We start from the raw sequence: 144,179 nt of genomic DNA, 5'->3' as shown, positions 1-144,179 counted from the left end.
TTCTGAGCACATTTAAGGTAGGCTAGGCTAAGCTATGATGTTCGGTAGGTTAGGTGTATTAAATGTATTTTCGATTTATGGTATTTTCAACTTATGATGAGTTTATTGGGATGTAACCCCATTGTAAGCTGAGGAAGATCTGTATATATGGAAAGGCATAACCCTCTCCAAGAGCAACAGTTATTAGTAGCTTAGTGACTTTATACTTTTTTAAAAATGCCAGTAGGCCAATTTGATAATGGGATATGGAAACATGAGATATGGATTTTAGAGACATGAGGTCCAGAGCACTGGCTTTGGGAAGTACTGGCTCGAATACTACCCTAATGCATTAAATGGGAGGTGATTGATCCCAGGGGCCATCAAAATTCACTGTCCTCAAAAATTTCAACAGTAAAATAGGTTAACACAGTCACAAGGAAGGGGAAAACTTGGTAGGCAATTCAAAAATAGTGACTAAGCCTTCAGGAATTAGCAAGTATGGCTGTTGGGAGAAGAGGACCTTACAGCAGTATATTAAATCCTGGCTCTTACGGGTGGTCCAAGGATATTCAACTGGCTCATGCTTAAGATGGGGCGATATTAAAGACAAAGCTCTAGTGCTTGGAATGGTGCCATGCCGTATTATTATTCAGCAGACATTGTGAAGAGTGGCTATTTTCTTTTATCAAAGAAGAGATCTACCAATATCAATGTCCCCTATCTTAATAGAATCCGCTCATCTTTCTTGTTAGCTGATCTGTGGTACATTCCTTAGCCTTTGCCAGCATTGAAAAGCACAGTCAATATGAATCAAAAGGACTTGGAAGATTTGGCATTTGGGGACGTGGTGTACAACCCCACCCTGTACTCCATCACCTTATTTTATTTCCCCCAGCTCAAGCTTCCAGGGCCATCTGTAAGCACTGATCACTATGTAAACAAATGCAAAGAGATGGGCAATGGACATTGTTTAGAGTTATGATATCCTTACTGTGTATTTGATGTATTTTAAAAATTCTTTCCTAAGAGTAACTGAATTTACCAACCAGCTTATCAAAACAGGCAATCCTTGGATGGTTGTTTTTTTTTTTTTTAAAGTTTCCATCTGCAGCATAATGTTGTATATCCAGACCTGCTTCTTTTATCACTTCTTTCACCCAAAGTTCCCTCAACACATCTTGAATCAACTTTTCAAATTTCTATTCTGGCTCACCACATGTCAAATCTTGCTAAGCAAATGAAGAAACAACACTCAACATATCTCTTCCTGTCAACGGCAACATCTGCGTTCGAGTCATTAAGGACTAGATACTGAATTTTATCCCACTGTTTACTCTCATATCAAACTTGGTAAGGAATGTATACAAGCACTTTCCCTTATAATTATGGACTGAGGTATGCAGGGCTCAGAATCAGCGCTCTTTGGTTTAGCATCTTGTGCCTTGATTACTAATTAAAGTAACTCATCTCCAACTAATTCCATCACATGATGCGTGTCCTGCCTGACAGGATGCAAATTTAACTACTCTGCTAGACACAGGATACCTTCTACTGCAGACAGGGAAACTGTAGTCACCAGCATGAAATGTCATCTGCTTAAGTCATTTTAACTCCAAAATAGTAGTTTCTGTATCTACTTAGATACAGAATACGTAGTATTACCTAAGTTTTTGTGCTTTAGTTCCTGCAAAGATTGTTTCTACTTGAGGGCATTGAATGCCAGTAGACCCTAAAAAAGTTACTAAAGCCAAAATAGTCATTGTGGCCAAGAAATGACACTTAGTCCAGGAAGACATGAAAATGTTTGGGTAGCTGGTAATTTGCCATAATTTAAGACCAATCTGAATAAACAGTGAATGAGGGAACCACCCTCTCCACCTAAAAAGCTTGATAGAACAGTTGTTTTATACACATTTGAAACTAAGCTATTGGGTTTTAAAAATTCAGTAAAGAAACAAATATGGACAGTAGTTGATTGTATGTGCAGGTTTCAGCTCCCCCTGCCCACTTACACCAAGTGTCCAGCACATCAAATTATTCATCTCATAGCAACAATCTCCTGTTGGAAATCCAACAGTCACTTCAAACTCAGCAAGTCAAAAACTGATCTGATCCCTTTCCCTCTTATATTATGCTCCTTCTTTTGACTTTGTTACCTCAGTGAACGGTAGCCTACTTGCCCAGATGCCCAAAGCTAAACCCCGGGAGACATCCCCACCAATCACCAAGCCCTCTTTTTTCTTATATGATATTTGATAGTATATGATATTTCTCAATTCCTTCCTTTTTTATTCTCAACATCCATATCTTTATTTTGTTCCTCAAAATTTCTTACCTGAATAAGCGACATATCCTTCTAATTAGTCTTTCTGACTCCAGACTATTGCCTTTCAATTAATTCTCCAATTGTAGGTCAAACTGGCTTTCTGAAAAATACAAATAGGATCCTTGGGCTTAACTATCTTTCAGTACCTCCTCATATCTTTAAATGCTTTTTTAAAATCCAAACCCCTTATCATGGCACACAACCTGCTTTATAATCTGACCCCACCCTTGTGCCTTCACCTGATTTCCTGCCACTCTTCAACTCTCACTTGATACTGAAACTGTAACAAACTACTTGTAGTTTCTCTCTAGCCTTTACACCCTAGCTTGGATCTCAAGTGGGGCATCTGTGACCACCGCCCCCCCCAGAACACATTGGGCAACATCTGGAGACATTGTTGATCGTCAGGCCTGAGAGGAGTGCTACTGACATGTACAGCACAGTCTCCCACCACAAAATATAACCCAGCCCCAAATGTCAATAGTTCCAGGATTAAGAAACCCTACCCTGTTCCTTTTCCTTCCCTTGTGTGGCAGAGATTACTCATTATTCACAGTATCATTCTTAATTTTTCTTTGAATCATCAAACCTCCCAAGTTTAGCTGGGCTACATTCCCCAGCTTCCATTGCAGCCGAGTGTAGGCATGTGTGCAGTAAAGGGTTATTATTGTGGGCCTGAGATTTCTATCCTTAGGAAGCCCTGCTTGCAAGGCTGACCTTTGGCTGTCATCTGGGAACTCGAATTTCAGGAGGGTTCCCACCAGTCCCTGATAGGAGTCGGTTACTATGCTTAAACTGTATATAAATATATAGTTTATGGTGACCTCTTGCTTTTCTTCTGGGGATCTGGAATTTTGGTACATTCTCAAGTAGAGAGTGACATGACCAGCTCCAATAAAACCCCCTGGTACCGAGTCTCTAAGGAGCTTTCCTGGCACAGAGCACTTCATACATGTTAACCACAGTTTGTTCGTGGAGGAATTAAGTACATCCTATGTGACTAGACTGGGAAAGTACTTTCGGAAGCTTGCAGCTGGTTTCCTCCGTACTTCACTCAATGGGCCTTTTCCTTTTGCTGATTTTTCTTTGTATCCTTTTCTTACAGTAAATCTTGGCCATGAATTTAATTGTATGCTGAGTCCTGTGAGTACTTGTGTATCACTGAAACTGGAAGAAGTCTGGGAATTCCTTACAAAACATGTAACTAAATTCTAGCCAGGGAGAAGTGAACAGAAGTTAACTTCTGGGTCACATCCTTAAAACAAATTGTTTCACCCTTCTTTCTCTTTTCCTTCTTTCTATATACTGGATTGTAGATTGGTACTAGCCAGCCAGCTTCAGTCAGGTGGACAAGGACCATAGCCTGGAGTAGAGGTTGGCAGAGTTTTTCTATAACCAGGCCATATGGTCTCTGTTGAAACTGTGCATGTCAGCCACTGTAGCCCTGAAACTGCCATACATAATATGTACATGAGTGTATATAGCTGTGTTCCAATAAACCTTTATTTACAAACACCAGAGGGGGGCCAGATTAGGCCTGGGGGTCATGGTTTGCCAATCCCTGCCCTAGAGGACAGAGACAAAAGGTGTAGAAAGACAATTATCCGTGGGTTTAACTCCTATGATGTGATCACCCCCACTTGCTATCCATACAAATATCCTAGGAGAGTACTCTCCTAAGTGTTTCTGTCTAGTCCCATATATATATCTATCAAAACAATTACTCGTCTGAATTGTCATCTCTCTACTCTGTTATTCTGTAAGCTCTTGAGAGCAAGGACCATTCATCTCCATATCTTTAGTGCGCATCACAGGGCTCGAGATGTATCGGGACTCAAAACAAATTTATTGATGTGGTTAATCAAGTACACTTTGCCTTTTTTTTTTTTTTTTTTTTTTGCGGTACGCAGGCCTCTCACTGTTGTGGCCTCTCCCGTTGCAGAGCACAGGCTCCCGATGTGCAGGCTCAGCGGCCATGGCTCACGGGCCTAGCCGCTCCGTGGCATGTGGGATCTTCCTGGACCGGGGCACGAACCCATGTCCCCTGCATCGGCAGGCGGACTCTCAACCACTGTGCCACCAGGGAAGCCCACACTTTGCTTCTTATACTCTCTTTTTCTTTTTTGAATTTTATTTCATTTTTTAATACAGTAGGTTCTTATTAGTTAACCATTTTATACGTATTCGTGTGTATATGTCAATCCCAATCTCCCAATTCATCACACTACCACCACCACCCCCGGCCACTGTCCCCCCTAGGTGTCCATATGTTTATTCTCTACATCTGTATCTCTATTTCTGCCCTGAAAACTGGTTCATCTGTACCATTTTTCTAGGTTCCACATATATGAGTTAATATACAGTATTTGTTTTTCTCTTTCTGACTTACTTCACTCTGTATGACAGTCTCTAGATCCATCCACCTCATTACAAATAGCTCAATTTCGTTTCTTTTTATGGCTGAGTAATATTCCATTGTATATATGTGCCACATCTTCTTTATCCATTCATCTGTTGATGGACACTTAGGTTGTTTCCATGTCCTGGCTATTGTAAATAGAGCTGCAATGAACATTGTGGTACATGACTCTTTTTGAATTATGGTTTTCTCAGGGTATATGCCCAGTAGTGGGATTGCTGGGCCATATGGTAGTTCTATTTTTAGTTTTTTTAAGGAACCTCCGTACTGTTCTCCATACTGACTGTATCAATTTACATTCCCACCAACAGTGCAAGAGGGTTCCCTTTTCTCCACACCCTCTACAGCAATTATTGTTTGTAGATTTTTTTGATGATGGGAATTCTGACCGGTGTAAGGTGATACCTCATTGTAGTTTTGATTTGCATTTCTTTAATGATTAGTGACGTTGAGCATCCTTTCATGTGTTTGTTGGCAATCTGTATATCTTCTCTGGAGAAATGTCTATTTAGGTCTTCTGTGCATTTTTGGTTTGGGTTGTTCTTTTTTTTTGATATTGAGCTGCATAAGCTGGCTTGTATATTCCGGAGATTAGTCCTTTGTCAGTTGCTTCATTTGCAAATATCTTCTCCCATTCAGAGGGTTGTCTTTTCATCTTGTTTATGGTTTCCTTTGCTGTGCAAAAGCTTTGAAGTTTCATTAGGTCCCATTTGTTTATTTTTGTTTTTATTTCCATTACTCTAGGAGGTGGATCAAAAAAGATCTTGCTGTGATTTATGTCAAAGAGTGTTCTTCCTATGTTTTTCTCTAAGAGTTTTATAGTGTCCGGTCTTACATTTAGGTCTCTAATCCATTTGGAGTTTATTTTTGTGTATGGTGTTAGGGAGTGTTCTAATTTCATTCTTTTACATGTAGCTGTCCAGTTTTCCCAGCACCACTTATTGAAGAGATTGTCTTTTCTCCATTGTATATTTTTGCGTCCTTTGTCATAGATTAGTTGACCATAGGTGTGTGGGTTTATCTCTGGGCTTTCTATCCTGTTCCATTGATCTATATTTCTGATTTTGTGCCAGTATCATATTGTCTTGATTACTGTGTCGTTGTACTATAGTCTGAAGTCAGGGAGTCTGATTCCTCCAGCTCCGTTTTTTTCCCTCAAGACTGCTTTTGCTATTTGGGGTTTTTTGTGTCGCCATACAAATTTTAAGATTTTTTGTTTTAGTTCTGTAAAAAATACCATTGGTAATTTGATGGGGATTGCATTGAATCTGTAGTTTGCTTTGGATAGTATAGCCATTTTCACAATATTGATTCTTCCAATCCAAGAACATGGTATATCTCTCCATCTGTTTGTATCATCTTTAACTTCTTTCACCAGTGTCTTATAGTTTTCTGCATACAGGTCTTTTGTCTCCCTAGGTAGGTTTATTTCTAGGTATTTTATTTTTTTTGTTGCAATGGTAAATGAGAGTGTTTCCTTAATTTCTCTTTCAGAGTTTTCATCATTACTGTATAGGAATGCAAGAGATTTCTGTACATTAATTTTGTATCCTGCAATTTTACCAAATTCATTGATTAGCTCTAGTGGTTTTCTGGTGGCATCTTTAGGATTCTCTATGTATAGTATCATGTCATCTGCAAACAGTGACAGTTTTACTTCTTCTTTTCCAATTTGTATTCCTTTTATTTCTTTTTCTTTTCTGATTGCTGTGGCTAGGATTTCCAAAACTTTGTTGAATGATAGTGGCGAGAGTGGACATCCTTGTCTTGTTCCTGATTTTAGAGGAAATGCTTTCAGGTTTTCACCATTGAGAATGATGTTTGCTGTGGGTTTGTTGTATATGGCCTTTATTATGTTGAGGTAGGTTCCCTCTATGCCCACTTTCTGGAGAGTTTTTATCATAAATGGGTGTTGAATTTTGTCCAAAGCTTTTTCTGCATCTATTGAGATGATCATATGTTTTTTTCTTCTTCAGTTTCTTAATATGGTGTATCACATTGATTGATTTGCATAAATTGAAGAATCCTTGCATCCCTGGGATAAATCCCAGTTGATCATGGTGTATGATCCTTTTAATGTGCTGTTGGATTCTGTTTGCTAGTATTTTGTTGAGGGTTTTTGCATCTATATTCATCAGTGATATTGGCCTGTAATTTTCTTTTTTTGTAGTATCTTTGTCTGCTTTTGTTATCAGGGTGATGGTGGCCTCATAGAATGAGTTTGGGAGTATTCCTTCCTGTGCAATTTTTTGAAGAGTTTGAGAAGGATGGGTGTTAGCTCTTCTCTAAATGTTTGATAGAATTCACCTGTGAAGGCTTTTGGTCCTGGAATTTTGCTTGTTGGAAGATTTTTAATCACAGTTTCAATCTCATTGCTTGTGATTGGTCTGTTTACATTTTCTACTTCTTCCTGGTTCAGTCTTGAAGGTGATACCTTTCTAAGAATTTGTCCGTTTCTTCCAGGTTGTCCATTTTATTGGAATTGAATTATTTGTCATAGTCTCTTAGGATGTTTTGTATTTCTGTGGTGTCTGTTGTAACTTCTTCTTTTTCATTTCTAATTTTATTGATTTGAGTCTTCTTCCTTTTTTTCTTGATGAGTCTGGCTAACGGTTTATCAACTTTGTTTATCTTCTCAAAGAACCAGCTTTTAGTTTTATTGATCTTTGCTATCATTTCCTTCATGTCTTTTCATTTATTTCTGATCTGATCTTTATGATTTCTTTCCTTCTGCTAACTTTGGGGTTTTTTTTGGTTCTTCTTTCTCTAATTGCTTTAGGTGTGAGGTTAGGTTGTTTACTTCAGATTTTTCTTGTTTCTTGAGGTAGGATTGTATTGCTATAAACTTCCCTCTTATAACTGCTTTTGCTGCATCCCATAGGTTTTGGATCGTCATGTTTTCATTGTCATTTGTCTCTAAGTATTTTTTGATTTCCTCTTTGATTTCTTCAGTGATCTCTTGGTTATTTAGTAATGTATTCTTTAACCTCCAATGTGTTTGTGTTTTTTATTTTTTTTTCCCTGTAACTGATTTCTAATCTCATAGCATTGTGGTCAGAAGAGATGCTTTATTTCAATTTTCTTAAATTTACTGAGGCTTGATTTGTGACCCAAGATGTGATCTATCCTGGAGAATATTCCATATGCCCTTGAGTAGAAAGTGTAATCTGCTGTTTTTGGTTGGAATGTCCTATAAATATCAATTAAATCTATCCGGTCTATTGTGTCATTTAAAGCTTGTGTTTTCTTATTAATTTTCTGTTTGGATGACCTGTCCATTGGTTTAAGTGAGGTGTTAATGTCCCCCACTATTATTGTGTTACTGTTGATTTCCTCTTTTATAGCTGTTACCTTATGTATTGAGGTGCTCCTATGTTGGGTGCATATATGTTTATAATTGTTATATATTTTTCTTGGATTGATCCCTTGATCATTATGTAGTGTCCTTCCTTGTCTCTTGTAACATTCTTTATTTTAAAGTCTATTTTATCTGATATGAGTATTGCTACTCCAGCTTTCTTTTGATTTCTATTGACATGGGATATCTTTTTCCATCCCCTCACTTTCACTCTGTATGTGTCCCTAGGTCTGAATTGGGTCTCTTGTAGACAGCATATATATGGGTCTTGTCTTTTATCCATTCAGTGAGCCTGTATCTTTTGGCTGGAGCACTTAATCCATTCACGTTTAAGGTAATCATCGATATGTATGCTCCTATTACCATTTTCTTCATTGTTATGAGTTTGTTTTTGTAGGTCCTTTTCTTCTCTTGTGTTTCCCACTTAGAGAAAGTTCCTTTAGCTTTTGTTGTAGAGCTGGTTTGGTGGTGCTGAATTCTCTTAGCTTTTGCTTGTCTGTAAAGCTTTTGATTTCTCTGTCGAATCTGAATGAGATCTTTGCTGGGTAGAGTAATCTTGGTTGTAGGCTCTTCCTTTTCATTACTTTAAATATATCGTGCCACTCCATTCTGGCTTGTAGAGTTTCTGCTGAGAAATCAGCTGTTAACCTTATGGAAGTTCCCTTGTATGTTATTTGTCATTTTTCCCTTGTTGCTTTCAATAATTTTTCTTTGTCTTTAATTTTTGTCAATTTGATTACTATGTGTCTCGGCATGTTTCTCCTTGGGTTTATCCTGTGTGGGACTCTCTGCACTTCCTGGACTTGGGTGGCTATTTCCTTTCCCATGTTAGGGAAGTTTTCGACTACAATCTCTTCAAATATTTTCTTGGGTCCTTTCTCTCTCTCTTCTCCTTCTGGGACCCCTATAATGCGAATGTTGTTGCGTTTAATGTTGTCCCAGAGGTCTCTTAGACTGTCTTCATTTCTTTTCATTCTTTTTTCTTCATTCTGTTCCGTGGCAGTGAATTCCACCATTCTGTCTTCCAGGTCACTTATCCGTTCTTCTGCCTCAGTTATTGTGCTATTGATTCCTTCTAGTGTATTTTTCATTTCAGTTATTGTATTGTTCATCTCTGTTTGTTTGTTCTTTAATTCTTCTAGGTCTTTGTTAAACATTTGCTGCATCTTCTCGAACTTTGCCTCCATTCTTTTTCCGAGGTCCTGGATCATCTTCACTATCTTTCTGAATTCTTTTTTTGGAAGGTTGCCTATCTTTATTTAGTTGTTTTTCTGGGGTTTAATCTTGTTCCTTCATCTGATACATAGCCCTCTGCCTTTTCATCTTGTCTATATTTCTGTTTATGTGGCTTTTGTTCCACAGACTGCAGGATTGTGGTTTTTGCTTCTGCTCTCTTCCCTCTGGTGGATGAGGCTATCTAAGAGGCGTGTGCAAGTTTCCTGATGGGAGGGACTGGTGGTGGGTAGACATGCATGTTACTCTGGTGTGCAGAGCTCAGTGAAACTTTAATCTGCTTGTCTGCTGATGGTGGGGCATGGTTCCCTCCCTCTTGGTTATTTGGCCTGAGGTAACCCAACACTGGATCCTATCTGGCTCTTTGATGGGGCTAATGGCAGAATACAGGAGGGCTCACACCAAGGAGTACTTCCCAGAACTTCTGGTGCCAGTGTCCTTGTCCTCACAGTGAGCCACAGCTACCCCCTGCCTCTGCAGAAGACCCTCCAACACTAGAGGTAGGTCTGGTTCAGTCTTTTATGGGGTCACTGCTCCTTCCCCTGGGTCCCAATGTGCACAGTACTTTGTGTGTGCTCTCCAAGAGTGCAGTCTCTGTTTCCCCCAGTCCTGTCAAAGTCCTGCAACCAAATTGTGCTAGCCTTCAAAGTCTGATTCTCTAGGAATTCCTCCTGCCATTGCCAGATCCCCAGGTTGGGAAGCCTGACATAGGGCTCAGAACCTTCCCTCCAGTGAGTGGGCCTCTGTAGTATAAGTGTTCTTCAGTTTGTGAGTCACCCACCCAGCAGTTATGGGATTTGATTTGTGATTTCACCCCTCCTACCATCTCATTGTGGCTTCTCCTTTGTTTTTGGATGTGGGGTATCTTTTTTGGTGAGTTTCAGTGTCTTCTTGTCGATGATTGTTCAGCAGTTATTTGTGACTCTGGTGCTCTCACAAGAGGGAGTGAGCGCATGTCCTTCTACTCCGCCATCTTGAACCAATCTCTGCTTCTTATACTCTTTACTACTTATTCCCCAGGGTCCTTGGCAGTCAAATCAAGAAGGCAGTATTACTCATCCAGTCAGAACTCTACCCTATAGCATTCTCCCAAAGCCTTCTAATCTCTAAGCTACATCTCAGAAGGACACTCAGGGGTACACATGTCTCACTTTAGGGGTGCACTTGTTCTAGACCTTATATAGCACTCAATGCAATAGAACAGGATATACACTGATAGAATGTTTATATCTCACTCCCAGAATCAGGTCCAGCATTTAAAAATTTTACCCAGTGAACTTCATGTTCATTGATCACAGGATAATGCTTCTTCTTCTGTGAAAATAAGGGTACCAGAAATGTCCCAATAATCCAGCTGTTGTCACTTTTAGGAGTATTTGCTAACACTGCCAAGGGACAAATTATACCCAATGGGACTTGTCTTGCTTATGAGAGACAAAACTGCTCACTTGTCGGCCACAATTTCTGGCTCTTGTACATCCTCCAAATCCTGCTCCACTGTGCACACTCTCTACAAGTGAGTTCCAAACACCTTGCTATAAACCCTCCTCTGTTTTTGGAAACAGCCCCACTGGGCATGTTGAAGCTATAGCATCCTTATTAACATAATTCCTCTTTCTTTTCCCTGTGGCCATGACTGGATGTTAGCCTTCTAACATCCAAAGTTGTGTGAGATAAAGATTTGATTGTAACTGGGAGCCATCTGGCACAGGTCAGAACATGTTTTATGGGTAGGCTGTCCAAGTGCAAAGGCTTGGGTGTATTCTCTGCAGGCCATCAACTTCCCTATGACTAACTGGGCCATCACTTGCAGTTCTGATTAAGCACATCACTACCCATGTGAAGCATTCTCTGGTTCCAAATGTTCACATTGTTTCCACCATGGCTATCTTTTCTGGTACCTGTCTTCAACAGTGAAGTGACATCAACCCCTTGACAGTTCCCTGAGGGAGTCAACAGAACCAGCCTGTTTCTGGCCTCAGTGTCTCCTGAGGCTGCTGGTATACCTCCTTTGGATGTCAGTTATTGGCTGTTAATTGTTTCTTAGTTTGAAATAGAATAAATAATAGAAGGACATTAAGACTTTCTGAAACCCAAGATGGATATGAATTACATATTCATAACTATTTGTAAATATTGACAAATAGGAACTTATCTGACTTGACCATTCATAAGGCAAGAGAAGCAAATGTTATATGAAAGTGGTATGTCAAGGACTGCGCGAAGCCTGGGGTGGAAATGGATCTGATCCCAAATAGACAATATTCAGCATAATAGCATAAAATTGTTGGCTGAAAGAAAATGATGATATTGAAGGAGCATATGGTGTTTTGGCCAAAGTTTATGAGAACTGGGAGTGTCATCCTTAAACCCAAAGGGCAGATGTAAGTAAATACCTAGGGATTATCTGAATCTGTATCAAATAGAAATCAAATTCCTTATCTTGCATCATATAAAAAAGGTAATACAAGATAATGAGACAAAATGATAAATCAACCCAATCTGGTCTGTTGTCCTATGCTTTACTTAGTTCACTATTTCTATCTATCTGAATAAATTCAGATAATTTTTCTTGCATTAAAGCCTTTAGTATCCATCCACCATTCAATTTCTACCCATCCTACAAAGCCTACTATAAATCTATTTCTACTCGGAAGCATCCACTGCTCTCCCTTTAGGCTCCATCTTTACAGAACTTGTCTGCCACTCACGTGAATACCTTCATGACACACAGCCTTGTGTTACTCAGTGTTCCCTTTTATGAATTATTTTTATTATCTCACCTCTTGAGATGGGAAGCCTTCACCAAAGCAGTTAGCTTAGCACAGCTATGTGGCAGCTACTCACACTTGTTGATGGGTGGGGTTTTAAACATTGTAGAAGTGAAGAAAAACTAAAATAACAAACGCTGTGACACAACGGACATGAACGATGTGAAAGCCAATTTGTATGCGAGCTGAGACCTCCCAAGGAGTTTCAGGGCTTCTTTCTCAAGAAGTTCCCAGATGCCAGGCCTGAGGCAGAGTTCCCAGGGCAGGAGCTCCCTGGCTGCTCCCTTCCCCGAATTCGGAAGTCCAGTATAAAGTCCTAGTCAAAGGCCCCAAACTCGCTGTCCAGAAAGAAAACTCAGGTTTGTACTGTTTGACAGGTCACCTTGCAGGACAGACCCCGGACTTCAGCAGTTGTCTGCAGTGACCCAAGCATGGGCAGGACATTCCGCAGGAGTTCTTGGATCCCAGCACGAGGCCATGTAGGGTGAGTCATGTGGGGCCTGAGAAAAACCAGATGCTTGGGAAAGAAGTAACAGGAGATACTGGAAATACTGTATGGTCTAGACTGAATGCTTCAGTGGTTTCAAGATAAATAAAGTAGGCCAAGGGTGAAATGTGTGAGCTCAGTCAGCTTTACCCAGGAGACTTCCAGCTCCTATCTTCAGGAAACAGCTAAGGCTCGCTTATGTGACCGCAGGCAAACTTGGCATGCACTTTCCTTGCTTTCTTTCAGCCTGATCTGTGTACTTGAATTTATAGGATGGCACATTCCCATTACAAGCATTTCTCCAGATTCTAGGGCCTGATCTTGGGGCATATGGAAAGGCAGTCTCTACAGGCGTTTCATTCCTGCAGGAGGTGCTAACTGAGGTACCTTCCCCTGCTGAGGAAGGATGGGTGTTCTGGGGCTCTGCTCCGGCTATTTGCTCTCCTCAGATGTTACCTTCAAGTGGATCAGTGCTGATGATTGGCATGTTCACCAGAGACAGATTTGCAAAGGCTGAGGGAGGACTGGCTGGTTGCAGGAGGGGCCTGAGCCTGACGGTGCTTTAGCCAGATGGCATCAGAGAACATTGTCATTCACACGGACATGAGAGATGGTCAGTGCAAATCTTTCGTTCAACAGGCTAGGGAAACAATGCTCCAAAACTAGTGCTTGCAAAATTGTCTCTCAACATTGTTTTCTTCCCATCAGGTTCGGAGGTTCCATCCAGGCTCTGGTACTGTCATAACACAGGTCCTGTCCAGCTGGGCTCACCCATCTGTGCCTACGGTATGCCAGAGCATTGTCTCAGCTTTCCCAGGGTGAGTTCCTGAATTGGCTTTGTTTCCAGTCATCCTGTTTCTGACCCTCACTTTGATCCTTTGGCTCATGTCCCACTCAGCTCCTCTAGCCTGATGACCTTTTTGATTTATTATTCTTTTGATTTGACTTAACTGGACTTTTAATCAGCTTTCTTCCTCCTGCTAGTCCTATGCAAGCCCCTGTTGGCACCCTTCCAGGCCCCCTCCCACCCTTGCAGACTTTTCTCCAGGATAGCCTGATTGGGGATGAACTAACTTCACCACCCCTCCTGCATCTGACTTTGCCTGAGAAGGCTGTAGGAAGCAGCTCTGCAGAAACAGATGTGTAATCAAGTTATATGAGAAAGCCAGAGTCGTTATACTTAACAGACCCAAATTCTCCATCAACAGATAGACTATCATAATATTTAGTCTATCGACTAATCAAATTAATGTTGAAACCACCAAGCCCTTAGAGGACCACAGGTGGCAAGTGTCAAAGAACTGACCTTGATGGGCAAGTAAACTTTTAAGTCTTTGAAGAAAATCCAGGCTTGAGATCCCAGGCTTCCAAATGGAATTCACAACCAGGCTTGTGATTACAGTGGCAGTATATAGTGGTAATAAAAAAATGAAGAGATACAAGTCTTCTGAAGAAAATTGAAATTGTATCCACATGAACATAATTTAAGTAAATACTCTGAGCACTAACGCAATGCCTTTCAGTTTGTCAGCTTTCCAGGCAGACACATTCAAATACCGGAGTCTGCATTCCCAAGATAAATTCAGTTTTTCACGCCTCTCAGACCTAATATGTGAAGTTAAGGACTGTAAGTGAACAGTAATGTTTTTCTTCATTTTGTTTTACTATTTATTTAGCCCAGGATTGCCTCTGTGATGTTTCAGTCTGCACAATGGAGAATAAAGCATCTTATCATTTCTTCCTTTGGACTTGTGGTTCCACTGCGCCTTCTACCCAAGAAATTTCCCCTCTCATCTCTGTTTTTCCAAATCCAACCATCCTTGAAGGACAGTGAAAGTCCTGCCTCTTCCTTGAAGCCTTCTATGATGTTACCAGCCAAGCATGATTTGTTTGGTCTTATCTTTTGAGCTTTTGTACTGATCATTGAACTTCCCATTCTTCTAGCATTGCTTGATTATACGAACCAAATATTAAAGCTTGTGAAAATTTACCCGGGGATACAGATCAACATACGACCTCATCTAGCGTGCTTTCTATCTAAATACAGTTACTTAGTTAGGAATTTGGATTTTTATTTTAATGATATCTTAGTTCTAGGATTAAGCGTGGCTTCCTTTTAGAATGGGTTGCAAACTGGCAGCTTGTGGACAATATTCAACACAAGAAATGGGTTTTTTTTGCCCTACACAGTGTTGGGTGGCCCAATGTTTTAATCAAGTCAAATTATTATATGCTCAGTATTTTAAAATTTGGAACTTTCCTCAAAAATATATATTTCTAACTTTGCTTCAGCTCTCTGAAGATCTGGCAGCACTGGGCCCTCCTGATTACCTGTAGGAGGGACGCTCACTCCGGATAGAGTCAGCACTCCGATCGCTCCAGTCCTTATGTCACTCGTGTTTCTACAGCACGGAAACTGAGGACCCTTTGCCTTCCATCATCTTCCAAGCATCTCACTTCATCCATTTGCCTTATCTGTCTTGTCTCCATAAGCATCCGAGTTTGCAAGGTCCCTTTTCTCTAAATTGTTTTTACCTACAGTTAAGCCTAACTCTTTTTGCTTTCTTCAGATTTTAGTAGCAGTTTTAAACTTCCTCTTGTCTTCACTTTAGGTGTCAACATTCTCTGACCTAGCTCACTGGCTTGCTGAGAGTCTTCAGAACTTCAAAGCAACTTAATTTCAAAAGCTCTTAAGGACATACCTTGAAATAATCTGCCTTCTTAACTCTTAATTATCGAAACACTTCTCATTCACTCTCTGCTCCCTAACTCTTTTTTGAAGAGAAACTGACTTCTGATCAGTATTGCCTGCTCCATTCTGTTCGGTGAAAGTTAGAAAGAGCAAGATGGTAGCATCATCCCCCCTGCCCGTGTCCCTAGACAGTGGAGAGCAGCCTATTTTGCAATACAGGTGAGAGAAGTCTTCCACCAGCTTGAGGGTCATGCTGGCATCCACATTATTGTAAGTCACCTCCAGGAAGCAAGAACTGATACCTGCAAGGACCACACAATTGTGATGATCTTCCCTGTGGACGAGACCCAGGGAACCAACCTGGCACTTATGGAAACTAAGCCTGGAGAAGGGCTGTGCAGTTCAGCCTGTTCTCTTCCTGATCCAGTCTGTAAATATGCAGTCAAATCTCGTGACACTCTGAGCTAATGGCGTTCAGCAACTGGAAGGTCTTTGGAGGGCAATCAGGTGCTAATAAAAATATGCTAATGGCAGCTTGTGATCTAGCAGCAGGACCCCAGGATTTGGGGTTGGCATGGCAACTGCCAGCAGATAGTTCACGCAGAACAGGAACAACGGAAAGAATTAGAATGAGCTGCTTAAATGCAAGTGTTAATGAAAAATGTGAAACACAAGTGAGGATCAGAGAGAAGGTTTGGTGCCCTCCGCGGCAAAAACAAAACACACAAACGCACAAACCAGAAAACCTGAAAGCAAAATGAAGCCCTTCCTTTCTGCTATGGCCATAGAAGGCAAGCCAGTCACTGGGAAGCATTTAGTATTTAGCCTGATGGTTTTATAGAAGACCTATGACCCTGTAGAAATCTGTGTCTCATATGTGGATGAGAGAAGTGTCATATGTGTATGTGTCTCCCTGCCAAGGCTGAAAGAAGAGGTCTGACAGGGAACAGCTTTTAGCAATCTACTGTATCAAAGGCAGTACAGATGGCCGTTTTTGCTTTTAGTTTAACTGAATGTCAAAGAAAGAAAAGGGGGGCTCCCTCACAAGAGCATATCCAATATGTAGAAAGAGCTTGAAACTGGGGCTTGTACCCATGTGCATATCGATCACTGTGAAAACCTAAGGCATGTTTCAATGTGTGTGCACATGTGGGCATTCCTGTAGTTTACACGTGCCCTGCACTCTTTCCCCTCTTTGCCTGAAGCTGGAAGTTTCATAGTAAGTCAGCCTCTGCCACTGTGGGCTTGAGACCACAAAGAACAAGATTCTTTCCTGCTTTTCCACTGCAAAGAGTCAATGCCGTTGGAAATGATTTCCCATGGCGGGGATGGACAAGAAGGCTAAGTTCACTGTCTCCGTTAGCTTTGCTAGCTTATGTGGCTGAGGGGAATGACACAGAATAAAATCCTTGGAAGGGAGCTGTCTGAGACAGGCAGGGATGGGAATGACTCCAGGAAAACAGAAGTAATTTATCTGCAGCCATCACAGACACTCTCACGTGCCAAAGATGGAAATGAAGCCAGCTATGCAGAAAATGAGGCATGCGTATCTCTGGGGGTGCAGAGGAAATAGGAAACAGAGAGGTAGATGGACCACAAATTAAGTGAGTTTGGGAATATAGGGGATCCTGGGAAAAATCTGTAAAAGCTCAAAGGACAATCCATAGGCAGAAGAGTAGGAATTCAACTCCTAAGATGCGTGTTTCAGTTCATGCTGTCCTTAGCCTCACCTGAAACTTCTACTTTGGGAAAAGGTTGTGTCATTTGACAAATACACTTTTCCAATGACTTAGGCATAGCTTCCTTTTCTTAGTCACTTCCTTCCTTCTCTTTGATACAATAGGCCCTTAAAGAAAGACCAGGGGAGAAAAGCTGGTGGAAATGCGTGAGACTTGAAACAATTGCTATTGTCCTAGACATGGTCAATCTAGCAGTGACTGACAGGTGTTCTGCTGCTGAAAGGATGGTCCTAGGTATGGCTTCATGCAAATAATATCTGGGGAAATCAAGATTTTGTGGGGACAGCCTGAAGTTTATATGATTGGGGAAGCCCCATTTAAGAAAAAAAAACAGAATTACAATACAAAATTGCTAAGACCCTCCTAGAGCCTTGGAAAGGGTCTGGGCAAGCAAGGAGCATGTCAGATGATATTCACTACCTGCCGTATATTATTGTCGACACCTGCAGGGGCAGGGGAGTGCCTTTCCATTGAGGGGTCCTTAGGCAAGAAAAACTAGGGTCCATTTATTCTTTTTAATTTAAGCAGTCAGCCAAGATGTAGCCTGGGCTTAAAACACCCACACTGTTGTCTGCTCATTAGACTAAATGCTGCATCCTGTAACTGTTAATAGCACTTCCTGAGGAAATGGGCTGAAATTCCAAGATAATATCACTAAGAAACCAAGAGACGTTAAGGTGACGGGCATATTTCTAGAGACACCTACATGACTAAAGTATGTCACCTCAAATAAGACACAATCTCTTGGTCTTGTAGCAGAGCTGATGGTGATGTGTATGGTATAAAACTGAAAGAAGCCAAAAGGTTCACTTTGAATCCTTCTAGACGCCAAAGGCAGGCAGCTCATTGCTTAGAGGATAAGTACAAATTTAACTGGAGCTATTGTAAATAGTATGAGACTCCTAAAGAGAGATGTGACTTAAGAAAATAGAGCCCTGAGGTGATAATAGGAGTCTTTTGTTTTGGACTCACAGGAACACCTTTGCTTCAGCTCCACAGGAATTTAAGGGAGCTACGGAATTTCTGTCTTCATCAGGGGATGTCTTCCTGCTGGGCTCCTCTGAGGGGCCGTTTCTTCTGAGGTTGCTGGCCTCAGGCACAGAGGGTGTGAATGGATGAATGAGGACTTTCTTCTGCAAGGGCGCCCTCTTGTGGGAAACTCATTAATTATCTTGCAAGGGAAGGGGCCGTCCACCTACCCTGTCATCTTACACAAGGCACAGTTGTGAAGATTCCCAAAGTTTCCTATAAAGCCTCAAAGACCAAGTCTCATCCAGCACTGATCTCTCCTCTCTCTTCTCACTGTGGCTGAACTGGTGTATTTCTCAATTCTATGAGATCCTTCTAAACCGGTAACCCAGTTCCCCGTCAAAGTGAGTGTCCTGAACACAAACTGCTTGCACCCTCCTCATTCATTCTCCTGAATTCTCCTAAATGCACAAAACCCTGAGTTAATCTGTCCCTTACTTGCCTCTTCCCTGGCCTTCACCCTTCATTCCTGCAGTCTTTCAACTCGCTTTTGCCTCCAGGCTCCCTCACAGGCTATTTACCTCATCTGAAACATGCTTCCTCTTAACCTTCTCCAAATCTTAGTGATCCTTCAGGTCTCAGCCTAAAAATCTGGGGAGACCTGTTCTCCTCCTCCAAGCCTGGAGTTGGGGCATGTCCTACAAGCACCCACAGTGCTCTTTGCTTCCCAGACATAGCTCTTATTGGGTTCTGTTTTCATTACCTTTTTATTTATCAGCATCTCCCACTAGACCAGGCTCCCCAAAGGCAAAAATTCTGTTTCTACCTAGTTTGTTCCTGGTGGTGACACCAGTGCCCAGCCTGTTGTCTGTCACTTAATAGGTGTTAAATAGGTGTTGGGTGATGAATAAATGAGTGGCACACAACAAGACATCATTCTCTAACACTGCACACACTCCTTAAACGCTAATGCACACACATTCAATACAAATTCCTGGGCAGTATTTGATCACCACCAGTTTAGTAAACAACTACCCAGCACCTACTATGTGTCAAACACAGAAACTGATGCAGTGTAAAAGGAATCAACAGAGAAATTAAAGAGAAGTAGAATGCAGCTGGGGCTACAGTGCCACAGGGGGAAAGGGGATCACGCAGGAGAGGTATGATCCGATGAAACTTCACCTGCTGAGAAGGCAAAATTCTCAAAGGCTTTACCACTTCGGTGGTCATTGTTAGAAACATTATCACGAGCAATTTCAGTTGAGTGGTGAAAATGACTGGCTTGTTACTTTTAATCACATTTGGTGGCTTCTAGGAAGAAGAAGGAAGGAGTAGGCGCTTTTGTGTCTATTGCAAGAAAGATCCCTGAGCAGGTTTTAGTTTTGATTAATTCTTGGCCTTCATGTGGCTCCAGTAGAATGATCTGATTTGGCCGGCCCTCTAGTCAGGACCACCACCGTGGAGCTTCACATCCCCCATATCTCCCTGCCTTCTTTGAATATTTAGCCTCCTTGTCTTCCCATAGGGCTCAAGGAACAATCTAAGATTGTGAGAGTAGGGTAATTGCTGTGACTCACTAAAGAAGGCCTCCCAGCACCAAAGTGTTACCATGAGCTCTAAAACCTGCAAATCATATGATAATTATTCCTGAAGTTCCTTGGCAGCCCTTAAGTATAATTATCATGTAATCTGCAAGGCATGTAATGTTTTCAAAACAAGCATGAATGGAAAAGAGAGCTAATGAGCCTCTCCCTTTTTTATTAGCACAGCCCTGCTCTGAGGTCAAAGGGACCAAGATGTAGGTAGCCACAGGTCATGTCCGAAAGCGCCTCCCCCTGGTGGGAGGTCTGTTACTTTGTAATCTATTGCGACAGCCTAGTTTGCCCATTGGCTCAGAACGGTGACTCTGTGCCATCGTGCTTTGTTACCTCTCTCTGACACTGCGGGAGGCTCTAGCAGTTCCTATCTGAAATATTCAAGTGGGTCCTAAGGATTTTAAGAGGAACTCAGAACAAATTACCTTTGTCAGGCCTGGTGGATGGAGGCTTTTCAGTTTGCTTAGATTGCCATGTGGAAAGGGGGGAATTGGGATAAATAGGCCCAGAAAGCCTGTCAGTTCTACTCCTGATCCACGAGGATTGGGGATTTCCTCCTGGAGAAGAGTATGGTGATCACCTATCTCCTCTGGAGCCATCAATGCCCTGGTGTGAAATGGGGCAACTATGTTTAAGAAAGCACAGCACAATTTTACAGCTCAGGGCAGGAGACCATGAAGGGCGAATTGTGTGGCTACTTGAAGAGATGTTAAGTGAAAGGTAATTTTGAAAACTGCAGCCCATGTCCAGCAGAGGAGAGCTTATTTAGCTGCAGCAGTGACAAGGAGCTTGCCTGTGTAGCATGGCAGTTGGAATCACTGGATGCTGAGGTCCTACAGGGTGGAGGCTGTGCCTCCGTCCTCTTGGTGTTCCAGGACACAGGTTCTGACACACAGAGGGACCTCGATAGTGGCTGAATCGCTATGATCCACACAAAAATGGAGACTCTTTCCAGAGCCCTTGGAATGTAGTAAATTGAGACAGTAGACTGAAGAGAGAAAAGAGAATGGAGTTTGCTAGTGTGGAGGCTACAACCTCTGTCTCCATGTGTTATCAGGTGTACTCCTGCTCTTGCCCAACCCCCCACGTTCCCTGCCCCAACTCTGGGGAAACTCTCCTCTAGCCAGGGCAGGAAGATCTTTCTTTTCAAACATCTATCCCTACGCCAGCTGGTCAACCCTCAAGGACAGAGCAGTCAGATTCAATATAGGACAGTGCTTGGTCTCACAGCAGAGACAAAATGTCAAAAATGGATTTTTAAACATAAAATATAATTTGATTTATTTCATAAACATATTTTTAAAAAAATAAGTAAATATAGAAAAGACCTGGAATCACTGTAGCCTTTGATAATATTTTGAGCAGTATTATCTCTTATCTCTTTTTCTTATCTCTTTTTCTAAGCAGTATTTTGTTTTTTCTGTAATTGTGGCATATGGCACAAAGCGTTTGCATCTTACTTTAACTTAAGCCATAATTCTTTCCCTGTGATGTTATTATATACTCTCCGTAAATATTTTTCATGGCCCTATGATGACAGGGGAATAGTTTATGTACCCATTGCTCTATGGTGGCAACATGATATTATTTCCACTTTTTCACTGTTCACTAATAGTGCCATAAAGAATGTCCTTAGGCATATAACATTTTCTTTCTTTAAAATTATTTTCTTAGGGAAATCTTTTATGACCTAGGGTTAAGCAAAGAGTTCTTAAGAATGACACCAAAATAGGATCTGTAAAGAAAACAATTAATAATTTGAACCTCAGCAATTTAAAAACTTTTGCTCTGCTTAGGATATCACCAAGAGAATAAAGAGACAAGTTATAGATGGGGAGAAAATATTTGCAAATCACCTTTCTGACAAAGGCCATATATTCAGAATGTATTTTTAAAAGGTCAAAACTCAACGATAAGATAGCAAACAACCCAATTAAAAAATGGGCAAAGGACTTGAACAGAATCTTTACCAAAGAGGATATAAGGATAGTGAACATAAACACACGAAAAATGCTCAACACCATTAGCCATTAGATAAATGCAAATACAAAACCACAATTAGATATCACTACACCCCTATCAGAATGGCTAAAAGAAAAAATGCTGACAATACCAAGTGCTGACAAGGAACTGGAACTCTCATACATTGCTGGTAGGAATGCAAAATAGTACAGCCACTCTGGAAAACAGTTTTGTGGTTTTGTATGAAGTTAAACAGACTCTAACCACTGACCCTGCAACCCCACCCCTGGGTATTTACCATAGAGAAATGAAAACTTATGTTCTCACAAAAGCCTGCACACAGATATTCATAATATTGATAGATTTGTTTGTAATAGCTAATAGCTGGAAATACCCCATGTCCTTCAATGAGTGAAGACATAAACAAACTGGTATATCCATACAATGGAACACGACTAAGTAGTTAAAAGGAACAAACTATTGATGTACTAAACAACTTGGAAAAATTTTGAAAGCATTATGCTGATTAAGAGAAGCTGGTCTCTAAAAGTTACATATTGTATGATTTTACTTATTTGACATTCTCAAAAAGACAAAGATAGAAACCAGATTAGTGGTTGTCAGGGGCTAGGGGATGAGGGTGTGACTATAAAGGGAGTTTTCTGGGTGATGGGACAGTACAGTTTCCTGATTGTGGTGGTACAAGAATCTATCCATGTGTTAAATCTCATAGAATTCTACTCCAAAGCAAAAAAAGTCAAATTTACTGCATGATCATTTGGGGAAATTAAATTAAATTTTAAAATAGAGTTAGTTTTTAGGGAAAATCACCAGAAGTTGAATAAATGGGATAAACAGTCAGTCACAGGATGAAAGAGCTATGAGGAGCTTCATTAACTATTCAGCTCCGACTGTGGAAACTAAGATGAGATGAGACTTTCCCAAGGTCAGTGGCAAGCCTGGGACAGGAAGGAAAATCTACACCTACCTGCTTTGGTGCTGTTTCCTTAACTGCTCAAGTCTCTTCAAATGAAAGATGTGCTGTACCGTTATGGAATAATTTTCTTCTCACAAATCCAGTCCAGAGAGGGTATGGTGCAGATAGGGAGCAGAGGGGAATTGCATCACTGCACTTTGGAAAATCAGCCCCATTCTGTAGAAAATCTCGTTTTAATCGGTTTGTGACCATATGTTCTCCTGACCAGTAAGCAAATGGGTGTAACTACAGGATTTCAGGTCCCAGCGCTGTGTCAGAAGGAAAAGAAGTTCAGAAAGCTGGTTCTTGGTCGGCTGGTGAAAGCTCCCAGTTACAGAGGGAAAATCTGTTACAACTAACAAACTGTAACACAAGAGTAAGACCTGAAAACTGCAGAGAACTATATAATCATTCATCAAAATGATGATAACAGGAACAATTCAGGGGCTTCCCTGGTGGCGCAGTTGTTAAGAATCTGGAGGACACAGATTCGAGCCCTGGTCTGGGAAGATCCCACATGCCGTGGAGTAACTAAGCCCGTGAGCCACAACTAGTGAGCCCGTGTGCCACAACTACTGAAGCCCGTGCGCCTAGAGCCCATGCTCTGCAACAAGAGGAGCCACTGCAATGAGAAGCCTGTGCACCACAACGAAGAGTAGCCCCACTCACTGCAACTAGAGAAAGCCCGTGTGCAGCAACTAAGATACAACACAACCAAAAATAAATAAATAAAATAAATTTTAAAAAACCAGGAACAATTCAGTCTTTCCTATCAGTGAGTTATTTATTGGTTACATGAAAATCTATGCATTTAAATATGGATATTCTTAAGGGAAATATTTTTTTACTCATTGATATTCTATTTCATGATTGTTAAATGTTCCATTCAAAACTGAAGGGAGGGATTCCCTGGTGGCGCAGTGGTTGAGAGTCCGCCTGCCGATGCAGGGGACGCAGGTTCGTGCCCCGGTCCGGGAAGATCCCACATGCCGCGGAGCGGCGGGGCCCGGGAACCATGGCCGCTGAGCCTGCGCGTCTGGAGCCTGTACTCCGCAACGGGAGAGGTTACAACAGTGAGAGGCCACAACAGTGAGAGGCCCGCGTACCGCAAAAACAAACAAACAAGGGAATGATTGAAGGGAATGATTCATGTATTTTCCTATCTGTTTTTTTAGGATGCTATATAATATGATGGAAAGTTTTAATTCAACTATCATGTATATTCACAAATGTTTGTCTCATCTTCCCTTATTTTCTCTAGCTTTTCTTACAAGCTAAAAGTCACTGAAAACCTCAGGGTAATAAGACGGCATAGATCTGCTAATAAATAAAACAATCACAATTCCAACTAAATCAGTTGAGAAATAAATTTGTAAATGTGTTCTTGTATGTTGTAATAATGGATCATATGCATGATAAAAATCACATGCATGAAATCTTATTAAGAACAATGTTATATATCTGTTGGTTTGTAAACTGGCCCCCGTGCATGGAGGACAAGGAGAAACTGAAGAAAGAGGAAGACCACTCCAGATTGGCAGGCGGCAGTTTTCATAAGCAAGAAAACTTACGTAGGAGGCTTGTCTTGGGTGGCTGCAAGACCAGTAGATCTCTGAACCTGATAGCCAGAATATGAGCTTATATGGGGTCTTAACTGGGTTCAGTCACGTATACCATCCACATGGTCTCAACAACACACTACTGTCTCAAGGCTGCATCCCTGAAAATGGCTGCAGCTGTGGGAACGGTGGGTGGAATGTATATTCCAAGGAAGGGAAGAGCGTGGGGAGCCTCCGATTGCCTGGGTTCAGCTTACAGGTCACCAGGCAGTCACATCCACTCGACGACCTCCTCCAATAATATCTAGTTTGAATGTGTGTCAAGAAATCTGTTCTAAGATATTAACAAGCTGAAAAGTCCTTAATAAGCTTGCCATACGTCGGAATGTTGAAAACGCATTTTTTCCAAATTTATTTGATTTTATTCAAATAAAAATTGAAATTGTAGATTTTTTAAACTGTAAGGCGCTTTAAAGATTCCTTATTACCACCCTTACAGATGAGGAGATTGAGGCAGGAAGAATCCCACAGCTAGTTTGTGCAGAACTGACGTCTGCTGTGAGTCCTGCCTCCTTCCTCTTCCCTCTGCTCTTGAGAAGTTCTCCTCCCTTGGCCCCTAAAAGTGTAGAATTTTTCCTGACTGGTTGTGTGAACTTCCGATTGGCCAGATAGCCTTCTGATAACATGGCCTGAGAACAAACAGAAGATATGCTTGCTGAAGTTTCAGAGCACTGTGTCCTGAGGGGCAGGTAAAATGATCACAGGTTTATCCATTTTACTCTTTATTTTACAAAGCGCTAGAGAAAATCTAGAAGGGAAAAGGATAGAAATTGTTTTGTTTGCCTGCTACACTCTGGATATCCCTATTTTACCTCAATATTTGGTTTGGGGAAGTAACAGGAAAATGTGATAATGACTAAATTGCAAAATCAACTGAGGGAAGTATTTTAGGAGAGGCAATTAGATTTGTTGTAGGGAAAGAGATTTTCCGATGAGGCTGGGGTTTGGTGTTGGACAAAATCAATTACAATTGAGTTACATCTATCTCCAACTTGACTGCACCTTGGCTTGTGAGTGGGTCTACTTGTATGAATGCCAGCTGGTAACGGGCAGTTAATGTTCAATGAATGAACGAATGAATGATTTTCTTGCCCCATAAAATGTCGTCAGAAAGCTTTAAAAGTATTAAGATGATATCTCAGTTCAATATAAAGAAGAATTTTCTTAATTTTGTTTAAAAATGGAAGAGAAAAACTGTTAAAAAAAAAAAAAAGAATGAGATACCTTGTAGAATATTTACTTTTTTATTCTCTGTGCAAAGCAGAGGCCAGAAAACCACTGATAAGGAATTTAGTGGATGGTGTGTATATACAAAATCTAGGATTCCTTCCAACTCTAAGATTCAAAGATTCTGTGGTAAAAACGTTGCCTCATATTCAAAATTATTCAAAATGCTATTCTCTTGTTCACATCTTTATTTTTTCCTTCAATCTCTTAAAAGATTTGGTAAAAATGTTGATGAAAATCGAGGGAGTTATGTTATATGAATATAATATCTATCTTATATCTATCATCTATTTCCAAGCTAGGATAAACATTCATATATAGATCACATATATTCATGTAATTCTACATATGGGATGATTTTAAAAATCCTAAGATCTCAGTTACGTAATTGATTTATTTAGGTATCAATTAATTTCTTATATCTGTCATGAATGTCAAGTGCCAAAGAGTGATATCTGGTCATCAAGATCAGCAAAATGCCCCAAGTGGCTATTTCTATTCCACTTACTACCAAAAGGGATTGGTTATTTGGTGATTCTCTCTACAACTTGGCAATGATTCTATACACCATTTAAACTTATGTAGTATGCATCTATAAGCCTCAAATGGGGGTTCATATTTGAACATTTTTTTTCACATTAACCTTTCTCTCAAGGAAATGGTAATGATAATATGATAAATGTTTGTATAGGAATTTATAGTTTGCAGAGCAGTTCTACACATTTATTTAATATAATGAATTTTACACCTTGTTATAGGCTCAATGCAATTCTGTGACTACCATTTTATAGATTAAAAACTCTCGGATTCAGTGCAGTTGGGTGTCTTGCCCAAAGTTACCCAAATAGTAAGTGATTGAGTTGAGACTGAAAACCCAGTTTCCCAATTCCTGATTCCACATTCCTTCCCCTTTACATAATATTGATAAATGTTCTCAGCAGTTTCTTCAGAGGTAATTGAGTCAATAATGGGGCTCTTTGATTTCTGTTTGAATGCTCTTCAGTGTAAAATGTAGGAATGTGATAAATCTAAGTACTGGAGAAATAGGCCCTACAGAAACAGACTGTTTGATTTATAAAATTTTTTCAAAGTCCCTTAACAAAATTGTAATAACGACATATGACTTTTTAAAAAAAAATTTATTTATTTATTTACTTTTGGCTGTGTTGGGTCTTCGTTTCTGTGCGAGGGCTTTTCTCTAGTTGCGGCAAGCGGGCGCCACTCTTCATCGCGGTGCGCGGGCCTCTCACTGTCGCGGCCTCTTTTGTTCCGGAGCACAAGCTCCAGACGCGCAGGCTCAGTAGTTGTGGCTCACGGGCCTAGTTGCTCCGTGGCATGTGGGATCTTCCCAGACCAGGGCTCAAACCCGTGTCCCCTGCATTGGCAGGCAGATTCTCAACCACTGCGCCACCAGGGAAGCCCTGACATATGACTTTTTAATAAACGTAATTTGGAAGCATTTAAATGTTGGCAAGATCTGCTACTATATAATGAAATGACCAATCAAACTGTGGTATAATCCCAAATAGGAATATATCATGACTGTATCTATATGGCTCCAAACTAACTGCTTTTTTAAGGAAAATTGATATTGCAGAGTCTAATTTTTAAATTAATCTTTCCATTCATTGGTCATATTTTTGACATAACAGAGGCAAAGCCTTTATCTAAAAAATAAATACTCAAATGAAAATTGAAGAATTCAGTCCAATAGATCTGGTTTTTCTTACACGCAGTCATTTTTATATTTGACTTCAGGGTCTGCTCTTAGACCTTAAGCTTCTCGAGCACAAACTTTATCTAGATCATACTTTTCTCCAAGACACCGTTAGGCATAGGGGAGTGGTCTAATACATGTGTACTGAGTTGAATAAAACATCAAACAGATGGGCTTCCACAGTATTCTACTCTATGATCTGTGGTAATTTTCCACAGCTGTTTAAATTTCTCACCAAAATGAGAACCATTCCTTTCAACATGGACAGCCACACCTTCTTTCTTAAAATCATTTCATCCCACAGCTTGAGAACATTTCTCTCCTGGTTTCCAGCTCTCCTTCTTGCTTTGCCTTTCTCTTTAATGTTGGCACTTCCCAGGATCCTCTTTTCTACTTTTTCTGATGCGTTTACCCATTATCCCTGGGTATCTTCATATATTAATAATCCCCAAATATATATCAGCAGCTCATAACTTTCAGTTGAGTTCTAGATCTATATATCTAGGTTCCCACTGGGTAGGTTCACATCTTTACTTGAATATTGCACACATCAAACTAAACTTATTTGCTTTCTCCACAGCTGCTTCCTCTTATTATGTCCATCATCCACTCAGTCTTCCAAGCCAGAAACCCCAGAGTCCTTGCCTCCCTCTGCCCCTCACTTCCCACCTTCTATGAGCCCCCTTGCCATGCACATAACATATTCATAGGTTCTAGGGATTAGGATGTAGATATCTTGAGGGGCATCATTCTGCTTACCACATGGTCCATCAGATTGTCCTATACTAAAATGAAATGGCTGCACCTTTCTACCTCTGCCTCAATTAGTTATTGGATGGAGAGCCACATCCCACTGGATCTAAACCCCAGGAAGGTTGTGACCTTGGTGAGGTCTCTGCGGCAGAGTTGGTTCCTGATGGGCTGACAGCTGAATGTTGTCTACTGACAGAGCTCTTAGAAGCTGGGACAGTAACCTCCTTTCTTGAAGGAAGAACTGCGTGGTGCGTCTGCATGTTCATCACAGTTAACTCTTTGAGCCATCTGGATCCACTTCTTCATAGCTATTTGGGGAACAGCTCCTCTTGGATTCTGGTGTGTCTCTTAATCTGGGAGAGTCTTAGAGGAAGTGATGGGAAAAAGTACAATTCTGACCACTGCTGCAGGTCTTGGGGTCCCAAGTGGTACTCATTGTCCCCCTCCCCCACTAGCAAGTCTAGATTCCCCTTACCCTCAGAGAGCTGGCCTCAGTGGGTTACCTCATGGCACAACCCAGATCCTCATCTCTGATTGTGACACTTGTTCATTTAATTATAACTGAATAAGGGAGTATGAAAGTGGTGCCCAAATGAATCACACAACATATTCCTCTTTGCCCCTATTGTATAACTATAGCCCTGCCTCTTCTTAATGACTGGGGTCAATGACCTCAGCAAAGATGTTGACTTTTCTTCTTGCCTGCTGATATCTGTATCCCTTGGTAGAAGAGTTCTTCCACTGAAGACCAAGATTTCTAACCCTGCAAAGGCAAGAGCTTTGTGGACAGGAGGCACACATTTCACAAAGGGGTCATGGGGAGTCAAGGTAAGTGTGGTCACTTCTGCTTCCACCCCTTGGCTTCTAGACCCATGTAGTCTTCCTAATGGGGATGCAGCACTATATGAAGCCTTTGATTCAAGGTATATCCTGTGTCCTGGAGGGGGGTTCACCATCCTCATAAAGTATCACCCTCAAGCGGGTGTTTTAGCTGTACTTCCAGGAAGCTGTTCTACTTCTCTTTCCAGAAGCTTCTTGGTGGTGCAGTATGTGATATGACCAGTGGATCCCAAGATCATGATCCCCTTCCTGTGCTTCAAGTAATGTGAGTTAAGTGATTTGACATAGTGTTATGTGGGATCTCATGCCCATAGAGCAAACACCTGTAAGCCCTTGGATAGTAATGCTGGCTGAAGCCCTGCAGGTAGGAAAGGCGTACCCATACCAAGAATATGTGTCTAGTGTAAGCATGAATCTCAGGCCTTTTCAAACTAATAGTGGCCCAATGTAGTCAACTTGACCAACAGGTGAACTGATGGTCAGTTCATCTCCTCAAGGAATGGTGCCATATTGGAACTCTAGTATTAGTCTCTGTTAATGCCGGGCTAGACATCTGGCAGCAGTAGCAGCAACATCAGCCTTTGTTAAGTGGGTGCCTATATTGCTGGGCCCAGGCATACCCTCCATTTCTGTCTCCATGGCTGCTTCATTCATATGCCCATTGTGCTGGCACTGGGGTGGCTGATGACAGGGCCTGGCTGGTGTCATCTGGCTGAGTTATTTTGTCTACTTTGTTGCTTAGTGCCTCTTCTGTGGTTGATCCTCTTTGGTGGACTATAAAATATGATAGAAAGGTTTTCACATCTTTTGCCCACTCCCATGTGTCCTTTCATATGTCTCTATCTAGTCCTTCTTGTCTCCCTGTTTTTCCAATTTTCCTGCTTTCATGCTCCTGACCAGCTGGCTAAACCACTTGCCGCTACCTATGAGTTGTATATATTCTAACTTGGGCCATTTCTCTCTATACATAGTAGATGACCACTTGAAGCTCTGCCCATTGGGAAGATTTTTTTCCTTGCTACAGTTTTGGTTCTCAGGGAAGATACCTGGAGGTAGAATATGGTGTGCAAGATATCTATTAAGGACTGTCCTTGAAAGGACTGTGGGAAAAAGAGAAAGGAAGCAAGATTAGGTAAAGGGAGAAGTATAGCTTGGTGTGGGCCTAATGTCAATCTGATAGGAAGCTCTGGAGTTAAAGTGATCTTTTAGAGTTGTCCTACGTTGGTCTGTCATGGCTGGGCCTTCATATCTCCACCTCAATCAGTCACTGGGTTTCGGCTGCTCTGAGAAAGTTGTGACTCTGGTCAAGGAGTTTCTTTGAGGCTGAGTCAACCCCTGAACAGTTTGACAGCTGCAGGCTGCCACTGAAGACACTCCCAGCAGCTGGACAACAAGTCTTCTCTTGAAGGGGGATTAGGTGGCACATCTCTGTGTCCACACAGAATCAGATAGCCTGAGTTCAAGTCCTGTCTGTGCTGATTACTTCCTGGGTGATCTTGGACAAATTACTTAACTGTTTTGCCTTTCGGTTTCCTCATCTGTAAAATGGGGGTCGTAGTGTTATTTATTTCCTAGGGATATTGTGAAATTCCAGGACGTAATTCATGTAAAGCATGTCATATGGATCACTAGGAAGAGCCCAGTGAAACTTAACTATGATTATTTTTTATTAGAAAACTGGATCAGGCTATTCATCATAGTATTACCAGGACCTTTATTGTTGGATAGCTACCATCAGACCTTCTCCTTTAAAATGTTTTCTATTTTTTTTTGTCTGTGTTTAGGTACAGGAAATTAGCTATACAGTATTTAGATTCAAATCTCTGGAGAAGCAGTCTGGTATTTTCTTTGCACACAAAGCACCTCTTGTATGTAAGAGGCTTGCATTTCTTCTTGCAGCTAAAGGGTATGACAAACACAACATGGAATCTTGGAGCATGGCTGAGTGTGTTGATGGCTGTGCATCATCATCACTCTCTCCTGACCTCAGATGATGACTGGCTCTCCAGCCACCTCCACCCCAGCTATGGCGAGTCTGGCAGGCTGTGAAGGGGAGCCTTCTATCTGGCAGTTACTCAATGTTGGTTAGTTTTAAATAATTCCTAGCTAAATATCATCTCTTGTAAGGAGCCTAGGTATCCTGGATTTAAGCTGAGCCACCATACTTTGTGAGGGCTCAAACTGGCCCCCCGTGAAGGAAACAGTGAGACCAAGAGCCCCAGAGAGAAGCATCCCAACCCAACATCGTAGGAAAAGCCCCTAGGGCGATGGTTTTCAAACTTTAGATTGCAACCCATAAAATGCCAAATCATTTTAGTGGATGCTGATCAGCGTTTATTTTTTTTTAAATGAGCTAAAGAAATAGAAAACATCTGAATGTATTTAGCCTAGTAGTCTTATATATTGTTTCAGAAAACCTTTTCTTTTGTGCATATATTGCTTTTTTGGGGATACAATGTAAAAAGAGTGTGTATCTGGTTGTATATCTGGCCAAAATACATAACCTTAGGGAGAAGATACTTGTAGCAAGAACAATTACCCTGACACTCTGAGCCAGGAAGCCTTACTTTTCTTTCCTTTCTTTTGATGAGGAAAGGCTTGAGACATTTCTCTTAATCCTGTCCATTTCATTCACCTTCTGTTCATCACACTTGGGTTAATCAAGGAAGAATGCTTTTTATTTCTGTTCCTCCTATGCCCCTTCTCAGTTCCAGGTGGTTTCCAGATGGGTCTAGAAGGCCGAACTGCTCCATTTCTCTCTCCTCTGGGGCAAAACAGTCAAGAGTGAGCTAGGTTGCTGGGTTCTGGGAGCGGGTTGGAGCAGCTGTCTTATCTGAGATAGGTGACGCCAATGAAGGAATTACAGAAAATCTCATTTAGGTCCTCAAACCTAGGCTGCTAGACAGAAATCTGGAGCCAACGTGCAGAGGCAAACAGTGTTTGAAACAAAAATGGAGTTGGAAGGGTTGATCTTGCAATGTTGAAATAGGAGGAGGGGAGGCTAAAGGGAAGAATTCCCAAAATGAGGAACATCCACAGCAATGCTTCATGATCTGAAAATGAGAAAAGCTAAAAACCTGTAAGTTGTTTCCTTATCTATACATTTACATATTTTAAATGTGACCAGAAGGAGATAATAGGGGCGTCTGTTATATGGGCGTATCCATTTCCAAATTATATAGCTAATTGTGCATTTCAGTATGTATACATTTTACTTTAAAAAACAACAGGCCCCTCCCACAATGGGAGGATACAGTGAGACTGCTCCAGCTATAAAAACTGGGGAGGAGGTCCTCACCAGAGAAGGAGACCATGATGGTGCCTTGATCTTGAACTTCCAGCCTCCAGAACTGTGAGAAATAAATTTCTGTTGTTATATATAGATATAAAATTGAATAAGAGCGGGAAATGTATGGAGGAACAAATGGGTCAAGAATGGCTGATTTGGGGATTCATTATACTATTCTGTTTACTTTGTGTTTGAAAGTTTCCATAATACCTCAAATGCCTTTAATAGTCTTCCTTGTAATTAATCCATCCAAGGGCTGATATTACCTTTTTCTCCATAACCTCAAACGAACATGGAAGCAATGAATGGGTTACACTTTTTCTACATTCTTAACTGCTCCCAATAGCCAAGTCCTGAAGTGAAGAGAGATCAAGCTCTCTAGGAGAGGCATATCAACCATAGTCACATTGGGTAATGAGAAGAGATCTAAGAGAGACAGTAGATTTGTGTCTGAAATATTTGGTAAATCCAGCATTTCTCCATGGGCTCCACAAATCTCTTTAATGTTATACCTGTCCAGAAGTCTATGTAGGTAAGAAGAGACTTGTGCTTATTATTTCAGTTGTGCATTGATAATTAAGGAGGCAATAAGACCTATGACTACCTAGAAAGTACCCGATGTTGTGAATTATGACTAGAGAAGGTGGGTGGCAACAGCTGGCAATTCAACACATGTGGTTTGCTCTAACAGGAAGTCACAAACTAATCTTTGAGGCCCAACACAGCATGAAACCTGCAGAATTGCTTGCTCAGGGCTAGGAATATAAAACCTTGCTGGTGAGGAAATGCTCCCCCTCAGCTACCTCCTCATTAACAGGTCCTCTGTGCTGCCAGAGGCTGATCTTGGTGTCTAATGATATGAGGTAGAACTGGAGCACTGATGTGAAATGGTGTAGTAGAAAGGCATTCTAGTCTTGAGTCTTCAAGTAACCATACATATTGGACAATCCATCCAGCTAAGCTATAGTTTCCTTTCCTCATACGTAAAATAATTTGGTTGAATTCTAAAGGTCCCTTTTATTTCTAAAATTCCATGATTCATTTGCCATAGTTAAAGTTTCACTCACCCATACCCATTATATTGGCAAATTATCAATGAGACAGAATTGTTCTCTGCTCATGCATTACCCTAATTCTTTTTTTTTTTGAATTGAAGTATAGTTGATTTACAATACTGTATTAATTTCAGATAAGAGTCAGTCTCACAAGGAGAGTAATAATTACTTCTATGTGATTATTTAGGGCATAATAAGATGGAATCCCAAATTTGCAAACTCTTCACTAGCTATAGCATTTCCTGAATTACACAAAAGAGATTTATGTCTTTGCACTTTGGAGATTTCTATTTAAGACTCCCTTATTAAAATGGAAATGTCCCTGGAAGAATATTCAGTCCTTAGCACTGATTTAAAACTTTATGGAAGTAGTCCATTAGGTAGATCTTGTGGGCAGGAGGAGAGGAAGGGGCTGAAGAAGAGTCCAAACACCAATGTGAATCTAGTGCACTTCTTGGGCTCCACTACCCTGAGTGATGGATTAGTTGTTATGGGAAAGGTAATATAGAGAGATTAAGGATAGACAATAGTTTGGGGAGGGTTGAATCAGTTGAAGTCAACATGAATTTTAGGCCATGACTCTGAAATTCCTTCCATCTCTGTTATGGACTGAATGTTTGCATCCCCTCAAATTCACATGTTGAAGCTCTAATCCCTAATGCTGTGGTATCTGAGGATGGAGCATTTGCGAGGTAATTAGGGTTCAATGAGGCTATGTAGGGTGGGGCCCTCACGATGGAATTAGTGCCTGCATAAGAGGAGACTTGAAAGAATTTGCTCTCTCTCCACACACACATAACAAGGAAATGCCATGTAAGCATGTGGTGAGAAGGTGGCTGTCTGCAAGCTAGGAAGAGAGCTCTCACCAGAACGGGATCCTGCTGGATGTTGATTCTAGGTTTTCCAGCCTCCAGCACTATGAGAAAATTAATTTCTAGTTTGAGCCTCAGCCTGTGGTATTTTGTCTCAGCAGCCTGAGCTGACTAATACAATCTCCTTTTACTCATGTAGCCCCCTTCCCTTCCAGTGTTAGCCATGAGCCAGTTTGCCAAAGTAAGCATGACAGAAAAATCCTCAAAACATTTGAAAGCATTATTCTTAAACATTATTCCTCAACCAGAGGTTACCAGGTTGGTCTTTCTTCTGGAGCTGTTGCTGAAGTTGACTACTTTTGGATGAAGTTGACTACTTTCAGAAGATCTATTCAAACAAAGTGGTTGCATTTCTTAAAGCAATTTTTACTCTCTTAACCTGTCCTACATGTGATGTAGGTTTATTAACTTGATACCTGTTGGAGCTGGAAAGACTTTTTTAAAAATTAGCAGCATTTTCAAACATGTTCCAAAGTAAAGAGAATGGTACAAAGAGAACTCTTATACTCATTACCCAGATTCAGTGATTACCGGGATTTTGCTGGTGAAGATTTTAAAGAAAAATATCAGTGAGAGACAAAGTATTATATTTACAAAGTACTAAGTGTGCCATGGGGAAAATAAAGTCATTATTTTGTGGAGTGTAAATATACTGTTAAGGTAGAGAAAAATGTGTCTAATTCTTCTTCAACTACATGTAAAGGTAAATTTGGCCTAAGCTTTAAAAACTAGATTCTTTAATAAAATGGAAACAGTAAATATTTAGTGATAAATTTTTTTTCTGCCAGTAGTTTCTTTGATGTTTTCTTCTCTTCAGAATGTCCCAGAAAGTGGTTTCCAGGAGAGGGCTCCACAAATAGACAGGTTCTCCCTCTTCATATCTGAGTTCTTTCAAACATTCTCCTGAGGGAGAAACTTAGGGACATTCATTCTCCTCACCCTACTGCATCTCCTCTCATAGATTCTTATCTGATTCTTCTTACAATCACAGCTAAATCCTTGATTTTTACAGCCTACTCTTGACTGGCCTCCTAACAGCTTCATTTCCTTACAGTTCTACAGGGATGTATGCCAGTGGGCATATTTTTATCACTCCTGTCTTCAAGCCACATAGTGGTTTTGCTTCCCTGTAAAGTCAATTTCCTCTTCTGCCAGACCATAGACTAGACTTACACGTCTCCCCTCGGGTCACTGCTTTCTTCCTTGCTTCCTTCAACCTGCCTCGCCTTGTTCCCAGTGGGTAGTCTTCAGGGTTGTGACATGGTACTTTGTCTTCGACACCACCCCTTTGCTTAGAAAGTTCTTAACTGTGAGCTTTTCCATACCTCTTCTCTTTTTTTTTTTACTGTGCATCTCTTTAAAATTACATCTACTTAAAAAAATAAACCTAGCAAGACTTCACCTGGAAGAGGTGACCTTCCTCCTCTCCTTGGTTATCCTCAGCATGAGATTGCAGGTGCTGTTTTAGTTACACAGTGCATTTGCTGGTCTATTGTGTTCTCATTTTGGCGCTGAGCTTTAGTATTTCGGAGAGGTTTAAGGGTGTCCCAGATATGTTTGAGGCACATCCTGTAAAAATATTCATTTAAAATTTACACTCTGGGATCTAAAACACCATGTGTATTTAAATTTTTCCCTGAGTGCTGAATATATAGTGTTCGATGTTTCAGGTAACAATTGGGATAGTCTATGATGGCATGATAGTGGATAAGAAAAAGAGGAAGAATACAAAATAGTTAATAGAAACTATCATAGAAAGGGTTTATTTTTATGGTTTTTAAATATGCACACTGCCTCACATGAACCCAGTCTCTGCCATCTCAACCTCTACTCTGATTACTGCGATTATAGTTGTTCACAGTTGTATATTAAAACCAGTGATGGTCAAGGAGGGCCTAGAGCAAAAGATCATTTTCTAGTACCACCTTGTGGCCAACCTATTAATATACCTTTATGTAGATAGATATACAGAGTGTTAGCAAAATATATATTTTTGATATCTGTGTAATTATACATGTAATAAATGATTGAGCTGGAAGAAATTTCACAATTAACTCAGGTAGTGGGGACAAATTTCACTGCACAGATTCTGATATGTAGGACTTCATTTCTCTGTAATTAACTTAATCTCAGTCAGTTCAGTGGCCCCTAATACACCCCTAGGCTTGCTTCTAAACTCTGGAGGACTTAAGGGGTATCAAGGCATCAGGAAATGTGGGAAGGGTTTCTCTCTTTTGTTGTCAAACAACATTGGTCACTTCTAAGTCTTTCATTCCTTGTTCCCAGCTGCACAAAACCTTCAGGTCTGGTGTATGTCTCTGCCAATTCTGGGCCCCTTTTGGGCACCAGGAATCCCCTGCTGTTCTACACCACACTGAGCCCCACCTGCCTAGACAGGCCACACCACCACTTTCCCAGGCTGCCTCCTTGGGGATCCACCTGGGAAAGCTGCACAGGTCAGGCTCTTAGAGGATCTCCCAGACCATCTGGAGTTTCTGTTTTGTTCTCCTCTAGGAGGGCAGGGCTCAGGATCCTTCTTAAAAATTAATTAATTAAAATTAAAAAAAAATTTTTTGGCCATGCTGCGCAGCATGCGGGATCTTAGTTCCCCAACGAGGGATTGAATCTGTGTCCCCTGTACTGGAAGCTTTGAGTCCTAACCACTGGACCGCCAGGGAACTCCCTCAGGATCCTTTTTAGTGACTCACAAGCATGTTAGTACATGACTTCTTCCTCCCCCCGAGTCTCCCCATTTCTTCCACCTCCCAGCCCCTGACAAGCACCTTTCTATTCTCTGTTTTGATGAGTTTGACATTTTTTTCTTTCTTAAAAAAAACAAATCCACATATAAGTGCTTATAATTCCACATGCAGTGTTTGTCTTTCTCTGTCTGGCTTATTTCACTTAGCATCATGTCCTCCAGGTTCATCCATGTTGCTGCAAATGATAGAATTTCCTTATTTTTTAAAAAAGTGTGAATAATATTTTATTGTGTGTGTGTGTGTATATGCCATATTTTCTTAATCCTTTCATCCATTGACAAACACTTTGTTTCCTATTGTGAAGGATGTTACAATGAACATGGGAATAAACATATCTCTTCCAGATAGTGGTTTTGTTTCCTTTGGATTTCTACCCAGAAGGAGGATTGCTGGATCATATGGTAGTTCTACTTTTAATTTCTTGAGAAGTAACAATTCTCTTTTCCACAGTGGCTGTACCAGTTTACATTTCCACCATTCGTGTACCTGTTGGCCATTTGTATGTTTTCATACAAATGAAGAAATACTTACTCAGGTCTTTTGCCCATTTTTACTTGGGTTATTTGTCGTTTTGCTATTGTGTGAGTTCCTTATATATTTTGATTATGAACCCCTTATGGGATATGTGGTTTGCAAATATTTTCTCCCATTTCATAGGTTGCCTTTTCATTTTGTTGATAGTTTCCTTTGCAGAATAGAAGATTTTTAGATTGATGTAGTTCCACTTGTTTATTTGAGCTTTTGTTGCCTAATCCAAAAAAGTCATTGCCAAGGCCAATGTCAAAAAGCTTACTCCCTATGTTTTATTCTAGGAGTTTTATGGTTTCAAGTCTTATGTGTGAATCTTTAGTGCATCTTTAGTTAATTTTTGTGCATGGTGTATGATAGGGGTTCAGTTTCATTCTTCTGTTTGTGTATGTCCAGTTTTCCCATCACCATTTATAATTAGAATCCTTCTGTAAGGAAGAGCTGCCCTATCCCTCCTTCACTTATACATCCAGTTATGTATTAATATTACCGTGGGCTCATGGATGTTTATTTTATTTTATGGGTTATATTCCAATACTATCTCTATTTTATTAGTCAGATTGTGCCAGCATTAGCCCCTAGGAAAGAGCTCCTTGAGGTTGGCTCCTGTGTTCTTTTGATAAGCCTGTATCCTGTTTTGAGCAATTCCTTACCTTCTGACACATAAAAATGTTTCAGGTTCATCTTGTTTCTGTCCTGTTCCAGCCCTGGAGTCAACCATTTCTTTAGGGAGCCTTGGTTCTTTTTATTGGAGAATGGAATTTGGAAACTAGGATCTGAGTGCTAGATGTACACAATAATATTGGGATGTCTGCTTCTAGGCCATCTCAGTGTTTACACTCACACATACATTCTTACATAGTTATTTTTATTTCTTTACCTATCCCTTTGTGTATATATATTAAAAGCCATAATTTCATACTGATACTGCTAATTCCAGTCCAACACCACAGACCTCATTCTGGCTTTCCCCCTTTCCTTGTTTGTAATTCCTTCTTCCAAAATCTGGCTGCAGACTAGAGAAGAGGGAGGATCACAAGAGGGGTAGGATAAATCACTTCTGTCCACATTCCACTGGCCGGCACTTAGCTATTTAGTGTCACAATTTCACGGCAAAAATAGGGACAGAAACATGGGAGAATATGGAAGAAATGTGGTCTAGTGTGCTTAGAAAGAAGAGGAAAACATGAAAATTTATGAGCACTAGCATCTTTGCCATAGCTACAGTGCCATGAAAATATTGTAATTTTCTATGTGTGCCATGAAGTGAAAAATTTGAGAAGTACTAGAGAGACTCAATAACTTGTCAAAATTAAGGAGCAGCTAGGTTTCTTCCAATTAAATCATATTATCTAACTAGGGCTGAGCACAACAATTTTATTATTTTTGGGGAATATTTTTGATATGTAAATAATGAAGTCAGTGAGAAAACACCAAAACTTGGGTGTAATAAGGAGACTCAAGGTTTCAATTCAGGACACATTTTCTTCACCTTAATCTCTAAGACAAATAAAAATCTGAGTGTTTATGTATGTAAGTCTCTTTGTTGGGTTAGGTTTTTGGTTTTAGTTTCTAAATTATCATTATTTGTAACTCTGTGACATCCTGTGAGGTACTGTAGGAAAATGACTAACATGGTGGGACAATAATTATTCTTTGACTGATACTGAGTTGCTAATTCAAATTCTATATGGGTCTATTAGCAGTTGTGTGGTCTTTTCTACTTTAGTGAAGGAGATGGCTGTTCTCTGTGGCTTACTTTCTAATTTCTTATAAAGTCTTAATGTATCTTCTGGGAATTAAAATATTCTGCCTTCCAAGATAGCCGTTCTTCCCCTTTTAGCAAAACCATATCCGAGATATTTTTCTGTGGATAATTAGACATGTTTACTTTAGATAAATTAATTATCTGAGCTAAACAGACCTACAATTTCGTACCTTGTATAAGAGAATATTAATTAATACAGAATATTTGATCATTCAATTTGGATTGAAATTATATGTCAGTTTAAAACATAAAAGATCACACAACAACTCTTTATCTGGAGGTCCAAGAATGACTTTTATAAAGGAGGGAATATGCCTTCTGATATTGTGTAGGAAAAAATAGTACTAGACTCAGAGTCTTGTAGGTTATTTTTTTAAAAAACAAATTTATTAAGGTATAATTGACATACAATAGCACATATTCACAGTGTATAATTTTAAAAGTTTGATATATGTATACATAAGTGAAACCATCACCCAAATCAAGGTAATGAATATATCCATCACCCCAAAGAGTTTCCTCATGTCCCTTTGAAATTCCTTCCTCTCCATTGTTATCCCTAGGCAACCACTGATCTGCTGTCACTATAGATTAGTTTGCACTTTCTAAGTGTGACATGAATGAAATTATATAGATGTACTCTTTTTGTCTGACTTCCTTCATTTGGCATACTTATTTTGAGCTTCATCCATGTTACTGTGTGTAACAATATATAGTTCATTCTTTTTATAGTTGAGCAGTATTGCATTGTATGCATGTATCACCATTTGTTTATCCATTCACCTGCTGATGAATAGTTGGATTCTTTCCTGTGTTTGGGCTATTACAAACAAAGCTACTATGAACATTTGTGTTCTTGTCTATGTACAGATATATGCTTCCATTTCTCTTGGATAAATACCTAGGAATGGAATGGCTGGATTTTATGGTAACTGTGTGTTTTACTTTTTAAAGAAGCTGCCATACTGTTTCCAAAGTGGTTTCTTTCCCATCACTAGTGTATGAGAATTCCAGTTCCTCAACTAGCTCTCTAATACTTTGTAAAGTCAGTTAATTTTAGACATTCTGATAGGTATGTAGTGGCATCCCTTTGTGGATTTAAGTTACATTTTTCTAATGATGAATAATATTCAGCATTTTTAATGTGTTTATTTGCCACCCATATATCTTCTTTGGTGAAGTGCCTGTTCAAACTTTGCCCAGTTTAAAACATTGGGTTGTTTGTTTTCTTATTATGGTATTTGAGAGTTATTTATATATTCTGGACATGGCTTTTATCAGATATATGATTTGCAAATTTTTCCCCCCAGTCTGTGTTTTATCTTTTCATTCTTTTAACAATGTCTTTCAAAGAGCAAAATTCTTTTGGCCGTGTTGGGTCTTCGTGGCTATGTGCAGTCTTTCTCTAGCTACGGCGAGCAGGGGCTACTCTTCGTTGCAGTGCACAGGCTTCCCATTGTCATGGGTTCTCTTGTTGCAGAACATGGGCTCTAGGTGTGTGGGCTTCAGTAGTTGTGGCACATGGGCTCAGTAGTTGTGGCTTGTGGGCTCTAGAGCACAGGCTCAGTAGTTGTGGCACACAGGCTTAGTTGTTCCACAGCATATGGGATCTTCCTGGGCCAGGGATCGAACCCGTGTCCCCTGCATTGGCAGGCGGACTGTTAACCACTGCGCCACCAGGGAAGCCCCCAAAGAGCAAAATTCTTAACTTTGATGAAATCCAATTTATCAATTCTTTCCTTTAATGGTTTGTATTTTTGGTGTTATATCTAAAAAGATCTTTGTCTAACCTAAGGTCACAAAGATTTTCTCTTATGTTTTCTTCGAGAAGTTCTGTAGTTTTACCTCTTATATTTAGGTGATGCCTATAATCCATTTTGAGTTAACTTTTGTGTATGGGGTGAGGGAAGGTTTGGGATTATTTTTAAAATCTTATTTGCATTTGGCCATTCAGTTCCAGCACAACTTGTTGAAAAGGCCAGCCTTTCTCCAGTGAATTATCTTTATACCTTTGTCAAAAGTCAGTTGTCCAAATATATGTGGGTCTATTTTTGGACACTCTATTCTGTACCAATGATCTATTTGTTCACCTTTATGTCTGTACCACACTATCTTGTTGAATGCAGCTTTATACTAAGTCTTTAAATCAGGTTGTGTTAGCCCTCAAACTTTTTTTCTGCTTCAAAGTTGTTTGGGCTATTTTAGTGCATTTCCATATGAAGCACCAGCTTGTTACTTTTTTAGAAAAAAAATGTGCTGGGATTTTGATTGGGATTATGTTGAATTCATAGACTAATGAGAGAAGAGTTGATATCTTAACACTACTGAGTCTTCTGATCCCTGAACACAGTATATGTTTTAATTTGTTTGTCTTTAAGTTTTTCTCAGCAATGTTCTTTTGTAGTTTTTAAATAATTTGTAATAAGATAAATTCACTTTTCTTTCTTAGACATGTTTTGTTAGTTGTTTGCAGCTAACTGCAGCGAAAAGTGAGGTCAACATGAAAGTGAAACATAGCACTTCAACTCACTCCTCCTTGCCCAGAACTAATCATATGTTCCCACCTAACTGAAACAGGGCCAGGAAGTATAGTTCTGGGACATCCCTGGGAAGGAAGAAAACCAGAAATATTTGACAAACATCACTGCTGACTACCATAATATCTTTGGTTGCCTACCCAGTAGTCATTCTCCATCCCTTTTTACTTGCTATGAGAACCCCAATTTTCTCCATTCTCTTCTAGGTGACCACCTCGTTCAAAAAAGACCAGACCTTTCATGGTAATCCCATTTTTCTTTGCTGGTTATTGGGTTAGCCATGTTCTGGCTAGGAGACATAAGGATGTCTATGTCTGGGACTTCTAGGAAAGTTTTTCTTTACCTTAAAAAGAAACATCAGATGGGGGCACTTATCTTGCCTTTATCTGGTTCTGTGTGATGATGTGCTTACTTGGATCTGCAACCAAGAGGGCAGTGTCAAACACTCTTAGGAGGCAGAGTGCTAAGCTGAACAGATTCTGCATGACTGAGGGCATTGATGTACAATGTTGAACTAATCATTCCTGGAACCACCCTATCCTAAGACTTCTTGCTATGTAAGATGATAAATGTCCTTATTTTGGGCCTTTTTTTAATCTTTGGTTTCCTGTTACTTGAAGTCAAAAGCATCTAGTTAGTACTGAATGCTAAGGATGAGCCAGGAATTGTACTAAGTACTTCATCTGCATAAAGGTAATACAGTCTAACTTAATTCCCATAATAATGCTGTGATATAGGTGTTTTTATCACACACATTTTATGGATGGGTAAATTAAAGCATAGGGAGATTAAGTCCTTGCACAAGGCCATAACTATAAAGTGGCAAAAACAAAGATTAAAACTTTAGGTCTGGGACTTCCCTAGTGGCGCAGTGGTTGAGAGTCCGCCTGCCGATGCAGGGGACACGGGTTCGTGCCCCGGTCCGGGAAGATCCCATATGCCGCGGAGCAGCTGGGCCCATGAGCCATGGCCGCTGAACCTGAGCGTCCGGAGCCTATGCTCGGCAACGGGAGAGGCCACAACAGTGAGAGGCCCGCGTACAGCAAAAAACAGAAAACAAAAAACAAAAAACTTTAGGTCTATCTGACAGTAAGTTCAACTTGAAATCATTTGTAAATATTCCATATCTTCCTTATTTTTAATTTTTTTCTGAAGCACATGTAAAAAGTAGAATTGCAGTGTTCACCCTAAGCACCAGAAATTTCTAGGAGTATGCAAAAACATTAGATAATGTAGAATCTGATTGACTTTATAATTTACTGCTATGTAACTTAAGTAAATATTCTCTTTTATTTCAATGAACATATTCCATATGTTTACTAGGTACTAGGAATACAAATATTTTGGCATTTATTCCAAAATAAAGGAAAGAAGAAGCACACATTAGATCAATGCCTAATACTTACATATTATGTAAAATTCACAATACTATAAAATGAATATTAAATATATCCATTTTACAGATGGGAAACCAGAAGCTCAGAAGGCAAAGTAAGTAGTCAAGTCACAAAGCTAATAAATGATGGAGCCAATAAAGTGTGGAACAAAGAGGTTATCGAGTGAAATTGAAAGCAATATGTGTCTTACCCCACATAAAATGTTTTCAGTTTTATCACAATATATTTGATGCATCCAGGTATTATCTTCTATTTATGATTTGTCCTGGAATGAAGCTAGGCCTCATGATCAGCTGGGCTTTTTTTCTATTACCTCATTAATTATCACTAGCATGGCCTTGGACCAGTTTTTAACCTCATCCAGCCTGTTTACTCATTTGTATCATGAGGTAATATAACTACTTCATATGGTTTTGTGAGGATTGGAAAAATAAAGACAGTGCCCCTGGGCACTTAATAAATGGCAGGCATTATTACGAACAGCTAAGGAAATTAGGATCAACATAGTAGAAAATATTCACACAGTTCACTGGTAACCATGCCAGGACCAGGACACAGGACTTATTTCTGCTTATCCAGAACTTTTTCTAGTAGCAAATCAAATTGATTAGGATCCCAAGGATTATGAAGAAAGTTTTCAGAGGATAGAGATGACAAATCTTAATTCCAGATTCTACAATATGGAAAACCAATAAATTTTTATTGTATGACCATACAGTTCTAGCTACTGTTGAAACAGTGACAAGCAAGATAAGGTTCCTGCTCCTAAAAAGCTTATATTATAGTGAAAAGAGCAAATAATAAATATATAAATAAACAAAATAATTTCAAACAGTGGTAAATGATAATGGGTTGATGTGGGAGAGCCTATCTAGGTAACGGATGGAATCCTGGCTTATATGAGGAGAAAGAGGCATCTATGTGAAGTACTGGGAGGAAGATTGTCATGTGCAGGAGAAAACTGTGCAAGTGGAAAGTTCCCCTGCTGTAATAAGCTTGTTGTGTTCAAGGGACAGAAAGAAATTAGTGCATTTGAGCACTGTGAGGATGAGAATGGTGGGAGGTAGACAGAGGCCAGATTAGGCAGGGTCTTCAGGGTCATGGTAAGGAATTGAGGGTGTTTTATAGTTGCAATGGGGAGCAATTGGAGTGCCTTGTGTAGGGGTGTTAACCTACTTGGCTTGTACAGTTGTCTCTCTATCTGTGGGGATTGGTTCCAGGACTCCTTGAGGATACCAAAATGCAAGGATGTTCAAGTCCCTTGTATAAAATGGCAGTAATATTTGTATATAACCTATACACATCCTCTTATGTACTTAAAATAATCTCTAAATTACTTATAATACCTAATGCAATGTAAATACTATGTAAATAGTTGCAGTGCACAGTAAATTCAAGTTTTGCTTTTTGGAACTTTCTGGAATTAAAAAAATTTTTTTTTTGGTTTAGTGGTTGGTTGAAGCAGTGATAAGGAACCCAAAGATACTGAAAGCCAACTGTGTTTTTAAAAAGATCACTCTAGTTGCTTTCTGGAGAATGGATAATAGGAAGACTAGAGTGGAAGCAATTAGGGTGACTGGGTTGAGGTTTATGTTAGTGGAATTGTATACAAGCAAATGGACATTCTCATAATCTTCCTTGACATCCCAAACTAAAGGGTTGCATCTTCCTATTCCATTATCTCACATAGCACTTACAACTACCTTTAATCATTTTTTTGTCTACTGTCTGTTATTCCCATATAGGGTTGCCAGATAAAATAAGGCCACTCAGTTGAATTTGCATTTCAGGTACCGAATAATTCTTTACTCTGTGTGCTCCCAAATATTGCATGGGAAATACCTATACTGAAATTGTGTTCCTTATCTGAAATTCCAATAAACTGGGCATCCTGTATTTTTGTTTACTAAATCTGGCAACTCTACCCCCACTAGAATGTAAGATCCACGAAGGCAGGAGCCCTTTCTGTCTGGTTCCCCAATGTATATCTAGGGCACATAGTAGAAGCCCACACATGCTTACTGAATGAATTAATGATTTAACCAAATAGCGAGCGACTGAATAAGTGGTTGAACGAGAGGCCCTCGGGACGGGGCGGGGGGGCGGTGCGTGGGTACAGGAGACGACAGGCAGAACCAGCTCGACAGGGAGCTGGAGATTTGGACGCACCGCGCAGGACGCCAGGGACAGTCGGCGTGCTGAGGTCACCGGCGCCGGCCCCGGTGACGTCATCACGCCCGCGCTCTCTGCCCGGCTGGCGCTCTAGCGCCGCCGGCGCCTCATCGGCTGTTGTGGACACCGGGAGCTTTCCGGTGAGCCCGATCCAGCGCAGGTAGCCTGTGGAGCCGTTTGAACCCGCCAAGGCCCCCGAGGCCCACTTTCCCTGTCGTTGGCCGTCAGTCAGCAGGCCTGGCCGCTGTACCGCGAGGAGAACACCTCCTCAGGGCCATGTCCAGGCCGAGTAGCGTCTCCCACCGGCCGTCGGCTCCTGGAGGGGGCGGCGGCAGCGGCCCGGCGCTGTGTGGCCCTGCGGGAGGCGGCCGGGCCAAGGGGCTGAAGGACATTCGTATAGACGAGGAGGTGAAGATCGCGGTCAATATCGCTCTGGAGCGTTTCCGATACGGGGACCAGAAAGGTGAGGTTCCCGACAGGGACCCCGCCGGCTGCCCCACCTCCCGGAAGCCCGGTCCCTCGTGGGAAGGGGTTGCCTCACCGGAGGGAGGGGAGACGGGGGCGGTCCACCGGGCCCGGGCGAAGCGGGCGCGGGGCTGGGGCCAGAGTTGTGAGCCTTGCCCGGGGATGTGAAGAGCCCCGTGGCGTCCTGCGGCTCAGCCGGGTTACGGGGCACTTGTCTGGCGTCCGAAGGCACGAAAATCAGGTTGCTCAACTGCAGGAGGCATCTCTTTCCCCAGGGAGAGGCCTTTCGGTAGCTTTGCCACAACTTTTAGGTATTGTTAAGCCTCTACTTTTTTTTTTTTTTTTTAAAAGGAGGTGGTGGTAGCCTTAATCGAGGTACGTTTAGTTTGAGTTTCGGAAGTAGAGGAACAGAAGGAAATTCGACGAATAAATGCAGTGGCAATATGTAGTGCTTTGTTTACATCCTGGAAGTATCACTCTAAACACTTAAAAAAAAAAAAAAGAAACTCGTTCTGTTAGACGAAACGTCTTCCATACCTCTTAAGGTTGGAAAGCTACTTGTCTTGGGTCACACAGTGCAGAACCAGCAGCTGACCTGTGATCAGTACAGTATATTGAGAGCTCATTCCGATTTGCTGCTCTAAGTAGAGGACCCCTTATTCTGGAAGCTTAGAGTCTTTCCCTCTCCCCCCAAAAAAGGACCTGGACAGAGTGATTCTGAACTTTCATTAAACAGGGGTGAAGCCCCAGAAATATACAGCATCATATCCAGTCTGAGACAGTGAAATAGGGATTCTCTGCAGTTTTTGAAGGCAAAGACACTGGAATCTGATACTGAGCATTCATAATACTTGAGCATACCTCATCCTTGAAGGAAATAAACATTTTGTTGGTTAAGCAAGTAAGTTAAGATAGTAAAATATGTTCATCAGGAGCTCAAGATTTCAGCAAAAGAGGACTAATCTTTGGTGAACATCAGGGTCCTTTATCACATTTAGGTTTAAATGTTATTAATATCAGAATTCTGGTAGACATTCAGTGGTTAATTAGTACAGGCATATCTCATTATTGCACTTCACTTTATTGTGCTTTGCAAATACTGTGTTTTTTTACAAATTGAAGGTTTGTGGCAACTCCATGTTGTTAGATGATGGTTAGCATTTTTTATCAATAAAGGATTTTTAAATTAATTGTGTATGTTGTTGTTTAAGACATAATGCTATTGCACACTTAATAGGCTACAGTGTAGTGTAAACATTAACATAGGCCCTGGAAACCAACAAACCAACATAGGCCCTGGAAACCAAAAAAATTTGTATGACTTGCTTTATTACGATATTCACTTTATTACAAGGGTCTGGAATCAAACCCACAGTATCTCCTAGGAATGCTTATATCTATTTTTCACATAAAATATGATAATTTGATTATATGTTTATATGATTTTTCATATTTTATAAACATATATGTGTATTGAAGTACCTTGAAGGAAAATTGCCGATCCACAAATGATGCTTTGTGTTTTTTTCCATGTAGAAATGGAATTTCCTTCTTCTTTGACCAGTACGGAAAGAGCCTTTATTCATCGATTGAGTCAGTCTCTTGGTTTGGTTTCTAAAAGTAAAGGGTAAGCTGACAAGTTTTCTTAATTGAAAAAATTATTTACTGAAAAAGAGAAATGTTTTTGACTAAATAGTTATTACTGCTTTAGTTAGATTCACATCCTTAATTATATTGTGTGTAGATGATCTGATTCATGTCTGTACCAAACTCAGCTCTTTGCTTTTCTTACTGTCCCCCTTTTTTGTTTTCCCTGATTGGGGGAGAGTGGGAGAAAAAGGTAAATTTTAAGATGTAAAGAGAATGGTTTAAAAGTTCAAGTTGATTGCATTGAGAAAGGTATTCTCTTCTTGTATGGAAACCAAAACTTTTTTCTTGAAGAATGGATGGACTAAAAATAATAAGTACAATTATTTACAGAACTTATCTCTTTTAATGCTACTGTACTATAATGGTATGCTTTTAGAACACATGCTTGTTGTTTTTTTTCATACCAAGTCACGAATCTGATGATTAGAACTGATTAAATAAAACTGAACAAGAGGAAACTTAAATATTTTTTGAAGATCACTTATCCATAGTGGGGAAAAGTCATTTGAGCCATCCATATTGAAGAACTCTAAAATTCTGTGGAGTTATTTCATTTTGGGAATAAGAGTGATGGGATTGATATAGAGTTCTTAGTATTGGTGCTATTGATGTTTTGGACTGTATAATTCTTTATTGTGGAGGGCTATTTTGTGCATTGTAGGATGTTTAGTAGCATACCTAGCCTTTACCCACTACATGCCAGTAACACTTCCACCCCCAGTTGTGACAACCAAAAATGTCTTTAGACATTTCCAAGATCTTCCCTGGGAGCAATATTGCTCCTGGTTGAGAACCACTGAGATTGGGGGAAAAAAAGATGAAATTTCAGCTTCCAGCTTTTAGGTTAGGAAGAGGGAAAACAAAGCCTTAATTAAGTAAATATATTAATAACTAAATAGAAGGTCCTAAGGTGAAAGTAGCTGAGGTTGCAATGTCTTTCATATGAATGTCCACCATAGTGATGATACAGTTACTGACTGAGACAAGGGATGTAGCTTAGGTGCATGTGCACTTTGAACATCACTAAAACCAGTGTTGGCATCCTGGGAAGGTTCCACCCATATTATAGTCATCTGGATAGGTAAAATATTGCACTTGAAAATAAAAATAAGGCGCAGGGCCACAATCCTTTGTCCAAAAGGGCCTGGGCCAAATATGTTTTGAGATGCAGATTTTCAGATTTCAGAAAGGCAGTAGGGTATATTAGCAGTATGTTATATTTCTTGCTGAAAAATGTATGACTATTGACACTAAGGTAAATAAAGATCATAAATAGCTTCATGTTAATTTAACCAGGCTTTGCTGCCAAATGAAGTTGCTGCAGACTTTCAGAAGTCTGCCACTTTTCAGAGCTGTTTAGATTTAAGGGTAGTAGATAAGAGATTGTGGGCCTGCACTAGAAAATATCTGTTATAAACACACTGTTCTGCAGCTACATCATTTCTGTGGTTACATGGGTTTTTAATTCTAAACAGTGAACTTGGAAATGACCTTTAGAAATTACTCTTAGAAAAGGAGTCCATTGGACTAGACTACCTCTACTTTTGTTCAGTAGCATGATCCTTTAAAGGATGGTCCAGAGATGAAAAAAAGTTTGGGGGGGAAGGGGAGAGCAAGTTATCAGGACAAAAGAAGGGGGATGAAGAAACATTGAAGAGACAGAAAGAGGAAACAGGAAAGAGATGCTAAGGGAATCAAGGCAACCCCACCTATTATCTCATCCCTACTCCCTATATCTAGTGCTCCATAAATCCTCTTCTTAGTAAATGTCCTAGCTCTTTCCCAATCCCTTTTTATCTTTGAGCAAACTTAGTACAATGTTTTTCTAGTGGTCCTTGTCATTTTCAAATGCCTTTCCTTCTTTTTACATATATAAAGAACTAAATCACTTTGAATATATTTCTTAAATCCTTTCTTTTCATTTATATGAGAATTTGTACCTGACTTGTATGGGTTTTTCTGTTCACTCTTGAGTAAAGATCTTTTATTTTTAACCTCCTAGAATTAACTTTGTTAATTTAGGATAGTTAAGTTAGTTAATAATTGTTAAGTTAGTCTTTCTGTTGTGTGTTTGTTTTTTTTTTGTGTGCCTGGTATTATGATTTAATACATTTTGAGAGGTGTGGAGGAAAGGACAAGAAACCTGGATTCTAATCCCAGTCTGTCACTGCTTTGTTCTTTAGCTTTGGTCATGTCCCTTAACTTTAAAGGCCTGTTTTCTTAAATGTAAAAAATGAAGGAGTTAATCTCTATGTGTTGGTTAAGATTCTGTGATCCCGTAGTTTATTTTGAGTTTCTTACAAGGTTTTTAAAAAACAGATTCCAGACTTACTGTGTGATAATTTACAGTTTTTTTTTTCTGATCACTTTTTAATTTTTTTAAATCTCCTTTCTTTCAAAATGAAGGCCACATGTGTTGGATTTTGTTTTTCATCTCCTCTTAGAGAGTTGGGTTTACTTTGAATTGATTATTTTCTTTATAATTGCTCATCTTTTGGTAAAAATACTCTTGTTGGAGTAACACCCCCATTTTGTGTTCTTCACTATATCCTAACGTTTTCTTAGACATTCCAGTCAAGTTTTCCCATACCCAAAATTTCACCTCCTTGTAATTTGTTCTGTTTTTCCTCAACCTATGTCACTGTGTTTTGGTTCTAAGAGCACACTTTTTTGAGTCTTTAATTTGTTCATGAATAAAACAAAATTCTTTCCTATTCTTCTTAGTCCAAGTTAGACAAAAAGAAATTTACAAGATGAACTTTGTTAAAAACTTGTGGAAAGAGAAAATATAAAGTGTATGAAAGTAGGTTTTTACAAGTACAGGTTTTTTATCCTGTGATTGCTGAAGGTGCTGCTTAATAGGTATCCAGTTATTCTACTCACCCTGACCAGGAGGCTCTACCGTACAACAAGACCCCCTTTCAGATCTGAGTTACTGCCTCCCTTACCTCCTGCCATGGAAGATTGCATACCGCACTCCACCTCTCTTCCCCTAGCTAAAACAGAAAATGGGTTAAAAGTGATGAACCCTGTTAGTGAAGTTTTGGATATCCATTAAATAAACCCCTACAGTGCGCAGTAATAATAGTAACAGTAGCTAACATTTATTAAGTGCTCTTGTGCAACAGGCATTGTGCTAGGTGCTTTAAGTAGACTATTTGATCCTCACAACAGTCTTGTATGGTAGGTTCTATTTTTTCAATACCTGGTGCCTGTATAACAGATGAGGCAATTCGAGCTTAGAGAATTAAATAGTTTTCCCAAGATCACACAGCTAGCAGGTGGCAGAGCCAGCAATCAGACCTAGTTAATGTTTAGCTAATTAATTTTTGTTTTTCACAGTGAGTTCATAACAGTGTTTTAGGAACTGCGAGGAGTTAAGACAGACATATTGGATAAAGCTCATCTCTAAGTTGCTTATTGTCCATTAAGTCACAAAAAGAAAAAAATTTACCACAAACATAGCATCACATGAAAATAATTGTGTTTAGTGACAAAAATAACTCGTTTGGTTTATTATTTTCTAGGTAATCATAATAAAGCACAAATTTGTATGATTCAAACTTTAATAAATTTGTAATTTTGTATTACAGTATTGAGGAGAAAATGGGTTGGAGTTAGATCTTTGCATCTGTCTGCTTAGTGGAAGTATAAATTAAAGGGATATGAAATTAAGTATATACTAGACATCAAACAAATGTGTATTTTTTTAGAGGCATTAGCTCCTTGGCGGCTGTGAGCTTTTTAAGCAGTGATTTCAGATTTTGGCTCTTTAGCAGATTTTTAAACTGTTCTCAGGTTTGTAAAGTGGGGAATAGCAAGGTGTATGGTTGTATTTGAGGTAGATTACTCAGTAACATGCTGTGTAAATGAAACATTTATTAATATTAAAATTGCGTCAAATTTGATTAGTTATATCATCATTTTTCTTTAAAAAGAAGAAGCTATTGAAATGTCATAACTTCATTATAACATGCATGATTACTTTTCCCTTTGAAAGTTAGAAGTTATGATGTTCTTATCTGTATTTGTAGGCCATTTACTTTTATACTTAAATATGGCATATAGGGCTTACATGTTATTATTTAAAAAAATTCTTGTGAAGTTCATTTATCTAGAATCTTTTCCATGTTGTGCAGGTAGTTTCTAGTCAATTTTGCTGTGTAAAGGGAACTACTAGATATTCATCAAATTATAGTGTTGGTTACCTTGGAATGAAAGCATGATGATGAGATTTCAGTGTGTTAGTTTACATAGTAGGACAACTCTACTATATTGAATGTTTTCATCCACACAATAATGAGGTGAATATTTTGCCAAAATTTCACTAATTTTTTAATTATATATCAGTGTCACTGTGGTGCTGAATGGGGTAGGAGTGAGCCGTAACAGCACTAATAGTAGAATTTTTTTACTAAAACATAAAAACTATCAAGTTGATATTCTCTTTCTGTCCCACCATCTGGGTTCAAACTGAATTTAGTAAATTGTAAATGGTAATGACTAAGTACTCACACTTGCTTAGTATGAGTTATTGTTATAGATTAATGCTGAATTATTATTAGGCAACCTATGTTAGGAAAGTTTCAATCTGACCTGTTATTTTAGTTGTGAACTTATTGAGGAAAGAGTATATTTTCCTCAACTTTGTAATCGTAGCTTCTAGCATAGTGCCTGGCCTACAGTATGTAATCAATATATGATGAATGATTATGATTGAATGAATGAATAAAATAAAATTAAAGGTGAAATATAGCAAAACTTTCCTGAGATGATTTTTGAGAAAATTAAAGCATCTTGGAGCTGATAGAAATATTAGAGGTTTTAAAATTCTGTGTCAGAGAAGTAAAATGATTTATTTTTGATCACATAGCTAGTTAATTGAAAGATTATTACTAGCTGAATACAAGCCTCCTGACTGTTGCTCTAGTGCTCATTTCAGCACACTTCTGGCCTTCTATAGTTAAAATTTTATGAAGTTCATGGAACAGAAGGGGAATGAGTGATTGAGTCTATCATGACTGTACTGAGGTTTCAGAAAAGTCCATGGGAAAAGAACCTACTACAGAGAACATCTCTAGAATCCAATAATTCTGATTTACCATGGAAATGACTAAAATTTCTAGATCAGTTAGATTTTAATATGCTCATCTTTATGCCATCATTTAAGCATCACTAAGCACTTGTCCAGGAGTAGATGATGGCATAGATAGGGTATAATTCATTGAGGAGTTTCCAGAAATTAAAAATCTTGGTAAATTGAAAGCCTCACTTAGATAGCTAAGGCTGTATAGGTTAATCTTCAGTTTCATGTCACTCTATAGTGAAGATATTGTTGAAAATATTTAAATTAGATTTAGGAATTAGGAAAATTCTAAAATTTAATTTATAATTAGTAAAATTATATATATAATTTTCATTGTATTTGTGGCTTTGTTGCTCATTTCTATAATATGATAGTGGCATTAACAAATGGCAAAACATTTTATGAAATGTTTGTGTAACTCTTTTTGGTACAAGAAACGATATTTTTTCCTGGCTATAATTATAATAATAGCTTTCATTTATTTAATGTGTACTTTGTAGCAGATACTGCCCTTTACATGCATTATCTTATTTAATCATATGAAGAGTCTTTTGAGGCAGGTATTATTATTATTATTATTATTATTATTATTATCATCATCTTAGGCTCAGAGCTATTAAATAATTTGCTTGTGGTCCCACAGCTAGTAGGTGGTAGAGATAGGATTCAAATCCAAGTCTGTTTGCTTTCATAACCCAAGCTTTTTACAGTACTACATTGTACTAGATTATAGACATGTATTATTAAATCATTCAAAATACATTTGAGGACTTCCTGTGTGTATAACATTGTACTTAGTACTCCTAAAGCTACAGAAGTCATCAAAGACATAATTAGGACCATTTAAAGAAGTAAATATACCTACATCAGGTAACTTGAGAACAGTTATAAATCATCATTACCTTATAATTGAAGGCTAGAGTCAGAAGCTTTGAAAAACTTTTTTTTTTTCCCCAGTATACATCTGAAAATACTTATCAGTAGTGCTGATTTATGTTTTTTTGGTCCAACCACTAAACTTGGCTTTCTTAACAGGTTTTCATGGGAGTGTGACATTACCAGCATACTGGAGAAACATTCAGTGGGATATATTAGTCTGGACCACTGTTATAATTGGACCACCGTAATGTTTTCATTATCAATTTTAGATTCTATTGTTCAAATTGATTTTCTCCCTCTATATGTTTCCCAGCATGTATTAACTGGTGATGTTTCATCCACCATGAAGCCTGCTAAGACAAACTTTAACTCTTAAGGGTAAGTAAGCCTTTTTTTTTTTGCTGATTTAAAATTGGATTTGCAGCATTTTGAAATTTTAATTGAAAATGGTCTTGTGGACAGTTTAGCATTAAATTCCTCTTTACTGAATTTTCTGGGATTTCCAGCATCTTATCCCAGAGCATTTTGATCTTTTTCAGTGTTTTGCTTGAGACATGTTTTCTAAGTAGCCATACATCATATGTGAACAAATTGACTATATATAGTAAATAAATGATTTTTATTAATATTCAGAAAGGGAGCAAGTAGATACCTAACTGTGAAGAAGAAAGATGGATCAGAAACAGCTCATGCAATGATGACCTGTAATTTGACTCATAATACAAAACATGCTGTTAGGAGCCTAATTCAAAGATTTCCTGTCACCAGTAAAGAGCGTACTGAACTTCTGCCTAAAACAGAAAGAGGAAATGTGTTTGCAGTTGAAGCTGGTATGTATTTTCTGGGGAGCTTCCTTGTTTATCCTATTATTTCTTGACTGTTCTTTTTCCACTTAAAATTTATTTTTAAAAACTAACATGAAATATGATTTCTCAATTTGAATAGTTGGTTAGAAATGATTAAGAGTTGTGAAGATTTTGGAATGAATTGCAGTGTTAAGGCATGTCATTAAGTTCGGGTTTTTTGTAAAGTGTTACAGTAATAGCTAAACATTTATTGAGCACTTATTGTGTGCTAGACAGTATACTAAACTCTACATAGAGCCTCATAGCAACCCTTGCAAGGTAAGAATTTCCCCTATTTCACAGGTGAAGAAACTGGGGCTCAGAGCAGTTAAATTTGTTCAAGGCCACTCAACCAGCCAGTAAACCACAAAGCTGGGATGTGACTCCAAAGTCTGAACTTTCCTATATTATGCTGCCGTGACATACTAATGAGTGGGATTTTGAATTGGGACTTTAGCTTCTGGGAAGAGACAGGACAGAGTCTTCAGTACATTAACTTGCTCAAAGGTAGATAAATAAATATATTTAGGTTATAAAATGAAGTAATTTTACTATTTGGAAAAATAACTTTTCTAATGAGAAAGTTATTTCTTTTATTATCTCCAGTGAAAGAATCTGCATAATTTCTATTGGTGGAGTATGTTTGCAGAATGTAGAAATGGATGGTGCTAGCTATCAAGGAGTTTTAAAAATACATGCACATAAAAATATTTTGAGTTATGTGAAGAGTATAAAACACATCATGCCTTTTGTATTCCTATCTGCTTAAATGTAGATGTTGGCTAAAATGCACAATTAGGAGATTTGTTAAGCATTAGGACCTTATATTTACACATATTATTCTGTTTGATCACATGATCTTACATGCTAACTTTGAACATAGAGGGTTTTTTATTTTTCATGTGTTTTCATACTGTATGTAACAGAATTTATAAGTATAATATACATTGTTTCCTACTCTAAAATTATAATTTTCTGTGTTATAATTGATAGAAACAGGCTGAAAATTATTTTAGGATATCAAAATTTGGTTTTATTTTTAATGATTTTTGAATGATTGATTTTTGTTCATTTTTAAACATTGTGCACCAGAAATACTTTTGGGAAATTTGCCTTCTGATTGATATAAAAATGTGTAACATTCTCTAAGAATATTGTGTGGCAGTACAACAGCTGAGGCATTGCTTTTTAACTTTAGACTGAGTAGAGAAGAAGCACTTGAAAGGAATTACATTAGAAATTACTTATTTTTGTTTTTTAACTCTTTTTATTGTTGATCATAAATTTTTTTGTTCTCTTATTCATTTTCAAAGAAAACCGGGAAATGAGCAAGACAAGTGGGCGACTCAACAGTGGCATATCTCAGATTCCAGTGAAAAGAGGAGAATCTGAATTTGATTCTTTCAGGCAGTCTCTGCCAGTGTTTGAGAAACAAGAAGAAATTGTTAAAATAATTAAGGAAAATAAAGTAGTTTTGATTGTAGGAGAAACTGGGTCTGGAAAGACTACACAGGTTTGTTTCTTCTTTGTTGTTTATAGAAGAAAAAATTATTTTATCTCGTGATAGTTTTATATCAAATTTACACTACATGTATTTTAACAAAAAACAAAAAAGGAACTTTTGTTTATTTTAATGGTTATTTCAGAAATAAATTATTACTGGAAGTACATTTTGAGAATTTGTAGAAAGGTAATATTTTAAAATATTTATTTTTAAATTAGTACATAAGGGCTTTATTTAAACAGAGGTGAGGTTGTGATTTGGTATCATGAAAGGAAAATGGACTTTGACCTTCAGTTCAGATTCCAGCTTCCACATTTATTGAATGTGAAATTTTAGGCTAGACTTGTAACTCTTGAAGCCAGAGTCCTCATTTATAAAATGGTACTAACAGTTGCTACCATTCGAGGTGGGGTTTAGAGGTAATGTCTGTGAAGTGCCTAGCATAGTGTTTTTACGTAGCTAAATTAAAAGTAATATTGATAACAACAAGAAGTGTTAATATAAAGTTAACATAAAGTGGGATTAATATGACATGTTTGACTTGGATGTTTAGAATCATAGTACTTCATTGTTATGAAGTTTCACTCATAGGCTGACAAGGTTGGAAGTAAGCATGGTACAATGATATGACCTTTTCTTGTTTATATTCTTTAACATGTTAGCATGTTGAAACAGTAAAATTACTTTGCTTTTGATTGAGGTGCAGATAGAATAGTCAGTATAATTTTACATTTTCTTCTTCTCTTTTATGGACAAATAAATTTGCTTTGCTTTTGACAGTTGCTTAAGATTTCCTATGCTTATATTGGTTGGTTTCATAAAGTTAGGTAAATAAGGCAAGGTGGTAGGAGAGGTTGACTATAAACTTTATCAGTTATTTACTTGTGGGACTTAATCATTTGCACAGAAGTGCAACTCGTTATACCTAAAACTTGAGCCTATAAAACTAATTACAAACGTGATGAAATTTTTATATGAAGACAATGTATAAGATTTTTCTTCAACATGATTATGATTAAGTGAAATTCCATGGAGTCATGCCAAAGAATCTGTTCAGATGTCTTAGATTGTTATAATTGTTTTAGTATTAGAAAGTTTTGCCAGTTGATGTTAATTGTAGCCATTTTAATTATATCAAATAGAGATAATGAAAGTTTTGATAAAATATAACAAATATGGTTTTATTTAAATTATTTGAGTGTTCTTCCTAAGGATATTTGTATACTGGAATTATGGATGTCTATTTTCACAATTATGTGTATCATTTTACTAGGTATGAAAAGATCTGGAGAATTTAGTTAGGAATTAAATATTATTCTCTTTGCTTTTCAAAAGAAACTATTAATCTAAATGGGTTTAAACCTAAGAAATAATTGTATCTTGTTCAAGGAGTTCAAGTAAAATTACTAATGTTCCTGTCCTATGAAATACAAATATGACAGTTTGAAGTTAATATCATTAGCCATTTTCATCTTTCCTTTGGGAGCGTTAGGAAGTTATTTGCCTTTTTTTTTTCATTACGCGGGCCTCTACCGTTGCGGAGCACAGGCTCCGGACGCGCAGGGCCAGCGGCCATGGCTCACGGGCCCAGCCGATCTGCGGCATGTGGGATCTTCCTGGACCGGGGCAAGAACCCGTGTCCTCTGCATCGGCAGGCGGACTCTCAACCACTGCGCCACCAGGGAAACCCCTATTTGCCTTTTGAATGTTCATTATATAAAATTCAAACATTATAGAAAATATAATGTTTTTATATTTCTCCCTGGTTTATTGTCAGAAACTTGGAGTATATGTTTCTGGGTTTTTTGGGGGATTGTTTGTTTTGTTTTTGTTCTCTTTACAGTATTGATATAGATTATTTTTAAAACAAACATGGGATAATATGTATACGCTTTGCATCTTGCTTTTTTCACTTAATAGATATTGGATATTTTTCTGTGTTAGTACCTAGCGATAGACCTCATTTTTTAAACAATTGAGTAGCATTCCTGAGCATTTTTGTAATAACAGTGATAAAATAAATGACTGTTTACTGCGTGCTGAAGTTTTACAACAGTTATCTTAATTAAACCTCTTATTAACCCAAGATATGTAGGCTTGTTATTATCTCTTTTTACAGATGTGGAATAAAAACTAAAACTTACAGATGTTAATCTACCCAAATTCACATAACTAGGAAGTGGCAGAGCAGGAATCTTACTCTGTACTTACTTTATTATATTGCATCCTAATATTTCTTTTCTAATTTGTGGGAATGTTTTAATAGGATAAATTCCTAGAAGTGGAAATGCTGGATCAAAAATATTGCATTTAAAATTTTAGTAGCTAGATTAACTAGTTACTGTCTGTTAATTCAAAAAAGACTTATCGTATTAAAATAGTATTGAATGTATTGAAAGTTCCCATTTCTCTAAAACTTAGGTAACAATGGATATAATTTATTTTTTACCTTTATCAATCTGATAAGCAAAAAATAATGTTTTAATTTGCATTTCTCTGATTCTTAGTTGAGTATATTTTCGTTTGCTTATTATCTATTTATATTCTGTGAGTTACTTATTTATATCTTATTTTTCTTTAGGTTTAATCATTTTGGATTTATTTTTAATAATGCTTTGTACATTATGGATACATGGCTGTTATGTGTTATATATCTTAAAAACAATTTCTCACAATTTTTTGGTTGCTTTTTTAGCTTTGCTTATGGTATCTTGATTAGTAGTTTTACATTTTTATTTAGTCAAATCTGTCAGCCATTTTTTAGGGCTTCATGCCATACTCAGAAAATCACTTTCTACCCCAAGATTAAAAAACATTTTCCTACAAATATTTTATTCTAATACTTTTATATTTGTAGTTTTAAAAATCCATCTGGAGTTTATTTTATTGTGTCATATATCAGGTAGGAATCTAACTTTTTTCCTTATGTTAGTATCTAGTGTTCCAATATGTTAGTATCTAGTGTTCCAATATAATTTTCATTTAATAATCCCTTCCCCCGATTTTAAGATACTACTTTTTAAAAATTGAAGTATAGTTGATTTACAATATTGTGTTAGTTTCAGGTGTACAGCAAAGTGATTCAGTTTTATATATATATATATATATTTTCAGATTATTTTTCATAATAGGTTATTACAAGATATTGAATATTGTTCCCTGTGTTATATAGTAAATCTTTGTTGCTTATCTATTTTATGTAGTGTGTATCTATTGATCCCATACTCCTAACTTATCCCTTCTTCCCTTTTCCCTTTGGTAACCATACGCTTGTTTTCTATGTCTTTGAGTCTGTTTCTGTTTTGTAAATAGACTCATTTGTATTATATTTTAGATTCCACATATGAGTGATATCATATAATATTTGTCTTTCTCTGTCTGACTTACTTAGTATGATATTCTCTAGGTCCATCCATATTGCTGCAAATGGCAACATTTCAGTATTTTTTTATGGCTGAGTAATATTCCATTGTGTACGTGTGTGTGTGTGTGTGTGTGTGTGTGTGTGTGTGTGTGTGTGTGTGTATATGTATGTGTGTGTATATACATATATATATATATATATATATATATATATATATACACACATATATACCCACCGCATCTTTATCCATTCATCTGTTGATGGACACTTAGGTTGCTTTCATGTCTTGGCTATTGTAAATAGTGCTGCTGTGAACATTGGGGTGCATACTACTTTTGATCAAATACTAAATTTCTGTAGTACCTGGGTATATTTCTAGAATTTTTGTTATGTATTTTTAATTATCTGTTCCTACACCAAGGTCTCACTTTTTGAATTTTGTAGTTTTACAGTATGTAGCATAATATTCCTCATTATTATTAGCTTCTCTTTTTAGATATTTCTTAGCAGTTTGTTTGCATTTATGCTTCTGAATGAACTGGTCAAATTTTAAAAAATCCTGGAGGGTAAGACGTGCATGAAAAGATGTCCTTTTCACTCATAGTTAAAGAAATGAAATCAAAACAATAATTATATTTTTCAACTATTAGATTGGCTGAAATTTAAAAATTGATGAAATCCAGCATTTGCATAGGTGTTGGGAAAACAGCATCTTCTGCTCTGTTGGTAAAAGTATAAATTGTTTTGAAGAGCAGATTGATAATTTTTCTATGAAAATTTAAATTCATATACTCTTTGACTCCACATATATTTGTCTTTGCGTAAGTATGTGAAGATAGATGTTCACTGCAGCATTCTTTTTAATAGTAAGCAACAGCATCAAAAATAACAAGCCTAAACAAACTGGAAATTACTTAATGTATAGTCATATTTGTTAAGTTATAGCACATCCATAAGATGGAATGTGCAGCTATTAAAATGGATTAGGTAGATCTGATGTGTTATTAAGTGACATCTGCAAATTACAAACATTAAGTATAATAATGACTTTGTGTGAATAAAAACCTGTTTATATACACAAATAATTTAAGTTGTATAAACTTTTTTTTTCCCCAAAAGAGTTTATAAGAAAATTAACAGTAGTTACTTTCATGGAGAGGACTATTGGTAGTAGTATGGGTGGGGAAGACTTTTACTTTTTATTTTAAATCTTTCTGACCTGTTTAAATTTAATTATAGAAAAGTGTCTGCAATCCTGGTATTAGGCTATTTCTGGTTTCTTTATATTTTTCACTATTTAAAAAATTCCAATGGAATTTTGATTGTTGTTTCATTGACTTTATAGGATAACTTGGGGAGAATTGACATTTTTGCAATATTGATTATTCCTATCCAGTAATATGTTGTATTTTTCTAGTATATTCCTGTCTTTTATGTTTCTCAGTAGTGTTTTATAATCTTGGTTTTTCAGTAGTGTTTTATAATCTTTTTCATGTAAACCTTAACCATTTCTTTATAATTCTGTTTTTAAGTGTTTTAGTTTTAGTTTCTATTGTGAACAAGATCTTTTTAAATTACATTTTTTAGCTGATTATTAGCAGTTACATGAAAGTTGTTGGTTTTATGATTATTTTATGTTTGGACATGTTACATAACTTTTTTAGTTCTGATGGTTTTTCAGTTGATTGACATGGATTTTCTGGATATACAATTATGTTGTCTTATAGTACTTTAAAATTTGTTTCAGATTCCTCAGTTCCTTTTAGATGATTGCTTTAAAAATGGTATCCCCTGCCGTATATTTTGTACTCAACCAAGACGATTAGCAGCTATTGCTGTGGCTGAAAGAGTTGCTGCAGAGAGAAGAGAAAGGATTGGTCAGACAATTGGGTATCAGATCCGTTTAGAAAGCAGGTAAAGACAATTCACCTGTAGCTTTTTATCATTCTCAGAAAAGACTAAATATTTATATTTCACTAAATATAGAGCATGTGTTAGTTGAAAAGTTAGATGATCATTTTGCTCCAAGTAAGTTTATAATAGGCCATTGAGCTCATGTCTAAACTTAGTGAGGTTTTGAATAAATAAATAGCTTGAAAAAGAGTTTGGGCCGTAGATAGAAATCCTGTTTCATAGTTTCATGATAAAGTGCAAGTTATTTCACCTCTTTGAGTCATAGTTTCCTCATCTATAAGATGGGGCTAATGAAAGCATCTAGAGCACAGGTTTGATGTGAAGTTTGTAGTAAGCACTCAGTAAATGTTGTGACTGAATTGATTATTATTATTAGTAGTAGTAATGCTAGTAGTACCTTCTTGAGAAGTAGTACCATTTCTTTGCTCACAGTTATTTGGATATAGTGATTCAAAAAGCTAATCTCATTTATGATACACTTTTTTCCCCCAAGTAAAAAATGTTTAAGATCTTTAAAAAAAATCTTTTTAAGTTCTTTAACAAAATAATTACTAAATTAATAAAAGGCTGTTAGTAATAATAAATTTGTGAGATTATCAGGCATAAAATACATATTTCACATAACTTTGCTAATAAAGCATATATACTAGTACACTGTTATATTAGTAACTTATTAAAGTACAAAGGACACTAGCATTTAATATATGACCTTGTTTTAATTACATAAAAGATTTGTAATTGTGAACTTTTTTGATTTTTTAAAAAGGGTTTCTCCAAAGACACTTCTGACATTTTGCACCAATGGGGTACTGCTTCGTACTCTGATGGCAGGAGATAGTTCATTGTCAACTGTGACACATGTTATTGTGGTAAGAATATTTAAATTTAAATATCTAATTAAATTTTTAGAATAGGATATAAATGAGAACCAATTTTTTTAAAACAGGCTATTCTAATCAAGTTACTTTTTTTTAAACTTTTATTTTTTATTTTTAAAGATTTATTTATTTAATTTATTTTTGGCTGTGTCGGATCTTAGGGTCTTAGTTGCAGTATGCGGGATCTTCGTTGAGACATGCAGGATCTTTTGTTGTGGAGCAGGCTTCTCTCTAGTTGTGGCCTGCAGGTTTTCTCTTCTCTAGTTGTGGTGTGCAGGCTCCAGGGCATGTGGGCTCTGTAGTTGTGGCGTGCGGGTTCCAGAGCATGTGGGCTCTAGTTGAGGCTCAGGAGCTCAGTAGTTGTGGCGTGCGGGCTTAGTTGTCCTGCGGCATGTGGGATCTTAGTTCCCTGACCAGGGAACGAACCCGTGTCCCTTGCATTGTAAGGTGGATTCTTTACCACTGGACCACCAGGGAAGTCCCTCAAGTTACTTTTTATTGTCCATAATTGTTAGAAATAAATATTTTATATTAAATAAAGATATTCTTACCATCAGGTTTTATGAGTGAGAATAAAATAAGTAGATAGTTTTTTAAAAAGTGCTTTTTATATATGAAAATGGCACATGTATTTTAAGAGTTCTCCAGAATGGTGAAAGTTTTCTTTTTTCTCTGTGCTTAGTCATCTGATTTCTCTTCCAAATCTTAGAGGCATACTTTAAAGTCATTTAACTTCATGGTTAAGCTGCTAAATTAACTAGCTCCTGATGAAATAAGTAGATGAATTACCACCTTGTTAAAGAATTCTAAGCTTTTATCCAGTTTGTGTCAGAAAACTTAGATTAAGTTTTATAAGCTTGTGATAGAGCAGCTTTTGGAAACTTATTAGTTCTGTGCATTCAAACCACAGGATGCACCTGGTCCTGATGCTAACAGAAGCATATTAAAATAGATTTTGTATTTATTAAAATTACATTAAATTAGACTCCACTAATTCAGCATTTGTTGTAGTTTTTGTGGGAAAAAAGGCAGTGTTTTGTTACCCACAGTAGGTCGTTAATGTCTGATTATTTCTAAATTGTCCATAATACAACATTTTCACTAATTGGCTGTGTCCACATTTAACTTGAATTAGTGTGAAACCCAGCAGCTCCATAATTTTAAAGACTTTATTTTTGTATTTTAACTGTTCCATGGTTTTGTTTTTGTTTATTGCAGGATGAAGTACATGAAAGGGATCGATTTAGTGATTTTCTACTTACAAAGTTAAGAGATTTGTTGCAGAAGTACCCAACTTTGAAACTAGTTCTTTCTAGTGCTGCCTTAGATGTAAATCTTTTTATGAGATATTTCGGGAGTTGTCCAGTGACATACAGTAAGTTAAACTGTCAGATTTCTTCTAGGATTTGTATGAAAGAATACTTTTTTGGCTTGATTTTATTTATTATAATAGAAATTGGGGAATGTTCTGATGTATAGAGCATCTGTTTATGTTTTCTCTGAAATATGCTTAATCAGTCATATCTATATATTTTCATCCTCTCCTTTTCCATCTACAACTCTTTGGTATTGTGTAGTGAGCCTGTTCTCTAGTCTTAAAAGGAGATATGCTTTATTTTGTATTCCCCTTTAAATTCTGTCCTATAGCTTTGCCTTTATTGCTAGACTCTTTCAAAGAGTAGTCTTAATGCCCGTGTTTACCTCCCATGTACTTCTAAATATGTTGCCACTTAAATTTTGTCCTTATCCTTTAATCAAATCTGGTTTTTCCACCAATCTCTAAAAAAATTATTGATTTCCTCCTCAAAAATTGGAAAAGTTGTATGTGTTTACCTCAGTGAAATAGTACAGACATTCAGGGAAAAAGTTCACAATCACCTGTCTTCCTTTCATTTCATATCTTTTCTTCCCTGAGATTACTTGATGTTGAAGCCTAGTGTATATCCTGTCTCACCTTGTCCATGCTCATACAACATATGTAAATATATACATATATATTGGGTTTATAGAAAATGGTTTTTACATAAATGGGCACATGCCATATACAATGTTTTGCAGTTTGCTTTATTCATATGACAGTATATCATGAACAGTTCTCCAGTTTAGAAGCTCTAGATGTAGTTCATTATATTGAAGAACTGCTTTTATATTTCCTAGTATGAATGTACCATGATTTATTTAACCATTTCTTAATATTTGGACATTAGATTGGTCCTGGATTCTCCCTTTCCCCTACTATAAACATCGTTGTTATGAGCATCCTTCTACATATATTCTTATATATTGGTGCTCTTATTTCTAAGGATAGATTCCTGAAAGTGAAATTGTTGAGTAAAAGAATGTATCTATTTTTAATTTTAACAGTAAGATGGTTTTGTCATTTTACTTTTTCAAAAGGCTGAAATGATTCACATTTCTGCAGCTTATGGGGCTATTCATTTGTGCATTCTTACCAGTATTGTTTTGAAATTGATTTAATTTTACATAAAAATCTTACTTATATTTTCCGTAGTATTTCTCATAATCGTTACCCTTTTTTTGTGAAATGCTCGTATCCCATAATTTATTTGCCAGAACTACATCCTAAGTCTCATTCTGTATTACAGCCTGTACTTTCTTGGTCTCCTCTGTGGGGTTCTCTTCTTTTGCATGGTGCTTAAATATTGATATTTTTGAGGATTTTTCCCATGACCCATTTTTTTCCTCTTCCTCCCTTCCCTCCCCTTCCCTTTCGTCCTTCCCCTCCCTTCCCTTCCCTGCCCTTCCCTGCCCTTCCCTGCCCTTCCCCGCCCTTCCCCATCCCCTTTCTCTTCCTTCTTTGATTTCTTTGCTTTTTCTCTCTTTCCTGCTCTATGCTGTTCTCTACTAGGTACTGGGGGTGCACAGTTAGTTTTCCTGGAAGATCTCATTCTTGACCTTGCCTTCTACTTTCTCTTGCACTGATGACTCCTGAATCTTTATTTCCTAGTTCAAACTGTTCTCCAGAGCTTTGGATTTGGTTGCTTATAAGCAGTTCCCCTCTAATATGCCCAAACTGAATACTTAATCCTTTCTAAAAAATCTGCTTCTCTTGTGTTGCCTGTTTTGGTTAATCATACCATTGACCTAATCACCTAAGTCATAAACCTGTAAGACTTTTTGCTCATAATATTACTGGGTGGTAAGGCACATAAAATTTATGTATCTGCTAATTGAAGGTCATTTTGGCGCCTAACATTTGACCAAACCCCGGCTCCCACAAGCCAACCTGTTTTTCTTTTAGCTTTCCTTGTCAGCCTCAGAAAATGACAACATCATCCATTGAGTTTTGTAAGCCAGACTTTCAAGAACTGTGGTTGACACTTCCTTATCATTCTTCCATATCCAATCTAATGCTGAGTTCTGTGGATTTTACTTCCCATCTATCTAGTCTGTCTGTCTCCTTCCATTTTTACTATCACCAGTCTTGTTCAGGTTATTGTCCTCTTCATCGTGAACTATTGTAATTGCTCCTACCTGGTCTGTTTCATCCACTCTGGTTTCTTTTAAATCCATTCCCCATGTTGCAGCCAACGTGGAATTTTCAGCCAGATTTCTGAAGTGGAATTTTGATGATGTTAAATACTCTCATGAGCTTGAAACTTTGAACAACCTTTACCTCAGAATAAAGACCTAAACCCTTAATAAGACTTATCTATTTCTTCTGCCTCATCTTGAACTACAATCCCTTCTTCACACCCCTCTTCACATCATGTTCCAACTAGCTTGGCCTTTTAGTTCCTTGAGAACATCATACTCTTTCCCACCATAGGGGCTTTGTACATACTGTTTTTTTCTTCATAGTATACTCTTTCCTCTCTGTGTAGCTTAGCTATTTTGTTTACTCCCTTCTCTTGGTTCTCATTTTTCTCAGTGAAGATGCTTTTCTTGATTCCTTCAAATTCCCCTATTATGTACTGTCATGGTATCTTGTACTTCTCTCTCACAGGACTTTTTACAACTTTATTTTTACATTGATGTTTTGGATTATTGGATTAATGTCAGATTCCCCTGCCAGATTACAAGCTTCAAGCTTCAAGAGAGCAGGAGGAACTCTGTTTCTGCTTACCATTTATATTCCTAGTGCCTAGCATGATGCCAAACAATCAAGTAAATAGTAAACACTGGAAAAAAACATGCAAATGAACAGTTGTCTAAAATATAGATCAGAGTTACATTTAAAGGACAATATGAGGATCACTTGACCTATGGAATTGCCTTTGGATTAATATTCAGATTTATTAATTTGAGAATCTCATGTTTTTATGTGAATTATCTCTAAGATGCAAATTGACTGTTTAAAAAAATTCCTATTTAGTACAGGGAAGACCATTTGAAGTAAAAGAAATGTTTCTGGAAGACATTTTAAGAACTACTGGATACACAAACAAAGAAATGTTAAAATACAAAAAGGAAAAACAACGAGGTAAGCTTTTTATCAAACAAATATAGAAGAAAATTACTATTGATATTGACTTTTTGGAGTACTCCAGTCTTATGCTACGCAGATACAAGGACACTTGAAAGTATTTCTCTCTGTGTATAGTTGTAGAATATTATATTAGAATACTGTCCCATATGGAAGTTCTACATTCTGGTTTATGTCTAGAAGTTATAATCTATAGAGAGGAATTGAAAGGGGATGCCAGAGTTGAGGAGGCTGAGTGTGTCTGTATCCAAATATTCAACCACTATTTTAAGGAGGCAGAAGATTTGTGCTGGCTGTCCCCAGCATATGTTATAGAGTGGGAGTGGGGAGTGGGTGAGGAAGTGAAAAGAGTAGCATATGAGTAATAACAGGCTCATCTTTGGTATAATTGTTGAGTTTTTCAAATCTTGATATTGTTATGAATTGCATCAGTACTTTGAATTTAACATTACTTGCCTATTAATACAGCTCTTATGATTTATACTATATCTCAGCTTTTGAATTAAGGTTAAGTTCCTTTTGCTTACTTTTAATTACATTATTCATGATGGAAGACTTGGCTTCAAGCTTTGATTCCTTTGTTTAGTTAGTATAACCTTGGACAAATAATCTTAACTTCTTTGGATTCTTCACTTGAAAAAAGCAATTAGCAATGCCTGTGTCACAGTGCAGTGCTGAATCACTAATATGTAAATTATAAAACTTCTGGTTCTCAAAACTTTTGAAGATGAAAATTGAATATAACTTGTGTCTCAAACAGAATGGTGGTAGAAATTCAATAAATGATTTTCTACAAAGTGCTATATGAATATTAGTCATTGATCTAAACAGTATTTGTTATATGGCTAAAATACTGTTCATTAAATTATGTCCTGATTCAGAAGTAAACTTCTTACTAGTAGATGAATAGATGAGGTTTTATAAAACAGTTTCATGTCTCCTTTTGGTTCAGCATAACACATTTTATTGAATGTTCCTAATTAATATATTTTTAAAAAGTAACTTTAAAATAAGGCCAACTTTTAGGTATTTTCAGATTCACTTAATTTTTTTAAACAAAGAAATATATTTCAAAAAGCAAAGTATTTACTTATTTTCTTTGGTAATTAATTTAGAAGAAAGACAACAAACCACACTTACAGAATGGTACTCAGCTCAAGAGAATACTTTCAAGCCTGAATCTCAGAGGCAGAGAGCTGTCCCAAATGTAACTGAAGAAAATGATTTATTGGATGATGGTGGTGATGCCGTCTTCAGTCAGTTGGTAAGAACCTCAGTGGTTTCACACTGCTATTTTGAGTGAAAATTGTGTAATTTAAAGAACATTTTATGAGATTATATTTTTTATTACATTATCAAGGCATAATTCCCTTAGTTTATCTTAGACTACAACACATTTTTCAGAATAATTTTCTGCACACTTTTTTTTTCAAATAATGCAACATCTTTTATTGTTTCATTCTGAGTTAAAACTATTTCAATATTTTCTATAAATTTTGTGAAGAAAATAGTTGTAGATATTATGTATATATACATACATTATTATTGCTAGATATTTTATCATCTCAGAAGTTTAAGAACCTATGAGCTAAGCAATGCAAGATAAGCTAAGTTAGTAAAAAACTGAGAAAAGCCTCTTGGTATTAGGGCAAGTAATCAAGACTGATGTTTATGCCACAAAGCCATGTGAATCTGTAAAATCAATTACCCACTATAGACCTCAGTTTCTTTTTCTCTCTGCTTTTCTCCCTTCTATTTTGCCACAATATCTTTTACAAATGAAATATTTTGTAGAAATCCTGCCTGCTCATCCATCACTCTCCATCCCCACCCCTAAGCGGGGCTTCTGCTACTTTGGATTCCTTGGAGTCTGTTTGAAAACTGGAACCAGCGGATTTCCTAGGCCCCTTCTGGTCTTTGATTCTGGTTTAGAATTCTTAAAAAGGCATTGGTGATTAGTGAGATGGCTGGGACTATGCACTTTTTAGAAAAAGAATTTAACTCTTTTGAGCATGAGAAGCTACATAATGCAGATATGCTTGCAGTTTTCTCCCAGTGTTTAAAGTTCTGATGCATCCAAATGAACTATAGTTTTAAAGAATGTGTACTTTTAAAGAATGTTTAAAAATTGTTATTTAGTGCAGGGAACATCCATTTGGTTCAGTGAACAGCATTTTGACCATTTAAATTAGTGATTCTTTTTTTTTTTAATTATTTTTTTATTTTTGGCTGCATTGGGTCTTCATTGCTGGGTGCGGGCTTTCTCTAGTTGCAACGAGTGGGGGCTACTTTTTGTTTTGTGGTGCACGGGCTTCTCATTGTGGTGGCTTCTCTTTGTTGTGGAGCACGGGCTCTAGGCATGCGGGCTTCAGTAGTTGTGGCACACGGGCTCAGTTGTTGTGGCTCGCGGGCTCCAGAACACTGGCTCAGTAGTTGTGGTGCACGGGCTTAGTTGCTCCGTGGCATGTGGGATCTTCCCAGACCAGGGCTCGAACCTGTGTCCCCTGTGTTGGCAGGCTGATTCTTAACCACTGTGCCACCAGGGAAGTCCCTAAATTAGTGATTCTTAAGCCTGGCTGCACAGTAACAACCCCTAAGGAACTTTTAAAGTCCTATGGAATCTGTCCTCCATTCCAGAGATTCTGAAGTACTTGCTCTGGGGTGGGACGTGGCTTCAGTGTTGAAAAGCTCCAGGTGATGTTTCCTCTGTTGTGCAGTTGGGACATAAGACCACTGATAGACAGGTACATTTAGCAACATTCTGTCAGAAGCACAGTTAATATTGTGACTGTATCATACTCCTTTGTTGACAGGCTCATTCTCAGATAAAAGATGAATGTGAAAACAAGGTACAATATTGTGAGTGATTATGTTTGTGATGAGATGAGAAATTTTTATGTCAAAGCCTTTGCTGTAATACCGAATGGTTAGTAGTTCTTGTGGCCGTTATGGCCATCTCATGTTCTTTGCAAGCAAAGGTTAAGCTGTTAAGTAATTTATAATCTTTGCTTCTTTTTAAAGACAGAAAAAGATGTGAATTGCCTTGAACCATGGTTAATAAAGGAAATGGATGCTTGTCTTTCTGACATATGGCTGCGTAAAGATGTTGATGCCTTTGCTCAGGTCTTTCACCTTATTTTAACTGAAAATGTTAGTGGTAAGTATAATTTATTTAAGTTTTTTGTATTACTCTTGAAGTTATTTATTATGATAGAAGTGTAGCTTAATTCATAAAATTCAAAATTCACTTTTTGTTCACAACCAATATTTTGTTCTTTTGGAGTACTATTTCAAATGTACAAATCAGGATCTTCTTATTAGCATAGTAGAATAGATAAGTATTGTATTAAATCAGGGACTCTTAACTTAATGTCTCCAGAATAGTTTCATGGGGTCTGTGAATATATGACAGTTATATGCAAAAGTATTTTTATGTGTATAAAATTTGTAACATAAATATACTCCCCCCTATGCATCACCTTTACCCCTGGAGTATCTTGGGTTTTCAAAGAGATTTGTTATTTCAAAACAGGGGAAAAATGTTAATAACTTTAACTCTAGATTATTCATTCAATAAATGGAAAATTTTAGTATACCTTTAGTTATATAGGTTCAAGTTCTGATTCACATGTACCTGCGTTATGTCACATGACATATTTTCACTAATGATTTATTCTGATTTCATTAGTTGGTTATAATGGATATTGGCAATCGGTTGAGTTTTAGGACCCTGAAGGCTTTTAGGCAAAAGGTAGAATGATGATAATAAAAGGTCATTACTGGAAGGGATTTAGATGTCAAGTAGTTTATCCCCTCACTTGAACTTCTCAGCATTATTATTACTATACTTGATCACTCCTTTCTTGAAACATGTTCTTCAGTTAACTTCTGATATTCCATACTTGATTTATTTTCTTCTCATCACCCTGGCTGGTATGTCTTGGTTTCCTTGGCAGGATTTTTTTCTTTTTCTTGACCTCTGAATATGGAATGTCCCAGGCCTCAATCCTCAGACCTTCCTTCTATTTACACTTACTCCTTAGATGGATCTCATCTAGTCGAAGCTTTAAATATTTATTTAAAATGATTCCTAATTTTACGTCTCCAATCCTGAACTCCCCCCTCACTTCAATACACCTCACCACTTGACATCTCCGGTTGGGAGTCTGTTAGGGGAATAAAACTAGATATTCCCCAAACAACTTGATTCTCTGTTTCTCTACCTCTCTCTCAACCTGCTTTTTCCTTAGTGTTCCCTTAGTGATCATTATCAGTTGTAGACCTCTTTAAAAATGCATGTGCCTGGCCATCCCAGGCACACTGAATCTAACTCTAGGGTACTACCATTCACCTAGTTGCTAAGGCAACAAAATATAAAATCATCTTTGACTTTGCTCTCATACCCCACATATAATCCATTAGCAAATCTTGTTAGTTTTACCTTCTAAATAAATCCCGAATCTCACATGTTTTACTTCCTCTACTGCTGCCATCCTAGTCAAAGCCAACATTTTTTCCTGGACTATTACAGTGGACAATTAACTGCTTCTATTCTTATGTTACTAGTCTGTTCTCCAGAGAACAATCAGATTGATCCTTTTGACAAGGAAATTGGATCATGCCACTTCTCTTCTCTTAGCTGTCCCATGGCTTTCAATTACACTTTGAATAAAAATCAAAGTTCTTTCCCTGATTTAGTCTCTGACAGTCTTTTTTATCTCATTTTCTACTACTCTTTTCCTTGTTCACTGTGCTTTAGCCACTCTTGTCTTCTTGCTCTTCATATATGCTCTTCATATGGCCCATTCCCGCCTTTGGGCCTTTGCTTTTGTTGTTTTCTGTGCTTGGAACGCGGTCCCCACAGATACTCATATGGCCCAATGCCTACTTCATTTAGGTTTCTATCCATAAGTTAGGAAATTTGAACTCTGAGACATGTTGCTTTAAAATATTTATAAAACATTTTAAAGTATTTTTGTATTATCTTTGACCCTCTTCCTAGATATTTCTTTAGAGAGTACTAGACTATTACTTTGATAATGGTCATCCATTATGACCATCCAGGTCCCTCTCCTTTATAGTTTTATTGGACATTTTCCGGAGCCCAGTATTCTAATGTCTTAGGCCATGTGTATGTAGTAAACTAAAATGTTATGGTATCTCTATGAACAGTAATTTACTTCCCATGTTTTTATTTCTCTTCTAAAATCTCAACTCTTAATTGGCACCAGAGTTGAGAATACTTCATGTGATCCAGGAAGCCTTGGGCTTGGTAGATTTTTTTTTAATCATATCAATTCCCTCTGTGATCTTGTATAACCAGGTAGTAATTAGCTGGTTTTGTAAGACTAGGCATTCTATGGAACGCTGGATGCTAATCATCTATTGCTGCATAACAAATGATTCCCAAACTCAGCAACCTGAAACATCTATTATTTCACATAGTTTCTGAGAGTCAAGAATCTGGGAGTGGCTTAACTGAGTGGTTCTGGTTCCTAGTCACTCATGGAGTAGTAGTTAAGCTGTTGGCAGGGGTTCAGTCATCTTAAGGTTTATTGGGGCTGGAGGATCTGCTTCCAAGAAGGCTCACTCATATGGCTGTTGGCTAGAGGCCTCAGTTTGTCTCTGGCTGTTGGTTGAAGGCCTCAGTTCTTCGCCATCTGGACCTCTCCATAGGATTGCCTTATTCTTCCCAGAATGTGGCAGCTGGCTTCTCCCAGAGTGTGTGATTCAGAAGAGAAGAAGAAAAGGCAAGCAGGAAGCTATAGGTACCTTTCGTGACCTAGTCTCCAAAGTTGCACACCATCTTTTCCACTTTATTCTATTTGCTAGAATGAGTCACTTAGTCCAGCTCACACTCAAGGAGAAGGGAATTAGGCTCCACCCCTTGAAGGGAAGAGTATTAAAGAATTTTTGGATGTTTTCAAACTCCCACACTTATCCATACCCCTAATTGAATATTCCGTTGAACAGTAATTCCCATATATTGAGTACAAATCATAATCTTTGCAGACCTCTGTAATAATGCATGTTCCTGGCCATCCCAGACCTACTGAATCTTAATCTAGGAGTAAGGCATAGCTATCTGTGTTTTCAGAAATAAAAAGCCTGAAGTAATTCTCTCCATAGGTTCCTCTCCCCACCTTAAGAACCGTTGGCTTATATTAATAACGGATACCATGTTTTAGAGGGTTGTTAAATTATGAGGATAATTGGGTATATATGGAAAATTAAATTTTTCCTTTTGTAATTATCTTAAATTTTACTACAGAGGTTTTTTTTCAGTGGTGATTTCTTTCTGAAATTTTTTAATTTTATAATTTATGAAAATTAGTTCTCAGTAATTATAGTATGTTGCATTGCTTGAAATATATTCTAAGAATGAATTTAAATTCAATAAAAGTTTAATTTTTTTCTCATGGAAGGGTTTTGTGGGAAGTAAACTTCCTGCCAGTGTTATTCTCATTAAGCATCTAAGATAATAAGAACCTGACATGATGGGGTAATAAAAGCAAAACAAAAGGACCTCAGAAAATCATTTTGAACTTTTCATTTGCCCTTTTAAGCATTCATTACCAGATACTGATGAAAATTAACTTTTTAATTCTTTAATTATATCTTGTCATTTGGTCAAGGCATATCTAGGAAGATTACTTAAGGATTCTACAAAGTTAGTAGCTTTCCTTTTCTGTTTTAATTAACAACTATCTTTCCTTCTCCTGCCTTCCAACTGATAGTACCTATTTCATCCTGCTTATACTAAGGACACATCAGTATCAGGTCTTCTTGGATCAACTGAGTTAAAGGTTATACAATGCTGTTATATACTTAGGTAAAGGAGCAAGTCCCAGGTTAATTCTCCTAACATTCAAGAAAATTAAAATGATTTTCCAAAGTAATTTGGGAATGTAACATTTATGTATCTTTTCCTTCTTTTAGTGGATTACAGACATAGTGAAACCAGTGCAACAGCTTTGATGGTTGCTGCAGGACGAGGTTTTTCAAGTCAAGTAGAACAGTTAATTAGTATGGGAGCCAATGTTCATATTAAAGCATCAAATGGCTGGTAATTTTAAATTGCATTCATTCTTTGTATATCTTTGTATAACTACACATATCTATTTTGATTTCTTATATGTCTTTATATTAAAAGCTATTTGTAATAATTGCTCATACATCTCTACTTTAATGGGTGAATGAATAAATATGAGTAACTGGTTTTATAATTTTGAGAATATTATTTCTCTTTCTTAATTCGATATCTTTGAATTTTGGCAGGATGGCTTTAGATTGGGCTAAACACTTTGGACAGACTGAAATTGTGGATCTTCTAGAATCTTACAGGTAACACTTTATACTATTTTTAATTAATCCTGACTCCTTTTTAAAAAACTTAGCCATATAAATCATAGAATGTGACAAATGAAGGCTATTTATAGTCTCTTATCCAGATTTTTTTGTGTGTGTTTCTAAGGAGTTTTTCTAATAACAGCTTTCAGTTATTTTGTAGGTTGTTAGTAAGATCCACTGTATTATAGTATTTACCTTATTTTTTATTTTATCTTAAAAAAGAAGAAGGGGAATCTCCAGTTAAACTTGGTATTTGTCTCTCTGCATTTCCCCAAAACCTCACTAAAATGGTAAGGAAGGAATATAAAATGTGTAAACTAACAAAGTCAAAGAGAATGGAAGAGGATATGCAACTGATGAAAGATGTTAGTAAATTTTTGGATGATATATGGCTAATGGATTACTGATGTTTGACTTAGCAAAGCTAAGAAAGCTGAAGCCTGAGTACCTAAAGAGGGAAGTGCCAATGAGAAACAACCGCATTTTAAGCTTTGAACTTCTTAGAGGCTCATTCAACTACTTCTGAATGAAGCAATGAAAGAAAGGGCTAAAAAAATAACAGAGTTAGTTGAAATTCTCTATGAGGAATATTTGGAATTTCAGATTCCCTTCTCCCCTGCCCTCAGGTGATATCTCTTTCCCACTTTAGCAGGATGTAGGAAGTTTATTGAAAAATTAAACCATTTAGAGTTTGGACTTAGGGTGACCAGGTACAGTGGGAGAGTGGGAGTAAGGTATCAAACAGAAAAGGGGTTTAAGTGAAAGTCTACGTAAAGACTAAAAGTTGAGATACCATCCACTCCCTTCCCCTGATGTCCCTATCTCCTTTTCCTGTTTGAAGCTTATGTTCTTTGGCAGAAAACTTGAGAATTCCTTCCTGGAAAAACAGACCAAGCCTAGAGAAAAGATTTAGAACTTTAAGAGGTTTGGTATTCCTTCAATGAAATGACCATCTTTAAACCAGATAACTCAATTTTCCCCACTTGTACACATGGAGGTTTTTGTGCTTTACTCTTTAAAAATAAACAAACTGCCAAGGATTGATCACCAGACATTTGAGTGGAAAAAGCACTCAAACATCAAATAAACAGTAACAACAAAAAACCCCAAGAAGTTGAATAAAACTGAGCATCAGTGACCAGCAGAAAACTTCAAAAATAGTAATCGAAAATAACATTCATGAACCAGAAAACAGTGTGCTTAAAAAAAAGAAAAAAAGGAACAGACCACAAATCTTTGTTCAAATTTCATCTTCATGAGGGCTACCCAAATTTACCTATCTATTGCAATCTGCCTCCCCACAGCTGATCCTCTTTAACGTGTTCTACTTTTTCTTTTGTCCATAGGACCTACCATCCTCTAATAAACTATATAATTTACTTATTTACTGTATTTATTGGTTTATTGTTTGTCTCTTCTCTCCAGTGGAATTTAGTAAGCTTCTTGTCTCCTTTGTTCAGGGACAGTGTCTGGATATAGATGTTCAGTGATTATTTTTGAAAGAATGAATAAACAAGAAAGAGCCCTTGAAAATTAAAATGTGATAGCAGAAAAATAATTCAGAAGGGTTGCAAGATAAAGTTGAAAAAAATTGCTGACAGAGTAGGAAAAAAAGGCAAAAAAATAGAAAATAGTAGAAAAAGGATAGGAAAATTTATTTCCTATGTATTTTTTTATGAGGAAGCTGTTAGAGAATGTGTCCTACAAAAATGAGGAGGTGAAGTAAAACAGAGAAGAACACAGTAGATCCAGCACAGGAGATAGGTGAAAGAAATGCTTAGTATGTTGGTGCACAGGGCTATTCCTATGACAGCTGCCCAGTAGGCCTTGTCTCATAGAAACAGAAGATAGAGAGCTCCAGGAGGAAAGTCCCTCTGGGGTAAAAAGGATTACCTGATGGTTTTGATCATATTAAAAAGATTTTATGAATTTGTTGGACACTTTGGGAAGAATTAGTGCTAAGTACACAGAAAACTAAGCAAATAAAAATTAGACAGTAATTACTCAAGGAAAACCAAAAAGTTACAGAAGAAAGGGAGTGTAATCATAGTTTACTATTTAGCTCAGGGGTAAATAATGTTTACGTAGCAAAGTAAAGCTGAATGCAGATTTAACGAAAATTGTATGGGTTTATGTGTGTGGAAACTATATGAGGGTGGGGGTGGTGACCTCATTTTTCATTAATTGGAGATTCACAGATAATTACTAAATTGTTAAATCAATAAATAGCAGAAGATGCATGTTGCTTAGAAATACGGCAGTAAATACCAAAAGTAATGGCTAAAAGAATTGAAAAAGGTCCTAGGCAGTGTGACTAGGAGTGGAGAGGGGTTTTTGTTAGAACTTCTATAAAACCCTTGTTTATTAACACTATGTACATGTATTACTTTGATTTCAAAAAAAAAAGGGCAATACTTCCAAAATCCTATGAAACTGTTATAATTCTTCTTTTAGATAATTATTTTAGATAAATTTTGATGTTTATACAGAGTTTAGATTAGACATTTAAAGAAAAAATATATTTAAAAGAAATTTAAAGGAAATGTATTTTATAGTACACTGATAGCTTTTATCTATTTTCAACCGATAAGACTGTCAAAAAAATAATAGAGTATGAAGTTAAAATATATTAAAACATCTATTATTCAAGAACATATAAAATGTTTTATTTGACTTGGGTTTTTGTATTTAAGTCTGTAGATGAAGTCTCGGGTATTAGATGAAGTAAACATTTGAAATATGAAATTAGTTTTATCATTTTAATTTCATTAAATGATAATGTAGAGTCTCAAAGTCTTGGCAGATCCAAATGCTAATTCTGGTGTGGTGGGTTTTATTATCATTTCATTAATAGCACCAGAACTTGTACCAGAACTTCCTTTTAATGCTAACACTTCGAATGTTCCAGATATTGTTACGGTGTTAGGTGTAGCTCAATATGTACTACAGATTACCATGTAAAACAGTTATCTGGATAATATTTCAATTATCCCAGCTAAGTCAGCTTTCTTTTTATTCCACAGATCATGATGTTATCAACTATAAATTTCAAATATTTAAATTAAATTTATTATGTTTGCTGGATTATTGATACTTGATATCTAAAGTTTATAGCATTAAACAAAGAACATAATACCTCCTTAATTTACCTGGTAAAAATAAGAAAACAAAAAACTTGGAATGTTTTAAATTGCATTTAAAAATTTCAAATACTACAATTATAATGTTGCAGAAGTTTCATATTTTTCCTATTGAAAGCAGTCTTTTTTTTAAAAAAAATATTTATTTTTGGCTGTGTTGGGTCTTTGTTGCTGCACATGGGCTTTCTCTAGTTGTGGCGAGCGGGGGCTGTTCTTTGTTGCGGTGCATGGGCTTCTCATCGCTGTGGCTTATTTTTATTGCGGAGCACGGGCTATAGGCCTGTGGGCTTCAGTAGTTGTGGCTCGTGTGCTCAGTAGTTGTGGCTCATGGGGTCTAGAGCGCAGGCTCAGTAGTTGTGGCACACAGGCTTAGTTGCGCTGTGGCATGTGGGATCTTCCCGGATCAGGGCTTGAACCCGTGTCCCCTGCATTGGCAGGCGGATTCTTAACCACTGTGCCACCAGGGAAGTCCCTGAAAGCAGTCTTATGTTATTTTTCTGCTAAGCTCTTTAAGAAAGATTGGGCTGAACTGAACTTTCTAGAAATCATATTGATAATTACTAGTGATGGCAGTTTTATATTTTCACTTACAGGATGAAGAAGCAAGGGGGTTATTTCAGTAATTTCTACTGATTTTGGCTTTCGGGAAATAGCATAATCAACCTGCTTTTAGTATAGGATAACTGAATTAGTCATTTTAAGCTGATACCTGTAGACTGTTTTTTTTTTATGTATGAACTATTCTCCAGAATATTGTTTATAATAATGAACAATTAGAAACAACCTATTAAGAAAAGGTAAATGACGAGCAAAAGTTTGTGTTTTTTTAAGTTTTATTGGGATAAAATTCACATACCATATAATTCACCTACTTAAGTGTATAATCCAGTGGTTTTTAGTACGTATGTTCAAAGAGTTATGCAGTCATCACCACAGCCAATTCTGAGAACATTTTCATCACCCCAGAAAGAAATCTGTGCTCATTAGAGGTCACTTCTAATTTTCCCCAACTTTAGCAGCCCTAGGCAACCACTCATCTACTTCCCATTTCTATAGATTTATCTGTTCTGGACATTTCCTGTAAATGGAATCATATAATATGTGATCTTCTGTGATTGGTTCTTTCACTTAGCATAGTGTTTTCAAGGTTTGTACATGTTGTACCATCTTTCTAATGACTGAGTAATATTCCATTCTATGGATAGACCATAGTTTGTCTATCTGTTCATCAATTGATGAACATTTTGGTTGTTTACACTTTTGGGATGTTATAAATAGTACTGGTATAAACATTTGTATACAGATTTTTATGTGGACATATATTTTCATTTCTTCTTGTCTATATACCTAGGAGTCTAACTGCTGGGCCATATGGTAACACTATGTTTAACAGTTTTGAAGATCTGCCACATTGTTTTCCAAAGTGGTTGCACCATTTTACATTCCCACTAGCAGTGTATTAGGGTTCCAATTTCTTCACACCCTCTCTCACACTTATTATTATCTGTCTTTTTTATTATAGTCATCCTAGTGGGTGTGAAGTGGTATCTCATTGTGGTTTGAATTTCATTTCTCTCATGACTAATGATGTTGAATGTATTTTCATGTGCTTATTGGCTATTTGTATATTTCCTTTGGAGAAATGTCTTCAGATAGAGTTTTTTTAAAAACACATATTGCCAAATTTTACTTTGAGTAATATACTTGAAACCAAAATATGAATTACATTATAGAGTATTAATTGTCACTTACCCTCTTTAGAGTATATTGAAAATTTGAACATGGACATAATGGGAATCATTGGCCTTTAAGCGTTACTCTTTTTAATGAAATTTGACTTGGTCTGTGTTTTTCTTTTCTAGTGCTTCATTGGAATTTGGAAATTTAGATGAAAGTTCTTTGGTTCAAACAAATGGGAGTGATCTCAGTGCAGAAGACAGAGAGCTCCTGAAAGCTTATCATCATAGTTTTGATGATGAAAAAGTAGACTTGGATTTGATCATGCATCTTCTATACAATATCTGCCATAGTTGTGATTCTGGTAAATAAGTATTGTCTAAAAGAACTGAAGCAAAAATATATTCTTTGACTTAAATTTAGTATTTTGTGTGTGTACAAATTTTTATACAATTTTGTTGATAATAATGCACAAATAATCTCTTGTGTCATTTTATAAGTATTAGAATTTATCAGTACTTGAAAACACATGATGTAGTTCATTATAGCTAGTTGTTTTGATTGATTTTGGTTTTACAAAGAGATTTAATGTTTTAAAAAAAGTCATTCTTCTTCAAGGTGCAATATTGATTTTCCTGCCTGGATATGATGAAATTGTTGGTCTGAGGGATCGCATCCTGTTTGATGACAAGCGGTTCGCTGACAATACTCATAGGTAAAAGCTAAAGCTTTATATTTATTGCATTAAATAACAGTTAGGTACCACAGTATAATTTCTCTTAATTGTCGACAGGTACCAAGTCTTTATGCTTCATTCAAATATGCAAACATCCGATCAAAAGAAGATATTAAAAAACCCACCTGCAGGTGTTCGAAAAATAGTAAGCTTCATAAAATCTTCTTTTTTCCATTTTATTAGTCATTGGTTTTGCTTTCATATTAACGATAACATAATATCCAATTGCAGATCCTTTCCACCAATATTGCTGAAACCAGCATCACAGTCAATGACGTTGTCTTTGTTATTGATTCTGGTAAAGTGAAAGAGGTATGTATGGATAAGTTGTATTTTTACCTAAATGACAAAGGTTAAGTTCCATAACAGTAAATGCTTTTATAAGCAGAATTCATTTTAATGGGAAAATTTCTGGTTCTAAGATGAATTTAACGTAGTAAATGTTGGTTTCACTAAAGTAAATATTCTGCCTTAAACAATTCAGTTTGTAGGATCTGTCTTATTTTAACAAATTATACAAAAAAATTTAGCCTCTGCTCACTAAATATTAGGAATAAAATAAAGGATTTGGCTAGTTACAGTGAAAATTTTGTCAATGTGGGAATTTGATTACATATTTTGTATGTTTTCTTTCTACTCATGGGCATGGACCGTGTCCCTCTTGTTCATTGTTATATCTCCAGTGCTCCACATATAGTAGGTATTCAAAAGATACTTAGTTCAAGAGAACCATGCTGATAGGAAACAAACAAACATAAAACCAGGCTTCAGCAAATGATGGCTAGCAGTAAAATTGGGCCCATCACCTGCTTTTGTAAAAATAAATTTTGTTGGAATACTGCCATGTCTACTTTTCACCCATCGTCTGTGGCTGCTTTCACACTCCAGTGGCAGATTTGAGTAGTTGCAACAGACCCCCTCTGCAAAGGCTAAAATATTTACTGCCAATTCCTGATATAAATAAAAGGCAGCATTTATTTCCTTTTAGTGTTGGAATGCCCAGCAATTCTCAGCATCCTTAATTTTGGTCGATCCTTTCACTGAAATAATTGAAAGTGATAGAGGTAATTGATTTTTCAAGGAGAGCAATGCTATCCATGTTGGGAAAGCAAATTATATCTGTTCTAGTGGATATGAATGATCATTTTTAATGTGAAAAAATTAATTGCCTTTAGGTGTTATTTATCAAGTAAACTGTGATGGTAGTGCCAAAGTTATTTTATGTACAAAATTGTTAAATGTAACATTTTATTAAAAACAAAATAAGCAGCATCTTTTCTAAAAATCCCATAATTAAACAATTATGAGAACACATTTGTATTTGCTCTATGTAGTAATTTTATGAAAAGGAAGGTGTAAAGTCACTGAATGATTGATGTATATATTCTAGCAATGAATTCTTTTAAAATATTTTTCTACGTAAGTTTCCACTTTAGAAGTGAAAGTATGGGGATAGTAATGGTTCTTTTTTACCTTCTCTTTTGTAACATTCTGGATAGGCTAACTGCATTAGTAGTTCAGCAGGAGGTAAAATGGAAGGGGTTAAAAATTATTCAGTTGGGAATAGGATTACTTTAGTGATTATTGTTATTCTTCCAATCAACTTCCTGGAAAGTATTTCAGAAAACGTCTTTCCCGGGTCACTCCTATTACCCACAGTGATGTAAATCTGATAGAAAATGACCTCAAGGAATAGATCAGTTCTCTCCAATCTTGATGCCTTATGAGAACTGACTGCCATTATCCAAGTGTAGCAGAGAAAAACAGATAGCTTAGCAAGGCACAGAATGAGGAAGTTTTACAGCTCTTCTAAGTTTAGTTTTCATTCTTTTTCCTTAGAATGTTTGTGACCAGAAATCTGGATTTTTTTTTAAAATCAGTATCCTGTTTTAATTAATCAAAGGGGACTTTGAATTAAACTCGATGTGCTAAAATATGTTCCTAATGTTTTCTGCTATTTCTTCTTAAATACCTTTTATGTATTAACATGAAGGTGATTTAAATATTACAGAAATCCTTCGATGCACTGAATTTTGTTACAATGTTAAAAATGGTGTGGATTTCCAAAGCTAGTGCCATACAGCGAAAAGGCAGGTAATGTATATTTAATGGACATTGATTCAATTGCCTATAAAATGGAAACATTTTCATATGTATTACATATTTAATATATATTCTACTTTCTCTAAAATGTTAAAACTTTCGTGTTAGTCTTAATTTTTATATTATTTTTGCAAAGCATACCATTTTAATACTTATTTTAAAAGTTGAATTTAGGTTATGTTAAAAATAAAAATTTTTGTCTAGTATGATCTACACTCAGAAGACATAAGAAACTTAAAAAACAAAAATAAAAGCAGTGTAAGATGTAGGACTAATTTCTGTACAATACATAAAAAGCTCCATGAAAATCAATTAAATAAAGACCACTACATTAACCTCACATATACCACATATATCTCATATATACCTAAAGAAATGTGAATTAATGAGGTACTATTTTTTACTTATCAGATTGGCATCAATGAAAATTTTTAACAGCACACACAACAAGAGTTGACAAAAGAATGGGCCAATAGGCTTTCACAGTTTGCTGATGGGAGTTTATATTGATGTGACTTCTTCAGAGGATGATTTGAAACTGTTTATCCAGATCTCCCCTTTAGCAGTGGATTCTACTTCTCATAATTTATCCTGAGCATACTTGTACTCAGGATAAATGTGTGCCAAGTATGTGGCACTCATAGTATGTGTGCCAAGATGTATGTTTAAGAATGTTTTTTGCAGTATTATTTGTAGTAGTGAAAAGTCTAGGAACACTGTAGTATCCATAACTAGTGAAGTGATTAAGCAAATTGTATTATTGTCACACAATGTCATACTAAGTAACTGTTAAAAGGAAATATGTAGATGTATGTGTTTTATATGGAATGAGTTTTCAGAAACTCATATTAATTGAAAAAAGTAAGGTATAAAACATGTATCTAGTATTTTCTTGTTCTAAAAAATATGCATGTGTACGTTTGCATGTATATTTAGACACATATGTTGTTGAGGCTGAGATAAACATTACAAAACAATGATTGTTGACTCTGAGAAGGAGGATTTGTGGGGCTCTTGGAGGAAGGAGACAATTTTTATTTTTGTATTTTTTGTATTTCAGTTATTTAGCACATACTTGCATTACTTTTTCATTTTTAAAAAGGCAAGATTAAAAAGAGTCGTATTTTTCAGTAATTATTTGACTAATTTTTCTTGCATTTTAACTAACAAGAAAACATCAGATACTGACTTTAAGAGTGCTGCCTACTGCAGACGGTGGATACATTGATTTCTGTACTTTATAACTTCATAGAATGCTCTTTGTTGTTGTTATTTGTTGTTGTTATTGTGTCAGTTGTCTTCTTATGACAAGTGTGGCTTGGCACATTGAGCTGGACTTATACCATGTTAATAGTATATTATCAGGGATAAAAATCAGAAATTATAGAAATTTTCTTTGTCATCTTTTTCAACAGATGTTTTTTGGCAGCCTTCACTGTGCAAGTGTTAGGGGTGCAATGATGAATAAACTATGGTCTGATGGGTAAAGTTTGAGATGGGGAAATGTTGCAGTCCATCTTGGAATCCAATAAATTAAGCAATTTTAATATTATGTGATCTGCACTGTAACTAGATAATGCTTCTAGAGGAGTTAAGATAGAATCTGAGACAAATATGATTAACTAGTTATTTTGGGAAGGCATTGCAGAGGGAAAACATTCACAGAGGCCTAAAGGCAAGAGTGACAAAGAAAGTTGTTTGGATGGAGTTTAGTTTAGAGGAGAATAATGAAAAATGAGTGGAAAGAGGTAAGTTGCAGACTGGTCCTTTAGGACCATTTTGTATTTTCTCTCTCTCCTTTTTCTTTTTAATAACATGGCTATAGTATTCTTTCATCTTTTTGAGGAATGAATAGGTAGAGACAAAAATGATGGTAGGAGGACCCCAGTAGGAGACTCTTTTCATTAATCCTGTCATTTACAATAAGGGAGAGATGAGAGTAGCCTGAATTATTATAGTGGTGGTTGAAATAAAGAGGAATATAGGCATACCTCCCCTTACTGCACTTCTCAGATACTGAATTTTTTACAAATTGAAGGTTTATGGCAATCTTGTGCACCCTGTGTTGAACAAGTCTATCAGCACTATTTTTCCAACGGCGTTGCTCAATTCTTGTCTCTGTGTCACATTTTGGTAATTCTTGAAATATTTCAAACTTTTTCATTATTACTATATTTGTTATGGTGATCTCTGATCAGTGGTCTTTGATGTTATTATTGTAATTGTTTTGGGATACCACGAACTGTGCTCGTATAAGAAGGCAAACTTAATCCATAAATATTGTGTGTGTTCTGACTGCTCCACCGATCAGCCATTTCCCATCTCTCTCCTTGTTCTTGGGCTTCCCTATTCCCTGAGACACAATACTGAAATTAGGCCAATTAATAACCCTACAGTGGCACCTAAGCGTTCAAGTAAAAGGAAGAGTCGCACTTTTCTCACTTTAAATCAAAAGCTAGAAGTGAATAAGCTTAGTGAGGAGGGGATGTCAAAAGGTAAGACAGGCCGAAAGCTAGGCCTCTTAGCACCAGTTAGCCAGGTTGTGAATGTGGAGGAAAAGTTCTTGAATGAAATAAAAAGTGCTACTCCATTGAACACATGAATGATAAGAAATCGAAACAGCCTTATTGCTGATGTGGAGAAAGTTTTAGTGGTCTGGATAGAATATCAGATCAGCCACAACGTTCCCTTAAGCCAAAGCCTAATCCAGAGCAAGGTTCTAACTCTATTCAGTTCTGTGAAGGCTGAGAGAGGTGAGGAAGCTGCAGAAGAAAAGTTTGAAGCTAGCAGAGGCTGTTTCATGGGGTTTAAGGACAGAAGCCATCTTCATAACATAAAAGTGGAGGTGAAGCAGCAAGTGCTGATATAGAAGCTGCAGCAAGTTATCCAGAAGATTTAGCTAAGATAATGAGGGTGGCTACACTAAACAGATTTTCCTTGGAAAGCAGCCATTTCTTGGAAGAAAATGCCACTAGGACAGGCTGACTCTCTTGTTAGGAGCTAATGCAAGTGGTGATTTGAAGTTGAAGCCAATGCTCATTGACCATTTTAAAAGTCCTAAGGTTCTTAAGAATTATGTTATATTTACTCTGCCTGTGCTTTATAAATGGAACAACAAAGCCTGGATGACAGCACATTTGTTTACAATATGTTTACTGACTATTTTAAGCCCACTGTTGAGACCTGCTGCTCAGAAAAAGTGACTCCTTTCAAAATACTACTGCTCATTGACAATGCACCTGGTCACCCAAGAACTCTAATGGAGATGTGCAACGAGATTAATATTGTTTTCTTGCCTGCTAACACAACATTCATTCCTCAACCCATAGATCAAAGAGTAACTTCAGCTTTCAAGTCTTATTCGTTAAGAAATACATTTTGTAAGGTTATAATTGCCATAAATAGTAATTCCTCTGATGGATCTGGGCAAAGTAAATTGAAAACCTTCTAGAAAGGATTCACCACTCTAGATGCCATTAGGAACATTTGTGATTCATGGGGAGACGTCAAAATATCAACATAAACAGGAGTTTGGAAGAAGTTGACTCCAACCCTCATGGATAACTTTGAGGGAGGAAGTAACTGCAAATGTGGTGGAAAGAGCAGGAGAACTAGAATTAGAAGTAGAGCCTGAAGATGTGACTGAATTGCTGCAATCACATGATGAAACTTTAACAGATGAGGAGTTGCTTCTTATGGATGAGCAAAGAAAGTGGTTTCTTCAGATAGAATCTACTCCTGGTCGAGCTGCTGTAAAGATTGTTGAAATGACAACAAAGGATTATATTACGTAAACTTAGTTGATAAAGCAGCAGCAGGGTTTGAGAGAATTGACTCTGATTTTGAAAGAAGTTCTGTGGGTAAAATGCTATCCATCCAACAGCATGGAATGCTTCAGAGAAATAGTTTATGAAAGGAAGAGGCCGTTGATGTGGCAAACTTCATGATTGTCTTATTTTAACAAATTGCCACAGCCTTCAGCCTTCAGCTGATCAGTCAGCAGCCATCAACACTGAGGCATGACTCTCCACCAGCAAAGAGGCTATGACTTTGAAGTCTCAAATGATGGCTAACGTTTTTTAATAATAAAGTATTTTTTAAATTAAGGTATGCACGTTGTTTATTTAGACGTAATGCTATTGCATGCTTAATGTACTACAGTATAGTGTAAACATAACTTTTCTGTGTATTAGGAAACCAAAACATTCTTGTGATTCACTTTATTGCAATGTTTGCTTTATTGCCATGGTCTGGAACTGAACCTGAAATATCTCTGAGGTATGCCTGTAAGTAACTAATTCAAGAGATATCCAGGAGAGTAATATTGGCGATTGTATGTCCAGGGGGTGGGGGTTAAGGAATAGAGTGGAATGAAGGATGTCTTACAGGTTTCTATGAAAATTTTGTGGATGGTGGTGCTATTGTCGGGGAAAATGTGAAGCGTGGTTATGTGGGGAGAATTAATTTTTGGTTGTGTTGTTTGAGTTGACTGTGGAAAATCCAAATGGAGCTAAGAGCCTTCTGAAATATAGGTCTAGAATTAGGATAAGGAGACCTAGGTGCTCGGAACTTGAAATTAGGAGGATTATTAATATCACTTGGGAGAGAGCAGAATAAGGAGAGCAAAGGGCTAAGGTCTGACCTCAGAGGAACATCAACATTTAAGAACTGGGAAGGATAGAAATCTTTCAGAGGAGGCTGGATAGGTGGGAAAGCTAATGGGTATGTAGTGAGGGAAATATTTGATGAAGGAAGGAATGGTCCAACAATGTCAGATTTTCTAACTTGTATCACACTGTGTTATAGTTAGGTTTGTCTCTTTGGATTATGAGCTTTGTGAGGCTACGTAGGGATATTTCTGTATCTCTGTCACTTGGCATATTCAGCCTTGCTATTAGCTGATACAGGGACTTTGGATGAAATTAAAAGTGACTGCTTTTCCTCAAGATGTATTTCTAGTGCTTTCCAGAAAATTATGCAAGTCTCTATGATCGTGGGGTAAATGACACTCCCTTAGAGTTGTGTAATGCATAACTTCCACAACTCTGTGTTTAGTGGGCCTAAACACAGTGCTTAGTATCAGCTCTGTAAAATTGATTAAATTTAAATTACCATATATTTATTCACACCTTATTTTTTACTCACTTTTATTTTTGTGTATATATATATATAGAGAGAGAGAGAGAGAGAGAGTATATAAATTTTTACCATTGTCTTAGAAGTATTACTTGTCAGGTAGTATTACTTGTCATTCATGAATCTCACTTAATGAAATAATTGAGTCCCACAAATGTGAAGTACCTTTTCAAAGGTTAGGGGATCAGTATCAGAGTAGAGGTTCAGACTCACATGTCCTGATACTGGTTCATTGTTCTGTCTCCTAAATCATATTGCTTTTACAGTTTCCTTATTATAGTCTTTATTCCTTGTTTGAGCCTTAATTTTGTGTTTCAATTTTAAGGGCAGGGCGATGCAGACCTGGAATTTGTTTCCGGCTGTTCAGTAGACTTCGATTCCAGAATATGTTGGAATTTCAGACTCCAGAACTTTTGAGAATGCCATTACAGGTGGAAATTTACTTAACTCTATCTAAAAGGCTATTTTTTGTGGGTGAGGGAGGAGAGGGACCATTTCAACTTATACTGATTGGGCTTTTAAAAAATCAATTTATAAAATAAAATTATAAAGTATATATTATGGAGGGTGGTTATATATAACTAATATTTTTTTCTGTATAAGAAAATTTAACTCAAAAACCTCCAAAATTTAAAAGAATTACTTGAGTGCATTTGAATTTTAGTATGGTTTATAGATACATTGTTTTTTTAATGTAACATTCTAGGAGTCTGTCAACCACCTGAGTGTTCACCTTTTAAATTCTCAATGAGAAGTAGAAAACAAATCATTTAAAGTACAAAAGATAATACCAAAATCTCAGTTTAAGATGCTGATCTTACCTTGGTAGTTTTGGAATTGAGTTCACTGAGATTTCCTGGCCTGTATGAATTGTTTTCCTTTTGGTTTTCTGACTTCATGGAACAGCCAAACACTATGTACTTTCTAGGGAAAACTGTCAGAAGTGCATTAATTTGATTCTCTGGTGTGCTGAGCTAGATGCTGGCTTCCAAACCTTAAAGAGACACTGGGTCATATTTTTGGCATCCAGGTACCTGGATGACTTCCCACTTCTCCATGCCTGTGTGCCATTTTCTGTTCTTCTTAGGATATGCAAAGTTCTTAACAAAAGCCTAAATTATCTCTCCTGCTTGTGTCTCCAGTTTTAATTTTTTAATTCTTGCCTTTCCTCTTCTCTCTGCTCATACCAGTAGTTTCAGTTTCTGAAGCACATTTTGTTTCCTTCTATCTTAGGGCCTTCATATGTGCTATCCCCTCTCCATTGAAACCACCCCCTTATTCCTTTTCTGTTTAATTCCTAATTAATCTGTACATCTTACTTTAAGTGTCATTTCCTCAGAGAAATTGTCTTTGACTTCCCATGGCTGCCTCCTCCTACTCTTTCTTGAACTTGTGTTTACGTCTTTAGTTCCCTGTATCCTTCATAGCACTTATCCCAGTTGTAATTAAGTAGTTAATTATATAATTATTCTGTTTTTCACACACAGTGAAAATCCATGGGGGCAGTGTCTGCCTATCCTCTTCTTTTTCTCCAACTTGATACATGGTGCCTGGCACCTAGCAAAAACTTAAATATTTGTTGAATGGATAAAAGATTCTAGAATGTAATATAAAGGGAAAAAAAAGATTTTTGGACAGTGACTGTTATTGTTATATATAAGAACTGTGTGAGGAGACATTGCCCACTGTTGATGGAGGATGGTTATTAAGATTCTCGCACTAAAGTATGAGCCCATCTTTCATAGAAAGACATTGTTCCCTCTGCTGTTCATTTTAATCAGAGACTCTACTAGTCTGTGTTGGGAAACTATAGTTCCCAGGATTTTTAGAAAAATAAATATCAATTATAAGTGTCAGTATTTCAAAATTATTTGCTCTTCTTATTTACAGGAACTTTGTTTACATACCAAACTCTTAGCCCCAGTTAATTGTCCTATTGCTGATTTCCTTATGAAAGCTCCTGAACCTCCACCAACTTTAATTGTAAGAAATGCTGTGCACATGCTTAAGGTTGGTGTCTTAATAGTTTCATTTTACCTGAAATTTAAACCAATTGAGAATATGTCTTAACTAATTTTTTACCTAAAAAAATTATCTTCGTATTATGTATTTTGAATAATACTCTCGTGGTAATTATAGTAACACAGTAGGTATAGTTCATTTTTACGTAATATATTTGAAGCAAAATATATTTTTTATGAGGTACAGTAGCAAAAGAAAATTTATGTTCTTGTATCTTACTTATGGATTTTTAAGTATGTGGTTTGATTAAACAGTTTTTGGTCATGTCAAGTTCTATTTTATATCCTTTTATTTAGACAATAGATGCAATGGATGCATGGGAAGATCTCACTGAACTTGGATATCATTTGGCTGACTTGCCAGTAGAACCACATCTTGGTAAAATGGTCCTATGTGCTGTGGTGTTAAAGTGTCTGGATCCCATCCTTACAATTGCCTGCACACTAGCCTATCGAGATCCGTTTGTCCTGCCAACACAGGCCTCTCAAAAACGTGCAGCTATGCTTTGTAGGAAACGTTTCACTGCAGGGACTTTCAGTGACCACATGGCACTTCTCAGAGCATTCCAGGTACTATTATTGTCATTTTATTTTTGAAATGTTGCTGGTTAAACACATTTCTAGGGTAAGTGTAACAAATTAAAAAATAGATATGATTCTGTTAATTTTGTTTCATTATAAAGTCACATTTTATTAATTGCTCAGAAAAATACCTTCCTAAACTGTTAATATGTTAAAATTATCATGTTTTTCTCTACTTTTTTCTTTCATTTTCTCAGTTTTCTCCTTGTAAAACTATGTATATATTTATTTTTATTTATACTTATATATTTATTTCTTTTTTATAAACCCAAATTCCTTATCTTTAATCATATCTTGTTTAGGAATGCTTTAAAATTTTAGTTAAGAAACATTGTATATTATTCAAAGTATATAGAACAAAACTTAGAAGAAAATTATCTTGAATTTAATATCCATTTATTGATTTTTTACAGTAGGTTCCTTTCTTGTGTGCTCAAGAGACTATGTTAAGAATTTAATTTTATAAAACAAAATCCAAAAATCACTTAAAAATTTTAAGATAATAATAGTGAGAAATTGAGGAAAGTGATAAATGGGAAAGAAAAGATAAGTATAGTGAACCTGAGTAAAGGAAATGATATATAATTTAGAAATTCAGCTATGTGGGGGAAGAATATGTTATTTCTTGAACAGGTAGACATGTTATTTATCCTTCAATTCTCTTGAATGTAGGCTGTATCTATACATTAAAAAATTGTGTTTTTGCAGAAAGTACTCTTTTCCAGGCATACAGAATTTTTCCAATATATACAATTAAAAAAGTAATTATAAGGTCTTTTGTGGGCATTATTGAATAGTGGTTGATGCATTGCTATTAATTTGGTCTATTAGATACCATATATTATAGTAGATCAGTTGAGTGATTATAACTGGGGGGAGATTTGGAGTAGAATTCCTATCTATTCTTTGTTTTTTCCCCAGCTCCTTCAAAAACAGAGAAGGTAAATTACTGCTTTTGTCTTTCTGTTATATTCCAAAGCAAGATAATTCATTTTCAAAGAGAGCTCCATTATGCTACATATAGGTGATTTCTAGGAATCCTACTTTCCATTCTCAGACATTAGGAGGGTGATATAAAGATTATTTTTAGAGGCCTGAAGTGGCAGGTTTCTTAGATATAAATGGTATTATGATGGCTTAATTGAAAATCTCCCATACTTCAGTGGAGGAAAGTTAGCAGGCACATTTGTAAAGGTAAATATTTTTACATAGCTAGGTATTTAGGTTGCCTGATACTTTGTTCTCATTGGGATTTTATAAACTCAATGGCTTTCATAGCATTTGAGTATAAATTGAAAATGATAAATTCTATTTGGTCATAAAGTCTTAGATTTTATTTTAAAATTATTCTAAAAAATTAGATGTTATTGACATATAACATTATGTTAGTTTTAGGTGTACAACCTAATGACAGTATTTATATATATTGTGAAATGATCACCACAATAAGTCTAGTTAACATCCATCACCACACATAGTTAAAAAATTTTTTCTTGTGATGAGAACTTTTAAGGTCTACTCTCTAGTCTGTTAATTAGAGTTGTGATGATTTCACAATACAAATCATTATGTTATGCACCTAAAACTAATGTTATATGTCAATTATGTCTCAATAAAATTATTTATTAAAAAAATTACTCTCAGGGACTTCCCTGGCGATCCAGTGGTTAAGACTTCATGCTTCCAGTGCAGGGGGTGCAGGTGCAATCCCTCACTGGAGAACTAAGATCCGACATGCCGCTCAGTGGAGGCAAAAAAAAAAAATATTTCTCTCAAATGAACTTTTTACAAAACAGAAATAGAGTCACAGATGTAGAAAACAAACTTATGGTTACCAAGGGGGAAAGAGGGAGGGGAGGGGTAAATTGGGAGATTGGGATTGACATATACTCACTACTATATATAAAATAGATAACTAATAAGAACCTACTGTATAGCACAGGGAACCCTACTCAGTACTCTATAATGACCTGTAGGGGAAGAGAATCTAAAAAAGTGGATATGTGTATATGTATAAGTGATTCACTTTGCTCTGCAGCAGTAACTAACACAACATTGTAAACCAACTGTACTCCAATAAAAATTAATTAAAAAAATAAATGTTGATGTTGAAAAATGAAAAAAAATTACTCTCTTAGCAACTTTCCAGTATACAGTACAGTGTTATTAACCATAGTCACTATGCTATATATTATGTCTCCAGGACTTATTTATTTTTATAGCTCAAAGTTTGTACCTTCTGATCCCCTTCACTTATTTCATCCACCCTCCTCACTCCTCTAAGCCCCCGCCTCTTGCAACCATTAATCTGCTCTCTGTATCTATGAGTTTGTTTTTGTTTTTCATAGTCTTAGATTTTATAAAGTAATTAGAAAAAGGAGAATTGACCTTGAGTGGTTATTGTAGTGATTTTCAGTTACTTTGGTTCCTAAGAAGTGATTAGAAACGTGTCTTGTTATGTAATTATATTTTTATAGGCATGGCAGAAGGCTCGAAGTGATGGGTGGGAGCGAGCCTTTTGTGAAAAGAATTTTCTTTCACAAGCTACTCTGGAAATAATCATAGGCATGAGAACTCAGTTGCTTGGTCAACTTAGAGCATCAGGTAAAGTTTTCTTCCAAAGAACCTATTTAAACTACTGAGAGTTGCCTATACGTTATAGTATTTCTAGTGTTAACTAACACCATCTTATATTATTTTTATGACATTATCATGTTGTATATCTTATGTTCATGAACTGCTTTGTAGACTTCTGCATGACCTCAACTTTTGTTTGTTGATTAAAAAAATGATATTGTAGAAGCTATAGTTGAGAAATATATGAATGCTTTTTGATACTGTTGGCAATGAGCCATTTATAATATATTTGTTGGCAAAAATCAATTTAGAGATTGTACTTGTTATATTTTATCATTATTAATAAATATTTAGCTCTATGAAAGAGAAATTACAAAAATTTAAGTAGATTGATATGAAAGCTGGCCTTTATATTTTTGGAACATAAAACAACTAGTAATCACTTGAAGGCACTTGATTTTTTTTTTTTAAAGAGAATGTCAGTTTTGCTATTTCATTTTAGAACTGCTCCTTTGAATTTCTTTTTGAGTGGCATAGTACATTGAGGAAACAGAAGAAAAGTACCTGAGCCTGGATTTATGGAATAGCTGAAGTGCCAAAGTAATATAAGGAATGAACCAGAGGATTCAGAGTTGTCTCAAATATGGGGAAATATGAAGGACTTTTGAAATTCAAGCAAGAGTACTTTATATTTACTTGACTTCACTTCCAGGATTAGTTTCTGTCACAACCAAGATTTATTAATACCATTCAGCAGAATAGTTTAGGTTTTCAGCTATGATTTTAGTATGTTTCTGATAGCAGCTTATGAAGAACTTTATTGCAAGAATATGTATTTGTTTCTGAAGTCCCTAACTCCTCAATGAATCTTCTGCTTACTTTAGCCTAAGCAAACTTAAACTTTCTTCGAACATTGACTATATTATAAACTTTTCAGAGGAGATTTTATGAATTATTGTGGCATTTGAATCATTAAACTTGTATGGATTATACAATTTTTTGTTAAAAACCCAAATTTAAAAGTATATTTTGTGCAATAGAAAAAGTTGGTGTGGTTTGTTTCCTCTTTCTAGGTTTTGTGAGAGCACGAGGTGGTGGTGACATTCGAGATGTTAACACAAATTCTGAGAACTGGGCTGTCGTTAAAGCTGCATTGGTTGCAGGCATGTATCCTCATTTAGTCCACGTGGACAGAGAGAATGTAGTATTGACAGGGCCAAAGGAGAAAAAAGTACGGTTTCATCCCACTTCAGTTCTCAGTCAGTCTCACTATAAAAAGGTAAAACTTTTTGAATGCTCTTAGGCCTTGAGGTAAAACTAATCTAATTTAGATAGTTGAAGATCAATAAAAAAATGCTCCCAATGCCAACCTGCTTTAAGAAATTAATTAGTTATGTATGTATAATTCAACATTGGAACAATATTTTGGTTGAGTCTTAAAGTTGGAAGAGGTAATGTGTTAAGTATTGAGGACTTTTGTACAAACTACATGACCAATGACTTGCTTTAATTTTTGTTTGGGTACTAATATACAACATCTATTTCGCTGAGGGACTTTGTACATTTTAAAAGTATTACCAGTAAATTAAGTGATAAATTTACTTAACAGTTTTAAAATTTATTTTCCTAATAGATTCCTCCAGCTAATGGTCAAGCTGCAGCAATTCAGGCACTGCCCACAGATTGGCTTATTTATGATGAAATGACCAGAGCTCATAGAATAGCTAATATTAGATGTTGTTCAGCAGTGACACCTGTCACTGTATTGATATTTTGTGGACCAGCTAGGTTGGCAAGTAATGCTCTTCAGGAACTTTCATCTTTTCGAGGTAAATATATTATTGAAGGAAATACAAATCTATTTGAAATAAAATTTTTTCTTCTTACTAAACCAAACAAATTTTGAAATTATAAAAATTTATGTGGTACTAGCTCCCTTTTGATGTATTAAGACTAATTAAAAATTACTAAAGTGTACCATTGTTCTTGAAATTGATTTCTAAGGTAACTTGATATTCATTTGTGCATTTTTGATTAAACTTGTTGATAGTCTGTTTTTTTCTTCCACTTGAATTTAAATGATAGTTTAACATAAAAAACAGGTAATTGTTTAACTACCAAATATAAAATAGATAGCTAGTGGGAAGCAGCCCCTTAGCACAGGGAGATCAGCTCCTTGCTTTATGACCACCTAAAGGGGTGGATAGGAAAGGTGGGAGGGAGCCGAAAGAGGGAGGGAATATGGGGATATATGTATATGTATAGCTGATTCACTCTGTTATACAGCAGAAACTAACACAACAATGTAAAGCAATTATACTCCAATAAAGATGTTAAAAAGAAAACAAAAAAGTAATTGTTTAAAGGAAATGTTACCCATAATCCCACTACCCTTACGCAAACACTTTTTAATATTATACATTTTTTTCTGTATGTTTACATATTTTAGGTTATTTTACCCATACTGTTTATATTCTGCTATTTTCATTTCACAAAATATAAAAAACATTTTTAATATTTCATATTAATGGCTGGAAAATATTCTATCACATTATAGTGACATAATGCATTTGAAATGTTCCTTTATAGTCGGACATCTAGATTGTTTCCAATTTTTTGCTATTTGGTGATTCAGCAAATATTTATTGGGCAACTATTACATGTCAGTTATTGTGCTAGGCATTGAGGATATAACAGAAAACAAGATATACAAAGTATTTCTGTCTTCAGGAGTTCACCTGTTAGTGGGTGTTGACATATAGCAAAAAAGTAAATAACATGCATGGTACTTTGAAGAAAATGAAGAGGGTCTCCTTAGGAGTGACCTACTTTAGAAAGGGACCTTAGACAAGTTTCTCTGAGGAGATGAGATTTAAGCTGAGCTCTAAAGTATGAGAAGAAATCAGCCATGTGAAGATGCAGAAATATGCTCTAGGTAGGAGAAGATGTCGAGGACCAAGATTCTGCACTAGGAAATGATATAGGAACAGACAGAAAGATTGTGTGATTGGGACCATAGTGATGAAGGTGAGAGTGGGATGATCTGAGGTTGAAAGAAAGACATGGACTTGTAAAGGAAAATGCAAGGGAAACCGTTGAAGGGTTTTAAGAAGGGAGTAACATGGTGTGATTTATGTTAAAAAAAAATCATTTTGGCTGTGAGAATGGATTGCTTGAAGGAGCAAGGACGGAAGAGAAGAGGCAGGTAGGAGGCTTTTGCAGTGGTCTTATGATAGATAATGATGGCTCAGAACTACAGTGATGGCATCTGATATGAAAAGAAATAGATCTAAAATTATTTTGGATGTACTAGTAATGGCTGGATCGAATGTGGGTGGTGAGTGAAAGGGAGGAATCATTAATTCTTGGGTTTTTGGCTGTGATAGCTAGTTGAATAATTGGTGCCACTTATTTGAGATTCAGAAAACTGGGAGGAGCAGGTTGTGTAGGGAAGTCAGGGGTCCTCTTAGACATGTTAAATTTGAGATGGCTAAGGAATCCTAAGTAAGATTTTTTTCTTTTTGAGTCAGTGGATTTATTATCCATATCTGGAGCTCAGGGAAAAAGTTTGGACTAGCAATACAAATTTGGAAATCATCAGCTAGTAAATGATATTAAAAAGAAGAGGGTTCTTGACAAAATTTGAAAAATTCTTTTATTTAGAATTTGAGTAGAGAAATAAACAATGGCCAGATACTGAGTTTTAATTTGTGACCTGTTGTGTTTGGAGAACTCCCCACACAAATTGTTAGTATATCAGGAGGATTTGTGTAAATGTAGAGTATCTATATTGACTTACTATTTTGTCTGTGATATAAGATAGTAAAAGTGAATTTTTTTTCCTTTCAATATGTGTGAACAGCAGATGGTATTCCTAATGACAGTAGTGATAGTGAAATGGAAGACAGAACTACTGCTAATTTGGCAGCTTTAAAACTTGATGAGTGGCTCAATTTCAAACTAGAGCCAGAGGTAAGTTGCTTTTTAGTAGTGTGATAGATTTCTTTTATTCAGTTGTATGAATTGATACACAGTGTGATGAAAATTATATCTTTAAAATTGAGCCCTTAGTATGAGAGAATACAGCTTGTTTTTCAGTTTTCATACATTCTCTGCCATATTGGGGTTTATTCTCTAGAGGATTTGAAAAATCTAGGTGTGGCTCAGTATTTGAGCATGGTAATATTTGAATATTTTTGTGTATATAAGAAAATATTGAATATTGGGTACACAAGAAATCCTTTCATTTTATGTAACTCTGTTTATAAGGGAAAGGTGTGAGTTCATCCTGTTTTCTCTTTTCATATTTCTCTGGAGTAGGAAAGATGAATGTTTTTTTTCAAATTAAAATTTTTCTTGATAAAGCCTTCCCTTAATTCCATCTTTACTTTTAAAGATAATTCTATATCCTTTTTTGGGACAATATCAACTGTTAAAAGTCAATACTGGCTAGGTTTACTTTTTTGCCATACATTCATTTATCACTTCAACCTACTGCAGTCTCATTTCCATTCCCATCGATCTTTCACTTCACTGAAACTGTGCTTGCCAAGGTCAATATTGTCTCCTCCAGGTTATCAAAGCCAGCCTGCTGTCCTTGATAAATTTGACCTTTCTCTCATATTTAGCTATTGTCCATACCCTTGTTTTTATTGATTCTGCCCTTCCCCATTTTTCTTCCTCACCCCTGTCCTAACTTCTTTGTCACTAGTTTCTATGACATTACTATTTCCTGATTCTTCTATCTAGAGAGGTCATTCCGTCTTAGGTTCTTTTACTAACTCTTCTGTATGTGTTTGTGCCTTAAATGTTAGATGTTCTCTAGTAGTCTGTTCTTTACTCTGTTCTTCTGTCTCTGCACAATCTCTAAGGACCTTACCTCTATGTGTAGATTTAGTAACCATTTATGCATTGATAACTTCCAGGTACATCTTATCTGTATCTCTAGCTTAAGCTTTTCTCTGGACCTATGAATTCAGCTGCCTTATGGACATCATCATTTGGCAGTAAAAATAAAGTATGAATGGAACTAAATGTATTTTTCTTTATTTACCCTGCTGTTACTTTTCCAGTATTAATCACACTCTACCACACATTGTTTACTTTCTCTCTCATTGGAGTGTTTCATTTGATTTTGGGTCTCTAGTGCCTCAAAATGGTAAATAAATTTTCTTTCTTTCATGCAACAGAAAGACTGAAATTGATAGTAAATGATATGAAATGTAAAACATGTTCTTTGGAAACAGTTTTAGACCTTAACTAATAAACAAATAGTTGTCTTGCAAGTGTGATAGATATTTTGCTTGTATCTATTTGAACTGAAGAAACCATTTTATTATAGGCAGCCAGTTTATTGCTGCAGCTTAGACAGAAGTGGCATAGCTTATTTTTACGCCGAATGAGAGCTCCATCCAAACCTTGGTCCCAAGTTGATGATGCTACCATAAGAGCAATTATAGCTGTTTTAAGCACTGAAGAACAGTCTGCAGGTTTACAACAACCATCTGGGATTGGCCAAAGGCCAAGGCCTATGTCTTCAGAAGAACTTCCTTTGGCATCATCTTGGAGGTCAAATAATAGTAGGAAAATTTCAGCAGATATTGAATTTTCTGATGAGTCTACTACTGCAGAAAGGTAAATTCATAACATTTTATCAAAACGAGATATTTTCTCTAGGAAAATAGTTATTTATCATAGAATCACATGCTTTTATAATATTTTAAAATTACTTTCTTATAATCTAAGATACACAAAAAGGTCGCAATAAAATAGGAAGAGTTACTTTCAAAAGATAACTCTTTCAAGTGTTAGATAATATTAAGGATTTCAAGCTCCTGGGGTCTTGAGTTATTTAACAAGGAAATTTTTTTGTCAGGAAAAGCTTAAAACGTTTAATTTCCAGAATTTACAAATTTAGGGTCTGAGAAAAAGATAGCAACATTTTTTATTATGTATTTTAGTTGATATATGTCAAGCCATATCTTTCCTAGATACTTCACAACGAGAAGTGTTGGCTGTGGCCATTTAGAAGAACAGCCTCCCCACAAGCCTTACCTAGATATTAATAACACTGACTAGTATTCCTACAGAAAAATACTTTATTCATTCATTCATACAGGGACACATTGAATGCCTGTTGTTCTTAGTGTGAGGGATATGGCAATGTGTAAGACAGACAAAATCTCTTTCTTCAGAGAGTTTACATTTTATTGAGGGGAGGCATACATATATTAAAAAAGTAAATAAATTTACTGTCTTGGCAAAATTTTTTAGTTTAGCTAACTTCTTTTATCCTTTCTAGCATTTAGCAATTAGATGTGATTTTTTTGTTTATTATATGATTAGTAATAATAATGAGAGCTCTTATATTGAATTATTTATCCAAAAATGTATTTGGTGGTATAATAGTGGTTATAGTGAATTGTTGGTCATGATGCAGAAATATTTCTGGTTGTAAAAATATTTGTTAGAATCAAATTTAAATTTCTTTATATCAGTTAATTTTTTTTTTTTAAACCAGGTTAGAATTGATAACACAGACAAAATTCTTGCTTGGAATGCTAATTTTGGCAGTATGGTAGATAGTCTCTGTGATAAGAATATGATTTCATTGTTAAAAACCTGAAAATAGGAACAATGGAAACATAAAAGATTTGTAGTGCTTATTGTTTTTCAAGGATCAGATGGAGTATATAGTACCTGCCTTCTTTTGATCAGATTTTACTTATTTGAATGAAGCATAAAAGCATGTTATCAGTTAAGACTTCAGTTGAAAAGGAATAATACATGGTGGTTTCCAAGTTCTTCATATATTACATTTTAGGAATAATTTAACCAATTGCTTAGAGAACCTTCTCGTAATATGCATCCCTGAACCTTTTTCTCTGATGTAGACACTGCCAAGTGAAAGGAAAATAGTAAAAAACACATTTTCTACTTAGACACGCTTCACTTTCTAAAAAGAGTGTTCTAAAAGTTTACTTGAACAATGATTGTTTAGAATGTGAGAATACATTTGCATAGAAATTATGTGGTAGAGTTATTTATAGACTAATGTGTAAAAAACCTGTTATATTCACAGAGACTTTTTACACACATATGTGTCTATATACATACACACATACTACACACATACAGTTTTAGGGGAAAAAACCCTTCATTTTTTTTTTTTCTTTATAAAAGTAAGACATACTCATTTAATAAAATTTGGAAATACAGAAGAAGAAAATCAGAATTATAAAGTGTAATATTAGTTATGCTTTAGAAACTGATTATCTTATAAATTCATTTCTCCACCTGTGATACCAGTGTCTACCATTTTCCTTTCCTTACAAGTTGTAGCCTTGCATTCTTCATTCTCTTGTCTGTTGAACAGTGAGATACAGAATTTCATCCACTTTTAGACTTTTGGTAGCATTAATAGATAAGGCCTGGAATTGATGTAGCTTGTTGAGGAATAGAATGAGGACTCTTAGGAAGATTTATTTTTGAGTGGAGAAGTTATAATCTTTCTAGGATTACTTCTTGGAGAAAAGGGAGTTATAGTTAGAGTTTTCATGCTAGCATGGCAAGATATAGATTAGGTAATTTCTTTTAATAAAAGCATTTTATTGAAACTATTTTTTAAAAGTTTAAGAAACTATTTAAAAATAGAAGTTACCCACATCCCACCTTAAAATTAAACCAATTTTTATTGTCATTTTCTAAATAATAACTTGCTCATTTACAGGGAATAAACATATCTTTTCTATAAGAAAAATGAGATATAAATGAGTTATCAGAACTCTTTGTTCCTCTTAAATAAAAATTTAGGTTGGAAGGGTTTACACGAATGTTTTGTTTCTACGTGCATGAAATTTTGGGGGGGAAGCCAAGTATGAGAGAAAAGCTTAGAATACAGCACAGAGTCAAAGATCAAATTGAAAACCACGAAAGTAGACATTTAGTTCTATTGAAAACATCATTTTTATTTTAATAAGGTATTACACTCAGTTAAGTTCTGTTACCTAATTTTTAGGTAAATAAAGTGCCAGGGAAAGAATGATGGAATTTTAGAGGTGTAACTTGATAATTCATTGAACGTCAATTCATGAGAGGGAAAAAAACCTGAAAAGTTGGTTCTTTACATTTATCAAGTTGTTATTAATTATTCAGATGTTTATTCATTATATATTTTCATTAATATTTTTAGGTTTTAGCTATTTTATTTCATTTTTGAACGAAATAGTGTTGGATCTAAGATACTTACTGAAAGAGAAGCAAATTGTGGGGATAAGCTATTTTAACTTGTTTTGAAGGCAGAATAATTATAATTGCAAGACTCAGTGGAAGTTTATGTACTATTGATGACTTGGCCTTTTTTGTTTTGTTTGTTTATTATAAATATTGTTAAACATAGCAAAGTAAATGATATGTCATGGTGAATTCCATATTTCAGCTTCAGTAGTTTACCAAGATTTTCACCTATTTGCTTTATCTACCCCAATTATGTTTTTCTTGCTTCCTTTCTTTTTCTGTTTACATATTTCAAAAATCAGTCTCACACATCATGTCATTTTACCCTTCTGTATTTAAATATGCATCTCTTAAAAATAGAGGGATTTTTCCTACATAATCAAAATCCAATTATCAGTCCCAATAAAATAATCATTTCCCCAATTCTCAAACTATAGATTTATTTGAAACAACATCTAGGGAGGACTCATGCATTGTATTAGGGTGTCTTGTTTCTTGAATCTCTTGTGATCTAGAGCAGTTAGTTCCTCTGCTGACTTTTTTAGGGAATGAGGTCAGTGGTATTAGATGTACCACATTCTGTATTGGTTTCTTTTTATTGCTATACCCTATGTATTTCATGGAAAATGGTGGTTAGCTCTCAGGGCTTGATTAGATCCAGTGTTTTGGCAAGAATATTTTATAGGTAGTGCTATGAACTTTATATTGCACTACTTTAGGAAGTACTTAATGTCTTTTTTTTAATGTCTGGTTGTTCCACTAAGATGTATACTTTTTAAAAAATTATAAAATTCCTGACTGCCGTTTTTGCTGCATTTATTGATAGAATTTTAAAACAGAAGAATCTTAGCGTTTATCTAATTTACTCCCTTTATCTAACAGGTAAGGAAATTAAAACTCAGATAAATTAAGACTTGTCCAGGATCACCTGCCTCGTTAGTTGTAAATTTAGTACTGTCCCAAAAACCTTCTCTCCTGACTCTAGTCCTGTCTTATTTCCACTTTACCATACTGTAATTTTTAGTATGCTTTTGAAATCTATTGTATTTGGCTTTACGATATTATATGAAAGTGGAATGGAAGCGGAGTCAGTGATATTCTAGTAAAGGCCATTAGCACAGGTATATTTAATTAATTTTATAATGTTAAAAGACATTAAACATCAATATAAGACATTATAATTGTTAAGGACTTCTCCTGGACTGACATTAAAAGAGATTAGGAGTTTTGTAAGGGAATAATACTTGGGTATTTAATATTAAGTTAAAGATTTTTATAGGTTGTTTTAAATGTATTTTTGTATTACTTTAAATGTTGTTTTTGTAAGTATACTGTAATAATACAACTCTTTCATCTAAATGTAATTGAAGAATGAAATTGCCTTTTTAAATACTATTCCATAAATCAAAGTGTCATTGGAGCTTTGGTTTGAAATGGACTGTGCTTTGTATTATGAACTTATGTATAACTGATCTTTGCTTTCTCATTTTCACTCAAGAGTATTGATGAAATCTCCATCTCCAGCACTGCACCCACCTCAGAAGTACAAAGATAGAGGAATTTTACATCCTAAACGAAGCACTGATGACAGGTCAGATCAGTCTTCTGTGAATACAGACAGCAATAATTATCAAAGTCCTTGTGCTAGTCCTTCTCCTCCATCCTCAGGAAAGGTAGAGTATCAAGGATTTGTAGCAAATCTGATGTTACATATTTAAACAAAATTATAAAATAATTGTTTTTAAGTGACTAATCATGGCCTCTGTTCTAGATATAAATAGAAGCTGACAAACTGAGTAAATATTTTAGTTTTTTCCTGCTTGCCAGATATTTTAGGTTATTATCATCTTGGGGTGTTTTAAACCTAATAGGTCATTCACTGATGGCATGTAGCTAGGCAGTTCATGATTTCCTTTCTGTATCTTTAGAACCTTTTTTTTGTTCAAAACAAATGACAAGAAGATTTTCTTAAATTAATTTTGGTTCATACCTTCAGAATTGAAAACAATAGTTTCTTTCAATTCTTAATTGATTTCTCCAATTCAATGGTTATATTAAAAAACACAAGACTGGATGGGGTTAGGAAGATAGGAAATGTTGATAAAGAATTGAGAACTATGTATCTTTTAAAAAATTTGTAATACGAATGACTTCAAATGTCTAGAATATGTTTACATTTACTTTCCTGCATTGTTAGTACCTGAGTATTCGATTAGTGTTCGTTAGCTATATGATGTGGTTCTGGTGAAAATGTCTGCTGAACTACTCTTGTTAAATAAGAGGAAAAGCAGTGTTTTTGCAGATTTGCATTCTTAGGTTTTAAGATTTTTTTGTTTTTTTGTTTTTAATTTTAAAGTGCCTTTATTAAGGCATAATTTACACAATAAAATTCACGGATTTAAACTGTACAATTGAGTGAATTTTGACGAATGTATACAATCATGTAACTGTACTATAGTCATGTAGAGAACATGCCCATCACCCCTAGATTCTGGCAACCACTAAACTACTCTTTGTTCTGGGAATTTTGCTTTATTTGGAACTTCCTGTAAATGGAATGTATATAGCTTTTTATGACTGGCTATTTCACTTTTGAAATTCATCTGTATTATTGAGTGTATTATTAGTTTATTACTTTTTATTGCTGAGTAGTATTCCATTGTATGGATATGCCACAGTATGTTTATCTATTTACCATTGATGGACATTTGGATCATTTCTACTTTTTGACTATTATGAATAATATTCAGGTACAAATCTTTACGTGTAGATATGTTTTCTAATCTTGGGTACATACCCAGGAGTAGGTTTGTTGGGTTGTATGGTAAGTGTAACTTTACAAGAAACTACTCAACTGTTTTCTGAAATAGCTGTACTATTTTCTATTCCCTTCAATAATCTATGAGAATTCCATTTGTTCAGTATTCATAACAATACTTAACATTACTAGTCTCTTAATTTTAGCCATTCTCATGGGTATATAGTGATACTCCACTGTAGTTTTACTTTGCATTTCCCCAGTGACTAAGGATGTTGAGCATCATTTCATGTGCTTTTTTGCCATTTCTGAATCTTCTTTGGTGAAATATCTGTGCAAATTTTTGTTAACCTCTTTACATTGTTTATTGGTTGTCTTTTTTTATTTAGTTGTAAGCGTTTCTTAGTATATTCTGGATACAAGTCTTAATTTTATGTTTTGAACATTTTTTCTAGTAGTCTGTGCTTGCATTTACATTTTCTTAATGGTGTCTTTTTTTTTTCTCATGTAACCCATCACTTTATTTATTTATGAGTGTTTTTAAAAATTTTTTATTGAGGTATGCTTGATTTACAATAGTATATTAGTTTTATGTGTACAACATAGTGATTCGATATTTTTATAGATCATACTCCACTTAAAGTTGTTACAAAATAATGGCTGTATTTCCCTGTGCTGTACAATGTATCCTTGTTGCTTATTTACTTTATTTTTTTTTATATTTTTAATTTAATTTTTATTATATGTTGGAGTATAGTTGATTTACAATATTGTATTAGGTTCAGGTGTACAGCAAAGCAATTCAGTTGTCTTTTAAAGAACAAATATTGATGGAAATCCATTTAATCTATTTTTTTCTATTTTGGTTTCATCTGTTTTTTGTATTAGGGTTCATATTTTTGGTGTCCTGAGAAGTCCTTGCCTAACCCAAGATTTTCTCCTGTGCTTTCTTCTAGAGATTTTACAGTTGGAACTTTTACATGTATTGATAGGTATATGATCTATTTCATATACCTTGAATTAATTAATTTCAAGTTAATTTTTGTTTATAATATGGGTGGGTGAACGATAATTTTTTGGTGTTTGCCTATACAGTTGTTCCAGAGCCATCTGTTGAAAAGATCTTTTTTTCATTGAATTACCTTGGCACCTTTGTCAAGAATCAATTGACCATAAATATGTTTTCTACTTATTGGACTCTATTTCATTGATCTGCATACTTCTCCTTTGCCAGTGCTACAGTGACTTGATTATATAATAGCTTCCTAGTAAGTCTTGAAATCAGTTAATGATTTTTCTCCAAATTTGTTCTTCTTTTGCAAAATTGTTTTCGCTCTTCTGCAATCTTTGTGCTTTTGTATAAACTTAGAAGAAGCTTGTCAATTTCTACAGAAAAACTTTTTGGTATTTTGAGTGGAATTGCACTAAATCTATAGGTCAACTTGAAAATCTACAATTAACAATTTTTAGTCTTCCAGTCCATAAGCATAGCTGCATTTATTTAGATAGTCTTTAATTTCTCTCAACAGTGTTTTGTGAATTTCAGAGTTCAAATATTACAGTTTTTTTGTTACATTTATTCCTAAATAGTTTATATTTTTGATGCTGTTGTTCTTTTTAAATTTTAAGTTTCAGTTCATTGGTATCATATAGAAATACATTTGATTTTTGTATATTTATCCTATATCCTATGACCTTACTTCACTTATTAATTCTATTAGCTTTTTATGTAGATTTCTCAGGATTTTCTACATGGACAATCATGCTGTTAATAAAGGTAGTTTTACTTCTTTCCTTTCCAAAGTGAACGCCGTTTATTTCTTTTCTTGCCTTATATCTATGGCTAGAAACTGCAATAAAATATTTAATAAAGATGCTGAGAGCCCTCCTCTTTGTCTTGACCTTAGAGGGTAAATCTTAAGTCTTCCACCATTTAGTGGGATGTTTTCTTTTGGATCTAGTTTGATAAGAAGGTTTGTTAGGAATAAGCATTGAATTATACTCAGTGTTTTGTTTTTTTTACATCTATTGAAATGATAATACAATTCTTTTTTTTTTTTTGGTCTGTTAATATAATGGATTTCATTGATTTTCTAATGTTTATACCTCTCTTGGTCATAATCTATTATCCTTTTAAAATATTGCTAGATTTGATTTTGTTCAATCAAAAATTTTGTTAAATGAGGGAATCTTTGTTTACGAGAGATATTATTCTCTAGTTATCTTTTTTATGTTATCTTTGGATAGTTTTGGTATCAGAATAATGCTGTACTCTTAAAGATTAGTTGGGAAGTGTTCCTTCCACTTCAATTTTTTGGAAGAGATGTATAGATTTGGTATTGTTTCTTCCTTAAATGTTTGATAGAATTCACTAGTTAAGTCATTTTTACTTTACCCTAATGTATCCTGAATCAGTATTATGCCCTTTCAGTTACAGTTTGAGAACCTTGCAATAATGTACTTTTATTTTACCCTTCAATCCATTATGTTATTGGTTTCATACATTTTTTTTCAGCATATGTTATAAATGCCACAATGTATTGCTTTTTATTTACATAGTCAATTATCTTTTTATCAAAAGTTAGGAAAATGTCCTGTATATTTACTCAATATTTACAGTTTCCTGTGCTTTTTATTCTTTTGTATTGACACGAATTTCTGTCTTGGATCATATTCTTCTGGCTGAAAACCTTCTTTTAACATTTCTTTAAGTACAGATCTGCAGGAAATGAATTCTTTTAGCTTTTGTGTGAAAATTCTTTTTCACTTTTATTTTTGAAAGATATTTTTACTGTGTATATAATTCTAGGTTGACAGTGATTTTCTTTCATTATTATAATACTATCATATTAGTAGTTTACATAGTTTCTCATGAGATGTCTACTATCATTCTTATCTTTCTTTCTCCATATATAATTTGTCTTTTTTTCCCTAGCTGCTTTTAAGATTTTCTTTTTCCACTGGTTTTCAGCAATTTGATTTTGATATGACTCGGTCTGGTTCTCTTTATATTTCCTCTTTAATCTGTATATTTATAGTTTCCGTCAATTTTGGGAAATTTAACACCATTATTTTTCATATTTTTTTTATATCTCATCTCTCCCCCTTCTTCTCTGGAACTCTAGGTATACAAATGTAAGACTACTTGATATTGTTCCACGGGTCACTGATATTCTCTTCATTTTTTTCAGTTGTTTTTGTCTCTTTCCTTCATTTGAGATCATTTCTATTGCTACATCTTTAAATTAATTCACTGATATTTTTATTTGTAATGTTTAATCTGATGTGCATTCTTTTTAGTGTATTTTTACTTCATATATTATATTTTAATCTCCAGAACTTCCTTTGGGTCTTTAAAAAAATACCTTCTATTTCCCCACTCATCACATTTATGTTTCCTCCACCTTCTTGAACATAGCACATAGATTTAGGATAGCTGCTTTAAATTCTTATCTCCTAATATCATCATCTGTCAGATCTCACTCTGTTCCTGTTGATTAATCTTTTTCTGGTTGTGTGTCGTATTCTCCTGTTGTTTGCATTCCTTAAAATTTTGTTTGGCTGCTATATTTTTGTTGTATTTCTTTAAATAGTGTTAGACATTTTTCTGATACACAGTTAAGTTAGTTGCAATCAGTGTAATCCTTCTGGGATTTGCTTTTACGCAGTGTTAGGGTGGATCCAGGGCAGTTTTTATTCTGATACTAATTTAGTTCCAGTACTAAGGTATGATCCTTCTGTGGGCTAATGCACTATGTATTACAAGTTCTTTCTCTTCTGTCTGGAATAAGATGAAGTATTCCCAACCGTGTGTGAGCTCTAAGAACTCTTTTCCTTTGGATCTTTCCTGGCCTCGGGTCATTTTTTCTTACCTATGTGCAGGTCACTACTTAGCCAAAAACTTCTGGGAACCCCTTCTGCAGTTCCCTGGGAGTTCTCTTCCCATGAAGCTTCCTTCTATATAGTACACTGCCATGGAAAATCTAGTTACCTTGGCCTTTAAACTCTAAGGTCTATGTCTGCAATTCAGTAAGACCATTGGATTCTGTTTGTGTTTCCCTTCCCGCATTGCCTGGAAACTGTATCGAGGCGGTAAGCTGGAGCAATTTTTGTTTTGTTTTCAGACTTCGCAAGTTTATTAAAATATTTTCTGAAAGTACATTTGGAGTGTAAATCAAAGTTGGCAAACCAGGATCCTTTCTTTCTTTCTGTCTTTCTTTTTTTGTGGTGTGTGGGCCTCTCACTGTTGTGGCCTCTCCCGTTGTGGAGCACAGGCTCTGGATGCGCAGGCTCAGCGGCCATGGCTCACGGGCCCAGCCGCTCCGTGGCATGTGAGATCTTCTCGGACCAGGGCACAAACCCGTGTCCCCTGCATCAGCAGGCGGACTCTCAACCACTGCGCCACCAGGGAAGCCCAGGATCCTTTCTTGATAAGGGATTTTGAATACTCTGAAAATGAGTGCTTGGTTTTGGCTCTTTAACCTCATTTTGATTGAGCCTTGTGTAGGTTTTCAGGCATGATAGAGCTATTTGCATTTGTTGACTGTTTGGTAAAATATTTTGGTTTATATATTTATGAAGATGTTTAATGGAGCCTATTGATTTTGAAAGGTCAAATTACCTTTCAAGAATTTATACTTCCTTTTTTAGGGCTCAAAATCTCCTTCACCAAGACCAAACATGCCTATTCGATACTTCATAATGAAGAGTAGCAATCTGAGAAACCTTGAAATTTCTCAACAGAAGGGTATCTGGTCTACAACCTCTAGTAATGAGAGGAAGCTAAACCGAGCCTTTTGGGAAAGCAGCATGGTTTACTTGATATTTTCTGTTCAAGGATCTGGACATTTCCAGGTGAGCCATCCTGAAGCAGTAAAAGGGCATTGTTCTTCTGTTTGCAGATTAGATCATTTAAATCATAGAGGTTAAAAAGAAGCTGGCTTTTTATTGCATTGGAATGCAAGAATGCATTGTGCTTGGATGAGGAATATATTGCACCTCTTCAAAGGAATGATGTATAGGGATCCCTTTACTTTTGCCTTGTTTTACCAGAGCTTTTCCAGATAAACAATTTTTCCTTTTGAGACAACTTTAGATTTACTATTTCTCAGGTGGATTAAAAGTAATGAGAAGCGTGACTTTTTGATAAAATGTTTATTTTAAATAGGCCAAAGAGATTAGTTTTGACTGTCAGGAAACTGAGTGTGTTTCTTAACTCATCTTTATTTGATGTATATCTGAATTTATAAAATAATGAATTATTATTTGATATTATTATCATTTTTGGAATTAAAAACCCAGAAGTTAGATTGTATCCATTTGTAATGGATAAATGTGGGTTTAGAACTATGATATATTATTTAGAAAATATCTGTTTGTATTTGAAATTATATTAGAAGGCTGGAATTGGTCTCTCCTCTAAAATTTGCTAATTCATCTTTTTATAAAAAACAATGGGTGGCTTTCTGGATTTTTGTTATATATTATTTTTATATTACATTTTTACCTTAAAATAAAAAAAAAACAACTCAGAGTTTCTCAGATAAATTGAATTCAGAGTCTTAATGTCATCCTCACCTTCACCATTTCCCCTCATTTTACCCACAGGGATTTTCTAGAATGTCTTCTGAGATAGGAAGGGAGAAGAGTCAGGACTGGGGTTCAGCTGGACTAGGAGGAGTGTTTAAGGTGGAGTGGATACGAAAAGAAAGTCTTCCCTTTCAGTTTGCACACCATTTACTCAATCCTTGGAATGACAACAAGAAAGTCCAGATAAGCAGAGATGGGCAGGTATGCAATGGCATTTAATATTTTTCTTCCACTCTTCTTTTTGTTTTGTTTGGCTGTTATTCAGTGATTTGTTTGAGGAGCAAATGCAAGAATACAAATTGTATATTCTATGTGCACATGGGGAGATAATGGTTCAGATTTGTAAAAGTGCTAGTTAAAAGCCTACTTTCAAATGTGCCTGACAGAGCTCACTGGTTTTTTTTAACATTTTGTAAATTTGACTTTGCTCTGTCATTGCATATATAAAATCTTTCATAAGTCAATTCTTGGAGGTTCCTGTTTAACTAAAGATATGATCAAAACCTAGTGTAATTCTGAAGTAATTTCACTAAAGTCTAAGGATAACAACAGTATCTAAGTTCTTTATGGCTTTAACTAATGATATAACATAAATAATAACCTTTTAATATTTTTGTGGCTTGTTTTATTTTTATTATGCTTTGCTTTGCCTTCATGATGCTGCTATGTATTTTAAACTAGTTAAGGTGATGGGAATTAACATATATTGATATATTGACTACTGGGCTAGCTTCTTTATATGAGGTAGTTCAATTCTTAGGCCTAAAATGAGTTATTAGCCAAATATTTTATAGGAGAAAATAGATTCAGAGAATCTATCTAGTCTTGCCTAAGGTCACATCTAATACTTTATTTGAACAAGTGTGACTCAGTTCAAATCACCATATGAAAAGTGTTAGGGTTCCTTTTAAGTGCACATGATGTCACAAGGGGACTATAAATGCTCTTTTCAAATATATAAAAATATTTTCATTTTTATTCTATAATAATGATTTTGAAATAAGTCACATTCCTTACAGTCATCCAAGATAGTTTCTTGAGAAAAATACCCCAAACATCTAATATGCTAAGTATCACCATAAACCTTTGGAAGTTTAAGCTGAGTGCTTTTGCTAAATCTCCATGAAAACAAAATTCATTATTTCCAGATAGAAAAAATTGCAGAAGAACTCCCTGGAAATTTCTCACCATTTTGTCACAGAGAGTTGCAATATTTGCAGGTTAACTACAGTCTTGGAAATCTGGAAGTCAATTCTGAATCTTAACGAAAAGAATTAGAGCAATGCATAACATAGGAGTTTAGCATGTTCTTGTAGAAACATGGAATTTGATTTGATTTTCTTACATTTTTATCAGTATAGGTTTTGATGATAAAAAATTCAGTCTAGTCCTTTTTATGTTCATTCTGACTTTTGGTTTATCTAGGAACTAGAACCTCAGGTTGGTGAACAGTTGCTCCAGTTATGGGAACGCCTTTCATTGGGAGAAAAAACCACAACTGATTGACATTCAGGTTATACCATACTTGACTTTGAGTACTGGCAGTATTTGTGATCATTAAGGATATCTTTCAGATTATTTATCTTTTCTTTTTTTCTTCTTTTTCTTCCTCTTCTTCTTCTTTTTTTTTAACCCTTCCAGACTTCTTAGCTTCAGAAGAACATCATGCCTGCTCATAACCACTGAATGCACTGACTTCCAAAAACTGAAATGGGGTTGTGTGTTATTCTGAATGGGCTTTTCTGGTTGAAAGTGTTGCTTTAGAACCACCATCTTCAAAGAGAAAAGGATAATTTAATTTTTATAGTGATCATAGGGAATGATTATATGTTTGTTAATATGTTTATAATTGAATGAAATAGAGTTAGTTTCATTATTTAACACAATAGCAGTTAAACATACTTAATTTGAAGTTAAACATTTCATTTGTTTGAAACACTGACTTAGAACTCTTATTGGTGATTTTTTTTAACGCAGAGTAAATTGTTTACTTTTAAGAAAGGTCTGACTATATCTGTCCATCTGAGCAACATTTTAGAAGAGTCAACTCTAAAGATTTATCATTAAAAAACAAGCAAAGAAAAGCAAATGACCAAAATCTAAAAATGTCCCTTTCAAAAATAATGTGTGCTGATTAAGGACTATTCATTGTGCCATTTTTAACCTGAGGCACATTAAGGAAGAAAAAAAAAGGATGTTCTTTTTTTGCAACTATGAAATGCAGTAAAAATTGAAGAAAGGCAGAATTTCTCCCTGACTTTGATCAGATCAGATTAAGTGCTTAGTTTTATTCCTGGTGCTACCTCTTTTAACCTGATGTGTCCCAAACATTCTTTTCTCCTACATTACAGTCGTCACACATCTCTGATATAAAAACAGTGATTATGATCTCTTTGTTTTGGCTAGAGAAAGTTGATTTAGACAGGTTAAAAATTTAAGTAAATTATACAAGTTGAAAAGAAATGCTCTTAACAGTTACTGGTAGCTTGGTTTCTCTATGTCTTCCAAACTGAAGCCTCCAAACGCCACAATTCTAAATGCCTTCTATTTGTTTTCTAGTACTTTTTATTCTACTTATGTTTCCAGGTAAGATTTCTCTTTTTTTGCATTTGTGGTTTAATAAATGGTGGATAACTTTTTGTAAACCCATGTTAGTGCCAACTCTCATGTATTTCTTTGCCATCTCAGAATTATTTGGTTTGCTCTCTTTACCACAATTGTCTATGAAGTTTCCTTAGACGCTTTCTGAAGGGAAATAGAGGTACAGGGAGAAATCAAAGAAATGTCTTGGTTACTGAGTTCTAAATAGAACAGGTTTGATAGCACTTCTCATGATGCAGTTGGGTCATTGCCATGTAACAAAAAACCAACATGAATATGATTTAAAGACAAAAAGAAAACTCTAAGTCCTCTGCTTCTGTATTTGACAACAAAGAAGTGAAAAATCATGGGTCAACATAAAATCTTGGGAACTCTTCTACTTTCTCTGGGAGAGCATTATATGTTGGTGCATTAGTTTAAAATGTCGGCTGTGACTTTTGCCTGTATTTGTAGGTACAGGATTTTTGTTTGTTTTATACTCTGAAACATAACTGTAAATTAAGCCTATGTGAATTATGTTCCACTATATGCGTATTACACTTCTTTTCCTATTAGAGCAAGTTGTGGTTTTCTGATAATGGATACATTTTGTTTAGGTACATATTTAGCAGTTCACAGTGTCCTAATTTGGAAGTAAGAACTTCTAAAAAATAGAAGTTGTTTTAATTTCCATCTGTTTTCTAATATATATCCCTGTATGTAAATGATGAGTTTGTTGATATTTAAGATGAACACAATTTGAATGTAATTAAAATGCTGTTTTTTGGAAGAGATGAACTTTAAACATACTTATTAAATGAAGTTCTGTTAAATCATTAAAATTTTGTTATTTCTGACACTATATAGTAGGACTAAGGTAACAATGATCAACAATACCCCTTGAGATATTAATGAATTTCATACACTTTGAAGAATACTAAATTGCAATAGAAGGTGATGGCCTCATATCAATACCTCCCCCTCAAAAAAAAATTGCCTTATTACGATAGGGGAATGGGGAAAATCCCAAGACGTGTTTTTATATAAAATCCTTTGCTTATTAATAGAATATGTAGCCGTGGACCTTTTGTTCTCAGGACACTGCATGATGGTACTGCATTATTGCATCCACTGAACAACCCAGCTTCACTCTACCAATTACAGCAAAGATAGACAATAAGGAAAGAATAATCTCAAATGAGTACTTCAAGAAAAGGCATGTTCATTTAAGAATTTATGCTCAGAGACTCATTCTTCACCATTTAAAACCTTATATCCTGAGACAGAGAAAGTGTTAAGGAATAAGTCAAATGAACTTAACCCCTGAATCAACACCAGGGTGAAAAACTGGACACATAATTCACAAGTGGCCACACCTCTCAGTCTGAATGAGCTTCCCGCAGCACAGATCCTCACTATGCTCCTGAATTCTCCATGATTCCTCTCTACCCAGAGGACCATACAGTGCAGTCAGTATAGCCAGGGCCACTGGATGCATCATGGTCTTTCTAGCCAAAAATGAATTTCTACTTGGCTGTCTAATAAAATGTCAAATTCTGTATATTCAAAATTGAACTACAGTTCTTTCCCCACAATCTATTCCACTTAAAGCTGTCCTATTTTCAATTGATGCCAGTTTCATTCTTTTGGTTGTTCAGGCCAGAAAACTTGGAGTCATCCATGATTCCTTTATTTCTCTCAAACTAATCCATCAGAAAATTTTCTTGGCTTCACCTTCAAAATATATCTAGACTCCAGCTGTTTCTCACCACATGTGTCATAACTACTCTGGACTGAGCCACCATCATTCCTAAGATGTCTTCCCTTTTCTCCTGTTCCTCATGCCACCAATCTGTTTTCAACACAGAAATCAGTAGTCCTTTAAAAACATTAAATCAGTTCATATTACTCTGTTGCTCAAAACCCTTCAGCGGCTCCCCATTTCGCTCAAAGCCAAAGTCCTTATAATGGTATAAGCACCTTTTATGATCTGGTCCCCCATTACATCTCTGAACTTCTCTACTCTACTCTCCTCCTCTGCTCATTCCACTTTAGCCACATTGACCTCCTCACTATTCCTTGAATATACCAGGCACCTTCCAGCATCAGAGACTAGTTTTAGCTATTCACTCTGCCTACTCTTCTCAGAATATCTGTTTGGCCAATTAGTTGTGTCATCATTCAGTGTTAGGTTTACTGTAAATTTTTTTAAAAATTTATTTAACTTCTAGAATTAACAAACAGTAAAATCAAATTTTTCTTAGATGTATAGCTTTATGAATTTTAACACATGTACAGATTTATGTAACTTCCACCACAATCAAGATACAGTTCCATCACCTCCAAAACTCCCTCATGCTACCCCTTTGTAGTTATATACCCTTAACACCTGCCAGCCATTGGTCTGTTCTCTGACATTTCTAGCTTTCTCCTTTTGAGAATATCATTTAAATAAATCATAAAGTATGTAACCTTTTGGGTCTGGTTTCTTTCACTCATCATAATGCCTTTAAGAGTGATCCAAGTTGTGTATATCGAAGTTCATTTCTTTTTATCGTGAGTAGTATTCCATTGTATAGAATGTGCCACATTTTTTTTTTAACCATTTACTTGTCAAATGGTATTTAGATTGTTTTCCATTTTGTGTGTGTGTGTGTGTGTGTGTGTGATTATAAGTAAAACAGCTAAACATTTGTGTACAGTATTTTGTGTGGAAATATGTTTCCATTTCTTGAGTAAATACCTAGGACTGGGATTGCTGGATCATATGGTAAGTGTATGTTTTATTTTATAAGAAACTGCCAAACTGTTTTCCAGAGTGGCTATACCATTTTTCATTCCTACCAGCGATGTCTTAGAGTTCCTGGTTGCTCCACATACTTGACAGTACTTACTATTGCTAGTATATTTTATTTTCATCATTCTATTAGGTGTGTGATAGCATCTGATCATCGTTTTAAGTTGTATGTCTCTAATGGCTATTAATATTGACCATCTTTTCATGTGCTCTCTTAGTCTCTTTAGGATGCTATAACAAAATACTACAAATTGTGTGGCTTGTAAACAACCAAAATTTATTTCTCATAGTTCTGGAGCCTGGAAGGCCAAGATCAAGGTGCCAACATGGTTGAGTTTGGGTGCAAGCCCTCTTCCTGCTTGCAGATTGCTGACTTCTTACTGTGTCTTCACATGGTAGAAGGGGATTTTAAAGGCACTAATCTCATTCATAAGGGCTCAGCCCTCATCGTCTAATCACCTGCCAAAGGTCCCTGAAAGATTCCTAATATCATCACATTGGGCATTAGAATTTCAACATAAGAATTTTGAGGGCACACAAACATTCAGCCTCTAGCAGTCACCCTCCATCTTTGGTGAAGTGCCTGTCTAAGTGTTTTGACCATTTAAAAATTAAATCATTTGTTTTCTTACTGTTGAGTTTGGGGATTTCATTATATTTTTGGAATACAAGTTCTTTGTCAGATATGTGATTAAAAATTTATTTTTCTCTCTGTAGCTTTTAATTCTCATAACAGTATTTTTTGTATTTTTAAATTTTTTTAAAAAATCAGTTTTTTTCTTTTATGAATCATGATTTAGGTGTCATCTAAGAAGTCTTTTGCCTAATCCTTAGTCATGAAGATTTTCTCCTATGTTTCCTTCTAAAAGTTCTGTAGTTATATGTCTTATATTTAGATTCATGATCCATTTTGGGTTCATATTTGTACAGGTTGTGATATTTAGGTTGAGGTTTATTTTTAATGCATATGAATGTCCAGTGGTTTCAACACCATTGTTGAAAACTTTACCTTTATTGAATTGTCTTTGCACCTTTGACAAAAATCAGTTTGCCTATTTCTTTGGCTCTATTTCTGGACTCTCTATTATGTCCCATTGATTTATATATTTGTCCTTCACCAATACTGAAGTCTTGATTATTGGTGTTTTAGAGTAATTTTTAAAAATTGGGTAGTGAGGACTTGCACTTCTAACCAAGATGGGGAGTAACATGGACCGTATTTACTTTCTTTCCTTAAACAACATTAAAAAAATAAGACAAAATACATGAAGCTGCAGTTTTCAAGACACTGGACATCAGGTGAAGGACAGTAATTCCTGAGACATAGGAAACAAACAAGGTGAGTCCTACAATTGCCCAAGCTTACTGCCTCAGAGGGTTTCCAGACTGTGGCATAGGGAGGGGAACTGAAGCAGAACTTGAAAGTTTCTGAGTTGAGGAGACAGAGGTTAGAGTGGGGAAACCAGAGCAGCTAGAGTTCATAGAAGAGAAGACCAGAGAGGGTAGAACTGCATAGCAGGTGAACCCCAGAGATCTGTCGGTCTCCGTGGAATACTCATCAGAGTGCCGGTCAGGTCATGCATGCACAGAAACTGCCTGAGGTCAGGAAAAGAACCACCTGAAAGGATTAAAGGGAATAGTGCCTGGTGCTTATAAAAGGCTAGTAATAGTAACTCTTCTCACTAGCCAGACTTGTAAAAATTCAAAAAAAGGCAGAAAAGAGGAAAAAAGAAAGAACAAATGGAAATAACAAATGGAAACAAAATAAATAGAAAACAAATAATGAGATGATAGACTCAAATATAACAAAAGCAATAATCATATTAACGTCTAAAAATCCCAGTTAAAAGGGAGAGCTTGTCAGACTGGATAAAAAAAAAATCAAGACTCAATTACATGATGCCTACAAGAAATATACTTTAAATATGAAAACAAATAGGTTAAAAGTTTTAAAAAATGGGAGAAGTTATACCATGCTACTATTAGTAAACAAACAAACAAAAACCTAGAATGGCAGTAGAATTCAGAGCAATGACTATAAAGACAGGGTTGAAGACAGGCAGTTAGTAATAATACAAGGATCAATTGACATAATCCTAAATATGTAGGCACCTAATTAAAAGAGCTTCAAAATACTTAAGTGACAGTTGATAGAACTGAAAGGATAAGTTCACAATATTGTCAGATTTCAATACCTCTCTCTCAATAGTTGATAGAAAAAGTAAGCAAAAAATCAGCAAATATATTGTAGACTTGAAGAACACTATCAACCAAATTGACCTAATTAACATTTATAGAACTTACCAACCAACAGCAGCAGGATATACACTCTTTTCAAGTACACACAGAATATCATGATAGACCACTTTGTGGACCATGACACAAATCTCAATACATTTATTTATTAATTTATTTTTTCTTGTGGTAAGAGCATTTAACATGAGGTCTACCCTCACCAAATTTTTAAGTGTACAATACAATAATGTTAACTATAGGCATGGTGTTGTACAGCAGATTTCTAGAACTTATTCATCTCCATTTCCCACTCCCCCTGTTCCCTGGCAACCATTATTGTTTTCTCTGTCTCTATGATTTTGACTACTTTAAATACCTCATAAAGTGAATGATGCAGTATTTGTCCTCCTGTAACTGGTTTATTTTAGTTAGCATAATGTTCTCCAGGTTCATTCATGGTGTTGTGTTTGGCAGGATTTCCTTCCTTTTCAAGGCTGGATAATATTTCATTGTCGGTATGTACCACATTTTCTTTATCCATTCATCTTTTGATAGACATTTAGGTTGTTTCTGTATCTTGGCTATTGTGAATAATAATACAGTAAACACAGAGTGCACATGTCTCTTTGAGATCCTGATTTCAGTTCTCTTGAATATATCCAGAAGTGGCATTGCTGGATCATATGATAATTCTATTTTTGAGAAATCTCAATAAATTTAAAAATGTTTCCGGTCATACAAAGTATGTTCTCTAACCACAATGGACTTAAATTAGAAATGAGTAACATCCTACTTTAAACCAGCTATAAAAAGCAACGTTTTCTCGCTAGTTTCCTCATAAGCTCCAGGATTGACTCTCATTGGATCAATTGGTCATGTGCTTATCTCTATACCAATCACTATGCTAATTGGCCAAATCTGTGTCAAATATTCACCCCAAACACATGGACCAAGAATAGAAGAGAAATGATCCTCTAAAGGGATATCAAAGTAATATTACCAGAATAAGCATTCCGGGGAAGGCAAAATTATTAGCTATCCACTACCAAAAGCTACTAGAACTAATTAGTGTGTTTAACGAGGTTGCAGGATACAGGGTCAGTTTTTAAAAAGTGTATTTATATACAATTGTAGATTAAAAGAAATAACATTTATAGTAACATTAAAAATATCAAATACCTAGGAATAACTGACAAAAGATGTGGAAAAACTTGTGAAAGTTTTTGTACTTGTGAAAAGTACAAAATATTGCTGAGAGAAAGAAGACCTAAAAAGCAACTTGTGACTTAAACTTGTTCATGGGTTGGAAGACTCAGTATCGTTAAGATGTCAGATCTCTTCAAACTCTTTATTTAACAAAATCTCAATCAAAATCCCATAAGCCTTTTTTGTAGATATTGACAAAATTCATGTGGATTGCAAAGGATCTAGAGTAGCCAAAACAACTCTGAAAAGGAACAACTTCAGAGGACTCACAGTACCTGATTTCAAGATTCATAAAAAAACTATAGTACATAAAACAGCTTGATATTGGCATACGGATAGACAGGTAGATCAATTGAACATAATAGAGAGTCCAGAAGTAAACCCAACATCTAGGGATAACTGATTTTTTTAAAAAAAAACAAGGGCACAGAAATGCGCAGGGGAGGCTGAGGCTGAGGGTCTGGGGATCACACTTGGAGAACCACTATCCAGAGGAGACACATTGCAGCCCAACATCTCCAGCCTGCCTGACTTTAAGCCAGGCCCAAATTTGAGAAGCTCAGGATCAAGCTACTTGCCTGGACTTCCCAAAGGATAAGAAGATCAAATATATTGAGGGACATCTATAATTCTACCATCTGGAAAGCCCTAATCTATAGAAATGAAGCCGTGGGACTGACAGGGTCTTGGTGCTTCAGCTGGGTGTCAGGCCTGTGCCACTGAGGTCGGAGAGCTGAGTTCAGGACATTGGTCAACCAAAGACCTTCTGGCGCCACGTAATACCAAATGGCAAAAGCTCTCCCAGAGATCTCCACCTCAATGCTAAGACCCAGCTCCAATCAATGACCAGCAAGCTACAGTGCTGGACACCCTATGCCAAACAACTAACAAGATGAGACCACAGCCCCACCCATTAACAGAGAGGCTGCCTAAAATCATAAGGTCACAGACACCCCAAAACACACCACTGGACACAGTCCTGCCCACCAGAAAGACAAGATCCAGCTTCATCCACCAGAACACAGTCAAGAGTCCCCTCCACCAGGAAGCCTATGCAACCCACTGAATCAACCTAAGCCACTGGGGCAGACACCAAAAACAACAGTAACTACGAATGTGCAGCCTGTGAAAAGGAGACCCCAAATACAGTAAGTTAGGTAAAATGACAAGACAGAGAAACACACAGCAGATGAAGGAGCAAGGCAAAAACTCACCAGACCAAAGAAATGAAGAGGAAATATGCAGTCTACCTGAAAAACAATTCAGAGTAATGATAATAAAGAAGATCCAAAATCTTGGAAATAGAATGAAGAAAATACAAGAAACATTTAACAAGGACCTAGAAGAACTACAGAACAAACAAACAGTGATGAACAACACAATAAATGAAATTAAAAATTCTCTAGAAGGAATCAATAGCAGAATAACTGAGGCAGAAGAACAGATAAGTGACCTAGAAGATAAAATAGTGGAAATAACTACTGCAGGGCAGAATAAAGAAAAAAGAATGAAAGGAACTGAGGACAGTCTCAGAGGCTTCTGGGACAACATTAAAGGCACCAACATTCGAATTATAGGGGTCCCAGAAAAGAAGAGAAAAAGAAAGGGACTGAGAAAATATTTGATGAGATTATAGTTGGAAACTTCCCTAATATGGGAAAGGAAATGATCAATCAAGTCCAGGAAGCACAGAGAGTCCCATACAGGATAAATCCAAGGAGAAACACGCCAAGACACATATTAATCAAACTATCAAAAATTAAACACAAAAAATATTAAAAGCAGCAAGGGAAAAAACCCAAATAACATACAAGGGAACCCCATAAGGTTAACAGCTGATCTTTCAGCAGAAACTCTGGAAGCCAGAAGAGAGTGGCAAGACATATTTAAAGTGATGAAAGGGAAAAACCTATAACCAAGATTACTCTACCCAGCAAGGATATCATTCAGATTTGACAGAGAAATTAAAACCTTTACAGACAAGCAAAACCTAAGAGAATTCATCAGCCCCAAACCAGCTTTACAACAAATGCTAAAGGAACTTCTCTAGGCGGGAAACACAAGAGAAGGAAAAGATCTACAATAACAAACTGAAAACAATTAAGAAAATGGTAATAGGAACATACATATCGATAATTATCTTAAAAGTAAATGGATTAAATGCTCCAACCAAAAGACACAGACTGGCTGAATGGATACAAAAACAAGAGATATATTTGCTGTCTACAAGAGACCCACTTCAGACCTAGGAACACATACAGACTGAAAGTGAGGGGGTGGAAAAAGATATTCCATGCAAATGGAAATCAAAAGAAAGCTGGAGTAGTAATTCTCATATCAAACAAAATAGACTTTAAAATAAAGACTATCACAAGAGACAAGAAAGGACACTACATAATGATCAAGGGGTCAATCTAAGAAGATATAACAATTGTAAATATTTATGCACCCAGCATAGGAGCACCTCAATACATAAGGCAAATGCTAACAGCCATAAAAGGGGAAATCAACAGTAACACCATCATAGTAGGGGACTTTAACACCCCACTTTCACCAATGGACAGATCATCCAAAATGAAAATAAGGAAACACAAGCTTTAAATGATACATTAAACAAGATGGACTTAATTGATATTTACAGGACATTCCATCCAAAAACAACAGAATACAGTTTCTTCTCAAGTGCTCATGGAACATTCTCCAGGATAGATCATATCTTGGGTCACAAATCAAGCCTGGTAAATTTAAGAAAATTGAAATCATATCAAGTATATTTTCTGACCATAATGCTATGAGACTAGATATCAATTACAGGAAAAAACCTGTGAAAAAATACAAACACATGGAGGCTAAACAATACACTACTTAATAACCAAGAGATCACTGAAGATGTCGAAGAGGAAATCAAAAAATACCTAGAAACAAATGACAATAAAAATATGACGCCCGAAAACCTATGGATGTAGCAAATGCAGTTCTAAGAGGGAAGTTTATAGCAATACAATCCTACCTCAAGAAACAAGAAACATCTCAAATAAACAACCTAAGCCTACACCTAAAGCAATTAGAGAAAGATGAACAAAAATCCCCAAAGTTAGCAGAAGAAACCATAAAGATCAGATCAGAAATAAATGAAGAAGAAATGAAGGAAACAATCGCAAAGATCAGTAAAACTAAAAGATGGTTCTTTGAGAAGATAAACAAAATTGATAAACCATTAGCCAGACTAATCAAGAATAAAAGGGAGAAGACAAATTAATAGAATTAAAAATGAAAAAGAAGTAACAATGGACACTGCAGAAATACAAAGGATCAGGAGAGATTACTACAAGCAACTCTATGCCAAAAATGAACAACTTGGAAGAAATAGACAAATTCTTAGAAAAGCACAACCTTCTGAGGCTGAACCAGGAAGAAATAGAAAATATAAACACACCAATCACAAGCACTGAAATTGAGACTGTGATTTAAAATCTTCCCAAAAACAAAAGCCCAGGACCAGGTGGTATCACAGGTGAATTCTATCAAACATTTAGAGAAGGGCTAACACCTATACTTCTCAAACTCTTCCAAAATATAGCAGAGGGAGGAACACTCCCAAACTCCTTCTATGAGACCACCATCACCCTGATACCAAAACCAGACAAAGATGTCACAAAGAAAGAAAACTACAGGCCGATATCACTGATGAACATAGATGCAAAATCCTCAACAAAATACTAGCAAACAGAATCCAACAGCACATTAAAAGGATCACATGCCATGATCAAGTGGGGTTTATCCCAGGAATGGAAGGATTTCTCAATATATGCAAATCAATCAATGTGATACACCATATTAACAAATTAAAGGAGAAAAACCATATGATCATCTCAATAGATGCAGGAAAAGCTTTCGACAAAATTCAACACCTGTTTATGATAAAAACCATCCAGAAAGTAGGCATACAGGAAACTTACATCAATATAATAAAGGCCATATATGACAAACCTACAACTAACCTCGTTCTCAAGGGTGAAAAACTGAAACCATTTCCTCTAAGATCAGGAACAAAACAAGGTTGTCCACTCTTACCACTATTATTCAACATAATTTTGGAAGTTTTAGCCACATCAATCAGAAAAGAAAAAGAAATAAAAGGAATCCAAATCAGAAAAGAAGAAGTAAAGCTGTCACTGTTTGCAGATGACATGATACTATACATAGAGAATCCTAAAGACTCTACCAGAAAATTAGTAGAACTAATCAATGAATTTGGTATAGTAGCAAGATACAAAATTAATGCACAGAAATCTGTTGTATTTCTATACACTAATGATGAAAAATCTGAAACATAAATTAAGGAAACACTCTGATCTACCATTGCAACAAAAAGAATAAAATACCTAGGAATAAACCTACCTAAGGAGACAAAATACCTGTATGCAGAAAACTATAACACACTGATGAAAGAAATTAAAGATGATACAAACAGATGACAATATACCATGTCCTTGGACTGGAGGAATCAACATTGTGAAAATGACTATACTACACAAAGCAATCTACAAATTCAATGCAATCCCTATCAAACTACCAATGGCATTTTTCAAAGAACGAGAACAAAAAATTTCACAATTTGTATGGAAACACAAAAGACCCTGAATAGCCAAAGCAGTCTTGAGAAAGAAAAACAGAGCTGGAGGAATCAGGCTCCCTGATTTCAGACTATACTACAAAGCTACAGTAATGAAGACAGTATGGTACTGGCACAAAAACAGAAATATAGATCAATGGAACAGGATACAAAGCCCAGAATTAAACCCATGCACATATGGTCACCTTATTTTTGATAAAGGAGGCAAGATTATACAATGGAGAAAAGACAGCCTCTTCAATAAGTGGTGCTGGGAAAACTGGACAGCTGCATGTCAAGAATGAACTTAGAACATTCCCTAACACCATACAGAAAAATAAACTCAAAATGGATTAAAGGCCTAAACGTAAGGCCAGACACTATAAAAGTCTTAGAGGAAAACATAGGCAGAACATTCTCTGACATAAATCACAGCAAGATCCTTTCTGACCCACCTCCCAGAGAAATGGAAATTAAAAAAAAAACAAATGGGACCTAATGAAAGTTAAGAGCTTTTGCACAGCAAAGGAAACCATAAACAAGACAAAAAGACAACCCTCAGAATGGGAGAAAATATTTGCAAATGAAGCAACTGACAAAGGATTAATCTCCAAAATTTACAGGCAGCTCAATATCGAAAAACCAAACAACCCAATCCAAAAATGGGCAGATGATCTAAACAGACATTTCTCCAAAGAAGATATACAGATTGCCCACAAACAGATGAAAGATGCTCAACATCATTAATCATTAGAGAAATGCAAATCCATACTACAATGAGATACCACCTCACACTAGTCAGAATAGCCATCATCAAAAAATCTACAAACAATAAATGCTGGAGAGGGTGTGGAGAAAAGGGGACTCTCTTGCACTGTTGGTGGGAATGTAAATTGATACAACCACTATGGAGAACAGAATGGAGGTTCCTTAAAAACTAAAAATAGAACTACCATACAACCCAGCAATCCCACTACTGGGCATATACCCTGAAAAAACCATAATTCAGAAAGAGTCATGTACCACAATGTTCATTGCAGCTCTATTTACAATAGCCAGGACATGGAAGCAACCTAAGTGTCCATCGACAGATGAATGAATAAAGAAGATGTGGCACATATACACCATGGAATATTACTGAGCCATAAAAAGAAACGAAATTGAGTTATTTGTAATGAGGTGGATGGACCTAGAGTCCGTCATACAGAGTGAAGTGAGTCAGAAAGAGAGAAACAAATACTGTATGCTGACACATATATATGGAATGTAAAACAAAAAAATAATAAGTTTCTGAAGAACCTAGGGGCAGGACAGGAATAAATACACAGATGTAGAGAATGGACTTGAGGATGCCAGGAGGGGGAAAGGTAAGCTGGGACGAAGTGAGAGAGTGGCATGGACTTATATATACTACCAAATGTAAAATAGAGAGGTAGTGGGAAGCAGCTTCATAGCACAGGGAGATCAGCTCAGTGCTTTGTGACCACCTAGAGAGATGGGATAGGGCGCAAGATGGAAGAGATATGGAGATGTATGTATATGTATAGTTGAATCACTTTGTAATAAAGCAGAAATTAACACACCATTGTGAAGCAATTATACTCCAATAAAGATGTTAAAATAAATAAATAAAATCAAGGGCACAAAGGCAATATTGTGGAGAAAGTGTACCCCTTTCAATAAATGTGATGGAACAATTGGGTATCCATATACAAAATAATGAGCTTAGATCCATACTTCACATAATATATAAAAATTAACTCCTAATGGAACATAAGATTAAAATATAAGAGCTAAAACTGTAGAACTTGTAGAAGAAAACAGGAGAAAATCTTCCTTCGTTTTCCAGAATTTTTAGATCCACTATCTCTAAAAGAACAAAAGGATAAATTTGGCTTCATCAAAATTTAAAACTTCTCTTCTTTAAAAGACACTATTAAGAGAATGAAAACACAAGCTGTAGACTGTGAGAAAACATTTGGAAGACATACATTTAATAAAGGACTGGTATCCAGAACACTTAAATTCTCCAAAATCTATAATAGGAAAAACAACCCAATTTAAAAATTGGGCCATTTCAACAGGTAGTTCACCAAAGAAGATACAGAGAAGACAAATAAGCACATGAAAAAGATGCACAATACCATTAGTCATTAGGAAGTTAAAGCTGCAATGAGATACGATTATGTATCTAGTAGAATAGCTAAAATGATAAAGACTGGCCATGCAAATGTTGGCAAGGACAGGGAGAAATTGGATTTCTCAGTCCAATGTAAAATGATACAACCATTTTAGAAAATAGTTTGGCATTTTCTTAAAAATTTAAACATACACTTACCACATTCCAGTCCTAGGTATTGACATAATTTTTCCTCACTGTTTTGCATATTTTAATTATAGTTATTATCAGATACTTTAATTGCTTTATGATTCACTGTTTTCATGTCTGCCTTCTTCTCTGTCCACAGACATTCCTTGGAGGTGAGGAATCTTTCAATTTTATATGCTGAGTTTCTTGCCCAGTGTTTAGTAAGCATTTAATAAATATTTGCTAAGAAATTACTAAGAGCAATAATGAAAATAGCAATGAGAAAAAGTCATTATTGAATATGAATTTTACCTAGTCATTTTTATAGTACAGTATAATATTTTATTTATTTTCACTTAAAATTATATGATGGTGTTCCCCCATGGTATTGCAGACTTCTGATTCATTCATAGTAATGGCTATATAATATTGAATACATTTCATTTTTTTAGAATAAAATTATTTCATTTATTTTTCCCTATTATGAATAGTATTATTGCAAATATTTTCTTATTTTAAATAATTTCATTAGGACAGATACCCAGGAGTAGTATTACTAGATGAGAGGGTATGAACAATTCTACTATGTATTTCAAGGTATACTTAGCTACAAGTGGAGGATATAGTTCCTTAAACAGAATGATTTGGGTATGGAAATGGTCTTAGCTATACCTGGATAATTTTTTTAAAATTTCTTTATTTTTTGTTCTAGTTTTATTGAGATGTAATCGACATATAGCACTGTATAAGTTTAAGGCGTACAGCATAATGATTTGACTTACATACATCTTGAAGTGATTATCACAATAAGTTTAGTGAACAAAAAATTTTATTTTTAAATCAGGGAAATAATCTTTTTAAAAATTAGGCCTATTCTGTTTGGGTTTGAAAAACACACACAAACCTGTTGGTGGTTCTTTCCCTTTCGTGTGGCAGTTTCTTAAAAAATGATTCTATAGTTACAATTAATTTTTCTCAGAACATGTTTCATCTACCCTTAATTCATCCTAGTTAACCATCAGAAACACTTATGTGAGTATGTAAATATATAGAATCCTTTATCTTGTTCCAAAGTGTATTTGAGATTGTACTAAACAAATTCTGGTGTGAAACATAGGGGAAAATAACAAAATAAGAAACGACTTATTGTATAAACAGCAAAACCTAGGGTCATCAGTTAAGAGAAGTGTGCATATAAGACTGACTTATACTGCTGTAATGCACTGTCAATACTTGATCATCTTTAGAGATGTGACTTCTGGAAATTTTAGTTTTCAGTCTTTTGTTTTAAGTAGAAGTGCTGGTAAGTAAATGATAAAATATGTTGTATTGAATGAAAGTTAACTTTTGGGTCACCCCTAAGAATTTGGTGTGTGTATCAATCAAAACGTTTGGTGTAACTTAATTGTAAGCAACACATTCTGACTTAAGCCGTAAAGGAATTTATTTGAAGGATGTCAAAACAGTTTAGAGAACTGATAGGATTAAATTTATGGAAATGGGCAGAGGAGTGTGTAGATGGAGTTAGAGCCAAGGAAAAGTCAGTCCAGGATCTTACCACTGGCTTTGCTGCCACTGGACACTGACAATGCTAGATTCCCACTTCTTTCTTCAATGAATTTCCCAGTCTCCCCTGTATCTTTTCCCCACCCTCTCAAGAATCAAAATTGGTGGGAGCAAATGACTGGCCAAGTGGGTAACCTTCCTGTCAAAGAGTAGGAAGCAGAAGCATCCGGCCTCTTCTGCCATGGACAGTGGGACCCTGCCTCCCAACCACCCAAATACAATGAAGTATCCCTCCCAAGAACAAGGAGGTTTGAATTATGATTAGATTTTTTTTTTTAAGGGAGACATAGATCTGTTATAGCATCTACTGATTCCTGATGATTATAGTATCATTTTTAATTTTCCCAATGGTTGAAATAATGTAAACAGTGGAGGTTCTTAACCTGTGGCCCATGCATGATTGGAGAGGCCTCGACAGGGCCATATGTTCCCTGAAATTGTATGCAGAATTTAGGTATATATGACTTTATCATTTTGGGGGGAATCTCCAAGAGGCCCACAATGTATAAAAAGTTAAGAAATACAGGCGCTTCCCTGGTAGCACAGTGGTTAAGAATCCACCTACCCATGCAGGGGACACGGGTTAGAGCCCTTGGTCCAGGAAGATCCCACATGCCGCAGAGCAACTAAGCCCGTGTGCCACAACTACTGAGCCTGCGCTCTAGAGCCTGTGCTCCGCAACAAGAGAAGCCACGGCAATGAGACGCCCGCCCAACTGCATTGAAGAGTAGCCCCCGCTCTCTGCAACTAAAGCCCGTGCACAGCAACGAAGACCCAATTCAACCAAAAACAAATAAATAATTAAAAAAAAAAACTGCCTGGAATGTTCTACATGATTACTTTCTCCTTGTGAAATTTCATTTTGTTTGTATTAATTATCCCTAGTATTATTTTCTTTTTTCCACTAGATGGTGGTATTGCATGGTGCTTTCATACTTCAATCGTAAGCTTTATAGACGTGAATGAAAAAGTGCAGTGATTTAAATGGCACGTTCTCAAGAACATTTTAGGGTTGGAAGGAACTTAAGAAATCACAAAGTGCATGATTTTTTTTTTAACAGATGAAGAACCTAATGCCCAAAGGTTAAGGGAGAGCTTTGACGGAAAACAGGACTTTGGAAAAGTCAAAAGGATGCCCTGATGGGGAGGAACACTTGGAACTGGGGCTCTTCTTCAGTCGTAACATACTTTAAGGATATGCCTCTGGCTGCTGAGGGACCAGGGTGATACTGGTTGTGGACTTGGATTCTTTGGCTCTGAGACATGTCTGTATTTCAGTTACAATCATGACTCAAAAGCCGGTCCTTCTCCCCTGAGGCAGAAGGTGTCCTAGTAATGCTGAGAGGCTTTAGTTAAGGAGAGAGCTTGCCCAGAGCCTTCCTTGTAACTAACCTTCCCTACCCCCTTCACGTACCTTATAGTTATGTACTTTATGTTCTCTCCACAGCCAAAGGTAACACTATAAATGTGTGGATACGGAGGATTGATGACACATAAGGAACATATTGTAAATACTGGTGTTTGGAGTCCTCAGACATGAAGAGAGACAAAACCCAAGTCAAATGGGGAGACCACTTGGGCAAAGTGGCTATACAGATTCTCTGCAGCATCCCTTGTGTACAGACCACTAAACAAAGGCATGAAGAAGAGCCGTGGCGTGTGCTCAGGACCCACCTCTCTAGAGTATAACCCTTCCATATTTCTTTCCCCAAAATTCTTTTTTTTGCCAAGACTGCGTGGCTTGCAGGATCTAAATAATTCCCTGGCCAGGGATGGAACCTGGGCTCAGGGCAGTGAAAGCACCAAGTCCTAACCACTAGACAGCCAGGGAATTCCCCTTTTCCCCCCCAAATTCTTGAAGTGCCTAAATCTCCAAAAGATGTGCTATTTTCCCCTCTACTTCCTTGTTCTCTTTTTTCTCCAGTCCTTTCTGACTTTGGTAATATCCTCAGCCACACTCCAGCCAAGACAGGAACTAAAGTGCTCACTGTTCACACCTCTTTCCACTGAAGCTAATAATATTGAGTCAATAAAGTGTCCTTTAAAAGAATACTCTTTTCATTTGCACTGATAAACATACCTAACTATATCTAAAACTCAATGTTGTGTCTTAAATTATAGTGAGCAATTGTGAAGGTTGCTATGATGGCTAGACCTTGACTCTACAGATCACTCTCCTTTGTGCCCAGGATACTGGCTTTTATGTCCTCTGACTTCTTGTTGGGCTTGGCCAATGGAAGGCAACAGTGAGAAATGGGAAGGTGAGAAGATAGAGAGCTGCGAATTTATTTCCCTACATCCGTCTGCTAGGTCATTGGGCAGGTTCTCTGTGTCCTTGATCTGCTAAAAGCCACAGCTCCTGTCAGATAGCTCTATCCTACAGCTGGGACTTTCTGGTTTCCAGTGACTTCTTGTTCATTCCTTTGCTCCATCTGGTCTAGGGGTGGTAGTAGCCTCCTGCTCTTGCCAGTCATTGGGTACTTCATTCCCCCTTGTTGTTTTTCCTTAACCTTGAGTCCTTTGTAAATAGGCACTTCATAAAAATCTCTTCAATCTTTCCATCTGTTTTCAGTCAAAACCCTGACCTGTTCAGTGAAACTTTATTGAATTTCTGTAGTATGAGATTCCTTATTAACATCTGTGATGATGGATTTATATGTGAATTTTCAAATTGGAGCATTAATGGTCAAGTTTTATTAGATTTAGTTTGAAAACATTTACTGAGTGCCAGGTATGGCATTGATGAGGCTTAGGCCATGCTGCCTCAAAATATGCCCTTTGGCATATTAATCATTTTGAATTAAAGTTATTTAAGACACAGCTGGTGCAAGAAGGACACTTTGATTTCCATTTGTCCCCCTGAAAGCAGGAAATAAATCTCCCATGTGAAAGGTACCATCACTGTACCAGGAGGGAGAGAGACATCCTGATCACTAGAGACAGGGAATTCAGGGCCAAGAAGGCTGTATAAACAAACCTTGTTACTTCTTTACTAATTTACTACTCCAAGCCCAAACCCCTTTGTCTTGTCATTTCTTCACGAATTTACTGTTTCTTTGTCTAAAAGGTGTAAAAGCTGCCTGCTTTTGTCACTTTTATGGATCCTATATCCATGGGACCACCCTAAATATAAAATTAAATTTGTTTTTTTTTTTTTCCTCCTGTTAATCTGCCTTGTGTCAGTTTAATTATTAGACCAGCCAAAAGAAACAAGAGGGGTAAGGGTAAAGTTTCCCCTCCCTGACAAAATGAGGCACTTCAGTTTCTCGTTATGTATTATCCTCATCACCACCCTCTAGGTTGAACTGAGGGCTTTATAGCTGAAACTTTTTAGGCATTAACATAATAGTTGAACATTGACATTTTTTACTGTGTATGTATTTGTATGTGTGTTTTAAAACACTATCTTAAAAATCCATTATTTACTGCTAGTCATAGTTTCTATGTAGGCACTCTGGTACGTTACCCAGATACCTGTTGAGGAAGGAAACAGGTCCCCTTTCTGCCTGGGCTGCTGGCAGAAAGCCCTCAGATGTCAGCCCCTTGTGGGTACTGCCTCAGTTGAAGAGAACTGCCTTGCCCAAGCCACGCCTGCTTTCCAGGGTGGCCCATCTCCAGTGACTGATTGACGTTTGGGGTATAAATGTTTAGGCCTCTTGTCCCAACTCTGAAGGGTCATTCCAGCTTCAAGACTTTCTGTAGAGAGGGCTGAGACCTCCACTGAGATTGCATTGTGGCTCATCTTCTCCCTCTGCCCAACTCTGCTTCTTTGCTTCCCCTCTTCAGGTATTTATCACAAGAACACTCCTGCATGCCATAATCCTTCTCAGAGTTGGGTCCAACCTGTGACATTTGGTGCCAGGAGTGATCCAAAACTGTAGATGCTGGCAGAAGATGTTGGATCTGGATTATGCACCATTTGGTTGACAATAAGGACTCTCATCACTGGTGGTAAATGGAATGCAGATAGCCCCTGGCACAAGGTAGCAATGCAGTTGTTAAAACTTTGACCTTGCTTGAGTCACATGACCATCTACTCTCTGGGGACTGGATGGGAGGGGATAGTGCTGGACCTGACCTGGGTCATGTACTTTGCAGCAGGGGAACTGGCAAGGTGTTGTGATGGAGATTTAACAGAACCCTATGGGAGAGGGTGAGAGTTCACCAAAGAAAGGGATGATGAGATGTCTGGTGCAGTTGGAGATGCAGTCCTTGTTACTAAAGTACTTATTATTGCCGACAAGGCTGTACTTGACCTGGCCTCTATCTTTCTAAACTTCATCTCCTTCCACTGTCCCCCTCCCCAACATTCTAGGCCACGCTAGCCTTCCTGCTGTTCCTTAAGTATGCTAAGCATTTAATTCCTGCCGTGGGGCCTTTGCACCTGTTCTCTTTGCTTGGGAGGCTCTTCCCTCATTTTACCATGATCACTCCCTCGCTACGTGGGTCTCTGCTCAAATGTCACTTAGTCAGAGGGGTCTTCCCCAACCCTTTCCATAAGGTCATTCTATTCACCTAACTCTTTAACTAGTTTAATTTTTCTTTATAGCACCAAACTGTACTTGAAATTCAATTATTTTTGTTTGTTACTTTGTATCATCCACTTGAATACGAGCTAATAGAGCAATAATTGTACCCTTTAAAGTACTGTATCCGTAAGCCTTAGAATAGTGCTTGGCATATAATAGATGCTGAATAATAATTAATGAACGAGGACAAAGGGCAGATGGAAAAATAGAAATGCAAAGTAGGGAAAGGTTAATTTTGACTGGAGAAAACAATGATAAAGGCTTCATGGAAGAGAAAACATTTACATTGGACATTGCAATGGGTAAAACTGGAAGGCAGAATCAGAAATGTTCAGGTAGACTTTTGTGGGGAAAGGCACTTTTGTGCAACATATAAAGGAATGAGCAGTCCATTGTGACAAGAGTTATGGGGTAGTCTGGTGACCCAGACCAAGTGGTCTTGGGGCTAATTCATATTGTGGTCCAGGCAATGTTAATAAGTAGTGCCTAACCATGGAATTCATACTCTTAAAAAGTATTGTTGGGCTTCCCTGGTGGCGCGGTGGTTGAGAGTCCACCTGCCGATGCAGGGGACACGGGTTCATGCCCCGGTCCGGGAAGATCCCACATGCCGCGGAGTGGATGGGCCCATGAGCCATTGCCGCTGAGCCTGCGCATCCGGAGCCTGTGCTCTGCAATGGGAGAGGCCACAACAGTGAGAGGCCCGTGTACCACCAAAAAAAAAAAAAAAAAAGTATTGCTGCTGCTCTTTAAGTTATTTCTTCCTAAATCATGTGCAAACCATCATTTGTGGTTCCTGCTCATAGTTCAAAGAAATTTACCTACCTACTCACCATGCCAGTCGATATGTATAGTATGTACAGGTTAAGTAGTTACCCCCCTGTTATCTCCGTGTTCTTATAGGGTCCTAGTGTAATGTAGAGAAGACCAAGACTCCTATTAACCAGTGGTTAGTAAGGGAGTGAGTGATGTGATTTCTCATATCTGTGTCAAAGGTTCACATTTTGAACAAAGCTTGGGTAAGTACTATTAACAATGAATATCAGAAGAGGCTTTAGATGTTTGAATTTTTTTTAATTCCATAGAATATAGCTCTACAATTTAAATATGCATTATTTAATCAATATTTTGATGAATATTTGATAAGGTATTTAAATATTCAAATTAGATAAGTTTCTGGAAGGATAGTAAAATAAAAGTAGGTTTGCCTTATTCCTCTCCCTGAAAACACAAAATGAACAAAAAGAATCAAATATAGAGGAAACTAGGAAACAGCTAAATTCCACATCGCAGATGAAGGAATATCTTCTAGATATAACATCATTTGAACTAAATTGAAAAAGGATGCTCAGAGCTGACTCCTATATCCTCTGATATTGGGAAATTGGCAGATTTCAAAATGTAAATTAGTGGATTAAAAAGAGCCCCACTATTAACCTTTAACTTGATGCAGTAAGGATTAATCCTATGGGTGGATCAAGGAGAAGTAGGGAGGACCTTGACTGCAGCATGTTTCTATTCCCAAAAACAAGGGAGATGATGTTAAAAGGGACCATGTACCTACACAGTCTTTATTTTTTAAGATCTGCTCCCAGACTAGGATAATTTTCAGAATGACCAGGATCCTAAGAGATTACCTTACAGAAACAATGTTTATACAATAGAGAGTTAATGAGTTTTATATTAAGTTTTATATTAAGCCTAGGTTTCTATGGAAAGGCAGAAAAATAAAACCCCAAAATTCCAAAAAGGGAAAATGGAGGTTGTGGCAGAGATATTCTAAAGCAAGTAGATTTGACAATAAAATGATCAAGAAATAAATTAATGGTGAAAATGTGGTACTAGTCAGTGCTATTATATCTTGAGGAAATGTCTGATTCCTGGTTTGGACATGGAGAAAGAGGAAAAATGAAAAATTTCTGAAGTCATTTTCTAACACACATAGTTTAATTCTGTTTGATTATTGTTTCCCTATAATTAATATTAGATCTTTGTGGCATTAGTTCTCTGCAACCTAAACACATTTTTACACTAAGTAAGAAAAGGAACTGGTGAAGCAAATTTGAAGCTTTTCCTATAACTCCCATCGTTTAGGTAATTTCTGTTTTCTGTATCCTGAGATGATCAAGAGTTGACTGGAGGTGAAAATCATATTGAAAATCTTTGTTATTGGGTGTTTTCTTTTTCTGCTTCTAGGATTTCTGGTGTACACAGGTTACCAGTTGTTCCTTACCATCGTTTCCTATAGAGATTCTGTAGTCCAAAGGCAAGGTATTAATTTATGGCTCTGCCTTTACTTATCTGTGTGACTTGGGGCAAGTTTCCCAATGTGTTCAGGTTTTGCCTTTGTAAAATGCAGATAATATATACCTCATAAGCTTGTTGTAAGGATTAAACAGTATTTCACGGAAAACAACTGGTTCAGAGTCTGGGACAGAGAGGGCATCCTAGTAATATACTGTTGTTGCTAATTCAGTGGTAAGAGCTCATAAGTAATGAAATATGATAATGCCAAAAAGAAAGCTTCCTTCACTGAAGGATTTTGTCTCTCCTAGGTGGTAGCCCACTCATGACACCTGTTACATTACTCTATATTCTTAAAATTAGCATAGCATAGCATTCTGCTGGACATTTTATGGATGGAAATAATTAAAAATTTTATTTTTGGTTCAAATAATGGCCTCTGAGCATATAGAAGTCTCCTAATTCACTGAAAATGAGTTCATAAGCTCTGCTGGATCTACAGCTGTGAACCTACAGTACATATCCTCTGGGCATTTTTAACAAATTTTTACTTGATGATAATTCATAAATTAATAATTGGTGCTAAGGAAGTTTAATGTATCATGAAAGGAGAATCAGAAGCATCAAGTCAGAAACACATGCGTCTATAAGGGACATGCAATTAGAACAAAAGAAAAGTTTGAAGGGTGATTGGACCTTGGCTAACATACTGGCATATTAGATTGATTACCTCCCACCATTTGTGATGATAAAATAAGTCTTGTTCATTTAAACACTGATCACTGATGCCTTGGAAGTTATCTTGCTTTATTAGAATAATGATATTATGGGAACTCCTGAATTATTGTTAATGATTAGTGCTTAAGTATTAAATTCATACAGAATACATCTGCAGCCTTTTAAGGAAAAGTGATGCTTATATTGTCTCTGAAAAATTGTTGCTGTACAAAGTCATATTCTTCTACATAATCCCTCTCCTTTAGTAAGGAATCATTCTCAATAAGTTACCCAATGTTCAGTACAATTGTAGGCACCCAGTAATAAGAGTTCATAATGTATACAATGCTTTTTAAAGAGCTTCCTCAAGTTGTTTTGCATTAAATATTTTATTATAATAATTATTATTATTTAATGTCCAGGGATCAGGAATCTTTGTTTATCAGAGATTATAGGTTGTAGTGCTCTTCAGATAGAGTCATGGCTTGAGAATGAGGCTGTCCTAGTAAGAATCATACCTCTGGCTTCATTAATTTCCTTGGAAAATGGAGAAAGGAGTAAGATAGGTACATGAAAAGAATATTGTTTGGGTGCCTTTTTCTTTCTTTCTTTTTTTCTTTGGTAAACTTCCAAGTGTGATCAGAGGCCATATGAAAGGCTTAAGGTCCACACTGCCTCCTACTCACTATTTTCACTAGATGTCTCCAAGGAAACAAATCACCATGTCTAAAACTACCAAGTTCGCTATTTGGATGCCCCCTTCCCCCACTCCACAACCCCCTCCAGGTGTTCCTCATTTTTGATTTACTAACTCAGCAAATGGCACCCCAGTTCATTCGGATGCATGTGCCAGGAGCTAGTGGTTATTCTTAATCTGGATGCATCCCTCTGCCTCACCTTCTACAGCCACAACTGACCATTTTACTTCTTAATATCTTTCAAATCCATCTGTTTCTCTCCATCTCCATTGTCACTGCCCTGGAAAAGCCATCCTCACATTTTACCTGGAGTACTTCAGTAGCCATCTAATTGGTCTCTTCATTTCCATTTTTCCATTCCAATCCACTTTCTGCAACTCAGGTGACCCTTTAAAACCAAGTTGGATTACATCCCTGACCTATTTCGAATTTTTGCTGTTGGCATAAAAGTCTGTTTGATCTGGCCCCTGCTTGCCTGTCCAGATTTTTCTGACACCTGCTCTTCACTTGCTGCACACTGTCTTAAAATCCTTCATCTGAGATGTGCTCCTTCCCACAGCAGGGCTCACCTCAGTCCACATCTTCAGATTTCAGAGCAAAAGTTACTCCTGGAGCCTTCTCAGATTTTCAGGCTTGGTCAAATCCCCACTATGTGCTTTTATTGCACGAGGTATTTTTCTTTGAACATTTATCAGACGTATACCTTGTGTGATTGTTTTTTCAGTGTTTGTGCAGGAACCCTATCTACTAGGTGCACTATTGCAGCATGCCACCTGGGACATTGTAGCCTTTTCCCCCCTTCTTTTTACATTAATGCCTTGGCTTCATTCACTGCTCTTTTCTATGTGTTATCTTCAGAGTTGAGTTGGAGGAGGAAGTAAGAGCCTATGATAATTAGCCATCTTGTCAGGAACAAGGAATTCCCTATTTCCATTCCCTGTGACTTTCATAATTAAATTTTAGTAGCTTCTGTGTACTCCATCTTATTGATGAGCAACAACGTGAGACATTCATAAGGCAGGGAAAACTAAACTACAGTATTCAGGATCATATGTAGGTGATGAAACTATAAGAAAAGCAATGAAGTGGTTACCATAACAGTCAGGATAGATATTATCTTTGTGGGGAGGGAAGGGATTGTAATTGGGAAGGGACAAGTTGGGGGCTTCTGAAGTGTGGCAATCTTTTTGTTTCTTGACATGGATGGTGATCAGGATGGGCTACATAATTTGCAGAGCCATTGCAAAATGAAAACGTGGAGTCCCTTGTTTTAAAGATTATTAAAAATCTCAAGACAGTGACATTAGATCAACCATGGGGACCTTAGTATGGGTCTCTGTGTAATTGCACATGAGTCAGCCTTGGTGGTGATTGGATGAGTATTCACTCTATAATAATTTGTTAAGCTAGGTGTTTATGTTTTATGCACTTTCTTCTGTTTGCTATGTTTCATGATAAATAAAATAACTGAATAAAATGGGAACTCAAAAATAACAAAGAATGAATTAAAACTCAATATGATTACTTTGAGGAGCTCACACTGGTTAGGAAAAGATAAAAAGGTAAGAAATATAAACAGAAAGCCGAGAGATATGAATAGTAGAAGAAACTGTGTTAACATCTGTATAAAAATAGGAGGCCCCAAAGGAGAGAAAAAAATAAGCAGAGAAGTAAATATTTTAAGAAATAATGACTGAGAATTTTCCAGAGTGAGAGAAAGTGGAAAGAATTCACTGGGTATAAAAAAGGATAGATAAGAAGATACCTATACCTAGACATACTATCATAAACTTTAAGAACAAATAAGAACCAGAGAAAATTCTAAAAGCTTCTAGAAAGAAAGAACAGATAAGTCAGTACAAGGGTAAGAGTAAATTTAATGCTGAACTTCTCTTCAATGACATGGAATGCAAGAACATAATGAAGTAGTGTCTTCAAAATGTTAAAGGAAAAATGCTTTAGACTTAGAATTTTATTTTTAGCTAAACTGTTCGTTCTAAAACTTTTTGATCTCAGAACTCCTTTGCATTCTTAAAAATCATTGAGGACTCTAAAGAGATGCTGTTTTTGTGGATTATGTCTATCAATATTTAATGCAATTGATATTAAAACTGAAAAAAAGATTTAAAAATAATTGTATTACTTCATTGAAAAATTACTAGTTACATTTTAACATAAATAGCATACTTATGTATATTTCAAACAAAATACAATTAGTGAGATGACTGGCATTGTTATGACTTGACCTGACTCAGGAACTTGATCTGTTGGGAAATGCTCTGTCCCCAAGGCATTTGTCAAAAACAATAAGCAGCAAGTCTTTAACATCTCAGCTGCCTGAAGCTACAATGCCAGTTGGGGCAAACAAGCCTGGCCAGAAACTTTAGAGGAAAATCTGGGAAACAAAATAGGTATAGGGGGTTTTGAAAAACTCTAATTTATTTCTGGTAATCTAGAATGCCATGTGCATGTGTGGGACTGTGAGCATATCCAGGAAAGGCCTGAGAGGGCCTCATTTTCTCCCCTCTGGCTGCCTTTGAGGCCATGTGCAAGCAGAAAGTGAAGGCTAAGGTAGAGTTGTAACTTCTTGAGTGTTGAAGGTATGCTCCAACACAAACTCAGAGCCATTCGTCCAGGCTCCAATCTCTTCTTAAAATGGTTCTTTCTTAAGGGCTTTATAAACAGCTTGTAAATTTCAAAAGAAGTTATGGGGTGCAAACTTCTTACCTTCTCAAGAAGGTGAGAACACAGTTATGGGATAAAGAAAGATGTCTTACCCTAGAAAATAAGTGTGCTTCTGGTGATCAGGAGAGAAGTTCTGAACATATTCAGACATCTCTGTCTCCTCTGCAGATCCTGCACAAGTGATGACTTCATTGCAGTTTCTCTCTTCTCTGCTTGCACATTCTCTAGAGTAGTTCTAGAGGCTTCTGAAGTAAGAATGTGAATAATAAGAGGATACCAGCTTATCTCATCAGACATACCCTAACATGATGCTTTATTTCTACTAAACATAAAATCAGGAAACAGAAGCAAACAAATGAAATAAACCACCTAATCAGTTTTAAAACATAAAAATGGGCTCCAGGGTAGAGTAGAATCTTAGGACCACAGTGTCTTAGAAAATAAAATTTAGAAAAATAAATAATGCCAAAAGCACACAGTAAATGAAGCCTGTTTCAAAGCAAAAAGACTAAATTAAAAATAAAAACTTTCAAGCAGTTCAGGGAACACAAGAAGCATGTCATAAAGCTGAGCAAGTTGTGAATAGGGAGGAATTCAGCACCTGTTTGTGAATCTTTTTCCATTTAGGACTCATAAACCAAGCTCTGTCATTTAAGGTTTAATCTTTTGAAAAAACAAGCCTTTATCAATGAAGGTGCCTTGCTCTGTCAATTTTCTTTCACTTGGGATGGCACTCAGAGTGCAAATGATGTGAAAGGAGGCCGAAGCTCTCTCCCTAAGTCAGTAATACAAGTTGGTTGTGATTCCATGGGGTCTACAGTACTTTTTAGCATTTTTAATTCTATTTTGGATCGGACTGGGGAGGAGGGAGAGTGGATTCATATTATTTTTTTAATCCTGTTGCCCAGACTTAGACTTGTCCCATTTCTGAAGCATTACCATTTTTGGAGTTGAGGAAAGAGAGTTGAATCGAATCCTCTAAGTTTACTTTCTGCTGGTCGGGTGTAGGAGCCCTGCGCATGCCTTCCCTCCCACATCCAGGGGTCATATCTATTTGAGACTGATCCACTCTTACAGGCTGAACACTTTGAAGCAGATGAAGCAACCAACAGACAAATGATCATCCCCATTCAACACTGCTATAAAGTATAGAAAAATGTTTTACAGCTGGTTTAATAAAAGAAGTTATTATTGTTTTTCAAATTCATCCAAGCACTGACATGTTACTAGGCACTGAGTTAGGTTCTTGCACATGTATTATTTCACTTTATTGTTAGCATCATTATTTCCCCCAAAGTTCCAATAGGAAATTAAGTGATACTGCAAGCCATTTGTGGGTGAAATTGCTGCCAAATGCTTAGAGGAAATTCAGAGCTTTAATTCAGAGGTTTAATTCAAGACTGAGCTGAATCAATCTCATATGCTTTCCTATTCCAGTTCAGATTGTGTTGTTTTTACCTCTTTCCTTGAATCTCCTACAACAGGTCTCAGGTCTGAGACCTTGTCACTGTGAGCACTCGAACAATGAAGACATATTTGAAACGTACAAACTCTACAAAGACACCACGACTGACCTACCCTTGTCAAGAAGTCCATTTGTTACATTGATTTAGCTAAGAAATTTGCATCCCATAACTTCTTTTGAAATTTACAAGCTGCTTATAAAAACCCTTAAGAAAGAATAACCAGATATGAGGATGCATGTAATAATATTTTATGACAGTGGAGAAGTGCGTCTCTGAAACTTAACTCTGAGTCCTTCATTCAGATGATATGTTGACAGAGGGGCCAGAATGAAGATCAGGTATGTGGGGCTTTCTGGATGACTGGACCTCAACATATATTTCTGTTCTAATTCCAGATAGAAAGCCCTTTCTCAAGGCTGCAGGTAAGAGGACTTACTGCCTCAGTTTTTAACCCTTACTCCAACTCATATGGAAAGGCATTTGAGCCCAGAGGTGATATAATACTTCCAGGATAGGTCAGAGTCCAAGCCTGAAGGCATTCATGTGGTCTGGTGCAAGGACAGGTGTTGAAGGGAGACCTAGAGGAGTCTCTAACTTCATGATCAGGACCCTTTACTTCCCTTCCTCAGTCAGGAGCTGGGATGAGCATTGGGAGATCTTGGCTCTCCTCCCTCCCTGCTTCACACTGTAAAGTTTCAACTTGTTCAGAATCTTTTATGCGTGTCCACGTGATACCATCTCACAGTCAGGATGTTTTCTGAGCGGGCAAGGAGTTCACCAAGTTCAGCTGGCACCAAGAATGGAATCCGTCATCTGGGGAAAACAGGGAGGTAGCACAAGTGGAATGAGATGCTTTAGCTGGACAAGCTGAGGTCCTGGGGTCCTCCTCTGCCTCCTCCAATCCAGGATGAAGATCAGGCTGCCAATGCACATGGTCATAAAGCATGACCTCGAGACAGAGGAAGGGGGTTTGCAACTGGTGAAAGTATGCCTCAATTTTTCTAAAAAGAAAATCAGTTCCTAAGTAGTACACAGCAAGTATAGGAGCATGGCTGAGGAACTTTTTATATTCAGAGCAAGGACACAGCTGTGTGTGTGTGTGTGTGTGTGCGCGCGCGCGTGCACGCATGCACGGGCGTACGCATGCATGCACACGCGCATGTGTGTTTATGTTGTGGTAAAATGTATATCCCACATGAAATTTTCCATTTTAACAGTTTTTCAGTGTACAGTTCAGTGGCACTAGGTACATTCACAGTACTGTGCAACTATCACCACTATGCATCTCCAGAACTTTTCCTCATCCCAAATTGAAACTCTGTACCCATTAAATAATGAGTCCCCATTCTTTCTTTTCCTCAGTCCCTGGCAACCACCATTCTGCTTTCTGTCTCTATGAATTTGACTCTTCTGGATACTTCATAGAAGTGGAATCATACCAATAATTGCCTTTTTGTGGATGGCCTATTTCATGTCTTTAAGGTGCATCCATGTTGTAGCATGTCACAATTTCCTTCATTTTTAAGGTTGAATAATATTTCATTTTATATATATATACACACATACATACATACATACCATAATTTGTTAATCCATCCATCAGTGGATGCTTGGTTTCCTTCCAACTTTTGGCTATTGTGAATAATGCTGCTATGAATGTGAGAGCACAAATGTCTGTTTGGGAGCTTAGTGTTTTTACCGTGAAAAACTACACATCTACAATTTGTGGTTGGAGCATTGTGTATTCGTATTTGGGTTAACCTTTCCTTCCTTGAAGAGTGTCCCAACATGAGAGAAAGGAGGATATTCTCAAGTGTTTGAGTAGAAAAACTGGGCACAACCTGGTAGTCTGAAGCACAGAAACTGTAAATTAATGCTAGTTAAAATTTTTTTTCTGATGACAAAATCTTTCTCAGATTAGTGTGTTTCCAATCAGCTTTTGAAAGAGTTGCTTGGTTTGACTTTCCTAACTCATCTTCTTGACTTAGTTTTCAGTGTTTCAGGAGGTAGCTTAGGTTCAAGTGCCCAACAGTCCCTGACGTGGGCCTGCCTCCAGGCTTTGTTAGGAAGTGAGAGCTCCGTTTACTTCAGTATTTTTTTTCTTAAAACACTTGTTAAATTATATCGAGATGTGACCTTATTTTTTTTTTTTAATTTATTTATTTTTGGCTGCGTTGGGTCTTCGTTGCTGTGCGCAGGCTTTCTCTAGTTGCGGCGAGCGGGGACTACTCTTCATTGTGGTGCGCAGGCTTCTCATTGCGGTGGCTTCTCTTGTTGCGGAGCATGGGCTCTAGGCGTGCGGGCTTCAGTAGTTGTGGCTCGCGGGCTGTAGAGCGCAGGCTCAGTAGTTGTGGCACACAGGCTTAGTTGCTCCACGGCATGTGGGATCTTCCCGGACCAGGGATCAAACCCGTGTCCCCTGCATTGGCAGGTGGATTCTTAACCACTGCATCACCAGGGAAGTCCTGAGAACTCTGTTTATTTTACTCCCCCACACTTTGCTGAGAGAATGAGGCAGCAGTGATGGAAGGGAACAATTATGGCGACTTCTCTTTGTGGTTAGGAGAGTGAAGCTGAAACATAAGAAAGTGCTAATTCTGAGTAAAAGCGCAGCAGGAAAGTGGAAGGGGAAAGGCTACATCTATCAATACTTCCCTACAGAGATTTTCTTTGGGCTATGGGCTAACATGTGACAGGGAACTTACATAAATTTAAGGATTTTTGTACATTTTCTACCTATAGTTGCAGGAGCACATCTTCTTTATCCATTCATCTATTGATGGGCACTTTGGTTTCTTCCATACCTTGGCTTTTGTGAATAATGCCACAATGAATATAGGGGTGTGTGTATCTTTTTGAATTAGTGTTTTCATTTTCTTTGGATAAATACCCAGAAGTGGAATTGCTGGATCATAAGATAGTTCTGTTTTTAATTTTTTGAGGAATCTCCATACTGTTTTCCATAATGGTTGCACCAATTGCATTCCCAACAGCAGTGTACTATGGCTCCCTTTTCTCCACATCCTTGCCAACATTTGTTGTTTGTTGTCTTTCTGACACTAGCCATTCTGACAGCATGAGGTGATATCCCATTGTAGTTTTGGTTTGCATTTCCCTGATGGTTAGTGACTGTTGATCATGCTGCTTCTCTTTGGTGCCTTGTATTCATTTTTCTGTCTTCAGAAGAGTTAAGATCTTAGGCATTTACTTCTGGCTTGCTGTTGTTGTTGCTGATACTGGGAGAAACTGTGGAGATAACTTCTCATCCATGGATATGCACACCAACTGAATACACTGTAAAATATAGACAGTAACCATTATAAAAATGCCTCAGAAATGAAATGATACCTAATGCAAACTGTTGCTAAATGATGAAAATAAGATGAAGAGCACTTTCTGGCATTAATGTAATTATTTCTTGTAATTTTATATCAGTAGTAAAGATTTATATACACCTATTATTAATCAAATTAATTAGCTCAAATTAGATCAAATTAATAGCTCATAAGTGGCATATGTGATAAAAGGACGTCTCCAAGGTTGAATCAGAAAACATTTTAAAGAAAAAAAAGTAGAAGCAATATTTCCATACAAGAATCATGAAAATATGCACATACTTATAGATGTTAAATATGAGTGCAACTAGGAAAATATTCTTAAAAATATGTTGTGTTTTTCTTTTTCGTCTCCTTCCATGTGTTTTTCTTCCACAGCCTGAGGGATTCATATGGCTGAGCGTGGGGATGAAGTTATAGGATTATTACAGTAGGAATATAAAGAGAAAGAAAGAATTAACATTCAATTTCTGCCATATCAAACAGGATTTTGCATTAAGGCAATAGGCTTGCATGATAAACTTTATGAGGAAGAGGCAAGTTTCTGAAACTTAGCACATCAAGAACCAAACAGGGAGAACTTGAATCAGAGTATCAGGGTTTCTTTGATAAAGGTAAACAAAAGTAAATTCCCATCTATCTATGACATTTATTCCATGAGGCATACTGCCCTAAGCATGAAATGAAATCCTCTTGTCATGAGGGATTGTGGGATAAAGAGGGAAGAGAGAGGCAGAGTAGGTAGGGGGTGAGAGGCATCCCAACCACTCCTCTCTGGGCTAAAATATGTTAAATAATCTGAAGGGAATGCCAAGGTCAGGGAGCTGTGTCCTTGATTGGCATTTTGGTGTTGGGGGTAGGGGGTTATTTTTGTAAGTTACACCCTAATTTGTGGGAGAAACCACATCAAATTAAACTCGTTGACAGTGGTTTTAGGCGTAAAAGGGGGCTAAGCTTAGTTTTCCCACTCACCTTTGGTTCATGGCCTAGACAAGTCCAGAAGCTTCTGATATTCTTTAGGAATGACACAACATTTGCCTAAGGATTTTTTTAATTAAAAAAATGTTTTTAGTTTAAAAAAGTATTTTTTATTTTTTGGCCACGCTGCACGGCATGCAGGATCTTAGTACCCTGACCAGGGATCGAACCCACGCCCCCTGCAGTGGAAGCGCAGGGTCCTAACCACTTGACAGCCAGGGAAGTCCCTGCTAAGGGTTTAGATGAGGAATTTGCTCTAGGTTGGAGTGGGGGAATGTGGGGGGAAGTTACCATTTGGCTGAAGGCTGCAAGGCAGAGCCTGTGGCTGGGATCATACAAGAGACACACATACTTCCAAGTAAGCCAAGTAAGCCAATGAGTAATGCTAGGCCCAGAACAAGCCAAAGAGACCAAACCACAAATTACACCAGGCACGGATTTGTGCTGTAAATGCTGTCAGAGGGATAAGTGACCAGTCTGACTAGGGTGGTTGATGCAGAGGTCAGAGAAGCAAGAAGTTACCACTCAGATCATTAGATCCCTTTGTCCACTGCCATGAGCATGCACCCCATCTGAGGGCAGGGGTGGTAGAAGGGAGAATTTCTGAAAGCCTGGCCTTGGTCCCAGCCTGGGCATCCCCAGTGGAAGTCTGGCTGTATCTCCTGTATGATCCCAGGAGGGATCAATGAGTTACTTCAAAGAATGTTCTCAGACAGACAGATTACTAGATTGGACTGAAATGTAAATGTCTTCCTCCTGCTACTAGCTGGTGGGTGCTTGTGAGCACTTATCAGAAGAGTTATAGGCAAGATTTTAAAAATGTACATTTCCTCTGCCCATCTGAGCAAAGGGTGAGACATTTACAGTTCTAATAAATCAATAAAACTCTTAAAACAAACTACATAGTATGAAAAATGACAGCCACAACAAATTAAGATGAGAAAACCCTTGTGATATTTTTAAATTCTAGAAATTCAGTGAGGAAATGCTATATACCTTGGGGGTTGATTCTGACTGCTATCCAGTAAGTAGGGAAAACTAGCTACTGTTCCTAAGGCCAGTGGGTGTAGAGGTGAGAGCACAAGCTCTGGGCTCGAATCCAGGCTCCACCATTCCCTGCACTGGAGCTTGGCCAAGTTGCATCAGTGGCCTCATCTGAAGATGGGAAGAATCAAATGTCTTCAGAGAGTGGCTTTCAGACACATGGGTTAATATGTGTAATATTTAATAAGTGCTCATAAACATTCACTTTCATTAAAAATGTGGACTATCTATTGCCTTGTGTGAAAACAAACTTGAGAGTAAATAAATCAAAGGGGTCTTATTAGGGATGCATTTTGAGTGTCCTGAGTCTATATATTTGGCAGCAGCTTTATTCTAAATCTACAAATTCTTTTTTTTTTTTTACATCTTTATTGGAGTATAATTGCTTTACAATGGTGTGTTAGTTTCTGCTTTATAACAAAGTGAATCAGTCATACATATACATATGTTCCCATATCTCCTCCCTCTTGCGTCTCCCTCCCTCCCACCCTCCCTATCCCACCCCTCTAGGTGGTCACAAAGCACCGAGCTGATCTCCCTGTGCTATGCGGCTGCTTCCCACTAGTGATCTATTTTATGTTTGGTAGTGTATATATGTCCATGCCACTCTCTCGCTTTGTCACAGCTTACCCTTCCCCCTCCCCATATCCTCAAGTCCATTCTCTAGCAGGTCTGTGTCTTTATTCCTGTCTTACCCCTAGGTTCTTGATGACATCTTTTTTTCTTAAATTCCATATATATGTGTTAGCATACGGTATTTGTCTTTCTCTTTCTGACTTACTTCACTCTGTATGATAGACTCTAGGTCTATCCACCTCATTACAAATAGCTCAATTTCATTTCTTTTTATGGCTCAGTAATATTCCATTGCATATATGTGCCACATCTTCTTTATCCATTCATCCAATGATGGACACTTAGGTTGTTTCCATCTCTGGGCTATTGTAAATAGAGCTGCAATGAACGTTTTGGTACATGACTTTTTCCAAATTTTGGTTTTCTCAGGGTATATGCCCAGTAGTGGGATTGTTGGGTCATATGGTAGTTCTGTTTTTAGTTTCCTAAGGAACCTCCATACTGTTCTCCATAGTGGCTGTACCAATTCACATTCCCACCAGCAGTGCAAGAGTGTTCCCTTTTCTCCACACCCTCTGCAGCATTTATTGTTTCTAGATTTTCTGATGATGGCCAT

The 144,179-nt window shown here is 36.6% G+C and overlaps 1 protein-coding gene across 3 annotated transcripts; it reads left to right on the top strand.

Annotated features, from left to right (window-relative positions):
• Positions 1-45,141: 45,141 nt before the first annotated feature.
• YTHDC2 (YTH N6-methyladenosine RNA binding protein C2) lies at positions 45,142-114,237 on the top strand. Of its 3 annotated transcripts, XM_060009006.1 has the most exons (30): positions 45,142-45,511; positions 47,050-47,140; positions 53,762-53,958; positions 55,287-55,486; positions 60,589-60,755; positions 61,522-61,624; positions 62,852-63,008; positions 65,970-66,077; positions 67,196-67,344; positions 69,102-69,237; positions 73,020-73,146; positions 73,359-73,424; positions 78,433-78,611; positions 78,866-78,962; positions 79,041-79,128; positions 79,215-79,295; positions 80,995-81,077; positions 86,548-86,653; positions 88,113-88,232; positions 88,541-88,813; positions 91,303-91,429; positions 92,476-92,681; positions 93,036-93,231; positions 95,265-95,374; positions 96,744-97,036; positions 101,136-101,310; positions 107,046-107,249; positions 108,003-108,185; positions 109,410-109,497; positions 109,626-114,237. In XM_060009006.1, the coding sequence occupies exons 1-29, from the start codon at positions 45,325-45,327 to the stop codon at positions 109,488-109,490; spliced, it is 4,290 nt and encodes a 1,429-aa protein (XP_059864989.1). In that variant the 5' UTR covers positions 45,142-45,324; the 3' UTR covers positions 109,491-109,497; positions 109,626-114,237. The 3 variants fall into 3 exon arrangements, with proteins under 3 accessions (XP_059864989.1, XP_059864990.1, XP_059864988.1); XM_060009007.1 differs by having other exon boundaries at positions 95,268-95,374; positions 109,410-114,237; XM_060009005.1 differs by having other exon boundaries at positions 109,410-114,237.
• Positions 114,238-144,179: the final 29,942 nt, after the last annotated feature.

The sequence above is a fragment of the Delphinus delphis genome, chromosome 3, assembly GCF_949987515.2.
Source record: "Delphinus delphis chromosome 3, mDelDel1.2, whole genome shotgun sequence".
NCBI classification, from domain to species: Eukaryota; Metazoa; Chordata; class Mammalia; order Artiodactyla; family Delphinidae; genus Delphinus; species Delphinus delphis.
This window is presented reverse-complemented; position numbering and strand designations above follow the sequence as displayed.

What these genes read in the sequence shown, in the direction of transcription:
- YTHDC2 (XM_060009006.1), top strand. Translation starts at nt 45,325, where the DNA reads ATGTCCAGGCCGAGTAGCGTCTCCCACCGGCCGTCGGCTCCTGGAGGG. An exon ending in TGTGTTTGCAGTTGAAGCTG is followed by an intron (nt 53,959 to 55,286) that starts GTATGTATTTTC and finishes TCATTTTCAAAG; the next exon opens with AAAACCGGGAAATGAGCAAG. An exon ending in GATCTTCTAGAATCTTACAG is followed by an intron (nt 73,425 to 78,432) that starts GTAACACTTTAT and finishes TTTCTTTTCTAG; the next exon opens with TGCTTCATTGGAATTTGGAA.